The 144,179-nt window shown below is 41.2% G+C and overlaps 1 protein-coding gene across 1 annotated transcript; it reads left to right on the top strand.

The window, feature by feature from the left end:
• Positions 1-58,177: 58,177 nt before the first annotated feature.
• On the top strand, positions 58,178-117,122 carry LOC126456119 (uncharacterized). Its single transcript, XM_050091872.1, has 4 exons — positions 58,178-58,241; positions 99,780-100,131; positions 100,273-100,677; positions 116,100-117,122. Exons 2-4 carry the CDS (start codon positions 99,799-99,801, stop codon positions 116,493-116,495), a joined length of 1,134 nt encoding a protein of 377 aa, XP_049947829.1. The 5' UTR covers positions 58,178-58,241; positions 99,780-99,798; the 3' UTR covers positions 116,496-117,122.
• The last annotated feature ends 27,057 nt before the right edge of the window (positions 117,123-144,179 follow it).

Below are 144,179 nucleotides of genomic sequence, written 5' to 3'. Positions count from 1 at the left end.
TCTAAGTGTGGATGCCTTTGCACCCCAGGTTGTGCAGCGTAAATTGTAGATTTTATTGTTCCTAATATTAACTTTGGCTGCCATGTTCTCCAAGTGCCTTTTACACGACAGCGTTCTGCCCATTGTGATGTCCAGGTATTTCGAGTATGGATTGTAGCGTAGGAGGAGGTTGTTAAAATATACTACTGCCTGCTTATTTGCTTGTCCATTGTTGAAGGGGAAACTGGACACTTCAGGTTTATTCATGTTAGGAGTAAGTCTCCAGTCAGCGAAGTATTTGGCCACCACGGAGAGGTCCTCTGTAAATATATTGCTGGCCTCTCCTATGATTTTGCTGCAGGCAGCTAGCGCTAGGTCTTCAGCATAACCGTTTTTCTTGAATCTTGTTTGAGGCATGTCAGAGATATATAAACTGAAAGGAGTAGGTGCGAGCATCGATCCTTGGGGTAGGCCATTATTCAGTTTCCTTATTTTGCTCTTGCTTTCTCCCATGAGTATTTGAAAAAGCCAGTCACAAAGCATGTTATTTATTAAGGATACTATCTGGATGCAAGGTATTTTACTCAGAAGTTTTTAAATAAGGCCTTTCTCCAAACTGTATAACAGGCTGCAGTTAAGTCGACAAAAACAGCAGTGATGTTTAGTTAACGTTCAAACCCAGCTTGTATGTGCGTTGTGAGGCTTATTATTTGGTCAGCACAGCTGCGCTATAGTCTAAAACCTGCCTGTTCCACTAGGACACTTTCTAATATAACAGGGTCCAATCCGTTTAGAAGCATCCTTTCTAGTAATCTGTAGCATGCACTAAGAAGAACAACAGGTCGGTAGCTCTCTGGCAGGTTCTTCGGTTTATTTGGTTTGAATACTGAGATAATTTTTGCTCTTTTTAGATTTTGCGGGAGATATCCTGTTGATAAGATGTTTGAATAAAATTTAACCAGCCAGGTCTTTGTATGTTTGCCACAGTTTTTGAAACATTCTGGGTGCATCCCATGAAACCCAGGGACCTTGCCAGACTTGGTGAAATCTAATGCTCTGTTTATTTCTGTTACGGTGAAAGGTCTCGAGTATTCTGGATGAGCTCTTATTGACCGACGAGGAGTTTTTAGCTGTTTTTTGATACTTTTCGTGTGCTGCTTCATACTGGGAGTCTTGGAAAGCGTTACAATTCGTGTTCGTGCGGCGATTTCGTCGGCTATTACCTCTGGTATTTCCTGGGTGAGGTATTAGTGCTGCCTGGTTTCCTGAAGAGGCTCCAAGCTTTCCTTTTCAATCTTTTAAAATCTGTATTGCTAGTGGTTTCTCCCCATTTCTTACGTCGTTCTATGTCAAGTGGGTTGAAAAGCTCGTCTGCTACCTCATGGTCTCCACCGTTCTGGAACTGACACAGCTCCTCAGTTTCGCTGTTTCAACCAGGGATATATACCTTACAGAAGCCACGTGGTACGAAACTCTTTGCTGTGGAATTGACAGCTCTTGTAAACTGGTCGTAGTTAGTAATTTTGGGAGATATCCACCTGACAATCCCATCTAACTGTGCTGCAAATTTGTCCCAATCTACTTTCTTCAGGTTCCATCTGGATCTGAAATGGAAAGAATAACAGGAATTTTTATGTCAAACTCGAGTATAATAGGTCAATGCTGTGTATGCGGGAAGTTCAATACCCTCTTTGAAACTGTGACTGGACGGTTTTGGGTGTCCTGTGTAACAAAGCATAGATCTGGGTTTGTTTCTGTCTTCCATGCCGCCGATCTAAAGGTTCTCCTATCTTTTGCACTGAAAATTAAGCTGACATTATAGGAATCTGCCCAATTTAAAAGCTGTTCACCGTTTCGATCTGTTGTTCTATATTTGCAAGTTGTATGATGACTATTAAAGTCCCCCGCATATATAGCTGGGTGTGGATGGACATATAACATCTCTTGGGGCCATTGTATTTGCGGTGGCTTATATACGTTAACGACAGCTATATCGGCTATTTTGGCAGTTAATTGATGCATATCGCCATCTGTGCTTGACTATACTAGTTGGGCGTTTTCGATGTTCTTCCAAACACAGGCCGCGACGCAATATAACCGATGACGGGTTGCGACGAGTAGCTCATTTGCATGGATTTTACCCCTGCAGTGTTGCTGGTTGTCGTTTTCTATATGAGTTTCCTGGATCAAGACCATGTCAATATTTTCTTCTAGCAAGAACTTCGATATGTATTCACTCTTGACTCTGCTAAGTCCCTCAGCATTTAGTTGGCAGATACGAATTATTTTTCCTATGTTCTTTGTCGTTTTGGCCTGATAAGGACCTTGACTTACTGGTCTTCTTGGATCCATGAATGTTTGCCAGGAGATCAAAGATATAGTCTGGCTGCCGAAAAATGCTCTACATCGTTTAGCGTTACCCATGGTGCATGTGCAGTATTCTACTGCGGACGCGAGCTATTTTACACCCCGAGCACCATTAGAGTTAAGTGGACACTGTGACTTTAAGAGTGAAGAGCTCAAGGGAGCGATTCTGGACCTTTTACGCGACTTCTGGACGGTGGCAGACTTGCCAGAGGTGTCGTGTAGTTTCTGATCAAATGGGTGGTAGATTATTGGCTGTGAACGGCCGCTGCCATACCTTAATTTCTCAAGGGATTTTATATTTCGAGGGGTCTGAATGTGCTCCAGAGTGGGACTCTAACTTTTGCAGGTTGATTTATGGAAGTGAGAATAGACAGATATGACTTGCTACTCATCGCGTCGCGTTGTGAATCGTCATGTTGAATTATAAACTGTTTTGAGCTCGTGAATCTTTTGTGTGTTATCACGAAATTGACTATGTTCTCCAGAGTCTTTGATGGCTATTTAGTTTGGGGATTTCACTATCATTCTCGTAACGCTTGCAACGTAACTGTACTGCATTTGATAACGGTATTTTCTATCTGTACTTAACTGAAAATCGTAGGACTATTTCCCTTTTATTTGAGATATCCTTTCTTGAATAAGCATTAATCAACATAATTCTCTGTGTTCTAAGTCAGTTAAAAACGTTAGAACAGAACTCTTGTTCTTGAATTATTCATTTGACTTTAGTTTTGTATTTCTGTGCATTTCATTGATTCGCAGTTCTAGCCAATGCATGGACTATTTGACTGCAGGAACACAGCTACAGCATATTATCCACAGCGGATTAGTTGCGGAGCAGGGAAGCAGACGTGAGCTGTTTATCCCTGCTACTGCATCGAGCTATTCTTTTTCAAACAGAGCCGCGCACAGCCCAAGCACGGAAACTGCGAGTAATTTCAGGGAAACATGCAACACGTTTGCTCGTATTGGATGGAGTTTAGAAGAGCAACTACTGAGCAGTAGCCATTACGTACCATCGAAACTGAGGTTTTCTCTTCCGGGATATGAATTTAATCATTTTAGAATATCAACTGTAGTTCTAACACTTTACAGTATTTAGTGATCCACGTCCAGAGTCTATTACATAACAGGCAGTTTGTGTGGGTGCTCAGAGCATAAGGTTTTACGGCAATTCCACGCATGAGAATTAGTAGCAAATGTTATATGTGGGGAAGTCAGGTGCGGAACTTCAAGATAGAAGAAGAAGGCTACCCCAGCAGCAGTAGACACCTCGAGCGGTGGGTATGGCAGTGCGGACTACCAGTGGCGACTTTGACTTAGTCATCTTCGTCAAGGACGTCGGCATGAGCAGCATCTACACGATGGGCAGCCGCAACACAGCAACAGCAGTCAGCACGACCGACAAGTTAAGTACTTGTAGCAGTAGTGTTGATACGTGTGAATCCGCAGTGTTCTCGCCGGTGATGGAGCCTTCAACGAATGAGCAGTCACCCAGACCGTATGTTTCACATAATGTGAGTGGGCCAGTTCGTTCAAAAACTGATTGTGGTAATGTGACAGGTGTTCCACGGGTTACTTGAGAAACGACAAAGTCTCTCGGAGATGATCGGAAATACCACCCTGACGACTACATTGTTGCGCATGGAGATGGTTTTGTGAGTGGAACGTCAGAAAAGGCACGTATTCGATAAAATACAGCTCAAGGACAGTGCGCAGCCATGGGCAAATCTATTCAGTGTTTCATCTACGAGGCTGGTTTGAAAAGTTCTCGGAATGGAACAGAGAAAAAGTACTTACATCACAGAAACGTCTTTTTTTTATTTTTCAATTTAGTGTCTAGCTCCAACGATGTTCCAGTGCCTTCATCCCATCTCGAAAATGAGTTTCCTCCAGGCCAGCCAAATTCTTCGTTTGAAGTGAACCTTCGTTCACCATGAAAAATTTTCAGATTTGGAAAAAGATGGAAGTCTGACAGAGTCATGTCAGGTAAATAAGGCGGGTATGGCAACAATTCATATCTTAGTTCGTGTAATTTTGCCATGGCGACGACATACGTGCGCGGGCGCTTCATTGTCTTGATGGAAGATTGAAAGGTTCCTTCTGTTTAGTTATGCATCGTTACCTTTTTGTATCTCTCTTCCTCTGTTTCCTTCTATCTACGCTAGAGGGTGCCGGACGTGTGTGTGGCCAAGTCACCTCATTGACACGTGCTTGCCCGCTTGATACATTTCTCGCAAGGATTGAATTTAAGGGGCCGGCCCGACGTTTAGTTAAATGAGCTGATGATTATTATGTTAATATTGCGCAACGGATAACGCGGGGGAGGGCTCAAACAACCAAGGGGGCAAGTCAGTAAAGGCCACGCTCTATCATGATCTATAAGGACACCACTTTGTTGGTAACATTGCTCTCTACACAGGACTGGGGTTTGTAATGACCACTAAATCCATGACATCAAGTTTATAGGACATTTATTGTCTAGATTCCCAGAAACTTTACAAACTTAATATGACATTTATTATCTATATTCTGCAAAACTTTACAAATTTAATAATTGCAGCAAACAAAGTCAAGTCAAATAACTTCTAGTTTTGTCTCGCACTGAAGGTGCTTAAACTAACAGGCATCTCGTTTCTACTTAAGCACTGGGAAAGAGAATAGGACTACGTTGCTGCCCTTGTGGTCCATCTGCTGGGACAGTGGTCGAAATTCGCACCCAAGATTACTACCAGGACTGAATAACAAAAATTCTCTTTGGCGGAAAAACGGGGGAACAAAGCAGACACAAACATCTCCCATATTCAGAAACGAAAGCCAATTCTTAAAAAATAAAACACCCTGGCCGGCCTGGGTGGCCAAGCGGTTCTAGGCGTTACAGCCTGGAACCGCGCGACCGCAACGGTCGTAGGTTCGAATCCTGCCTCGGGCTTGGATTTGTGTGATGTCCTTAGATTAGTTAGGTTTAAGTAGTTCTAAGTTTTAGGGGACTGATCACCTGAGAAGTTAAGTCCCATAGTGCTCAGATCCATTTGAACCAAAACATCCTGTGAAATACGGCACACGCAAATCATCAATTAACAGCACACGTAAGCACCTCAACTAATTTCCAAAAACGAACTGATAGCTTGCTGGTAGTGCAACTCGGCACCACGTGGATGACCGATACCAACAGCTAATTTCTTTGTACTCACCCCTCTGTTCATTCTTGCTTTCATTACTATACAATCAATCTCACACTCAACATATTCTTTATCAAAGTAGTTAGGACGTGCTGCTTGCAAAAGGGGGTTAAGAAGGAACCGGGAACAAAATTTATGAGATGGCCTAGAAAAATTTTACATCACACGCTTAGAACCTTAAGTAAGTCACACACGCATCTCCTACCAGGTTACACACGGAATCGTCATCCAAACTACTCATCAGCCGTTACGACCACGTGTTAACTAGGGGTGGGAGGTGGGGGGGGGGGGGGGGGTGAGGCCCTAGGTTACTTTAACATTGCAAAAAACTACACGATTCTTTTTTAGGGCTATTGCTGCTCTCGTGTGCTGAAGGCACCAAGTGATTCCAGCACTATAAACGCGAGCCCCCATGCTCGCCTCTGAAAAAAGAAACCCTAATTGAAAACTTTATTTGTAAAGGCAAAATTTCTCAAAAAATGAATGAATGGCCGTAACGACACGCCAACTATTTTAATCCTGAACAAGAGCGGATCCGTAACAGTGTAACACATAATACCTCATCCCAGGGTGATATTGGCGGCAAAGACGGAGATCGCCCTCGATTCCGTCCGCTCACTCCAGCCGCTGCCCCTAAGAGTGACTCTGTCATGGCGGCTCTCAAAGGCCGTTCTCTTACATGGAGGGGAGGGGGACCTCTTACCAACCCCGGACTACCCCCTGGCAAACAAGTGCGTATCTCTGTCTTTACTCCAGGCTTAGGTTGGCACTAACCGACCTACAGAGTGACCACATCTCTGCCTTGGTACTACCAGCAGACGAACTCTTAATACAAACCCCAAACTTGATCAACCCAAAGCAACGTAGTGGGATTAGGGAATGGAAGTGCATTTATGTAATTATGAATTGAATTAAATAAACAGGTAGTCCACTTCTTCACTCGAGACATCACACTATTTAAACTAAAAAAATTGTTAAAAGCATATTCAATATAATGCAACAAAAAACTAGTTGTAATGAGATGGAACAAACTGTTCCCTCTCAAGATGACTTTCTTCCTTGCTAAACCTGGCCTTTTTCCGCGTATCTTTTGTTGCAATTTGTCCAGGAGGTTAGCATTGTATTCTCCAGTAGTTGTTTGTCATGTGGGGAGATAATCTACAAACAGAATCCCCCTTTACATCCCAGAAAACTGATGCCATGACCTTCCCCGCCGAAGGAATGGTCTTTGCTTTCTATGATGGCGGAGAATCAGTAAGTTTCCACTGCTTTGACTTTTGTTTTGTCACTGGTGTATAGTGCTGCACCCAATTTTCATTTGTGGTCACAAAAAATTTTGCCCATTTCTCCTAAAACGAGCTAAACATCCGATACGTCCATTTTTGATCCAGCGTCAAAAGTCGTGGCACCCATCTCGCAGATATTTTTTTCATTTCTTATTCTGCCGTTAAAATGTGATATACCCTTTCACATGATATCTGAAAAGCGTGAGCAATTTCACACACTTTCAATCGGTGATCCGCCATTACCATTTTGTACATTTTTGCAATGATTTCTGGAGTAGTGACACATCTTCCCGACCATTGCGCGGATCATCATCTAAGCTCTCCCGACCAAATTTACATTCATTTGTCCACTTGGCAACAGCTGAACACGAAGGAGCAGCGTCCCCCAGTGTATTCTGGAAATCAGCATGAATGTCCTTTCCTTTCATATTCTTTACGAAGTACTTAATCACTGATCGAATCTCGATTTTTTTCCATCTTCGCAGTCACTACGCGGGAACAACAACAGAGTCACGTCACCGCCACAGCTCTCTTCTAAGAACACTGACGTGGCACGTGTTTACAGGCAACAGTCCAATGAATATCACGTGAACAAGTCGTTGAGCTAGCATGGTGATTCCGAGAACTTTTCAAACCACCCTCTTACTATCTATGTGGTGTTTGAGAATTGTTTTCTGAATAAATTCTGCAGTGAAGTAAAGCAACCGCGACTTCAGAACGACTTCCTGAACAAACCAAGTCGCAAACTCGAAATTAGGTCGATACATGATTTTCGTGTACCTGAGATCGCTTGTTACAAGTCAATATAACAGTCGCTGAGTGCAACAGTCTTCTGAATGGAAGGTAACCTAATGAAGATTGAGGGTTGTTCTGAAGTTATAATGAGTACCATAAATATGAAGAAAAAAGGAAGGGACGTTGAAATTGATCATTTGACAGCTTAGTGTTTAGATAGGGGAGAAATTAAAAATGTGCAGGATTTTATCAGATAAACGATGTTGAAGAAAGGAAGTATGCTTTTCTCAAATGTAAAAATGACGTTCCAGCTGTGGTCACCAATTTTGTCTGTAAACGTAGGAGTCCATTGGTGAAAGAGGGACGAGGGCGCGAATTTGAGCAGGTAATAAAATTTCTAAAAAGTAAGTTTCAGAAGATACACTAGCGAGCAGAATGTTTTAAGAGACAACGATTGTCGATTTGCACCTGGTGAACGAAAAACATTACTTGTATTTTTGTAAGTTTATATATAATCGTAATTTCATGTGTAACTTATAAGAACTTTTGGGGGTTATATTGCTTGTTTAAAAGGAATGTAAGATGTATGTAGACCCAATTTTGTACAAGGAGAGTATCGACATTAGCCACACGCCTCTTGGTGCGCTGGGGTCGGAAAAACATAATTAATTTTGTTATTTACGTAAGAGAAGAATATAAATTGTTCTGTACATAAGACCTGGGGGAAAATTAAAGGCGTTATTTATGTTTGTTACTTGTAGTAATTTAGATCGATTCCTTATGTAATATGTATAATTGATCTGCAATTATTGTTCACACGAAATTTGTGTGTGGTACTACTGTACTGGGCCCTAAGCACTGTGGATTTGTATAGTTGGCTCCAGCCACCATGTGCTATGGCACGAGAACATATATAATTGCTACATTCAACATTCAGTTTAATTGAGCTGCCCAGAGATGTGGCTGGTGTCAATGTTTGGCTACGTTTTCAGTCATAGGGTGCCAGCACAAGCCTGTCGTAAACTCAATTTTCAAGTTGAAATAAAAATATAAAATAACCGATGCAGGCAGGTATTGAGGTGAAATTAAAAAAAAATATTAAGTCACTCAAGTTGATTTATAATTTGAACAAGTAGATTTTTTCTATTTTTTCACGAAATTCTTCAATGTATTGACTAAACACGTAAAATGCTGTCTGAGGCGTTTTTACGTTAGGGTAGCCGTTAATGACTGATGCTACAACATTTCACTATAAAATTCATATGTCGATATGCGATCACGGCACTCGACAGTCTATTCACAGTTCACGAAATACACTGTTGTCTGCTGCCCTAAGCCACTATATTGCGCTAAACTTTGAGAGGCACCCACATGCCTTGCTCATACTGTGGCTTCAAGCAGTCAGCCCCGCAAGATGAGTGGTCTGCCAGGCGAGTGGATTCATTCTTATTTATCGAGTAACATGAACTCTCGTACTCACAATTAAGTTACAAATTACCCTCCTGTATGAATATTACGCAACGGAAACACACATCTGACTATCAGTAATTTACAGAACTCTGACTGTTCACTACGCACTGGCAATACCACATTTTCTTTCTTATTTAACGGCTTTGATCAACACGTGGCCATCGCACTGAATATGAATGGCGCACACATTATAAATTCTGGATATCATGACAACATACAATTCGAAGCAAAAGGCCACCAATCTTTTTCTTTTCACTATCTTATTTATTCCGATAAATTCTATAACCTAAACACACAAATTCCATAACCTACAACAATAACACATTAGAAATTCTGCCCAGTGGGCATGGCTTTACATTGGTGATTCTCTATCTTATGGTCTCGTAATTATTTAATGCCACAGTGCACTTTCTGGATAGGATGGTGGATCTTTTGCTATATCTCACACTTCGACTCTCACAACCATCATCACGAAACTTTCCTCCAGACCGAGCGGTACAAAAGGAACATGCATAACCCACTACCTCTGAAACTACCTTGATACTCTCCCATGCAAACCACACATACTTAAATTACATGACGTACACCACACTGCAACATGGAATACAACATAAGGAATAGTCACAACATTATAATCACATCACTTTCAGCTTTCCCACTTCAATTAGTATTCATCCCAGTTTCACACGACACTGCCCCACTTCGTTACTTTTCTTTCCTACTACGAACTCTGGACGATATATGCACGTCTTCCTGTGCAATGCAAGCCAAGTGGCGTTCTGGATAGACGGCTAACTCACCTTGCTTCTCTCTCAGAGTATTATAGTTTGAATCAAGCGTCACACGGAAACATAACACGCAAAGTAATATTAAGAACATATTCACCACACACGCGAGTCCTCAACTGCTACCATGGACGAGTATTTCTCTTTATCCTTTGTCTCATACACAGATTGAGACTCACACAGTACTCACCACGTGGAAGTACTCATCTCTAATTTCAAGTCCTGCACACGCCATTTCTTAAATATTTCCAACTTATAGTACACATGCTAGTAATTCAGCTTAACTTAAGCACTCGAAAGTATTTCAACTTATTGCTACACGTGGTTTCATTGTGACCGTTGGTCACTTCCGAAGATTACTACGATCCCCTTAATATTACCTGCCTGACATTTAATTCTCCCCACAAAAGTTCCTGAAATAGAGAAATTACTATTCTAAACTACTCATAAGTATTTCACATGCATACCATGTCTCCACTCTTTTGTCCTTACGGAGCACGCCTAAGACAGGTCATACCAACACTAGATTCAGCGGCAGAGTGCTGAAACATGGCCGTTCTTCAGGTTCTCTCGCACCTCTGCCGAAGTGGGGGAGCACCTTGCTATCGTATTGGTCAGCCACATTTCAGGCACTCGAAGCTCAGGTAAATTTCATCTCTTTGGTCCCACCAAAGGTGACCCAAGTACCGTCTCATAGATGATCATATATTCACATTCACTATCTGTGGTTAGCAGATGACAATACATTCATTCATTTCACAGATCTCACCAAACTGGATGTAGGGATTTATTTTGTGGGAGTGCACATGTGATCAATTAAATAAATAAATTGTCATTCTTTCCCACACTGGTATCTGGCTTCGCTGTATTAATTGAAATTGAGTTATTATTAGAAAAAATGTGTTGTTCTGACAAAAATAAAGAAGTATGTTGTACCTATTTTCAATGTCAGGCGGTACTGTACCCTTTCACCACCGGCTACCCATGTAGAAAAAATGGCAAGGTACTATCCTTGCAATGCGAGGGTAGTTCCGATTATTTTTTTAAGAAAGCTGTATTAGAACAAACATAGAAGTCATCATAATAACCAGGAGGAGACCTTAGGCCCTGGTGACCTCAAATAAACGACGAAATGCTGTTACTTTACCAAATTATTGACACAGTTCTTGCATTATTGCACTCTCCACAATCCAGAGTAACTTACACATACAAATTTACAACAATCCACATGACAAATAAAACATTACATCATACAAATAAAAATAATGTTGAGATTAAAATTTGCTTAGTTACTGGGATCTTCGTTATTTTTATGAGTAATCCAAACTTCACTAATTCTATGACAAATAAAAAAAAATACTAATTGTACTCATGAAATTTTAAATAGCTGACCGTCCAAACACAGAACAAGTAATCCGACATTCATAAATTGCGTTGTAATAATCTTTCACACGGCAATGTCTAAATACAAAACAATATCAACAAAAGAAAAAATTGCGTACACTAGTTCCATGTATAATGTCAGGCTCCATACCATTACTCTAAAATATACATCAAACCTACAGAGAAATAAAACTGAGAAGAAAAACAATGAAATATACAACAAGTTCCATACTGGTTATGTAATATAGTTCATCTAAGACATCATGTCATACCTCATTAACTATCATCGCTTAAGCAATTGCCACCACTACTCAACTGTGAGTTTAACCTTATCCTTGTTCACCAGTACAAATACCTGCTGCTGAGCTAGTCAGTCCATCAACTTTGATCATTACACACAGTAAATAGTTAGCAATAAGTGCTTGAATCCACCAGTAGCTCTCTTATGTTACTCTACTGCTCATTTCTCTGTTGTTACACATTTAGACGACAAGAACTTGCATTTCGACTAGCCTTCGTTACACTTTAATGTGACATATCACCACTGTGATAATGCAAATAAGTGGCTTCAGTCAACACACCAACAAGATCATTACTGTCCACGACATCCAAATGCATCAGTTAATTCCGATATTTGTTGTGCAACGCAAACTCTTGTCCCCTGTGACAACCTTACTGACCAATGCAACAAGAGCCGCTACGTTAGCATTACGCCACTGGCTAATAATTAAAGCATCATTGTACCAAATATTCTAATAAACATACTACGTGAACTTGATAACCCAGAACGAACAAAAAAAAATAACACTAACTATTCTAATCACAAATGTTAATGAAATACAATTACACTTGCTGTCCCTTCAGGAATGAAACATATAAAAAAAAGTTACACAATTACAAATACAAATACATTATTTCCTATCTTGCGAGTCACACGGAATCATTTCATTCTGTGATTTTCTGGGGGTCAAAAAAGTTGCTGACAGCTTCCCTAGAAACACTGTCTCGGTGTCAAAGCTCTCCCATGGTTACCCGGATGAAATCTTTAAGTCACTCAAATCGGAATTTTGAACACATTAAACACAAACGTCATAGTCACTCTCAGAGTACCATCCACACGAATCTGGTCGTCCAGAAATGGCCCTACAACTACTATTACCCACGGTCCTGTCCTTTCAGTTCATGGTGTAATTAAAAGTCGTAAGTTCCAACAAACAGCACTTATTGCCGCACCAATTAAAGAAATGTCTTCTACTACAAATGCAAATGTCAATGTCCCACTTTAGTTTCTCGCTTTCAGACAATAACTAGTCACCATACGACAACTGTCCTCTTTAAGTATAACAAGCGTCCCACATGCAATTTACAAAGCACATTTAACAAGACACTGCCAAAAGTTTATCGATCCCACCGTTCAGTGGTCAAGACAAAACAAAACAATCGTCTTGTCTGCTAAAGACAAAATCTTTTCCACAACTCACACCCTGGAAACACTAGTCCTTCACTTTCCAACTTATTGAGACACACCAGCTGTCATCTTGTTTCACGGCTCCACAGTCCAGTACTAGTTAATTGTTGCTGTTAAAAAATGCCCGCCAGACTCTGCCATGCGTCTTTCATTCTGTCGTCGCACCGCCGCCGCGCGATCGTTGAGCTGAAGAAACCACCCGCTGTTGCCTCCGCGGGATACTTTCCCCAGTCGTAAGGGTGGCGGAACTTATGAATGGCCAGTGGTACGTGCGTGTCGCCCCAGGCCGTTGACCTGCTGTAGTGGGCGCGTGGAGTGTACCCCGACCGACAGTGGAGTGGGGAGCGCCGCGACTCTGTCGTCTCTCCCATGGCAACGTCAGTTTGGCCTCCCGCTTTGTTTTTGTCTTGGTACGGGCGCGTTCTGCGTGGGCACCTCAGCGCTATGACACCCAATCAGTCAGACCCTTCCATGCATCTCGCAACATTACAGACAAAAGGATATTCTTACAGTATTTAAATACCCATTGATTACATGTATCATCTATTAGATACATTGGTAATAAAAGAATCTTTGTTCTAAAAAACATAAAATCATACACCCTAGTTTTCTACACATACAACAACATCTATCTCTTTTCTATATACAGCCAACACTTGTGCTATTGATTGTACCTGTCGTCCCTCATACAAAACATGAAAGTGTCCAAAAAAACAAAAATGAATAAGAAACAATCTATACAGCTCACAATTACAATATCAAATAGTAGACTACTTTAACATCCTATCACAGTGAAAATATTAGAAACTGTTGATTCTAAAACTACAATATACAACGCACCTTTGTGCTTGTGACAGACTGAAATTAATACCCCTTGAAAGTGTTCTAATAAAAAAATAAGAAATAATCTACACAGCTCACAATTACCTACCACATGTTGTTAAATAGTAAACTACTTTAACATCCTAACACAATAAACATTTTAGAAACTGATGACCCTAAATCTACAACATACAATGCACCTTTGTGCTTATGACAGACTGAAATTAGTATCTCTTTATATATTTTACCTTTTTATTATATATAACAGTATTTCTAGGACATGTATGTACCATCCACATGATGTCAGATCCTGACCTGCCATCGAGGTTCATCCAAATCAGACAATAAAGCACAATAATGTGTTAGTTATGGATCGGTAGCATCCCCTTTACAGGAGTGTGCGCATTGATCACACTACTCTACGACTCTCACTCACCAGACATCACATTTTCCTTCTCATTCAGTCCATTAACACACTAACAGAATAGGTCTAGAAGTCAGCTAACCTTAACACCACCACACTCACGACAACATACCATACCTTTGCTCCATTATACTCAACCACAAAACACATGGAGTTGTTTCGGAGATAGCATTCCAGTCTCCGATTACGTCCTTTCTCTCTGGCACCTCTCTCCATTGGCTTACCACTGCATTCACTTTACCGATTATTCATCCTGCTAAATATCACTTTAGAATTGCGACATTTCATCTAAGAACAAAAAATACACAAATTATTCATCCTGCAAAATAACTGTACACATTCTTGGTACCGTTTTGATTAGTTATACTGGTACCAGGTTTCAACAACAACCACAAAAATTATTTTTTTCGTATTGCAAATGTTATGGTAAGAATTAGATTTGCACTTACATTACATCTTACGTCAGTATTCTACAACGTTCACCATCAGGATCTCATACTCGCTTTATGTCCCTTCACGTTGTGCAGTTGTCCTCATCTCTTCATTCGTATTTCGGCTCTCTGTCCGTCCATTACTCCATGATTTCCTGGTCTTCCTTCGCCATTCGCATCAATCTCGATTGCAGCATACACAGGCCTCTCTGTAACATACATCTAAGACATCTCCACATTATTATTTCTACTCACCTTCATTTACCACTGTTTCATCACGTCGAATCTCTCTTTATTAATCACATTGCTTCACGTCGCTTCTCTCCTTAAATATCACCTTTATCCACTACTATTTATCACGTCGATTCTCTCTCTATCTACCATCTTTATCCACTCATTAATCATCACGTCGTTTCTGCTTGATCCTTATTCATATGACAAAAAATACGTACATACACCACTCTGTCGACTCCTGTTCATGACTCATTCGACCAGTCTATTCCGTCATACTTCCTGACATCCCGCCTAAAAATTCTTATGTTCGATTTGACCCTGCACAGCGTTACACCCCACAAATAAATACACTGACTATCTACTATAAATTGCCTACTTTCGATCTATCCTTAACTTTTCCATAATTTGATGTTGGAAATGTGATGAAGCCTACGAGATTGTTTTCCTTTGATCGTCTCAATAAGTACAGCATTTTCATGGACAATCCGCCTCACTCTGAATGGTCCACTACACACCGTAAAGAATTTCCTAGTTAGGAATCTGTGCTTCTTTGATAATCGATGAGTTTTAATTAGAACCTTGTCTCCTACTGCCAATTCGATCTTACGGATCTTTCCTTTCTGCTTCTCCTGCCTATCCTTAGCTACCTTCTTAATACGCTCTATCGCAACCTTGACAATTTCTGTGTGCCTCTGCTTTCCTGATCGCGGAAAATCTACCAGCTCCCTGACTCGATCTGGTGGTGGTTCATTCTTTAGTACCGTAATTGGTGATAAACCAGTTGCTCCATGTGGTAGCTCATTGAGGATGTCCTGAAAGCTTTGAGAAAAATACTCCAAGTTCTATGTTGCCTATGGCAATAGATCTTACACAACTTTTCCAGTTCTTTTACCACTCTTTCACTGGGGTTACTTGCAACATGGTATCGGGATATGAACACCGGTTTTATCCTTCTTCTCTTCAGTGTGGTTAGCCATTGTCTGGATCTATATTGTGGTCCATTATCAGCTATGAACTTTTCTACAGTTCCTACTTCTCGCAAAAAGTTGTTAACGATCGCTGCTGCTACTGTCCTCCCCGTCGCACGTTTCAATGCGGTAAAAGTCAAATACTTTGACACCAATTCCACTACTACTAAAACGCATCTATATCCTTGCACTGACTTAGGTAGTGGGCCAAACAAATCTGTTGCTCCGAATTCTCTCAATCTACCTGGCACTATCGGAAAAAGCGGGTCTTTGCATGAGATGGTTAACGATTTTGCCTTCTGGCACAGTTTGCAACTACCAAGCACGTTTTTGATCCTCATCTCCATACTAATGAACTAAACTGATTCCCTTAACTTCTTACAGGATTTCCTTGCCCCGTAATGCCCGTAACTTAGGTGCGTATACCAGATCAGCTTGTTGACTATTTCATTTGGTATACACAACACCCAGTCCTGTGTGTTCGGATTTCTACGGTAGAAAAGGACCCCGTTCTGAAGTGTATAAAAGTGCGCTACATTGGCATCTAAGTACGCTCTAACTCTGTCCTTCACCATTCTCGATGACACGTCTTTATCCTGCTCTTTCGCGATATTTGTGAGTACCGCCCTATGTACACTCCTGGAAATTGAAATAAGAACACCGTGAATTCATTGTCCCAGGAAGGGGAAACTTTATTGACACATTCCTGGGGTCAGATACATCACATGATCACACTGACAGAACCACAGGCACATAGACACAGGCAACAGAGCATGCACAATGTCGGCACTAGTACAGTGTATATCCACCTTTCGCAGCAATGCAGGCTGCTATTCTCCCATGGAGACGATCGTAGAGATGCTGGATGTAGTCCTGTGGAACGGCTTGCCATGCCATTTCCACCTGGCGCCTCAGTTGGACCAGCGTTCGTGCTGGACGTGCAGACCGCGTGAGATGTCGCTTCATCCAGTCCCAAACATGCTCAATGGGGGACAGATCCGGAGATCTTGCTGGCCAGGGTAGTTGACTTACACCGTCTAGAGCACGTTGGGTGGCACGGGATACATGCGGACGTGCATTGTCCTGTTGGAACAGCAAGTTCCCTTGCCGGTCTAGGAATGGTAGAAAGATGGGTTCGATGACGGTTTGGATGTACCGTGCACTATTCAGCGTCCCCTCGACGATCACCAGTGGTGTACGGCCAGTGTAGGAGATCGCTCCCCACACCATGATGCCGGGTGTTGGCCCTGTGTGCCTCGGTCGTATGCAGTCCTGATTGTGGCGCTCACCTGCAAGGCGCCAAACACGCATACGACCATCATTGGCATCAAGGCAGAAGCGACTCTCATCGCTGAAGACGACACGTCTCCATTCGTCCCTCCATTCACGCCTGTCGCGACACCACTGGAGGCGGGCTGCACGATGTTGGGGCGTGAGCGGAAGACGGCCTAACGGTGTGCGGGACCGTAGCCCAGCTTCATGGAGACGGTTGCGAATGGTCCTCGCCGATACCCCAGGAGCAACAGTGTCCCTAATTTGCTGGGAAGTGGCGGTGCGGTCCCCTATGGCACTGCGTAGGATCCTACGGTCTTGGCGTGCATCCGTGCGTCGCTGCGGTCCGGTCCCAGGTCGACGGGCACGTGCACCTTCCGCCGACCACTGGCGACAACATCGATGTACTGTGGAGACCTCACGCCCCACGTGTTGAGCAATTCGGCGGTACGTCCACCCGGCCTCCCGCATGCCCACTATATGCCCTCGCTCAAAGTCCGTCAACTGCACATACGGTTCACGTCCACGCTGTCGCGGCATGCTACCAGTGTTAAAGACTGCGATGGAGCTCCGTATGCCACGGCAAACTGGCTGACACTGACGGCGGCGGTGCACAAATGCTGCGCAGCTTGCGCCATTCGACGGCCAACACCGCGGTTCCTGGTGTGTCCGCTGTGCCATGCGTGTGATCATTGCTTGTACAGCCCTCTCGCAGTGTCCGGAGCAAGTATGGTGGGTCTGACACACCGGTGTCAATGTGTTCTTTTTTCCATTTCCAAGAGTGTATTTCTCGAACGGCACGCCTTGCATATACAATATGTCATATCTGTTCTCGTTTACCTCCTCATCAAAGCATTGACCATGACCTACTGGGTTCCTTGACAACGCATCTGCCACTATACTCTGTGCCCCAGGATATACACGACCGTAAACTGAAACTCCTGTAAATAGAGTGCCCACCTAGCGAGTCGTCTATGGTTAAGTTTGGCAGACATCAGAAACTGTAGTGACTTGTGGTCAGTATAGATTTTAGTATGCCTCCGATACAAATAGTATCTAATCTTACTAAAACCTCATACTATTGTCAAAGCTTCAAGCTCAGTTACCGTGTAATTTCTCTCAGCTTTGCTAAGCACTCGGCTCGCAAATGCAATAGGATGTTGTATTACTTCTCCTCCTTGCTGTTGCTCTTGGAACAATGTTACCCCAAGTCCACTACGTGAACTGTCCGTGACCATACAAAACTCTTTCCCTAAGTCTGAATGCCCAAGAAGAGGTGCCGATAGCAGTGCCTTCTTTAACGCCTCATACTCTTCCTGCGCGACAGGGTCCCAATTCCATACCGTTTTCTTTCCAGTCAGCTGACATAGTCTGGGTGTCGCTGCACCCCCAATCTTAATAACCCTCCTGCAAAAATTGATTAATCCTAAATAACCCCGTTGCTGACGTTTTGTTCTTGGCACCGCAAAATCTCTGATTGCTTCGAGTTTGTCTGGATTTGGTCTTATTCCCTCTGGTGTCACAATGTGACCTAGAAACTCGATTTCTTTTCGTCCAAATTCTGACTTTCCCAAATTCACGGTTACCCCATGTCTCTCCAATGCACCAAGCAATATGCTTAACGTTCTACTGCGGTCTTCCCAGTTTCTTTCTGCTGTCAGGACATCATCCACGTACTGTGTTACCTTATATTTTATTTCATTAGGAATGACAGTATTTAGCGCTCTGATAAATGCCGCGGATGATACATTTCACCCAAATGGTAGTTTCCGGAATTGATACGATTTCCCGTAGCACAAGAAAGCAGTGTATTTTCTACACCCCCTATCTAACTCCACCTGCCAGAAACTCATTCTCAAATCAACTGAGCTGAGAACTCTGATCCCGTAAAACTTTTGTAGCAATTCGTCAAGTGTCAGTGGCCGATCTGTCTCTGGCTCTATTATCTTATTAATCCTTCTTGCGTCCAAAACTAATCTAATTGACCCATCCTTTTTTTCAACACAAACTAAAGGGCTGTTGTACGGACTGGATGCTGGTTCGATAATTCCTTGTTGTAGCATGCTTTCGATCTCAGCTTCTACCCTTTCTTTGTACACAACAGGTATCGCGTACACTTGGGCCCTAAACTGTTTATGGGGCTTGACTTTGAATCTATACACAAAATTTCTTATTGTACCCGCATCATGTTTAAATATCTTCCTGTTCTCGTATAAAATTTTCTGCAATTCGCCGTAGACCGTGGTCCCTCGTAAATGCCATATTTTCTCCTTGATCTCCTCCTCCAAACATTTATGAATTTCCTCCTTCTCTTGTTCGAACCCCTTATTCTGTGCCTGTATACCGGACTTTACCGCGAGACATAATGCTAAGTGTGCGTTATCTTTAGCACATAAGCAATCGTCGAATCTTAATGTAATTTCCTCCGAATCTCGTTTCAACTCCATCGAACCATTTCTCATGGTAACGACTGCTTTATATTGGTTCAAAAAATTTACGCCTAATATCCCTTCAACAGTTAGATGACACAATCATGAACACTGTACTAAACCTCTTCGTCTGGCACACAAAGTCTACCTGCGCTTGTAACTTCACCTCAATTCCCTTTCCTGTAACTGTCCCTCTCACTGTTGTTCTTTGCAATGGCAACGTTGGCCATGGTTTTGTAAGACTACAACACTTAAACACATCTTCCCTCAAAACACTCATTACACTGCCTGTGTCGATGACACAAGGTACGATTATATTATTTATTTCTACGCTAATTATTGGGTGGACTTAACTCCCCACATCTCCTACCTCCTCTAACAGATTCTCCCCTAGTTTTCCGTAATCGATATACCTAATATTTACATCATTAATAGTCCTGGTTTGTACCCGTCTATCATGTAGTCACCTTCTTGTCCCTCCGTCATTGTGACAGTGATTGTCCTGTCGTGAACCCAATGACTGCCTATCCTCTCTTCGCCCATCATTTTCATTTTCCCTTCTTCTTCCATCTCTGTCCCATCTTCTATTTTCCCGGTTTACCGGTCGATATCCCCATGAATTCTGCCCCCTATTTCCTCGCCATCTTCCGTTTCCGTCATTCCTCTGATTCCATGCTCTCCTGTCATTCTGATAGTTTCTGCCGTTCCTATCCTCGACTCTGTCTGACCTATGAGTCGTGTCTCCGTTCACAATGTTGCTCTCATTACCCAGTTCCTGTAACAAGTGCTGAAATGACGCGGAATCGTCTAAGCCTCTGCCTGCTATCACTATATCTCTGCGCAATCTCACTGGCAACATAGTTATACAGATCCTAATGAGCTCACCAGGTTCATATCGCACATCCAAATACCTATTTCGTCTCAGGATTTCCTGATAGCACGCCACTGGATCTCTTATACCACCTTCGTTACAATTTGGCATCTTCAATGTGCTTTGCTTAACCTGGTCCTGCTTGCTTTTCGACCAGAATTCGTTTAAAAACTTGTCACAAAATATCTTGTAGCTACTACAGTCTTTAATAACTTCCTGCATTTTCGCTCTAGCCTCGTCCCTCAAATGGTTACACACAAACTTCATTTTGAGGAGCGGTCCCCACGATGAAGGTAATGAATCTTGAAATTGAGACAGCCACAGCCATGGTTGTTAGTAGTTATCAGGATCCGGAAAACAAGTGTACGTTTGTACTGACACGAAGTGCCTCCTACATTCTTCTTCCGCATTTATGTTTTCCGACCTTGGACTAGACCCAGTTGGGTTTGCCACCTGTTTTATCCGACACAACCGTTCTTCTAACTCTCTGAGTTCGTCTTCCTCTTTCTGCCAATTTTCGTTTTTTGAATTTATCTCCCTCTCCCTCTGCAATCTACCTAGTGGTGTTTCACCTTCACTTCTGCACGCTAATTGCAACTGTGCTAGTTCTCCCCTATGTTTCCTATTTGTTTCTAATTGTGCCTCTTTAAACTGTAATACTGATTGTATTTCCTCCTGGTCGGCATAAACCTCTCGCTGCGTACTGTCAGAGCCTTTTCGCCTCTTATACTGATCTTTTCTACATCTGCGCTAATCGTATTCATTCTGACCACTACCTCTGCAACTTCATCCCTGTGTTTATTTAGCGCCACTTCCTGCCGGGTGACTTGAGCTTCCACGCTGTCTAATGCCCCTTGTTTATCTGCAAGTAAGTCCTCCACTATCTCTTTCATTCGCTCATCCGGCAACACGTCCCTACGTTCTGTAATATTACTCTCTATTGCACTTATTCGTACCTCCAAATTATTGGCTTTTTCTTTCACAGCGTCACATACTTGCTTCAACGCATCCAGATTCTTCTCCCCCTCATCTAACCGATTATTAACTGTGGACAGACGCTCATCAATTACTGTGTGTAGCTTCCTCATTGCCTCTTTATTTCCCTTATCCATTGCCTCCAATCTTTCCTCAGTCTCCCTATCACTCTCCTTGTTATCTCTATCCATCGCTTCCAATCTTTCCTTATTATCTCTATCCATCCTCTAAAAACTGCAGTAGCACATTGTCATTTGCTACTTTCGGTGCGCTCACCTCGTTCGCCTGAGAAAGCGTAGTTTCGCTAAGGGTAGCTGAACTTTCACTGCATACCTGACCTAGTCCCGGCTCGCCCGCATCGTCGGGAAAAGCCCCCGATTGTGGACAAAGCCCGCCGCTTAAATGATCACCTAGCCGCAGTCCACTGACCAATTCAACCCCTTCCGAGTGTTTGCCGTTTTCGCTCATTAACCCAAGGTCGACACCTACTTCCTGCTGCACTGCTACATTCACCCCCGAATCCCTATTCTCCATGGTGACTACATTTTTCGACTGCGATCAAGTTACTATGGACATTACGCAAAAAAAAATTATGCAACGATCTTACAGCTTGGACGAAATAGCAATTAATTATATAAAAAAATAAAAGATCCTCACCAATCCAGAAAGAAATTGCAAACAAAAAAAATTTTACTTCGTACCGCTATCACAATATATTCCATTAAAAAAAATTCTTAACAGCAAACCCTAACTGCAAAATCCTGGCAGGGTCGAAATTATGAGAGGCGCCCACATGCCTTGCTCATACTGTGGCATCATGCAGTCAGCCCTGCAAGATGAGTGGTCTGCCAGGCGAGTGGATTCATTCTTATTTATCGAGTAACATGAACTCTCGTACTCACAATTAAGTTACAAATTACCCTCCTGTATGAATATTACGCAACGGAAACACACATCTGACTATCAGTAATTTACAGAACTCTGACTGTTCACTACGCACTGGCAATACCACATTTTCTTTCTTATTTAATGGCTTTGATCAACACGTGGCCATCGCACTGAATATGAATGGCGCACACGTTATAAATTCTGGATATCATGACAACATACAATTCGAAGCAAAAGGCCACCAATCTTTTTCTTTTCACTATCTTATTTATTCCGATAAATTCTATAACCTAAACACACAAATTCCATAACCTACAACAATAACACATTAGAAATTCTGCCCAGTGGGCATGGCTTTACATTGGTGATTCTCTATCTTATGGTCTCGTAATTATTTAATGCTACAGTGCACTTTCTGGATAGGATGGTGGATCTTTTGCTATATCTCACACTTCGACTCTCACAACCATCATCACGAAACTTTCCTCCAGACCGAGCGGTACAAAAGGAACATGCATAACCCACTACCTCTGAAACTACCTTGATACTCTCCCATGCAAACCACACATACTTAAATTACATGACATACACCACACTGCAACATGGAATACAACATAAGGAATAGTCACAACGTTATAATCACATCACTTTCAGCTTTCCCACTTCAATTAGTATTCATCCCAGTTTCACACGACACTGCCCCACTTCGTTACTTTTCTTTCCTACTACGAACTCTGGACGATATATGCACGTCTTCCTGTGCAATGCAAGCCAAGTGGCGTTCTGGATAGACGGCTAACTCACCTTGCTTCTCTCTCAGAGTATTATAGTTTGAATCAAGCGTCACATGGAAACATAACACGCATAGTAATATTAAGAACATATTCATCACACACACGAGTCCTCAACTGCTACCATGGACGAGTACTTCTCTTTATCCTTTGTCTTATACACAGATTGAGACACACACAGTACTCACCACGTGGAAGTACTCTCCTTAATTTCAAGTCCTGCACACGCCATTTCTTAAATATTTCCAACTTATAGTACGCACGCTAGTAATTCAGCTTAACTTAAGCACTCGGAAGTATTTCAACTTATTGCTACACGTGGTTTCATTGTGACCGTTGGTCACTTCCGAAGATTACTACGATCCCCTTAATGTTACCTGCCTGACATTTAATTCTCCCCACAAAAGTTCCTGAAATAGAGAAATTACTATTCTAAACTACTCTTAAGTATTTCACATGCATACCATGTCTCCACTCTTTTGTCCTTATGTAGCACGCCTAAGACAGGTCTTACCAACACTAGATCCAGCGGCAGAGTGCTGAAACATGGCCGTTCTTCAGGTTCTTTCGCACCTCTGCCGAAGTGGGGGAGCACCTTGCTACCATATTGGTCAGCCACATTTCAGGCACTCCAAAGCTCAGGTAAATTTCATCTATTTGGTCCAACCAAAGGTGACCCAAGTACCGTCTCATAGATGATCATATATTCACATTCACTATCTGCGGTTAGCAGATGAGCATACGTTCATTTATTTCACAGATCTCACCAAACTGGATGTAGGTATTTATTTTTTGGGAGTGCACATGTGATCAATTAAATAAATAAATTGTCATTCTTTCCCACACTGGTATCCGGCTTCGCTGTATTAATTGAAATTGAGTTATTATTAGAAAAAATGTGTTGTTCTGACAAGAATAATGAAGTATGTTGTGCCTATTTTCAATGTCGGGCGCTACTGTACCCTTTCAACTTGTTCGTTTTCGAACGTCGCTACATACATACTTGTCCCCGATCGTGGCTACCAACCCACAACTGCCCCCACATTCGTGGCACGTCCGGCTCTTAGCGTAGCTCGAAACCCACATCACTGTCCTCAAAGATGACACCCTCGAAACGACTACCCACCTCAAAACAATGTTTGACAACAACAAAAATTACGAATATTCTAAAACTAAACACAGAAACACGTATGATACAATTGAAAACATGGAAATTTTCCGGGCAATAACAATCCAAAGACCATTTTTTTTTTTTTTTGTATCTGCCACCCTTTTGTCACAAATAATGTTATTGTGGCGTGATTTTGCTTTTCCCTGATTTATGATACTAAACATAAACAAACAAATAGAAATACATACTTAATTACCCACCTACCTCTTTAAACTTTAGAATGCTGCCGCCAGTTTCGTCTCTTTAAATTGATTTATCACCAGAAACACAGTTTCTCTTTGTCGAATCCCATATTCCGACCTCTTATTCGAAAATGTTACATATCCTGCTAAACTGGCTATGATTGCTCGATGCAGCTCTACTAGCCACATTCGTAAACACTTTGTTCATATTAATCGGCAAATGCATTGCCGAGATATCAGCTTTTGAACTTTCCTAAATTTAAATATTTTAAGATAACAATAACTTTTACACTATTATATATTTTTATGGCGCATGGATAATTTAGCTTTACATAATTTCCTGTCCTTGAGTGTCAACTCGCACGTACGTGTCACTCTTAGTTCAGTTTTTATCAACTTTTCTCTTGCATATAATCATCTCCAAGTGTACAAACACGGCCCAAGCTTCCGCTCGGGTTTTCCCAAGGCCGCGTAATCGCTCGCCACGGCCCCGTAGCAACCGTCAGCCACGTGCTCTGCGGCGGAAAACTGCCGCTCTAATCCCCCCCCCCCCCCCCCAAAGCTTGTATGCTCACAGAGGGGTCACCAGACCTTATTGAAATTTTAATTGTTTGTGGGAGTAAAACATGAAGTTACGTGCTAATTTTTATATAAGTTTTTAGGTCATGTAATTCGGTTAATTCTATGATATATGTTATTTTGAAAGGGTATTTAATAGATTTGTATTAGTAAACTTCACAGTAATAATTCTATGACTCAGTGCTTTATGACGCTAATATGATATTGATTAGTTATGATCCAGTTATGCACTGAATTAAAATGAAAGCTAGATGTGCGATTTCTGCTCAGGGTAGTATTAGTTTCAAAGCTCCTAATTAGACGGAGTAAAATTGTAGGAAATGATAAAATGTTAGTTGATTTATGGTGCAGAACGAATTTCATAACACAAAAGACGTGTTTTCTGATGGGAAGATGGACAGAATATTTGAAATGTCGAGCTGAATCAAGTGTTTTGCTTATGCTACAAATCAGTTTTTTTTTTTTTTTTTTGCTTCGCTGCTCGTTTTTTAATGCATCGGTACCACTGAGTAGAGGGTTCAGTGCCTGATCTATGGGGATTTGGGGAATCATATGACTGTCAGTAATTAAACAACAGTCGTATTTCAAGAACTATAGTATTCTGAGACTAATGGTGACTGCAAATTGATGCAAGTTTCATCGCAATGTTTGGCCGAGGGTGATACGAATTTCAGCAGAGGCTCCTGGACTGTGAACCACCTAAACTTCGATGCCAGGACACCAACTGTACGTTGTGTCTGTGATTATTTATTTATAGTATGATGATACAGAGCTTGAATCAAATACGTAATTTTAAGAGTATACAATGTAATAAATGACAAGCAAAATACATGTACAGAATCAAATGTTCAAAGTATTATGCTAAATTATCTACACATTACACAAGTTCTTAGGTTTCTAAGTCCAATCTGTTGATCCAGTTGAGCGGTTCAGATGATGCATGGTGGATGTCATTTATTGATCCCCCAAAGACTCGTTTTGGGCATTCATCAACAATGTGATTAATTGTTTGCAGGGCAGCTCCACAGTCACAATCTGGAAATGTTGCCCAGCCCCATTTGTGCTTTAGATATCTGCAATTCCTTTGTCCTGTTCGGATGCGGTTGGTGGTTTTTCACTGGCGGCTGGGGAGTATGAAACCTGGAACTCGCATGGAAGGCTTTTCAACTAGATGACGGTTGAACACTGACGAATCTTCCCACTGACTTCTCCATACTTCGTTGATGTTAAAGTCGGAGGCTTCAAGATGTCGTGCAGTTCGCCAAGGTGGTTTTCTTGACTTCATATGCTGATGTTCTGCTATTAATATATCGCTGTGTACGGGTAGCTTGAGGTTCTTCTGAATGTTTCTCCAGGTCTTCATGAGAGCATCTGATCTTCGTAGAGCTGGAGGTTGGATGTTACTTAAAACTTGTAGCCAAGCAGTTTGAGAGCTACGTATACAGCCTGTGATAAGTCGCATTGTCTGGTTCAGTTGCGCATCTATCTTGCTACAGTGAGCACTGTTCATCCAAGTTGCACAACAGTATTCGGCGACAGAGTATGATAGTGACAAAGCAGCTGATCTTAGGGTGTGAGCGCTGAAACCCCAGGAGGTACCAGCAAGCTTCTGAAAGATATTATTACGGGTATTCACTTTTGCGGCCACGTTGGAGAGATGTTGTCGGAGAGTTAGGGACCTATCGAGTGTTATTCGGAGGTACTTGGGTGTGCTGCAGTACTTCAAGGTTTGGCCTCGGACTTTAACTTCTGGTTTATAGTCAGAGTGTCTGTTCCGTAGGTGGAATGCTGAGGTAACAGTTTTCTGGGGGTTTAGGTGGAGGCACCATTTTCTGAAGTATGTGTCCAGGGTTTCCACGATGGTGATGTGCTGTAATAGATCAAAGCAAAAAAGTGCTATCAGATGATCGCAGAGCACTAAGAACTTTTGAAAAGATAAACCTGACTCGAGAGTTTATTTAAACTTACGTGTTTATTTGGCACTTAATTAATATGCCAAAACTGCTACGAGGTAAGATATATTTGGTGTACAGTCCGGGCCTCAGGGTGAACTCCAGCGGCAGCTCCAGGCGAGCCAGGTGCGTCAGTTAAGGACCGGACGTGGTTTAATCCCAATATGGGGATCTTGAGGACGGACAGTCGCTTAGGACAATAGAAAATACTCGAAGAAATGGCGAAGTGTCAGACGATCTTAAAGACAGCTAAGGTACAGCTCTCTGAACTTCGACAATATATCACAGTTACATATTAATGCAAATCTCAACACACTGGCGATCTCAGATAAATGAGGTGCATCCAATGACACAACAACATTTCAATATCATTAAAAATACAGAACTTAACATTTCAAAATTAATAAACATTAATATAATGAACCACTGAATTAACGAATTTTAATAGCTTTATGTGACTTCAACAAACGGTATCTCAGGTGACAGCACTGCACTAGAGCTGCTATCCCTGAAAGCTACGTAACTGAATCTATTTTATTATTATAGGTCAATCGCATGTGTCAGCGGGCACTACGACTCAAAAAAGAACAAAAAGATGCTGCTTTCAAGAAGGCATAAATAATTGTTTAAATAATATGTAATATTTAATGACAATTCATTGTACACTTGAGTGAGGACATTGGCTTATTTATTTATGAACTATCTTTTATATACAATCATTGTGAAGGATGGGAGTGTGACTGGATACTTATAGCATTTCTTTATGCATGTTGTTTTAGTATTAGTTTAGCGCGGGAAAATCGTCGGAATGAGTCAGCTCATGTCTGTAGCACGTAAGAACGATGTGATTTTGGTGTGGATGGCCTTCAGCCAGTGTAAAAGCAGACAGTTGAGGAACACTATTAGTGTCAAGTGGACTCTGTGACTTTTCTAGTGAAGAGCTCAAAGGAGTAATTCTGGACCTTTTACGCGAGTTCTAAAAGGAGACAGACTTGTCAGAGGAGTCGTATGGTTTTCAATTAAATGGGTGAAACGTACCTTGGAGCGAACAGCCGCTACCATACCTTAATTTCTCAAGGGATGAGCACCACAGCAAGACTCTAACTTATGCAGGTTGATTTTTGGAACAGACAATAGACAGAGTATGGCTTGTTATTCTTTGCATCGGGTGTGGTAATTTGTGAATCATCATGTTGAGTTATGAACTGTTTTGAGCTGTGGATTCTTTCGTGTTTTGTAATCACAAAATGGACTTAGTTTTTACGAGTCTTTGATGACTGTTTAGTTTGGGGATTTCGCCAACATTCTCGTAACGCTCACACTCTAACTTTATTGCATTTGAGAAGAGTATTTTGTGTCTGTATTTAACTGACTATACTAGGACCACTTCCCGTTTATTTGAGACGTCATTTCTTGAATAAACATTGTTCAACATAATTCTCTGTCATCTACATCAATTACAGGCGTCAGAATACTAACTTTCTATGAAATGATTCCTTTAACTTTTGTTTTGTATTTATCTGTGTTTTAATAACTAGCAATTCCAGCCAACGCATAGATAATCTCACTGCAGTATCACAGCTACGGATTATTATTTGGGGCGCGGTGCATCAAAGCAAATGCGCGTGGCTTGATCCTATGGCTACATCGAACTATTCTTTTTTAAACAGAGCCGTGCATAGAAGTACCTAAAAGAATGAGTAACTGCAGGTAAACAGACACCTAACAATAATGAGCGTATGGCATTGGTGGCCAGGAGACCCCTCGCGGGGCGGTTCGGTCGCCGCTCCACAAGTTCTTTAACGCCACTACGGCGACTTTCGAGTGAATGAGGATGAAATGATGATGAAAGACACACAGCACCCAGTCATCTCAAGGCAGAAAAAACCCCTAACCCCTCCAGGAATCGAACCCGGGACCACGGGCGCTAAAAGCGAGAACGCTTCCTCAAGACCACGAGCCGCGGACAATAGACACCTGATTTGCTCATACTGGATACCGTTTAAAAGACCAACTACTCAGCAGTAACTGTTACGTACGGTCACAGTTTCTACACAAAAGGATATGAGCCGGATACAAGCTTCAGAAATGAAATTTGCTCGTAGTGTTAAAGGGTGTATCAGAGAAGATCGGTTCAGAAATAAAGGCACTAGGAATGAAATACAAGCTGATTCTGTGCTCAAGGAAATAGAGCTACATAGAAAGAGATGGTGGGAACATGTAGACAGACGGAAGACCGCGGAAGAGACGTCTAGCTTGTTGACCGGAACACGTGAAATCACATAATCCATTCAGGAAGGAAAAGAATTCAATTAAACAAAACTTCGTCCCAACAGGCGACGGGAAGCCCAACGGTATCGATCAATCGCCCATACTCATGCCTGTGACTGAACTCGCAGGAAAATTTGTGCTATTTCCTGCAGCTTCGCAGAACAACAGCGAACAGTTTTGGTACTTGCTTCAGAACAACTAAGAAAGTTATTAATTCTTTTTTATTTTTATTTTTTATTTATTTATTTATTTATTTATTTATCTGAGTCGTCAGTCTTCTGACTGGTTTCACGCAGCTACGACGAATCCGTGTCCTGTGCCAACGTCTTCATCTCAGAGTAGCACTTGCAACCCACTTGCTCAATTATTTGCTGGATATATTCCAATCTCTGTCTTCCTCTACAGTTTACTCTCTACAGTTCCCTCTAGTACCATAAAACTTATTCTCTGATGTCTGAACAGATGACCTGTATCCTGTACCTTCCTCTTGTCAGTGTTTTCCATGTATCCCTCTCCTCGCCGATTCTGCAGAGAACCTCCTCACTCCTTACCTTATGAGTCCACCCAATTTTCAATATTTTTCTGTAGCATCACATCTCAAATAGTTCGATTTCTTCTGTCTGTTTCGGTTTTCCCACAGCCCATGTCTCACAACCGTATAATACTGCACTCCGACCATACAGTCTCAGAAATTTCTTCCTCAAATTAAGGTCTATATTTGATACCAGTAGACTTCTTTCAGCCAGCAATGCACTTTTTGCCAGTGACAATCTGCTTTTTATGTCCTTCTTGCACCGTCCGCCGTGGATTACTTTGAAGCCGAGGTAGCGGAATTCCTTAACTTCGTCTACTTCGTGGTTACCAATTCTGATGTAAGGCTTCCTATTGTTCTCATTTCTGCTACTTCTCATTACTTTCGTCTTTTTTTATTTACTCTTAGTTCATATTAGGTACTCATTAACTGTTCATTCCATTCAACACTTCCTGTAATTCTTCTTCAGTTTCACTCACGATATCACTGTCATTAGTGAATCCTGTCACTCATATTCTTCCATCAGGATTTTAATCCCGCTCGTGAAACTTTCTTTTATTTTCGTCATTACTTCTCTGATGAATACTTTGAACACTAGCTGCGATAGACTATATCCCTGTCTTATACCATTTTTAATCCGAGCACTTCGTCCTTGGTCTTCCAGTCTTATTGTTCACTCTTGGTTCTAGTAATATTACGTATTACCCTTCTCTCCCTTTAACTTACCCTATATTTCTCAGAATTTCGAACATCTTCCGCCATTTGACGATGTCTAACGCCTTTTAGAGGTCAACAAATCCTATGAAACTATGTTGATTTTTCTTTGGTCTTGCTTCCGTTATCAACCGCAACTGCCTCTCCGCCGCCTTTGCGTGTCCTAAATCCAAACTCATCGTCATCTAACACATCCTCAGTTTTCTTTTCCATTCTTCCGTGTATTATTGTTGTTAGCAGCTTGGATCCACGAGCTGTTAAAATAATTTTGCGATGATTCTTGCACTTGTCTGCTCTTGCGGGTGACGTTTTTCCGAAAATGTGACGGTATATCTCAAGTCTCATACATTCTGGACACCAACGTGAAGTCTCTTTGTTTCCACTTCGCCAATGATTTTAGAAATTCCGATGGAATGTTATCTATCAACTTCGCCTTATTTGATCTTAATCCTCCAACGCTCTTTAGAATTCTGATAAGTGATGCCCTATCTCTTCCCTATCGACTCCTGTTTTTCTATCACGCCATCAGACAAGTCATCCATCTCAGAGAAAACTTCGGTGTGCTCTTTCCACCTATTCGCTCGCTTCAATGCGTCTGACAGTGGAGTTCCTATTAAACTCTTAATGTTACTGCCCTTGCTTTTAATTTCACCGAAGGTTGTTTTGACTGTTTTGCATGCCGAATCTGTCCTTCGGACTATTATTTTTTTCTTTTGATTTCATTACATTTTTCATGCAGCCAATTAGCTTTAGCTCCCCCACACTTCCTATTTAGTTCATGGCTAAATGACTTGTATTTCTAAGTTCCCGAATTTTGCTGAACACTTTTGTTCTTCCTTCTTCTGTCAATCAAATGAGGAATGTCTTCTGTTACCCATCATTACCCATAGTTTTCTTCCTTGTACCAAAGTTTTCTTCCCAACTTCTGTGACTGCCATTTTCAGAGATGCCTGTTCCTCTTCAGCTGAATTGCCTCCTGGCCCATTAGAGTACTGTCTGCTCAAAAAGTCATTCTCCCCAATGAACTGTATCTTTACACACACTCATCAAATTAATGTTTTACGTTTTTTTTGTACCCAACATTAGAACTGCAATACAATGAAGTTTTATAATGTGTGAATATTTTTAATAAAACAGTGCTATCCAAAACTCCTTTCTCATAGAGTTCGGGAACTCTGTGTTGTTTTGGATACATTGGATTTCTTTGGATAATTTCCTGACTGCGTTGCTTAAGACAAGTGTTCAAAAATATTGCGCTTTTTTTGTTTTCATTCATTTCGTATCTTCTGCAGCCAAGTACTTAAGTCTGGAAAACATTTGTGTAGTGTTCACAATCTGGTGTTTTTGCGTTCGCCTGCCACCCAGGAGTTAGCCGTGCAACTCACTGAAAGATAAGTTTTCACTCATTATCAGTACTACAGTTTAGGTGTGTGTTAGTGCTTTTTAGAAGTGGTGTCATGTGTGACAAATGTGGATGTTGCCGTTGAGTAATTAGTATGCGAGAAATATGTCAGGAATGGAGGATGATGTTTTTTCCCTAGTGTGAATATAGTGGGGAAGCCATGCCATTGAGTTATAGATTATGTAGGCGAGGCAAAGAAATCGTGGAACAGGGAAGAAGTGTACTTCAGGTAGAACCAGAAATGATGTATTTTGAATTAGACAGGTTGAAGGGGGAAAGAGAAAATGCAAGCTGGGAATAGCTGCTAAGTGATAAGTAAAAGCAGGTAAGCTGAGAAATCACATTTCAAATTCCGGTTAACTATCACTTTGACTTGTTACCCGAGACATAAGATCCTGAATCAGTTTTTGTGCTAAGTAGAATGCAGTGGACTCCTAGGAACAAGTTGAAGGCTAGTTCGATAGAAAAGGCAAGTACAAAGAAAGGAGTCGTGTTGCTAGGTAGCAGTCATGAGAGGGTTTCAAGCCAACGTTACAAGAAAAACTAGGGGTATCATACCAGGTCACAAGCATCGTGAAACCTAGTGTCAAGTTCAACAAGGTAATAAAAAACATAGAGGCACTGTCCATAGAGTTTGAGGAAGAGGATCAGGTATTTATAGCAGAAAGTGCAGGAAACAGTCTGTCTAGAAACTTCAAGTATAGTATTAAAGATGACCTGTAGGAACTAGGAGCAGCAACAACACACAGCCGTGTTGGTCTTATGGAGGTTTTGCAGTGCCATGACCAGTCCTCTGTTAACACTGCTATCAACAATGTAGGCAAAGAGTTGAGTGGAGTGCTTTTTACGGAAACAAAGTCTCATATCTGTGCCATGTCTGTTGCTGCAAATTGGAGATGCATATGCACAAATTATGGACTGTGCCTGAATAGGAGGGACAAGGACAAATTAGATGAACATGTTGTAGAAAGTGTAAGCCCCCCCTCCCCCAAGCACTAAAGCAAAAGTTCTTACTATCACCTCAATCAGAGGAGCACATATTTTAGATTAGAGTCTGGTTATAGACAGAAGAAAGTAGAACAGGAACATAATACATGTAGCAGCTTCCAAAAAATAAAATTAATTTCTTTTGTCAGAACATTACAGGTTAAAAACAAGATAGATGACCTTCTTGTATGCCTAGAGGATCTAAAAAATTCTAAATTATAGATTTTCTGTGCCTCTCTCAACATGATGTTACAACAGGGAGAAGTTAATGTCAGGGAATACAGACTAACATCATTTTCATGTAGAGGTAACATGGAAAAAGAAGTAGAAAAGATATGTATTTAATTGTTGACTAACAGTATGAGTACCACATAAAGTTAATGGAAATGCACAGTACAACAATTTACAGTACTGAGCCAGGTTTCTACAAAGCAGTGAGTCTTGTAAATGAGAATAGGATACAGTATTTTAAGAGGTGGATCTGGATGAGGTATATGTGGAAATAGTAGCTAATGCCAAATTCAGTTTACTCCATAATGAATTTGTGTCGATATTTAGTAGATACTTTCTTAAAAAGTTATCCAGAAAATCCACTAAAATAATAGATAAGCTATGGATAAGTAATTAAAGTAAAAAATCTCATGTAAGAGAAAGGGGGATTTTTATATAATGGCCAGAAAAAATTAAAATCAAACATTATATGTACACTACAAAAAATACTGGAACATTTTAAGAAAACCAATTAAAATGTCTAGAAGTACATACAGTCTGACAGAAATTAATGAGGCAAATGGTAGGATTAAAACTCTATGGTATGCTGTCAAGACAGAACAGCCAGTCAGCGTATAAAATACCATAACAATTAAACTAAATGACAGTGTTGTGACTGATAATTCACAAGCTATGAGTACTTTTAATAATCACTTTCTACATGTATCACAAAAATAGGATTAAATGATTTGGTTGAATAAGCAAGAGAATATAATAAAAACTTCATTTCACGAAGCTTTAAGTAATTAAAATTACTACAAACACTCTTCACTTAAATTAACAGAACTATAAAAGTTATAAAAACAAAAGCTCACATGCTTTTACAGAATTTCTAACACAATTCTGAACAGCTGTTCTGCATAAAAAGGTATGTAATTCTGAAACATTTTTCTAACATAATGAAGAATGCCCTTGTGATATATGTAATACATCACCAGCACCGTGAATTTTTTACAGACAGACTAAAATATGCCGTTTTTAAGCCTCTGTATAAGAAAGGTGACAAGAAAGACTAAATAATTATCGTCCAGTTTCCTTACTACACCTTTTTCCAGAATATTAGAAAAAGTAATGCACCCAAGGATAGTCTCACATTTAAGTAGAAACAATTCAGTTTGCATATCTGTTTGGATATCAGAAGGTTGGCTTGACTGAAAATTCTGTTTATATAGTAGTAGTAGTAATAATAGTAGTTCTTTCAGTGCATAAATCTCTTTTAGCAGGGTATTTGGCATTTACAATTCAATGGACCCTCAGCATAGAAGACATCTCTTAGGTATAATATGCAATAAATTCCAGTAGTTTAATGATGTGTTTATTTTAGTGGATACATCTCCACAATAATGTCATCTTCAGACCATTTGTGAAAAGTACATAACATATTCTGTTTTATTATAATGTTGATGAATGATATTTTCAGATATACAAATTTGATACTTACACCCTATATAGCATCAGTGGTTTATGTCACTACATTGTGCTATAATGTGGTGTAGCTTTAGGACTCTATACTATACCAGTTGCAAGAAAGGACCGTTAATAACATGAGAAAACCACAAAACAACTTATAGCAAAAGAGTCGTAAATCTGCAATTAATGTTATAATACAGGGTGACAGCAACCACTGACAATATATATCTGCAAGTAACAAAACTGTAGATCAAGAAATGTGATTCATCAATATCATCATAAAATAAAAATTTTATGTAACTTTTACAGATGGTCTGAAGACCTCATTAAATCCATCACAACTAATACATCATTAACCTACTGTAGCAGCACTCTGGATTTTACCACTTAATCTCTCTGAGAGATATGGGACATGCTTTGGTGTTGCAGTTTAAGAACAACAAAATAAATAATTCCTGTATATAAGCATTTACATATTTACTATCTGGCATGACAAGGATGGCACAAATAGTTGTTCATGGACTTATAGTAGGAACTACCCCAGCATTTGGATAAAGTAGTTTACTGAAACCACAGGAAACATAATTAGGATGGTTGGATGAAGACTGGAGCAAATACAGTGAGACAGCACTGTTAGAGTATTGTATTTAGGAGTGTGGATGCTACAGTCTTCATCCATCCATCTTAATTAGATTTCCTGTGGTTTCCATAAACTACTGTACGCAAATTTGGGGATGTTGGATGCTACCTCATTTGGTTTATCGATAGTGTAGAATATTGTTTTACAAATAAGTTATTTAATAATGTACAACGCTAATGCACACTTTCATTCATATATCATTTGCAGTCACTGTGCACACCATACACATATTTTTTGATAAAGCCCAGAAGGAGGATAAGGTATTAGTATTATACGTTGCATAGCTTTTGAGTAACCTTTCCAAGAAAAGGAAAGAAGGATAAAAACGTAGTGAAAAAATGTTATATCGAATGCTGTTTTATTATAGTTATTATTATTTATTTACATTACATTTTCATGAATAGAATTGAGACTTTGTATTATCTAAGTCATGCTTTAATATACTGAATGTATTCCTTAACAGGTATTGCCTTTTTAAGTAAATTTCTTTAATCATATTCAGCAATTTATTGTAGTCTTATTCCATGGTAGAAAATGCCTTTTTTGCTTATTCTTTCTTAATAAATCATAGTTATGTCTAGATCATGTTCTATGGTCATATCCAGAGCTGTTTTTGCAGTAATTATCAACATTATTGTTGATGTGTACAGTAAACTGATAAATGCACTGATACAGTGCAGTTGAAATCCGCATTTATTTGATGAAGTCTTTATAATTAGATCAACAATTATTATTAGCTATTATTCTTATGATGCTTTCCTGAAATCTGGGGATTATGTTCATATTTTGTGCATTTCTTCCATACAAGACAATGCCATACATAAGTTCACTCGCCAAACAATCCAAGTTTTAATTAATTAAATAACACCAGTTACTATTTTTATGATCCTTCCAAGGCGTTATATTGTGTATATCATGTTATATTAGTAGAAAACCTGTTTTACAGGACTCATTGCTTTAACACAACTGGTTTGAATCATAATTAACAGATAGAATGCAGAAAGTTGTGATTAGTAATGCCATCAAAGTGGGAAAGGTAGAAAGTTTTAGTAACTAGGGAGAAATAACAAAGAGAACCCCAAAAGGTTGAATTTTTTCCTTATATATGTGAATGACGTTCCACTTAACATTTAACAAGTATAATTTGTAATTTTCTGAACAATATAAGTGTTGTAAACAAATTCCTTAAGAGAGAAAGCAACAAAACATATTGTTATTGATGTTTTTCAAACAATAATTAGAGGATTCCCTGAAAATGGATTTTCCATAAAATTTGAATAAAACACTTTATTCAATTCTACTCAACAAATAAAGTCACTCAACTGATGTAGGACGTGAACAGGAGTCAATAAATAGGATAGAAACCTCCAAATTTTTGGGGGTACATGCTCCTTAATACTTGCACTGGTAGAGGCATATAGTGGGCTTCTCAAACAATTAACTTAAGGTACTTTCTCTCTTTGTGCAATTGCTGATCTTGGAAACAAACAAATTGGTCTTCTGACGTATTTTGCATATTCCCACTCCATAACATCTTATGCAATTATTTTATGAAAAACTCACCACTCAAAAAATTTATTGCACAAAAGCCTTGAGTAAGAGTAATTGTTGTAAATACCAGTGGTCATCAGGCAGGTATCTCTTCAAGCAGTAAGACATCTAAAGTGCACTGTCAAAATACATATACTCACTGATAAACTTTTTCAGCAACAATCTATCAATATTCAAGAAGAACACTGATACCTATACCTACAATACTAGAGGAGAAAAGATCTTTGTTAACGGTTATTAGAACTGACAGAGATTCAGAAAGGAGTTCAATATATAGCAACAAAAATTTTGGCTCATTTGCCCTACAACATTAAATGTCTCGCAGCTAGCCAAGAATGATTTTTCTGAACAGCTCCTTCTATTCCATAGACGAATTTCTATTTAAATACTGGTTGCCTCTAATAAATTAAAAAACAATGAAACAAACTTTTAAGTCTTCATGAGCAGGAGTAAAAATATTGTGTTCAATAATTTTAATCATAATCATGTATTTGTTGTTTGGGACCAAATTAAGAAGAAGTCTCCATGGTCATGGAACGAGTCAATACATGGAATTATAACACGATAGTAGAAACAGATAAAATGAAATATAAGTAACATATTCAGGCGACAATTCGTAAGTTTAAATAAAGAAAATCAACAATGTAACACTGGAATTTGCTTAATTTTTAAGCTCTTCCAGGAGCTCCTCGACAGAATACAAGGAGTGAGCCATGAGGAAACTCTTCAGTTTAGACTTAAAAGCGTTTGGGCTACTGCTAAGATTTTTGAGTTCTTGTGGTAGCTTATTAAAAATGGATGCAGCAGAAAAGTGCACTCCTTTCTGCACAAGAGTCAAGGAAGTGCATTCCACATGCAGATTTGATTTCTGCCTAGTATTAACTGAGTGAAAGCTTCTAACTATTGGGAATAAGCTAATATTGCTAACAACAAATGACATTAAAGAAAATATGTACTGTGAGGGCAATGTCAGAATTCCGACACTATTGAATAGGGGTCGATAAGAGGTTCTCGAATTTACACCACACATAGCTCGAACAGCCCCTTCTTGAGCCAAAAATACCCTTTTTGAATCAGAAGAATTACCCCAAAAAATAATTACATATGACATAAGCGTACGAAAATATGCGAAGTAGACTACTTTTCATGTTGAACTGTCACTTATTTCAGATACTGTTCTACTGGTAAATAAAGTACCATTTAGTTTCTCAACAAGATCCTGAACATGGGCTTTCCACAACAGCTTACTATCTATCCAAATGCCTAGGAACTTGAACTGTTCCGTGTCGCTTATAATATGCCCATTCTATCCGATAAAAATATCGGTTCTTGTTGAATTTTGAGTTATAAACTGTAAAAACTGAGTCTTACTGTGATTTAGCATCAAATTATTTTCCACAAGCCACGAACTGATTTCATGAACTACATTATTTGATACTGTTTCAATATTACACACAAGATCCTCCACTACCAAGCTGGTGTCATCAGCAAACAGAAATATTTTTGAATCACCTGTAATACTAGAAGGCATATCATTTATATAAATAAGAAACAGCAGTGGCCCCAGCACCGACCCTTGGGGAATGCCCCACTTAACAGTGCCCCATTGGGACTGAACATCACTACCACTCTCAATATTACGGAGAATTACCTTCTGATTTCTGTTCTTAAAGTAAGAGGTGAACCAATTGTTAGCTGCTCCCGTTACTCCATAATGGTCCAACTTCTGCAGTAATATTTTGTGGTAACACAGTCAAAAGCCTTCGTTAAATCAAAGAAAACACCTAGCGTTCGCAACCTTTTATTTAATCCGTCCAAAACCTCATAGAGAAAAGAGAATATAGCATTTTCAGTTGTTAAACCATTTCTAAAACCAAACTGTACATTTGACAGCAAATTATGTGAATTTAAATGCTCCAGTAACCTTGTATATACAACCCTCTCGATAACTTGAGCAAACACCGACGGCATAGAAATAGGTCTATAATTGTCAACATTATCCCTGTCTCCCTTTTTATAAAGTGGCTTCACTACCAAGCACTTTAATCAGTCAGGAAACCGACTACTCCTAAAGGAGTACTGGGCTAACATACGTAGAACAATACTTCAGTATTCTGCTAGATACCCCGTCATATCCATGTGAGTTCTTGGTCTTTAGTGATTTAATTATTAAGTCAATCTCCCTTTTGTCAGTATCATGGAGGAGCATTTCAGGTAACAGTCTCGGAACCCTTTTTTCTACGAGTGCTATATGATTCCCTGTTGGGAATAGGTTTCTATTTAGTTCACCTGCTATATTTAGAAAGTAATTATTAATTACTGTACATATATGCGACTTATGAGTAACACAGACATTCCCACTATGCACTGATTCTATGTCCTCGACCTGTCTCTGCAGACCAGCCACTTCCTTTACGACTGACCATATGGTTTTAATTTTATCCTGAGACTTAGCTATTCTATCTACATACCACATACTTTTTGCCTTCCTAATAACTACTGTAAGCACCTTACAATACTGTTTGTAATGGGCTGCTGCATTTAGATTTTGACTATTTCTAACGTTTTGATAATATAATTGCCACTTTGTTCTACAGGATATTCTTACCCCTCTAGTCAGCCACCCAGGCTGCCTGTTTGTGCTAGTACCCTATTTTTAACGTTCTAACGGAAAGCAACTTTCAAAGAGCACGAGGAAAGTCTTGAGGAAAGCATTATATTTATCCTCTACTGTATCAGCACTATAAACATCTTGTCACTCTTGCTCCTTGATAAGGTTTGCAAAGGTCTCTACAGCAACTGGATCAGCTTTCTTAAAATGTTGATAACTAAATTTAACATGTGTTGTAGCACAAAAATTTTTTCGAGTTAAAATTTGTGCATCATGATCTGAAAGGCCATTCACCTTTTTGCTAACAGAATGCCCTTCTAGTAATGAGGAATGAACAAAAATGTTGTCTATGGTCGTTCTACTGTTCCCTTGCACTCTCGGTGGAAAGAATACGGTTTGCATAAGATTATATGAATTAAGGAGGTCTACCAGCATCCTTTCCCTTGCACAATCACTTATACAATTAATATTGAAGTCACCACATATAACTAACTTTTTGTATTTCCTATAAAGTGAACCAAGAACCTCCTCTAGCTTTAGCAAAAATGTTGTGAAATCGGAGTCTGGGGGTATATAAATAACAACAGTTAGAAGTTTAGCTCCACTAAATTTAACCACTCCTGCACAACATTCAAACACCTTTTCAGTGCAGTACTTTGAAAGATCAATTGACTCAAATGGGATACCGTTTTTCACATACATGGCTGCTCCCCCATACCGCAAAGAGCTCCTAGAAAAGCTGCCAGCCTACCTGTATCCTGGTAAAGGAAGCCTCTGAATTATCTCCTTATTTAAGAAGTGTTCAGATATACCAATAATTTCAGAGTCAACATTTATAAGCAGTTCACTAACTTTCTCTCTAATACCTTGTATATTTTGATGAAATATACTAATTCCCTCATTAATCGGATACCTAAGCATTGTCAAAAGTGGTTTCTTTATTAGAGAGACTTCCCTTAAGCAGGAATACCTGTCAGCTGACTTCAAACAAAGGTACAGCTCTAACACCCACTACTACAGGAATTTTCCCATGAGTGATCCCACCATCCTCACCTATGCTGTCACCTATAAGCTTTGCCAACCTCCCTTTCCATACCTGTTGAGGTGCAGGCCATGTCTAGTGAAACCCGTCCTGCTGATAGACTCCACCAACACCACTGAAATGTGACTCATGCCTTCTGTCATCAGAGCACGCCCAAGTCTCATATTATTACGCCTGACGGCTGTATTAAAGTGAGGCCGATCGTGACCTGAAATAGTTCCACGAAATGCACATTCGTGTTGCCAGTCTGAGTGGCTATCTTTTCCAGGTCACCATCTATGTCATACTCCCCATCCCTGTTAATACTATTACCAGCCCCACCCACAATCACTACCTGATCCTCTTTAGTAAAATCCCTACATAACCCCCCTATGTGAACAGTCACCTGAGCCAATACTGCACTAGGCGTCACAATGCTGGTGACCTGGTACTCACTCCCCAACACTTTCTGCAACTGCTGGCCTACACCTCTACCATGAGAACTACCTAACAGCAGAACCTTCTTCTTCCTCTTAGACTTTGCAACTGTCCTAACCACCGTAACTGCTGAGGTCTGCTGCATACTTCCTACATCTACAGCTACTAGAGATTCCTCTCCACTAGACTCTGACAGTTGGTCATATCTATTGAAAACACCAATAGTAAAACTATCTAAAAATCTCCTTCTCCTAGCAGATCTCTTGCCAACAGCCAGCTCCCATTCCCCAACCCCCTTCTCCCTCCCCATCCTATCTAGCTCTTCCTGTGCGTTTTTCAACTGCACGTGAAGGGCACAGATCTTACGCTCCTGCTCTTCTATCAACTTACTCTTGCTACATAACCTGCAGTTCCAGGAGAGGATCTCACCAGAATGCCCACTGGCTTCCCCACTGCATTCCCCCCAGTGAAAATACTTCGAACAAGTCTCACACCGCAATCCACTACTCACGAACCTACGGCAAAGCTCACATTTCTCACTCATAGTAAAATTTTACAGTTATTGAAACAAGAAAACTACTTTAACTAAGTTCCGCTACTACAATAAGAAGATGTTAAAATCTGACTACAATAATCACAAACCTGTTCTACAAGCGAAGAAACTACTATTATTGACAGTATTAATCAACAACAAATGAGAATATAACAAAAGACTAACACAGAAAGAAAATCAAAAGTCTAATGACACAGTAACTAAACTGAAAGCAGTTTTCAAACATTTCTTCTGAAATTATTTCACCAGAAAACACCAAGAACGCCGGTTGAAGACTGCTAAAGTTCCTAAATAAACCACTCTACACAAACAATTAATTAGTACTTAGCTTTCGATGCGCCGCTATAGCTGCAACTGGTCAGCGCGGAATGTAAGCACAGGTAAGAGATTAAGTTGCTCGATACGAAACACTCGCAAATATCAGGTCACAACACAAGAAAGGCTGAGGTGAATGAAGAAACCGCTAATAAGTCACTTATATAGTAAATATTATCACAAAATCCGTTAAAATATATATCTGAAAGCTAAAAATAGATGAAAACTTAGAGAGTGCTCTCACACACAGTCACGCGTTTATGACGTCACACCAAAAGTGTGCCATATACGTATCCCACAAACTGACTTGTTCCGCATCATTTCAAATGATCTATGGAACACATAAATAACTTCCATCCATGAATAGAGCATGATAATGACGATATCTAATAATAAGACTCACTCGATATTAGATTTGCAACTCAAAAATTATATTCACTTGAATATCATTCATGATTGGTCATTAGATGCCAACATAAGACTGGAAGGGAAGACTTAAGCTTGAAATATTTTTGCAGTTTCGGATGTTTATAGGTTGAAAACATCCTTCCCTCTATTAGCAGCATTAATGTATCATAATGGAAGGTACTTGGGTAAGTGGGAAGACCTACATTAAAAGAGCGCTGTTTGGAATGACCATCAGTTACATAAAGAACAGGGGATATAATGTTATTTTATGAACTATGTAACTCTGGACCTGGACGAGTGGGTTCGCTTGCATGCCTCAATGATAGAGATAGCCATACCGTAGGTGCAACTACCACAACTGGGTATCTGTGTAGAGGCATTCCTATGCTGTTACTGCAGACAGACCTTCCTGTTCTGGTACTGCAAACAGCGGGAAGCAATGGGAAATTTCTGTGCAGATATACTGTGTGGCTAAATGATGGGCACATCCTCTTCAGTAAGATATTCTACAGGTCAAATACTGCCCCTTTCTAATGTCCCGGTGGTTACTACTCAGGAGGATACTGTCATCTAGAAAAACAAAACGCATTCTCTGGACCACTTAATGGGATGTCAGATCCCATGATTGGGCAGCTGGCATAAAAAATTTAAACGGGAAATGCATAGTTTGATGTTAGATATAGTGGGAATCAGGGAAGTTTTGTTGTGGGAGGATGAGGATTTCTGATCAAGCGAGTATGGAGATACAAAATGAAACAGAGGTAATGCAAGAGTAGACCGAACAATGAATAATAAAATTTGAGTTCAAGTAAGTTTCAGTGAAAAGCCTAGTGCATGCAGTCTCATAGCCGAGGTAGACACAAAGCCAAATTATAGTATAAATTGTATAATATTACCTAAATCTCAATTTATTGGTTATGAACTGTGGATTAAAGTTGAAGAAACTGCTACTATGTAGGAAATTGATGAGATGGGATCTGGATAAATTGGAAACACCAGAAACTGTTGAGAATTTTAAGGGTGTAAAAGAAACGATTGATTGAAACAGGTGAAAGGGATACAGTAGAATAAGACAGGTTAGCTGATTAAAAGATGAGGCCTAGTAGAAATGCTCAGATATCACAGATGATACTAAGTTTAATTGGTGAAAGGAGAAAATATCAAAATGGAGCAGGCGAATGGGAATACAGAAGTCTCAACACTGATATTGACGAAAGTGCAAAATAACTAAGCAGGAATGGTTAGAGAACCAACGCAAGGTTGTAGGAGCTTGTATAGCTAGGAGAAACATAGACACTGCATATAGGAAAAATAAGAGACCTTTGAAGAAAAGAGAAACAGCTCAATTAATATCGAAAGCTTGGAGGGAAAGCCAGTACTAAACAAAACAAGAGTAACTGGTGGAAGAAATATATAAAGGTGCTACACAAGGAAAATGAATTTCAAGCTAATACTATACAAAGGGAGGAGGAAGTAGATGAAGGTGGGAGATATGACACTACAGGAAGAATTTGATAGAGCACTAAAGACCTAAGTCGAAACAAAAACTCTGGAATAGACGGCAACCGCTCAATGGTATCCTTGGGAGACTCAGTCACAACAAAACTATTCCATACGATTTGAAATACACATGAGACGCAGGAAATACCTCCACACTTTATGAAGAAAGTAATAGTTTCACTTACAAAGGAAGCAGCTGCTGACAGACGTAAATATTACTGAGATACCAGTTTCGTAAGCCATGGTTGAAAAATACTGACATAAATTATTTACAGCGTAATGGAAAAACTGGCAGATGACGACCTAATGAAAAATCAGTGTGATTTCTAATTAAATGTAAAAGTACGCGTGTCTATACTGCCCCTACGGCGTATCTTAGAACATATGTTAACCAAAGGCAAGCCTACGTTTATAGCACTTGTAGAATCAGAGAAAGCTTTTGATGAAGTTGAATGGAATAACTATTTCAAATTCTGAAGATAGTAGGGGTAAAATACAAGGAGCGAAAGATTATTTACAACTGGTACGGAAGCCGGACTGACGTTATAAGGGTCAAAGCACATGAAAGCGGAGCTGTAGTTGGCAATGAAGTGAGACATGTTCTAGCATACCGCTTAAATTATTCAGTTTGCACACTTAGCAACCAGAAAAGGGAATAAGAAAACGAGAAGGAATTGAAGTTCAGGGAGAAGAAAAGAAAACTTTGAGTTTTGCCATTGACAATATAATCTGGTAAAATAATTTGTATAAAATCAATTCTTTACTAACAATAATTAAAATGCTGGACCAATGTACTGAGCTCAGTTATTACTGCTTTTATCTTAATTCGAAATAAAAGGTTTCAGCTAAAAGAAATGATAAAGAGAATCTAGCGCGTTTTAACACGGATGGATTTTCGTCAATCTTTCAATATTCACCATTAATTTACACAAAGCTTAACTAACCAGATATTACTTACGACTCTGAAAGCATTATTTCCAGTTGATTAAAAACATTTTTTGCACAAGCTTCTGATATACTCAACATGACCTCGTATATCAGTTACACAGTGAGAAAATTTAATAGTAAGAACCACATAACCCACATTGGTGAAGGAACTGACTTCTGTAGAAAGGAGTCAAATGGCGCCATGCTGTTTGCACCTTACATGCTCGTGCAACCGTTAATACGAGACAGCGTAATACAGCAACGCTCGGATTACTGCTACATACAAAATCTTACCAGAACGGCAGTCACAGCTCACAACAGATATTGCTAAACTGCGAAAGCAAAAGATACAAAATTTTACCTGTGTACTGTTCAAATGAAAATAAAAGATAGATGAAGTACGGCACGAATTCAGAGACTCACTGCTGGAGGTATTCCATGAAACATTCAAATAAAAATAACAACTAATTCTTTGCCACCCTTAAAATGCATACACTATTTCACTGGAGAAGGACACCAGCACGGAGGAAATAAATGTCAGAGCATGACCAGGGGCATTACAAGAACAAACGGGTCTGAACACAGTCACGAGGTTTTCCCAGAACAAATACTCACCAGTTACGGTTACGGTGGCACAAAAACCAAGATGTATTAGTCCAAAGCACCCTCTTGGGGGTGACCATGGATGAGCGTCACATAATGTACAATATACTGAGGAGCGACTTGGTCCGAGAACTTCCACTTAATCGTCCAAGCAGTAGTTCGTCCCACATGAGGGAAGTGGCGCTGCTTGCCACGCGTTGCTGTCCAGCTGTGTATGTTTCCATCCACCAGCTGCCACCTCGATGTCCTAAACGGAGAGCTGCCGACTCTTCTCTTTCTCTGCACAGGCACGGCTGACGTTACGTACGACGTACACGCTTACTGCCAAGCACCCTACCCCCCACCCCCCGTGTCCACGTGTGATCGGTGATCGGGGAGAACAGGGAAAACATACGTGCCTCAATGTTTTCAAGTAGGACTGATCGGCGCCTTAATGAAATCGAGCAGCAACACGGCTCAATAACCTCGTCAGATCATTATTTTCAAGTGTATTTTCTGCTCCTAACCATGCCACTTCATTAACTGACAATTGCACAGCTTCCAGACTGGTGACACCTTGTCTGATTCCACCATTTCAATAACCTTACTCTTATTTTGCCAATTCAGCAGTAACAACAACAGAGCAGTCCTTAATCGCCAACACGACCATGCTTATATCTTACGTCTAATCCTGAGCCATCTGGACTCCCTGCATGGTGTGGGATTCCAGTATTGTTTGGCCATATAACGAGACATGTAAAAAAGACAAATGCCACATATTTGGAATAAGGCAAGGAGGAGAAAGCCCAAGTAAATTACATTGTGCCCTTTGCACAGGTTCTAACTACTGATCCTTACAACGACCCCTAAATTGGAAGACATCCATCAGTTCTTCTGGCATCACGAAAGTAACTTTGCAGCTATGATGACCCTTAATTATTGACCCCACGTCTGTCACAAAACGCATACAACAGTTTCACTCATCCCACAATGAAGATACTGTAGGCTGTGGCTTGGACGTCACACTGCAGGATGCGATGGGGGAGGGGGGGGGGGGGGGAAGCTGGAAGGCGGCACACCCTCCGCTGTGTACTGGCGGCGACGTCAACATTCCTGACACTGCTCTATAGCTTGGGACACTCTGGTATCACTCGGACGGGGCAGCTGGCTGAGGGCGGAGGGGGGGGGGAGGGTTAGCAGCAACCGGTGGAGCCCAGTGATAGACTGTTGCTCGAAGTAAAAACACTTTTTTACTTTTCGGTTACACATTAACTCATCATCAACGTGAGGCAGACAAGCTATCAGCGTACGGTTGCCCTCTACCCAATGGGATGGTACTCATGCCAGTGCCCTGCAATGCTGATGTCAAGCCACACATCAAACTGGCAGGCCAGCAGTAGGCCAAGGCTCTCATATCGGCAGTACGCTTCTTCTCCTTGCTATGTCAGTCTCCTCCTGTCACACGCCTCCACCTAGGTGACCGCCGGCCGCAGTGGCCGTGCGGTTAAAGGCGCTGCAGTCTGGAACCGCAAGACCGCTACGGTCGCAGGTTCGAATCCTGCCTCGGGCATGTATGTTTGTGATGTCCTTAGGTTAGTTAGGTTTAACTAGTTCTAAGTTCTAGGGGACTAATGACCTCAGCAGTTGAGTCCCATAGTGCTCAGAGCCATTTGAACCACTTGAACCTAGGTCACCCAGACACGGTCGGCGTCTTCTGCAGCGAGAAGGCAAGACGGTTGTGCAAATGACATAACCTGCTGCCTCCAAACAGGAGTCTGACGGGAGGAGGTGCAGATGGCAGGTCCACTGTGCTGTGGCACCAAGTCCCACAGGTAGGACTTAGTGCAAGAGACAGCTGCCCCAAACCAGTCTTGAACCCACAGCAGCAGCTGGCGGCAGCCACTCATGTCATCGTGTAGCACAGCCCTGGCATCTTTTTAGTACTGCAGGACTCCGACTGAATCTGCCTCAAAATTTATACAGCTCCGGTATGCATTTGTTCTCTTCTGTTCCGGTTTTCCCACAGTCTCTAGCGGTTCTGGCGCTGCAGTCCGGAACCGCGGGACTGCTACGGTCGCAGGTTCGAATCCTGCCTCGGGCATGGGTGTGTGTGATGTCCTTAGGTTAGTTAGGTTTAAGTAGTTCTAAGTTCTAGGGGACTTATGACCTAAGATGTTGAGTCCCATAGTGCTCAGAGCCATTTGAACCATTTTCCCACAGTCCATATTTCACTACCATACAATGCTGTACTCCAGACGTACATCCTCAGAAATTTCTTGCTCAAATTAAGGCCGGTATTTGATATTAGTAGACTTCTCTTGGCCAGAAATGCCTTTTTTTGCCATAGCGAGTCTGCTTTTGATGTCCTCCTTGCTCCGTCCGTCATTGGTTATTTTACTGCCTAGGTAGAAGAATTCCTTAACTTCATTGACTTCGTGACCATCAAACCTGATGTTAAGTTTCTCGCTGTTCTCATTTCTACTATTTCTCATTACCTTCGTCTTTCTCTGATTTACTCTCAAACCATACTGTGTACTCATTAGACTGTTCATTCCGTTCAGCAGATCATTTAATTCTTCTTCACTTTCACTCAGGATAGCAATGTCATCAGCGAATCGTATCGTTGATATCCTTTCACCTTGTATTTTAATTCCACTCCTGAACCTTTCTTTTATTTCCATCATTGCTTCCTCGATTTACAGATTGAAGAGTAGGGGCGAAAGGCTACAGCCTTGTCTTACACCCTTCTTAATACGAGCACTTCGTTCTTGATCGTCCACTCTTATTATTCCCTCTTGCACCATTTTATATTGTCGAACGCTTTTTCCAGATCGACAAATCCTATGAAAGTGTGTTGATTTTTCTTTAGCCTTGCTTCCATTATTAGCCATAACGTCAGAATTGCCTCTCTCGTCCCTTTACTTTTCCTAAAACCAAACTGATCGTCACCTAGCGCATTCTCAATTTTCTATTCCATGACATGAATGAAGATTGTGCAGCATATGGTATAAACTATCATCGTTTACACATAACTCAAACCCATTTAGATATTGTTTTATAAATGCATTTAAATCATCAATATCATATGAGCCGGGGGATAATACCGCAACTTTACCATTTCCTACATTCAGTTCATTATTTGCCTTGATGGTATTAGGAATGCTGTTGTATGTTTCCAGTCTTACTTATGCACTACTCCTTTTTACAGCACTTAAATCAACTGGTGGAAAGTGTTTCACATGTATAACTGTCTACCGTTCCTTTAAAGGCAGGGCATACATCACCACTCCCAAACCTCAACTGATGCTTAGATATGCATTGTGCTTGTGTTTATACAGTTTTCAGGAGGAATATGAAGTATAAATGCCCATATCGATATCAAAGTTTTTGTGATGTCGATAATTATGAAAGATATTACTGTTGGTAATGTAATAATGTAATGGCACAATTCTCCTGCTGACTGTAAGTCCCTCAATGAATCAAAGTAGTAGACATCTTTGTTTTTTTCTTTTTTCTTTTACACAAGTCAGCCAAGTGGTTCCAGGTCAAACTCCGGCATGTAAATTTACAATCCTGCATTCTTCAAATTTCCACATACTCTTCAGTGCCATATTCTGCGTTAAGACTCCACGAAACTGTGGTATGTGGAATTTTTTGCGTAATGTTATTACAATTTTCTGCGTCATAAACCTGCATTTTTCACTATTGGGGAATTGGCCTATGCTCCTCCAGATAATGAACCAATAGCTGAGAGCCCCAAAAGTGTGGAAATTAGGAATGAGATAATAATAATGACAGATCCCAGGGTGGTTTAACCAGTCCTTCTCCTCCTTATCCCTTTCTGTTTCAGGATACTTCTAGTCACTGACACTAATGACTGGATGCAGTTACTTAAACTTCCTTCAGTTTCCTTCTTCTTAAGTGGGTGACAAGTGGTGGCTCATACATTGTTGGAAACTTATCCTAGCACCCAGTTTAAGATTGCTACACATTGCTCTATCAACTGCAAATTCAATGTTGTCCTATACCAGTGTCCCTTCTCGCACGTATTTGTTTGGTTTTATCAGCTAGATTTCAGTTTTCAGCATGACATTCTGCCGAACATTTATTTGCAGCGTATGTGATATCGTGCTGTTTGTACGCCTGATCCAAGAGATTAATTCCCTTATCGCCATGTACTAGCCACTTTTATAGCTTTATTCCAGGTTACTACCGGCTATGTGAGTGAATGCGTAATTTTACCACTTATGCAGTCACCAAAGATACCACTGAAAATGAATAAAGTTATGATACGCGACACCAAATCTGAGAAGAGGAGGGTGGTAATGCTAGATTTTAATGTAAGTGATGGCAACGAATATGTACTACATGATCTGAACATTGAAGCACCTTTCAGTGCAGTGACTCAAATTAAAATCAAATTAAATCACTGTTCAAAATGGTTCAAATGGCTCTGAGCACTATGGGACTCAACTTCTGAGGTCATTAGTCCCCTAGAACTTAGAACTAGTTAAACGTAAGGACATCACAAACATCCATGCCCGAGGCAGGATTCGAAGTTGCGACCGTAGCGGTCCTGCGGTTCCAGACTGCAGCGCCTTTAACCGCACGGCCACTTCGGCCGGCAAATCACTGTTAACAGTGAATGATGGCTGTAAGACATTTTTGTTCTCACAACATCTGCTACTCATTAGGCTGTTCTTTCTATTCAGCAGATCCTGTAATTCTTCTTCTAGGGCACCTTGCCACGGTTCGCGCCGCTACCGCCGTCGGAGGTTCGAGTCCTCCCTCGGGCATGGGTATATGTGTTGTCCTCAGCCTAAGTTAGTTTGAGTCAGATTATATAGTGTGTAAACGTAGTGACCGATGACCATTGCAATTTGGTCCCATAGGAACTTACCACAGTTTTCCAATTTGTAATTCTTATTCACTTTCAATGAAGACAGCAATGTCATCAGTGAATCTCACCAGCTTCCACCTTGAATTTTAATTCCACTCTTGAATCCCTTTTTTATTTCCTTAATTGCCTTCCACTCTGAATTTTAATTCCGCTCTTGAGCCTTCCTTCCATTTCCATTATTGCCTCTTCGATGTACAGATTGAGCAGTAGGTGCGAAAGAGAACGTCCCTGCCTTGTTGTTGTTGTTGTTGTTGTTGTTGTTGTGGTCTTCAGTCCAGAGACTGGTTTGATGCAGCTCTCCATGTTACTCTATCCTGTGCAAGCTTCTTCATCTCCCAGTACCAACTGCAACCTACATCCTTCTGAATCTCTTTAGTGTATTCATCTCTTGGTCTCCCTCTAAGATTTCTATCCTCCACGCTGCCCTCCAATACTAAATTGGTGATCCCTTGATGCCTCAGAACATGTCATACCTACCGATCCCTTCTTCTAGTCAAGTTGTGCCACAAATTTCTCTTCTCCCCAATTCTGTTCAATTCCTCCTCATTAGTTATGTTATCCACCCATCTAATCTTCAGCATTCTTCTGTAGCACCACATTTAGAAAGTTTATATTCTCTTCTTGTCCAAACTATTTATCGTCCATGTTCCACTTCCACACATGGTTACACTCCATACAAATACTTTCAGAAACGACTTTCTGACACATAAATCTATACTCGATGTTAACAAACTTCTCTTCTTCAGAAACGCTTTCCTTGCCATTGCCAGTCTACATTTTATATCCTCTCTACTTCCACCATCATCAGTTATTTTGCTCCCCAAATAGCAAAACTTATTTACTAATTTAAGTGTCTCATTTCCTAATCTAATTCCCTCCGTAACACCCGAGTTAAATCAACTACATTCCATTATCCTAGTTTTGCTTTTGTTTATGTTCATCATATACCCTTCTTTCAAGACACTGTCCATTCCGTTCAACTGCTCTCCCAAGTCCTTTGCTGTCTCTGACAGAATTAACAATGTCATCGGCGAACCTCAATATTTTTATTTCTTCTCCTTGGATTTTAATGCATACTCCAAATTTTTCTTTTGTTTCCTTCACTGCTTGCTCAATATACAGATTAAATAACATCGTGGATACACTACAGCCCTGTCTCACTCCCTTCCCAACCACAGCTTCCCTTTCATGCCCCTCGACTCTTATAACTGCCATCTGGTTTCTGTACAAATTGTAAATAGTATTTCTCTCCCTTTATTTTACCCCTGGTACCTTCAGAATTTGAAAGTGAGTATTCCAGTCAACATTGTCAAAAGCTTTCTTTAAGTCTACAAGTGCTAGGAACGTAGGTTTGCCTTTCCTTAATCTTTCTTCTCTAGTCGTAGGGTGAGTATTGCCTCACGTGTTCCAGTATTTCTACGGAATCCAAACCGATCTTCCCCGAGGTCGTCTTCAACCAGTTTTTCCATTCTTCTGTAAAGAATTCGCGTTAGTATTTTGCAGTCGTGACTTATTAAACTTATAGTTCGGTAATTTTCACATCTGTCAACACCCGCTTTCTTTGGGATTGGAATTATTATATTCTTCTTGAAGTCTGAGGGTATTTCGCCTGTCTCATACATCTTGCTCACCAGATGGTAGAGTTTTGTCAGAGCTGACTCCCCCTAGGCAGTCAGTAGTTATAATGAAATTTTGTCTACTCCCGGGGCCTTGTGTCGACTAAGGTCTTTCAGTGTTATGTCAAACTCTTCACGCAGTATCGTATCTCCTATTTCATCGACATCTGCATTCTCTTCCATTTCTATAATATTGTCCTCAAGTACATCGCCCTTGTATAGACACTCTATATATTCCTTTCACCTTCCTGCTTTGCCTTCTTTGCTTAAACTGGGTTTCCATCTGAGCTCTTGATATTCATACAAGTGGTTCTCTTTTCTCCAAAGGTCTCTTTAATTTTCCTGAAGGTAGTATCTATCTTACCCCTAGCAATATATGCCTCTACATCTTTACATTTTTCCTCTGACCATCCCTGCTTAGCCTTTTCTTGCACTTCCTGTCGATCTCATGTTTGATACGTTTGTATTCCTTTTTGCCTGCCTCATTTACTGCATTTTTATATCTTCTCCTTTCATCAATTAAATTCAATATTTCTTCTATTACGCAAGGTTTTTTTACTAGCCCTCGTCTTTTTACTTACTTGATCCTCTGCTGCCTTCACTATTTCATCTCTCAAAGCTACCCATTCTTCTTCTACTGTATTTTTTTCCCCCATTCCTGACAATCGTTCCCTTAAGCTCTACTTGAAAGTCTCCACAACCTCTGGTTCTGTCAGTTTATGTAGGTCCCATCTCCTTAAATTCCCACCTTTTTGCAATTTCTTCAGTTTTAATCTACAGTTCATAACCAATAGATTGTGGTCAGAGTCCACATCAACCCCCAGTTAATGTCTTACAATTTAAAACCTAGTTCCTAAATCTCTGTCTTACCGTTATATAATCTATCCAGGCCATGTATACAACCTTCTTTCATGAGACTTGAACCAAGTGTGAGCTATGGTTAAGTTATGATCTGTGCAAAATTCTACCAGGCGGCTTTCTCTTTCATTTCTTACACCCATTCCATATTCACCAACTACGTTTCCCTCTCTTCCTTTTCCTACTATCGAATTCCAGTCATCCATGACTATTAAATTTTCGTCTCCCTGTCTTACTCCCTTTTTAATCCGAACACTTCAGCTTTGGTCTTCCACTCTTATGATTCCCTCTTAGCTCTTGTACAAATTGTATATTACCAGTCTCATCTTATAGTTTACTCCTATTTTCCTCAGAATTTCGAACATCTTGAACCATATGACACTGTCGAACGCTTTTTCCAAGACTCATAGATTCTACACACCATAAATAAGACCAGAATCTCTTTGGTTTTTCTACCAGGTTTCGAGACAAAGTTTCGTTGTGGATGCTATTATAAGCAACTTGCAGTGAAATCCGCGCTAAATTTCGAGTTTTTGTAGAAGATCGCCAGTCTTGGAGATTCTGGGTTCGTGTAAATTTGGCATGCATTTTTCGTTGTTCCTGCAACAACGTTCTGACCTATTTTGTGTACCATGGGTGGTCGGTTCCGTCGTTTGTTAATTTATGTGGTACAAATCTCTCAATTGCTGTCGATTCTGTTTCTCTGAGTTCAAGCCTCATGTGATCTACGTTTACAATGCTAACGTCGAGGGAGTGCAGATTGCCTCTCAGGAAGGCATCAAGCAAATGTTTATCTACTTTTTCGAATAGATGTGTATTTCGTTTATTTTCGGTGGATTTGGGAGTTACATTATTGAGTCTCGCTACAACTACTTGGTCTTCACTAACACCGCTATGAATTTGATGTTCGTTATTAGCTCAGGATTTTTTGTTTCTAAGATGTCAAGCGTGTTTTCACAACTGTTTACTATTCGAGAACTAATTGCTCGAAAGAGTTTTCATAGAATGCGTTTGGCAAAATTCCTTATGTTTTATGCGTAAGTCGGGATCTAAACATGTATTTTTGCGAACATATTGAGGGTAAACTAAAGTCACCACCAACTATAATAGTATGAGTCGGGTACGTGTTTGAAATTAAACTCAAGTTTTCTTTGAACCTTTGAGCAATTCTATCAATTGCGTTGGGAGGTCGGTAAAGGGATCTATCTATTGTTTTCTTCCGGTTGCCAGGAATGACATCTACCCATACTAACAGGAACTATCTTATCTACAAGATGACTACTTCTAACAGCAACAAACACGGCACCGCCAACTGTGTGAAGCCTATACCTTCTGGCAGACCCAGGACTGAAAAGAATATTGTCTGGCATTTCATGTACCACGGTTGCACTATTGTTTCACATTTTTACCTGTTTTAACATTAGTTAAGCATCCTTGTGGTCTCACATTCTAATATGCGCCTGAAGGTGAGACATGTTCTGAAACCGGGCGGTGCTTTCCTTTTTACATATTAATAATTTGTACAGCTGTAGCAGATTTTATCATTTACAATGAATAACAGTTGTGGATGTCCCGTGAAGAGAAAAAAACAAACTGTATCGTTGTTTCATTGTATTGTTTCATTAATGTGTAAACAATCAGATGTTTCACTTTGCCCATCTCCACTCACAGACCTTCTACATCTACATCCATACTCTGCAAGCCATCTGACGGTGTGCTATCTCTCTGATTTTATCCTCATGGTCTCTTCGCAAGATATACTTAGGAAGGAGCAATATACTGTCTGACTCCTCGGTGAAGGTATGTTCTCCAAACTTTAACAAAGGCCCGTACCGAGCTATTGAGCGTCTCTCTTGCAGAGTCTTCCACTGGAGTTTATCTATCATCTCCATAACACCTTCGCGATTACTAAATGATCCTGTAACGAAGCGCGCTGCTCTCCGTTGGATCTTCTTTATCTCTTCTACCAACCCTATCTCGTACAGATCCCACACCAGTGAGCAGTATTCAAGCAGTGGGTGAACAAGTGTACTGTAACCTACTTCCGTTGTTTTCGGATTGCATTTCCTTAGCATTCTTCCAATAAATCTCAGTCTGGCATCTCCTTTGCCGACGATCAACTTTATATGATCATTCCATTTTAAATCGCTCCTAATTTTTGTTTGTCTGCAAACTTTGACTATATGTTTGCTGTGAAGTTCCTTTTGCTTCCGTAGCAGTTTTCTAACTCCGTTGTTGTACCACGGTGACTCTTTTCCATCTCTTACGATCTTGCTTGGCACATACTCATCAAATGCATACTGTACGATGGTTTTGAACTTTGTCCCCTGATCCCCAATACTATCTGTACTTGAGACATAACTTTTTTGTTGAGCCGTCAAGTACTCTGAAATCTGCTTTTTGTCACTTTTGTTACACAGAAAAATGTTCCTACCTTTTTTAATATTTCTATTTACGGATGAAATCATCGATGCAGTAACCGCTTTATGATCGCTGATTCCCTGTTCGGCGGTAACTGTTTCAAACAGTTCGGGTCTGTGCTGTTTGAGGCTTTCCCGGCGCTGCATCTGCTTGATAGGTTCCCGGGACTTACGCCGGATAATATTGTAGAAACCGCACAATATTTCAGCGAGACAACTGCCCGCCATCTTCAGGTGCTACTGTCGCGTTGCTGAGAAACGCGCCAATTTATATGCTGGCTTTCTAGAACAGCGCAGGCGCCAGCGGGGCATAACGTCATCGAAGACCAATCGTGGACAGCGTCGAATACCAGAGTCCTCTGCTGGAGAAACGGGTCGCGGTCTGCGGAAGCACGCCGCGGCGCGGGAAAATGCGGCCGGGAGCGACGGACCCCGCTCGCGCGCGCGAGGTGTTGGCGCGCGTTAAGCATCTGCGCTAAGGCTTCCCATCTGCGTTGACTCGGTGCGGTTGCTAATCTGTGGCTGACGATTCCTTAGTGCCGCCAAGGCTGGTTACCAGGCTTTGCTCAGGTGAAACCCCGTGTCTCTGTTTATTAGGTCACTGCTTATACGTATTTCGACCGCCTCTTTGATGATGGAGTCCCAGTAGTGGAAGCGTGCGAGAGGATCTTGGTTTCTTCATAATTCATGCCGTGTCCCGTGTCAAGGCAATGTTCAGCAACCGCAGATTTCTCTGGCTGACCCAACCTCGTGTGACGTTTATGTTCGTCGCATCTGTCTTTGACCGTACGACACGTCTGGCCAATATCAGGTTTCCCACACTGGCACGGGATTTTGTATATTCCTGGTCTCCTCAGGCCGAGGTTGTGTTTAACAGAGCCCAGCATCGATTTCACTTTTGCTGGAGGCCGGAAAACACATTTAATCCGGTGTTTCTTGAAAATGCTGCCCACCTTAAAAGACACGACACCGACATACGGTAGAAAAACCAACCCCGTGGTTTTATCTGCTTCTTCAGGATGTTCTTGAGGTTTGGAGCGTGCTGGTCGAAACGCGTTCCGGATCTGCTTCTCGGAGTACCCGTTCTGGGCAAATACAGAGCGGAGATGGTTGAGCTCTGCCGATAAGCTGTCCTGATCTGAGATGGCTCTAGCCCTATGCACTAGCGTCCGTAATACACCGCTGCGCTGTGAGGGATGATGACAGCTCGTAGCTTGTAAATACAAGTCTGTGGGCGTAGGCTTCCGGAACACACTGTGACCCAAGGAGCCGTCTCCTTTTCTACGCACCAAAACATCCAGAAACGGGAGCTCACCATCTTTTTCTACCTCCATGGTAAAACAGATACTGGGATGGATGGAGTTCAAATGTTCCAGGAAAGAAGGAAGCGTTGCTGTCCCATGCGGCCATACCACAAACGTATCATCTACATATCTCCAAAAACATTTGGGTTTCAGAGCCGCCGTCTGAAGTGCTTTGTTCTCGAAATCTTCCATAAAAAGATTTGCTAATATGGGAGGCAAAGGGCTACCCATAGCAACACCATCAGTCTGCTCGAAATACTGGTTGTTAAATAAAAAGTAAGTCGAGGTAAGCACATGTTTGAAAAGGTGTAAGAGGTCCCCTTCCAGCTTGCCTCCTATAAGTTGTAATGAGTCCATCAGAGGCACCCGTGTGAACAAGGAAACCACATCGAAACTCACTAGTAAGTCTGTAGATTCAAGACGCAGGTTCTTCATTCGCTGTATAAAATCTTCTGAGTTTCGAATATGGTGTTCACATTTCCCCACCATGGGGCTGAGAAGAGAAGCCAGATGTTTAGCTAGATGGTATGTTGGGGCACCTATATTACTAACGATAGGGCGAAGCGGAACATTCTCCTTATGTATCTTAGGCAGGCCATAAAGTCGTGGCGGAACTGGCGCTCGTTCTCTCGTTAGTAATATAGGTGCCCCAACATACCATCTAGCTTCCTTCTTTCCTGGGACATTTGAACTCCATCCATCCAAGTATCTGTTTTACCATGGAGGTAGAAAAAGATGGTGAGCTCCCGTTTCTGGATGTTTTGGTGCGTAGAAAAGGAGACGGCTCCTTGGGTCACAGTGTGTTCCGGAAGCCTACGCCCACAGACTTGTATTTACTAGCTACGAGCTGTCATCATCCCTCACAGCGCAGCGGTGTATTACGGACGCTAGTGCATAGGGCTAGAGCCATCTCAGATCAGGACAGCTTATCGGCAGAGCTCAACCATCTCCGCTCTGTATTTGCCCAGAACGGGTACTCCGAGAAGCAGATCCGGAACGCGTTTCGACCAGCACGCTCCAAACCTCAAGAACATCCTGAAGAAGCAGATAACACCACGGGGTTGGTTTTTCTACCGTATGTCGGTGTCGTGTCTTTTAAGGTGGGCAGCATTTTCAAGAAACACCGGATTAAATGTGTTTTCCGGCCTCCAGCAAAAGTGAAATCGATGCTGGGCTCTGTTAAACACAACCTCGGCCTGAGGAGACCAGGAATATACAAAATCCCGTGCCAGTGTGGGAAACCTGATATTGGCCAGACGTGTCGTACGGTCAAAGACAGATGCGACGAACATAAACGTCACACGAGGTTGGGTCATCCAGAGAAATCTGCGGTTGCTGAACATTGCCTTGACACGGGACACGGTATAAATTATGAAGAAACCAAGATCCTCTCGCATGCTTCCACATACTGGGACTCCATCATCAAAGAGGCGGTCGAAATACGTATAAGCAGTGACCTAATAAACAGAGACACGGGGTTTCACCTGAGCAAAGCCTGGGAACCAGCCTTGGCGGCACTAAGGAATCGTCAGCCACAGATTAGCAACCGCACCGAGTCAACGCAGATGGGAAGCCTTAGCGTAGATGCTTAAATCGCGCGCCAACACCTCGCGCGCGCGAACGGGGTCCGTCGCTCCCGGCCGCATTTTCCCGCGCCGCGGCGCGCTTCCGCAGACCGCGACCCGTTTCTCCAGCAGAGGACTCTGGTATTCGACGCTGTCCACGATTGGTCTTCGATGACGTTATGCCCCGCTGGCGCCTGCGCTGTTCTAGAAAGCCAGCATATAAATTGGCGCGTTTCTCAGCAACGCGACAGTAGCACCTGAAGATGGCGGGCAGTTGTCTCGCTGAAATATTGTGCGGTTTCTACAATATTATCCGGCATAAGTCCCGGGAAACCTATCAAGCAGTTCGGGTCTGTTTGTCACCTGAAGGTCTAAATATGTTATCGCCACGAGTCGTTTCTCTGTTTAACTGCTCAAGGTAGTTTTCCGATAATGCACTTCAAAAAATGTCACTGGATTCTTTGTCCCTGCCACCTTGTGTTGTCTTGAGCAGAGGCGCAGTTTACTGTTCACACTTCGAGCGAGTTGAACGGCCGGGATATCCCCGCTCAGCTCCGGCGGGCGAGCGAGGGGGTGGGTCGGGGGAGGGATGAGGGGGAGGGGGAGGGGAGACCGCCAGTGGGTCAGCGAGGCAGTGGTGCCGGCCTTGGCGCGGGCGTTGCTATCAGCTGGGCAGGTACCGCTTGGTGGGGGGGGGGGGGGGGGGGGGGGATGCGGCGTGGCAACTTATAGCCGTTTCTCCTCACTCGCTGCGCAGGTGCGGCCAGAGCGGAGGAAGCGGCGCGCTGGCGGCTCCACACGGGTGAGTTCCGCTGGCGCTCAGCTCGCGCTCACACACTACAGTCATGGAGGAAAGGATTCATACACCGTTGCTCATGTAGAGTAACTAACTACATATCACCACCAGAGATGTTGTTTGCTAAACTAACGATAACCGGGTTTTGCTTCCTAATCTGTAACCTACAGGGTGAACATTAATTAAACTGAAAAACTGCAGGGACGGACTCTAGACTGGAATTGGAAGAGAAAATGCCGTGTGTACATGTATCCGGAAACTGACGGTGTGCGTGAAAGGACGATAATTCGTCCGCGAACACAATGCAGAGCTTCATCGCATCCACATCACAACAGATATTCAAAGCGTCCTTCATGGGATGCAATGCACGCGGTTGACGTGCAGAATACATGTAAACCTATATGCGAGTGCAGGCTTTCTCGGCGAATTTCATATATGAAGTCTTCACGGGTTGTCAGCCGAGTAGCATCGTCATCTCGTAGCAACGTTACGATGGAATGCGTCTCCATCATCTTCAGGCGAAGTGACTCCGCCTGAAGATGATGGAGAAGCATTCCATCGAAACGTTACTACGATACGACGATGCTACTCGGTTGACAACCTGTGAAGACTTCATATATAACATGTAAACCTACTTTGGCTTACACTGTGTTGGTGGGCAACTTGCCTGGAGCTTGTACTGAGCTTTGTCTCAGTATCCTGTAGACTCTGGTGTTCAAATCTGATGTACTCACAGTCCGCCACCTCCTTGTACGTTAATCTATCTGAAAGGACACGTGATCACAGAGTACACACGATCACCCAAATGACCAAGAAGGAAAGGCTTGAAATGTCGTGTGATGTAGCTGGTATCCGTGAGAGTACTCGTTTTGGTATAACAGTGCTGCCTCTCGATTGATTTCATCTGTTGGCCGTACACAAACAACATCTCGGCTTCTGTCCGACTTGAACACAGGACCATTCTGCTGCGTACTGTACCGTGCGTCAGTCACACAGCCTGCAACACACAAAGAGCATACGGCACGTGGCCGAGGAACTCTCATTCGTCAGCGCCATCTACAGTGGCAACGATGCATTTCCGGATACATGTATACCAGACGTTTTCTCTTTCATTTCCAGGCAGAAATCTGTCACTGAGCTTTGTCGGTTTTATTAATGTTTACCCTGTATAAAAGGATTAAATAATTATCCTTCTGCATAAAGTAAATAAAAATTCTGTACCAGATGGCTTCACATAGAGCGGAGAAAACTATTCATACATTCTAGCTTTTTCTTCATGCTGCACATCGAAATTTTTATTTTTATTTATGCACCCAGACGCGTTTCGCCTTTTTTTACAAAGCATCTTCAGTGGTGTCAGGTAACGTCTAATTCACAGCACATAAGCGAACTGCCTTTTTTCATCTGGGTAACTGGTGGACACCTTACAGTTCACTTTCAGTTCACTGTTTACGTTACACATCACTGAACAGTGGTGTGTAACGTAAAAAGTGAACTGAAAGTGAACTTTAAGATGTCCATCTGGTTGCCAGATGAGAAAAAGCAGTTCGCTTAGATGCAGTGAATTAGACGTTACCTGACACCCACTGAAGATGCCGTGTAAAAAAGGTGAAACGCGTCTGGGTGCATAAATAAAAATAAAAATTTCGATGTGCAGCATGCAAAAAAGGCATTTTCTTTGAAACAACTGCAATTTATATACAGCTGCTGCGAAAATGGCCACTACAAGAAACGTATTATTCAAAGAAAATTATAAGTATATAAATTTAATGGCAGTATTAATACTTTGTAACCATTCATCTTCTTTGTATCACTTCTGTTAACCTCGCTGGCGTGGAATGCACCAGTTTTTTAGCAGTCTCTGAGATAATCTTTCGCCGTTCTCGTTGTAGACCTTGTTACAGAGCAGTCGGTTGTTTTATCACAATTTTTTCACTCGTAAACCAAAGATGTTAAATTGGATTTAGGTCTGCGCTCTGTGGTGGAAACTTCAGAACATGGGCAATATGGTACAACAATGACAAACAAGCAACTTCCGCAGAAAGTAGTAATCTGTACCTAAGCCCAAGCTATCGCCACTTTTTCGAAGATTTTTCTTTAGGAAATTTAAATACTGACATCTATTCACCTTACCTTCAATGAAAACAAGTTGTCCAGCACCACATACGTTCCCATACAATAACTCCTCCACAACTGTGCTTTACTATGGGTTCAACATGTTTGGGAACCAGCTCAGCATTTGGACGTCCTCACATCAAAATTCTCCCATCATGTACAAATATGTTAAATTCACTTTCATCTGTGAACAGTATCTTCTCTCAGAAACTTGCATTCTTACTTACATGTCCTCGAGCAAATTCTGTTTCTCCTTCTTGTTGCCGTATGGTTTCCTTCTAGGTATCTTAGCTCCGTAACCTCCACTACTTAAATCGTTGGTGAGATTTCCTTCCCAAACTGATAATTAACATGTGCAGACAATACAGAAGCTGTCTTTTTTCTACCATCCTCCTTAACATATTGCATCCTCTTTGCACTACCTTCTGTGATTGAGCTCTTCTCTCGCTGTTAATAAGAGAATTTATTTCTCTAAATCGAGTTATTATGTACTGCACAGTTGCCCGACATCTTCCAATAATATTAACTGTATCTGAAAATAATTTTTCCTTTTCATATTGGCCTTTCATTTGGCCTTTCGTGTTGACCTTTCCTCTACAGTTGTTTCCTACGCTTTGCGGCACATTTTACTCTTGCACGGCATTCACCGCGCATCAGAACCAACATGCACGAGGTGCAGCTTGCCTCTGAGGCGTTTCTTGCTGTAACCAGTTCGTTGGTCATTTCTACGTTTACATTTCTAGTTGTGTGTGAATACTTTTTCCCCACTGTATTAAGCCAGGTAGTTCACAATTTTTAAATACGTTTTGCAAATGGCTTTAGTTAAGCTTTCTATATTTTTATATTAGGAAGGAAACCCAGTACTATTATTTTACCAAAGAACTTCTCTGATTACGATCTTAAGTTCTAATAAATAAAGGATTCTATATGAACAACAAATTTTTTCATGACTGTATTTTCATAAGGGGATCCCAAAAAGTGATGTAGTACACTGATTTCCTAGTATCACTTCTGGTTTGTCAAGTAAACCTCCCAGTATCGATTCTGGAAACGCGGTCCTGTACGCGAGTCAGGATAACAAGGTGTTTGACGAGCTAGTTGTTTATAAAAGAACTGCCATAGCATCAACCCAAAATGAACCAGCTTGTCCGTGCCTTCCGTTTCGTTAGCAGTTGCCAAATAGCTCTGCGCACGACAATTATGGTTTCTAACGTTAATGTTGCCATTGCTTTTCATCATATGCTTTCTTTATGCTAATTATTTTTCATAATTCACAAAAGAATATCCGTAGCTAATAACGAAAATGAGCAGCAAAATGATGAGGTTATTACGTCCCAGCAAGCCGAACTCAGTACTGAAGAGTAACGAAAAACATTCGAAAGAGCTCATTAGTAAACTGAATAGCTGTTGCTGCCGCAGCCGTATTGGGTTTGCGTGTAAAAGTCAAATAAACGATAAATGTATTTGACAAACTCACTCTTATCTAGTCACGGATTTGCCAAGCAAGTCCGTACACGTACAAGCAATGTTTGTCACTGTAACTTCGCTTTAGAAGCAGACGCTGTCCGTGTTCGTGAGTATTTTGACAGTAATGAGAATACTCACAAAAGCAGACAAAGCCAAAGCAGTCCTGACATTGACTTTGGAACTATGTTTGAAGAAGAAGAAGAAAACAAGACACTGGTCCAGGGAATAGTTTAAAATGAGAGAACCTGACGATTATATCAATTATGTGCGGATGGACATTGAAACTTGTAGTAACTTCACCCTCACGTTGAAAAAGAAAACACAAGTAATGTAAGCGAAAATTTAGTCTCTTCTTCTTGATCCTGTAATGACAGACATTCATTAAAATATCACAGCGTGGAAACTTATAGCCCACATCGTCCGTCTAAGAACCTGAGATTTCCTTTATTACATTGAACGCCCGCTTGTATGTTATGCATAAAATATAGCTTTTGTTCATAACCTCTTCCTACGTAATATATGCCTCTACCATTTTGGTAACTGACATACTATTTCGTTTTTATCCTTGATCGTGGTTTCCATAGTTGCGAAAACTCACGATACACTGAAATAGCTTACAATAAAACAATTTTCACTAAACATACGCGGCAAAATGAAATGATCGTATGGAACTGCTGGCCCGGAGTGCCCTTACGGCGAGATCGGTCGCCGGTTGCAAGTCTTATTTCGCGTGACGTCAAGTTGAGCGATTTGCGTGTCGGTGATAATGATGCTGACAACACAACACCCAGTCCACTGGCGAGGAAATCTCAGACGCCGCCAGGAATCTAACCCGCGCCACTGTATCGTAGGCGAACCCGTTACCACTAAGATAAACAGCCGGACAACATATGCAGCGTATCATTGACACAAACGATGTCCACCATCTTATCAAACTCTGTCAATTAAAATTTCTCACAAACTCCTCAAGCACAATCTATGCTGGACAAATACGTCAAACAGCACTGTACATGGTCAACTATTTGGCAAGCACAGTTAAGTTTGAGAAAATGTTTGATCGTTTACGGGGGCCTTAACAGCTAACTGACAACGACGACCCTATCCGTTATAACAGTCAATCACTTTGTTATTCTGATCCAGATGTAGCTGCCGGACTTCCTCTTCCAGAAACGGTTGCTTTCGCTCCCACCCAAACGCAATCTGTTTTTGAAATGTGCTTGGATTATCAGGTTTCGTCTTGCTTCTAAAAATGTTCGGCTAGTTGGGACGCAGTGACTCTTCGTGCAGTGAAGAACAAGTTGAATTATTACAGCAAACATAAAGCTGTCTACCAATAATATCTAATTGAAGAGGAACCGAAATTGTCCTTACTAACTCAGGAATCGGAGCGACCCAATTTCCAGACGCCGTTGCGCAAAATACCTGACGATCGGAAAACTGATGTTTGATCCATCCAGAAAAACCACTTTAATCCTTAACCTGTAAACACAACAATCAAAAAGATTTTCAAAATTGTGGTTTCCTCTTCTGCTGGTTGCGATACACGCAAACGCAGCGACAGAGAAATACTAGTACCAGTACCGTGTTCTTTTACAGATCACCTATCTGTCACTTCGTGGATAGAGTAAAAATGAACAGCTTGAAGACCGGTGACTATGTAGTAAAAACTTTCTAAGGCCAAGATAGGATAAATAATTCTTTATTTACAACCGGTTTCGACAGACTTCGCTGTATTTTCAGGTCTTTAAAAAATTTTAATATAAATGTGTTCATTTTGAATTGGAACCTCAAGCCAATCGTAAAATGTAGCACATTATGCAAATGTTACCTTTAAATTAAACATTTAAAATCAAAAAGCGCCTTGTCCCCGTAACCATGTCCATATATGTAGCGCTCATTGATGATTGTTGCGTCGTAAAAATCGCAGCACACAATAAAATGTATAGTAGCACATCTGTTTATATTAACTGGATATGCTCTAATCATTGTAAGGTACATGAGTTGTATCGTATACGCCGTCTAAGGTGGATCGTTAATGATTAGAGCTACTATGCATTTTATTGTGTGCTATGATTTTTGCGACGTAACAATCATCTGTGAGCGCTACATACACTGAAGCACCCAAGAAACTGGTAAAGATATGCGTATTCAAATGCAGAGATATGTAAACAGGCAGAATACGGCGCTGCAGTCGCCAAAGCCTATATGAGACAGCAAGTGTCTAGCGCAGTTGTTAGATCAGTTACTGCTGCTACAATATCAGGTTATCAACATTTCTAAGTCCACATCTACATTTACGTGATTACTCTGCTATTCACAATAAAGTGCCTGGCAGCGGGTTCAATGAACCTCGTTCAAGCTGTCTCTTTACCCTTCCACTATCGAACGGCGCGCGGGTAAAACGAGCACTTAAATTTTTTAGTGGGAGCCTTGATTTCTCTTATTTTATCGTGATGATCATTTCTCCCTATTTGGGTGGGTGCCAACAGAATGTTTTCGCAAACGGAGGAGAAAACTGGTGATTGAAATTTCATGAGAAGATCCTGTCGCAACGAAAAACGCCTTTGTCTTCAATGATTGCCACTCCAATTCGCGTATCATGTCTGTGGCACTATCTCCCCTACTTCGCGATAATGCAAACCTAGCTGCCCTTCTTTGTACTCTTTCGATATCATCCGTCAGTCCCATCTGATGCGGATCCCACATCGCAGAGGAATACTTCAGAATCGGGCGGACAAGTGTGGTGTGAGCAATCTCTTCAGTACACCTGTTGTACATTTGAAGTGTTCTGCCAGTGAATCGCAGTCTTTGGTTGGCTCTACCCACAACATTATCTATGTGATGTTTCCAATTTAGATTATTTGTAATTGCAATCCCTAAGTATTTAATTGAATTTATAGGCTTCAGATTTGTGTGACTTATCACGTAATCGAAATTTGGCGGATTTCTTTTAGTACTCATGTGAATAACTTCACACTTTTCCTTATTCAGGGTCAATTGCCACTTTTCGCACCATAGATATATCTTATCTAAATCATTAGTTTTGGTCATCTGATGACTTTACAAGACGGTACATGACAGCAGCCGGCCGCGGTGGTCTAGCGGTTCTGGCGCTGCAGTCCGGAACCGCGGGACTGCTACGGTCGCAGGTTCGAATCCTGCCTCGGGCATGGGTGTGTGTGATGTCCTTAGGTTAGTTAGGTTTAAGTAGTTCTAAGTTCTAGGGGACTTATGACCTAAGATGTTGAGTCCCATAGTGCTCAGAGCCATTTTTGAACATGACAGCAACATCCGCAAACAGTCTAAGACGACTACTGAGATCGTATCCTACGTCGTTAATATAGATCAGGAACAATAGAAGGCCTATAACACTTCCTTGCGGAACACCGGATATTATTTCTGTTTTACTCGATGACTTTCCGTCTGTTACTACGAACTGTGACCTTTATGACAGGAAATCACGAATCCAGTAGCACAAATGAGGCGATATTCCATAGGCACGCAGTTTGGTTAGAAGACGCTTGTGAGGAACGGTGTCGAAAGCCTTCCGGAAATCTAGAAATATGGAATCAATTTGACACCCCCTGTCGATCCTGTCGATAGCATTCATTACTTCATGAGTACGCGCTCTACTTCAAACTTCTGCAAAACTTTGCCGGTCTTGGGGATTTTGCGTTCTTTTAAAATTGGCATGCTTTTTTCGCTGCTTCCGCAACAGCGATCTGACCCGTTTTGTGTGCCATAGGGGATCAGTACCATCCCTTAGTAATTTATGTGGTATATATCTCTCAATTGCTGTCGATACTATCTCTTTCAAATCATTCCACAACTGTTGAACGCTTACGTGATCAGATGGGAAGGAGTGCAGACTGTCTCTTAAAAAGGCGTTGAGAGCATTTTTATCAGATTTTTTAAACAGATAGATTTAAGTGAGTTTGAACGTGGCGCTATAGTCGGCGCTCGAGCAATGGGACGCAGCATTTCCGAGGTAGCTATGACGTGGGGATTCGCCTGTAGGACCATTTCACGAGTGTACTCTGAATATCAGGAATCCGGTAAAACATCAAATCTCCGACATCTCCGGAAGAAGATCATGCAGCAACGGGGCCAACGACGACTGAAGAGAATCGTTCATCGCGACAGAAGTGTAACCCTTCCGCAAATTGCTGCAGATTTCAGTGCTGGGCCATCAACAAGTGTCAGTGTGCGAACCATTCAACGAAACATCATAGATATGTGCTTTCGAAGCCGCAAGCACACTCGTGTACCCTTGATGATCGCAAGACACAAATATTTACGCCTTCCTTGGGCCCGTCAACACCGACTTGGACAAATCATAACTAGAAACATGTTGCCTGGTCGGACGAGTCTCGTTTAAAGTTGTATCAAGCGAATGGACGTGTTCGGGTATGGAGACAACCTCATGAATCAATGGACCATGCACGTCAGCAGGCGACTGTTCAACCTGATGTAGGCTCTGTAACGGTGTGGAGCGCGTGCAGTTGGAATGACAAGTGACCCCTAATACGTCGAGATACGACTCTGGCAGATGACATGTACGTAAGCACCCTGTCTGATCATCTACATCCATTCATTCCATTGTGCATTCCGACGGACTTGGGAAATTCCAATAGGACAATGCGACACCCCACACATCCAGAATGCCTACAGAGTGGCTCCAGGAACACGCTTCTGAATTTAAACACTTCCGCTGGCCAACAAACTACCCAGACATGAACATTACTGAGCGTATCTGGGACGCCTTGCAATGTCCTGTTCAGAAGAGATCTCCACCCTCTCGCACTCTTACGGATTTATGAACAGCTCTGCGGGATTCATCATGTCATTTCCCTCCAGCACTACTTCAGACATTAATCGAGTCCATGCCATGTCATGCTGCGGCACTTCTGCTTGCTCGCGTGGGCACGACACGATATTAGCAAGGACACGATATTAGCAAGGTGCACCAGTTTCGTTGGCTCCTCAGTATGTATGGACATGACCATGTGTACAAGATGCTTTTTGATTTTAAATGTTTTATTTATGAATAACCTTTGTATAACGTGTTTCATTTCATCCACTAACATGAATCTGGCCGTGAGTTTCCAACTCGAAATGAACACGTTTCATAGCAACAGTTTTTAAATACCTGAAGATGACAGCAAAATGTCGAAACCGGTTGTGTGAATAAAGAAATATTTATACGATCATGGCTTTTGAAAGTTTCTACTAATGCTGAGAAAGTTTCTTTCTCAGCATCAGAAAATTCTGTCACCTGGTGAGTGTTATTAAACTTCTCGTTAGCGCAGACTCGACACGGCGTCTCCGAAAGACACTGTGCACTCTCGTTATACCAACCGGTAGTGGTCAAAAACATGGAGACACCAAAAACACAACTAATTACCATGTCTAATACGGTGTAGGAAAACGGTTGAAGTTCAAAACAGCTTCCATTTACCTGGCAATGGATAAATACCGGTCCTGCACGCTTCCCAAGTGGATCCTATACCCTGAGGGTATTTTCGTTCTGTCATTGCAACTACTTAAAATAGCATTTTTTTTTCACCAGACACGACTTGTCTTTATTGAGGTAGAGCATCATCAGCCGTCTGTAATTAAATATATTTACAATTTGATTTGTTTTAAGATCGAAAAACAGTTCGTTATTAATATGTTGCTTTTAACTTACAGTGATTTTCGCTTGGTTTCTCACCTACATCGAAAAATGCCCACTGCTTCTTTGTCGTGTTTTCTGTGTTAGACACTGATACTTGTAGTCTAATTTTTGGTTGCTGTGCAGAACTAGGCGTTTCTTACGTTTTACACAGCACACTTTCTCGTGTAGCACTGTTTTCTGTTTATTTTTATGCTTCTAAGTATGTACTGAGATTTGTGTTTCGTAGTTTTGCCAACGTAACACTGCCACTGGTTTGTCTTTGACGTATACTCTTTTTTTCTTTATTTGTTAATTGTATGTGTGTAAGTTTATTTAACTATGTTGCTGCGAATCTATATACTGTGTAAAAGTAGTGATGTGCGAGAAAGGATGCTGTGTAAAACGTAAGAAATGCCTACTTCTGCATATCAACTGAAAATTAGACTACATGTATCAGTGTCTAACGAAGAAAAACACCAAAGATGTGCTATCAGACGGTATTTCCCTATGTAGGAGAGAAAACAAGCGGAAATCACTGTAAGTAAAAACAAACATATTTTTAAAGAACTGTTTGTCGATCTTCAAAACAAATCAGACTGTAAATATCATTAATTACAGACCACTGATGATCCTTTACCTCAGTAAAGCGAAACCTTACTGCTGAGAAAAGCACGCTATTTCTTGTAGTTGCAACGACAGAACGAAAATACCCTCAGGAATTTCAAAGCAACTACGGACAATATGGCCACACGAATGAAGAATCCTACATCATTCATCCTGCAAAATAGTGACCAGTTCAGATAACGATGGTGAAAGTGGATAGCGATCACGCATCTTCTCTCCAAAGTAGACCACAAAGGCTGAATAATACTGAGAGCTGGTGACTGGAAAGCCACAATTCATTGTGATGCTCAGAAAATTGCTCCTCAACAACGTGAGCTGTGTGGACAGAGGCCCTGTCAGCTAGGAACACAGCATCCCCACTGGGAATCTAACATGGTACCATTGGAGGGATCTGATCTGCCAAAATGGTCTAATAATCTTAGGCAGCAATGGGATCTCGCGGAATAAGGATCGTGTCCATGGAATACCACGATATGGCCTCCCGAATCATCTCCGAACCTTCGCCATGCTTCACTTGGGACGTAAACTCGGCCAGAAGTTGGAAACAGTGTGAAACAAGTCTCATCCCACCAAACGTCATTTTTCCATTACTCCATAATCCGAGTATTATGGCTTCGACACATCGGTTTCCTGTTACGCGCATTTGCAATCGCTGATTGATGTCGTTTTACTGCTGATAGAGTTCGCGAGTGCGACATTCAGTTATGCCGTGGTTTTTGCAGGTGTCGTCCTCTTATTTTTCATCACAATCCTCTTCAATAGCAGTCTGTCACCACCATCCACGACACATTTTTCTCCCCGTTGTTAGCGTTCCCGCTTCCCATGCCCGGGTTCCCGGGTTCGATTCCCGGCGGGGTTAGGTATTTTCTCTGCCTCGTGATGACTGGGTGTTGTGTGATGTCCTTAGGTTAGTTAGGTTTAAGTAGTTCTAAGTTCTAGGGGACTGATGACGATAGATGTTAAGTCCCATAGTGCTCAGAGCCATTTGAACCATTTTTTAACTCCCCGTTGTTACGAAGAGGATGACGAAAAATGGTTCAAATGGCTCTGAGCACTATGGGACTTAACATCTGTGATCATCAGTCCCCTAGAACTTAGAACTACTTTCACCTAGCTAACCTAAGGACATCACACACATCCATGCCCGAGGCAGGATTCGAACATGCGACTGTAGCGGTTACGCGGTTTCAGACTGAAGCGCCTAGAACCGCACGGCCACACCGGCTGGCGAAGAGGATGACATTTTTCCTCTTTGCCTGTATGCAGTACAAATCTTCGATACTGTGCCTCATGAAACACCAAACACGTCGATATCCTCGGTTACGGAATCAACCACCACAGGAGCACCAACAATGTTCTCACGTTCAACTTCACTTAGCTCCGACATAATGCACTCACTGCTTCCACCTTAGACTGAAATATATCGGAGAAAGCCCAAGGAAATATAAATAACCCACCAACAAAGTATCCTTCAACACCTCTTTTCAAGCAGTTCCTAAGTGCCATTCACCAGCGTGGGACGGTTGCGAAATTCCGTCGACACAAGAGAGAGAGAGTGACACAGATGAGGGGCTGGCGGGGGCGTGACGGGGAGGAGGGGGAGGGGAGGAGAGAAAGTGACGCGTTTTGTCACTTGTTTGCTTATGTGACGCGTGAGCGTCACCGAAATACTCCGGTGACTCCAATAGGATATGCTTCGATCCAGACGTTCAGAGGCTTACTCCGACAATTTCGTGGGCACGTATTCTAGTAAGAGTCAAAAATATGTCAATTCTTCCCACTTACACATCGCATAGTAAGCACGTAAATAAATTTCGGGAAAACGACAACTAGTCAGAATCCCATGGTCCCATGGATCTGATCACAGAGCACGATATTTCTTAACTCAGTTGGGATACTGACAACTCTCTCTGTCTCTCCCTCTCGCCCCCCCCCCCCCCCCTCTCACTCTCTCTCTCTCTCTCTCTCTCTCTCAGTGTGTGTGTGTGTGTGTGTGTGTGTGTCTGTTTTACGAAAGGTGGAAGAAGTTTTTGTTATAAAATCCTCACTAAAAATTATTATCCATTAACGCCGCTTCACACACTTAGCTGACAGCCGGCCGCAGTGGCCGTGCGGTTCTAGGCGCTATAGTCCGGAACCGCGGGACTGCTACGGTCGCAGGTTCGAATCCTGCCTCGGGCATGGATGTGTGTGATGTCCTTAGGTTAGTTAGGTTTAAGTAGTTCTAAGTTCTAGGGGACTGATGACCTAAGATGTTAAATCCCATACTACTCAGAGCCATTTGAACATAGCTGACGCGACAGTGCCCGACCCGCTACACCGCCATTTGTTTGGAGACATTGTTCTATGAATTTATAGGGAACTCACTTCACGGCTGCGGCACGATCAGAGTATTGTGTTGTCGTCTAGTAGTCTGTCATCACAAACATGAATGGCGAAAATTTATTGAGTTAGTTCACAACTATCCCGTATCGTATGATCTCTCCAATCCCAGATAGATGGACATAGAGCTGAAGAACTCACACTGGAATGAAAAAGGAGCAGAAATAAAAACTATTTATCAGTACAGACGTGTATTTTTCTGATTTTACAACAATGAATAGAACCAGGTAGGTAAAATATTATTGTTTGAGAGTGTTCCTTTCCATATTCCCCCACATCAATGGCGTTTGAGTATCTACAAGAGCCAATAAAGTTGATAACGTCTGTTTGTAATTAAATCATTCTGACCCACTGCTCGAAGGAGCCTGAATAGTAATGTGTTTGCCATCCAAATTCCCTATATAGTTGCGAAAATTCCACACTGCGTAAATATCCTTAGAGACGTTCTTCCACACTTGTTCTTGCCAAGCTGGCATCGTTTCGTCCAATACATTGTCTGTAGTTATCTTGCAGGTTTCTCGTACGATCTTGTGAACCATACTGTGCCCCCTGCGATAACTAAATGAAATCGTATTCAGCGCATCTCCAGTGGCTAAATATCTGGAAAAAAGGTAAACAGCAGGGAGAAGATAAAGATTTCGCAAGTGGTCTTAGCGATAATGAATCAGTATCGCGATAAACAGAAGAAAACACTCAAGACTGTATAACAAAAGCCAATAATGATGAATGTTCATTTCATATATTCAATTAGTAACTACCTGTAAAAGTGTATGCCGGCTGGAGTGGCCGAGCGGTTCTAGGCGCTACAGTCTGGAACCGCGCGACTCTACGGTCGCAGGTTCGAATGCTGCCTTTGGCATGGATGTGTGTGATGTCGTTAGGTTAGTTAGATTTAAGTAGTTCTAAGTTCTAGGGGACTGATGACCTCAGAAGTTAAGTCCCATAGTGCTCAAAGCCATTTGAACCATTTTGTAAAAGTGTATGTTAATTATGTTACACATTTGCTAGCCTGAAGTAGACCGTGAGCCATTCTCCTGATGTGATGGTTTTTCCAGTATGTTTCTTTTTTTTTTTCAGATGAACTTCTGAATTGTTCAGTAGTAATTTGCATTAATTTTCTGACATTCTAAAATACTTATAAAACTTTTCTCGGTCGTCCATCAGTTCACTGAGCGGAGTGGCATATTCTCTTTCTGTTGCTTTATTTTTCCACAACTGATGGATCAACTTCCGTTTTTTCACTTGCTTTTCCTTTTCTTCATGCAAAAGCGAACGGCTTGAGATCGTCGTCAGCGAACAAAGCGACCATGGCCGCTCTAGTGCACTGATACATGCCGGAAGAAACACTGAACAATGTGAATAGGTGTCACTGTGGCACCATGGCCGGTGTAATCACAGGCCGGTCCCGTCACTGTCTCTTCACTGATGTTTGTGCAGCGACCTTGATGCGTTTCTAGAATTACTGCTTCCTTATTACATTAAAAATGCACTTTGGATACTCCCTGCAACAAGTACATCAACCTCGACACACTGAAATACTAACATCTCTCAGATAACTCGGCAGAATTAGGAAACGTTGAACACAGCTGAAGTGTCTGATAGCGGAGCAACCATTAACGCTGCTTGCATCACGTACCTTGCATTCTTGCCCAGCTGCTGCAGTTACCGATTAGTGAGGTGAATGACCGGGACTTTAAAGTGGTTTGGAGGAGACAGGTGCAGATACGACGCCGCCAGTGGGTCAGCAAGCCGAGAGCTTGCGACCTTGGGGCGGCCGCTGACCTGGTCGCTATCAGCCGGTACTCTACTTGCTGCCTGCATCGTGGAGTGGGGGGTCGCGACACGCCCCTCACTCCAGATCGCAGCTTAAAAAGGCGCAACTCTGTCGTTCCAGGAAACAGTAGTCGCTGTTTCCTGGATGTTCCCTAATAGCTGAGTCTCCGCACTGTATCTGCAAGCTGCACTCCTAATCTACAATTTCTGGAAAAGGTAACAATGATAACTCCTAACTGAGCAGTATTTTATTAGGCAGTAATGCAGATCTTAGCATTTCGTGGAAATACTCGGTGCAGAATTCTTGTAACTAGTAGCGGGTGACTGCACTCATTATTTTATATGTCCACATCCGCATGTACGAGTATGTCTACGATTATATCTGATACACACTGTGGTGGGGGGGTGGGGGGGGGGGAGGGGGGGATAACCGAAATAACAGTATGTGACTGTGGATCCGTCTTGATGCAAAATACTTATGTTTTGCCGGCCGTTGTGGCCGAGCAGTTCTAGGCGCTTCAGTCCGGAATCACACTGCTGCTAAGGTCGCAGGTTCGAATCCTGCCTCGGGCATGGATGTGTGTGGTGTCCTTAGGTTAGTTAGGTTTAAGTAGTTCTAAGTCTAGGAGACTGATGACCTAAGATGTTAAGTCCCATAGTGCTCAGAACCATTTGAACCATTTTGAACTTATGTTTTATATTTGTTTATTCCCAAACTACACTACTGACCATTAAAATTGCTAAACAACGAAGCTGACAGGAAGAAGATGTTGTGAGATGCAAATGATTAGCTTTTCAGAGCATTCACACAAGGTTGGCGACGGTGGCGACACCTGCAACGTGCTGACACGAAAAAAGTTTCCATCCGATTTCTCATGCACAAACAGCAGTTGACCGGCGTTGCCTGGTGAAACGTTGTTGTGATGCCTCGTGTAAGGAGAAGAAATGAGTACCATCACGTTTCCGACTTTCATAAAGGTCGGATTGTAGCCTATCGCGATTGCGGTTTCTCGTATCGCGACATTGCTGCTCGCGTTGGTCGGGATCCAATGACTGTTAGCAGAATATGGAATCGGTGGGTTCAGGAGGGTAATACGGAACGCCGTGCTGGATCCCAACGGCCTCGTATCACTATCACTCGAGATGACAGGCATCTTATTCGCATGGCTGTAACGGATCGTGCAGCCACGTCTCGATCCCTGAGTCAACACATGGGGACGTTTGCAAGAGAACAACCATCTGCACGAACAGTTGGACGACGTTTGCAGCAGCATGGACTATCAGCTCGGAGACCATGGCTACGGTTACCCTTGACGTTGCATCACAGACAGGAGCGCCTGCAATGGTGTACTCAACGACGAACCTGCGTGCGCGAATGGCAAAACGGCATTTTTTTTTTCGGATGAATCCAGGTTCTGTTTACAGCATCATAATGGTCGCATTCGTATTTGGCGACATCGCGGTGAAAGCACATTGGAAGCGTGTATTCGTCATCGCCATACTGTTCGACTGGTGCGCTGGCCAGCACATTCTCCAAATCTCTCACCAACTGAAAGCGTCTGGTCAATGGTGGCCGAGCATCTGGCTCGTCACAAAACGCCAGTCACTACTCTTGATGAAATGTGGTATCGTGTTGAAGCTGCATGGGCAGCTGTACCCGTACACGCCATCCAAGCTCTGACTCAATGCCCAGGCGTTCAAGGCCGTTATTACGGCCAGAGGTGGTTGTTCCGGGTACTGATTTCTCAGGATCTATGCACCTAAATTGCGTGATAATGTAATTCATGTCAGTTCTAGTATAATACATTTGTCCAATGAATACCCGTTTATCATCTGCATTTCTTCTTGGTGTAGCAATTGAAATGGCCAAAAGTGTACTTTCAACGACAGTATTGCCATCATCAGTGGGATCTTTAATTCTAAAACATGCAAAAATAGCGTACTTATAAACACTGAAAAACATTATTACATGTGTTCTGTTTGGTTCCAAATTATTATCGTCTGTAAATCGTATTATAATACCTTATTTACTTTACGTCACAACGTGGTTTTTACGTTCATTGTTACTGTTTCCGGCACATTTTCTGCATTTTTGTTGCTGTTTCTACGGCATACAACATGTCATCTGCAACTGTAAGAATGGCTCCTAGAAAACAAACATGAAAAAGTGAATTTCTGTATGTCAGCCTTATAATATTGGGATTTCTGTAGTGTTTTGGATATAGTTTTGGTGTGTACTAAGTTGTTACGTAGTCTGTCATGTACTCACGTTCATTGGATGCCTTGCAGGTACTTTTAAACACACAAAAGCATAATTTTTGCACCTTTTTCGTAACCTATAACGTTATACGATCTTGCTGTTAGCGTGTGCCGTGAGAATGTGTTGCATATTGCGAGAATGTTTTGAAAGTTGTAGCAGGAGCTCATCACTTCGAATACGGTTAAAAAATAGCTTGTGTATTCCTCCATTAACCAGATCACTGCGCTGTTTTTTCTCCTGACGTTAGTAGCTTTCTTATGGTCTGTAGACAATGTTTGCAGTAACTTACCCGCACTCCTATTTTTTTATTCATTATTAAACCTACTCCTGCATTACCCCTATTTGATTTTGTACTTATAACCCTGTATTCACCTGACCAGAAGTCTTGTTCCTCCTGCCAACGAACTTCACGAATTCCCACTATATCTGACTTCAACCTATCGATTTCCCTTTTTAAATTTTCTAATCTACCTGCCCGATTAAGGGATCTGACATTCCACGCTCCGATCCGTAGAACGCCAGTTTTCCTTCTGCTGATAACGACATCCTCTTGAGTAGTCCCCGCCCGGAGATCCGAATGGGGGACTATTTTACCCAAGAGGACGCCATCATCATTTAACGTACAGTAAAGCTGCATGCCCTCGGGAAAAATTACGGCCGTAGTTTCCCCTTGCTTTCAGCCGTTCGCAGTACCAGTACAGCAAGGCTGTTTTGGTTAGTGTTACAAGGCCAGATCAGTCAATCATCCAGACTGTTGCCCCTGCAACTACTGAAAAGGCTGCTGCCCCTCTTCAGGAACCACACATTTGTCTGGCCTCTTAACAGATACCCCTCCGTTGTGGTTGCACCTACGGTACAGCTATCTGTATTGCTGAGGCGCGCAAGCCTCCCCACCAACGGCAAGGTCCATGGTTCATGGGGAGGATGTAAATCTAGAAACTCCTATAAACCCTGTTTAAGAGTTCAGATATTCTACCGTTACTGTGTATTTACATTATGGAGATACGTTTTCTAAGATTAAAGTAATGGGCAAGGAACAGCAGACCTTTTTTTTAAACAGTGATAGGCGTCACCATAACCACGTCGTCGTTATTGTTACGTTCAGACCGAAGACTGGTGTCACGCGGCTCTCCACAACATTACCGAGCGATGTGGCGCAGCGGTTGGCACACTGGACTCGGATTCGGGAGGACAACGGTTCAGACCTTCAGGCAAATGGCTAGATGGTTCCTTTGAAAAGGCACTGCCAATTTCCTTCCCCAGCGTTCCCCAATCCTATAGGACCGATGACCTTGCTGTTTGGTCCCCTCCCCCAAATCAATCAATCAATCACTCAATCCACAATATTCTGCGCAAGCCTCTCCATCTCCAAATAACTACGGCAACCTAAATAATTTTGAACCAGCTTATTGTATTCACCTCTTAAATAGCGTAAACTGCGTAAAAAAATAAGTACATTCCAGTAGTAAATGTAAAACAACAAACAAAAAATGACAAAGAAAGGAAGTGAAATGAGAATAAGCAAGCGACATAGGAGTAGGCAAGCGTAGTACACGTCTTAGCAGCGACTTTCGGAATGGTAGAACATGCACAGCCACGTGACCTCTGAAGCTGGTAGAGTATGGTGACGTGATATAAATTTCCGGTCTGAAACGTCAGCGCAGCCTGGTCTTTTACTGGTGCGAGACACTCCCCTTATAGAAAACACGCAGTAACGAAACAATTAGAGTGGTGACGGAGGAAAACGTATCACACTGTCAGATGTTTCAAGACACTTGTACGTATACTGTCAAGTGTTTCAGTGTGACCTCGTGAATTATTTCGATACACGCTGTGTCCCAAATCAAAAACCGACACATAAGGACCGATACCTGCACAAACTATCATACCACCATCTGAGCCAGGGAAGAGGCATGATTAATACACTCGTAACGAGAGCAGGACGAATATGTGAGCAGCAGCACCTCAAACGCGAAATGCAACACCTGGAAAGTGTTCTGAGAAGCAATGGGTACTCCACAAATTATATTAGAAGTGTAACAGAGCCCAACATTCGGCAAAGGAGAAAAGGGACCCACTTGCAATTTTGGGAATATACCGTATACCATGCACATGCGGAAAAGTTTATGTCGGAATGACTGGACGATCAATCAACACCAGGATCAAAGAACATAAGCGACATTGCAGGCAGGAGCAGGTGGAGAAATCGGCCGTGGCAGAGCACGCTTTGAGTGAGACCGACCACGTAATAAAATTCGCCGACACGGAAGTTCTTGCTGTAGAGAAACACTATCACACCCGCTTGTTCAGAGAAGCTGTAGAAATAAAAAACACGTGAACAGCTTCAACAAGAAAGAGGAAAGCCTTAAGGTAAACGGATCCTGGCTTCCCGTACTGCAGCGAACGTCAGTCGCAGGTAGCAAGAGGAGAACCGCACCGGAAATGACCGCGGAGAAGCCCTCGGACGTTGGCGCGCCAGGTACATACAGTCTGCGGCCGCGAGCTCGGCTCCAGTTCACCACCGGCAATATATACGGCAAACAATTATCCTTCGACGTTTGTTTCAAAGATCATACGTACAACAGCAACAAATCGACGGCGAGACTTCGCCTTAGTAAAGAAAAACGTAGTGTTATTAACGAGAATGAAAATTCAAAAATTCTGCGCAGAATTGGTAAAGGAAAACGCTTGCGTATCCTTGAGGAACTACAAATTTATTTTGTTGGACGGAGAGCTGGATAAATTGTTAATGAGTACGCAAGGAATGAAGTGGTTCAAATGCCTCTAAGCACTATGGAACTTAACTTCTGAGGTCGTCAGTCCCCTAGAACTTAGAACTACTTAAACCTAACTAACCTAACGACATCATACACATCCATGCCCGAGGCAGGATTCGTACCTGCGACCGTAGCGGTCGCGCGGTTCCAGATTGTAGCGCCTAGAACCGCTCGGCCACCCCGGCCGGCGCAAGGAATGAATATTTTAATATATTTAACGGCGTTTTGTAAACATACATCTTTCCAGCTCCCGTCTGGAGCTGCTTACAGGTGCGAGTAGACGACGGGTCGAGTTGAGGCCCAAATGAAAGGAAGACTTAGACTTTCTCTAGTGACGTAACAGCCTGAATGCTACCCACATGCACAAGTGCCAGTAGTTCATGGTGAAATTTCCAGTATCAGATTCCAGAACGATGTATAAACCGTCATATATGGTGCATTTCATGTAGACTGCATTGCCCTGAAAACAAGTTTAGCACGGGCAATAAAAACTATATACATTCTGCAGTAGTATTTACATATAACTCACCTTCCAAGTGTCCGCCCTCGTGGTCTCGCGGTAGCGTTCTCGCTTCCCGCGCACGGGGTCCCGGGTTCGATTCCCGGCGGGGTCGGGATTTTTCCTGCCTCGAGATGACTGGGGGTTGTTGTGTTGTGTTCATCATCATCATTCATCCCCATTACGGTCGGAGGAAGGCAACGGCAAACCACCTCCATTAGGACCTTGCCTAGTAAGGCGGTGCGGGTCTCCCGCATCGTTCCCCTACGCTCTGTAAAGAAGCATGGGACTTCATTTCCATTTCCACCTTCCAAGTGCAGCCTTGAAACCTTATCTTAAGTGAAAAATGCAGCTTTTATATTAGGTGGTACAAACATAATACACAGGTATCTACATTTAGTCTGAAAACATGACTGATCTCCGTTTACTCTTGTTTACATAGAGATTGATCTTTAATTTTAGAATAATCGTCCATGAAAATATTTACCAAAATGCGACATCACTTTGAACTCATTTCTTTCACATCTTTGTTATAAGTAAATATCTTAGAAGTCAACTGTCATTTCGAGAAGCTGTTTAAATAATCCTCTATATTTGGGCTGCTCAAGAATGAACCTTCAGTCATCAGATGTAAGTAATGCAACTGGTATCCTCTAAGGACAATTTGAATATTAAATCAGAGGCTGCGTTAAGGCACATCTCCACATAGTGAGTAAATATGAGGTAATGTCACTGTCTATCTCACGTGCAGTGAATTAGTCACCACTGGCAACAAGCCCTCTACACCTATCGCAACCATTAACGAATTTCAATGAAGAAATCGATCTGTAAACTTCTATGTGTAGCAGCTTATACTGAGGTAACAAAAGCCATGGGACACCTCCTGGTATCGAGATGATCTCCTCTTGCCCCCCGTAGTTCAGCAGCTCGACTTGACATGGACTCAACAAGTAGTCGGAAGTCTCGTGCAGAAATACTGGGTCATGCTATGCCTATAGCCGTCAAAAATTGCGAAAGTGTTGCCGGTGCAAGATTTTGTGCACAAACTGGCCTCTCGATTATGTCCCATAAATGTTCGATGAGTTTCATGTCGGGCAATCTGGGCGGCCAGATCATTCAGTCAAATTATCCAGAGTGTTCTTCAAACCAATTGCGATCAATTGTGACCCGGTGATATGGCGCATTGTCATCCATAAAAATTACATCGTTGTTTGGGAACTTGAAGTCCACAAATGCCTGCAAATGGTCTCAAAGTAGGCGAACATAACCACTTCCAGTCAATGACAGGTGCAGTTGGGGTGCAGGACCCAGTCCATTCGATGGAGACACAGCTCACACTATTATGGAGCCACCACCATCTTGGACAGTGCTTGTTGACAACTTAGTTCCACGGCTTCGCTGGACCTGTGCCACACTCGAACCCTTCTATCACCTCGTACCATCGGGACTCATCTGATAAGGCCACGGTTTTCCAGTCGTCTAAGGTCCAACCGATATGGTCACGAGCCCAGGAGAGGTGCTGTAGGTTATATCGTATTGTTAGCGAAGGCACTCGCTTCGGTCGTTTATTGCCGTAGCCCATTAACTCCAGATTTCGCCGCACTGTCCTAATGGATGCGGTCGTCGCACGGCCCAACTTGTTTCTGTAGTATTTCACGCCGTGTTGCTTGTCTGTTAACATTGGCAAGTCAACGCAAACACCACTGCTCGTCGGACACTGCTTTGTCCATGGTGAGAGGCAATGCCTTGCATTTGGTGTTCTCAGCACGTTATTGATGCTATGGATTTCGGAAAACTGGGTTTCTAGTGATCGAACGAGGCCGGAGCGCACCGCCCGGCCGACCTATGGCGTGAAAGTGGAATCGTCGGTTTAACGCAGACACACGCAACAGGGACTGTTGACAACATAGGCCGCACGGCGAAATACCAAGACCAGAGAGGAAAACGAATCCGGATACCAAGACATAGCAACTATCAGCGACCACAGCAACGATGAATGGATAAACCATCACGAGCGCTGTCGGTACTGGACCGCGTTCTGAGCCTTTTTTTTTTCCTTTATCGAGATTCGATTCCCCCCGAAGGGGGCGGGCTGGCAGCAGCTTAGTACGCCGCTCGACAGCCTACAGAATTTGTTTTAAACAAAAATGAATATAATAAATAATAAAAGCAGGCGATAAAATCGGTGATTTAAATGGTACAATCGCGGGAAATTTTGGAACTTAAAACATAAAACATAGGGTTGACGATGCAAATAAAAAACGCAGGAAGCAGACAGGTAAAATAATAGACAGACAATTAAAAAACTCGGCGACAGTCTGGTTTCTGTTCGTAAGAGATATAAAAATCACACGCAGCGACAGCACGATTTCTGTTCGCAACACTTTGGAAAGACGGCGAACACTGCACAATCACTTCAACACTGCACTAAAAAGTTGGCACAAATATGATACACCACAGCCGAGGGCAGATGGGGGGAAACTGGACAGATGATGGGAAAGAAAAGTGGGAAGGAGAGGAAAAATGAATAGGGGGGAGGGGGGAAAGGAGCCGACAGAGGACGAGGACTCATAAGGGGGGTGGGGGGGGGGGCTGGGCATAGGCGAGAGGAAGAGGTGAAAGGCAGAGGAGGTGAATGCAAAAGGACTCGAGGGAAGGGGGAGAAGGGATGCAGAGAGAGGGTGGGTGGGGAAAAAACAGGATGCAAGGGGGGGAAGAGGGAGCCCGGGCAAAGGACAGAGGAAAGGAGGGGAAGGTGAGGATCAGAGTTGATAGGAGGGATAATTGGAAGGAGAGAGGGCATCATCTGGGAGGGGAAGTTGATGGAAGCCACCTTGGGAAAGGAGGTGAAGGGTGTGAGATGGAGGGTAGGGGGGGGGGGGAGGGACACAACAGTGAAGGCAGAGGGTGGGATTGGAGAAGAGCAACCAGGGGATGAAGTGGATCAAAGTGGCGGGAGGTGTAGAGTATGCGGACATGTTCGAGGAATAGGAGCAGATGGGGAAAAGGAATCAGGTCATAGAGGACCCGCATGGGGTATGGTATACGGAAGGCGAGGCAGAGTGCATGGTGCTCGAGGTTCTGGAGGGACTTACAGAATTTGGGGGGGGGTGGGGTGGATATCTAGGTGGGACTGGCATAACAGAGGATGGGACGGATAAAGAATTTGTAGGTGTGGAGGATGGTAGACGAGTTCAACCCTCATGTCCGGCCAGGGAGGAGTTTGAGGAGTCGGAGGCGGTTGTGGGCTTTGGATTGGATAGAGCGGAGATGAGGGATCCAGGTGAGGTAACTGTCAATGGTGAGGCCAAGGTAGGTGAGGGTAGGGGGAGGCGGACAGCGCGGGTGCAGATGGTAAGGTACGTTCTGGGCCCCTGCGCTGCCGGCTTTATAGGACCGCCGTGAGCACCGACCGCCGCCGCGTTGGATGTGGCCCGTGAATAGCGCCGTGCCGACGGTAGCAGCGCTCCCAAGTTATAAGGGCGCCGCCCAGCGGCTGTCGTCGACGTCCATGCCTTCTGGCCTTCCGGCTCTCAAAGGTGTCGAGCCAGGATACTAGAGACTTTCCTAACGATTTCCGAAATGGAATGTCGCATGCATCTAGCTCCGACTACCATTCCGCGTTCAGAGTCTATCAATTCCTATCGCTTGGAACGGAAACCTTTTAATATAAATTACCTGACTGCCAATGATAGCTCTGCCAAACCACTGCCCATTTATACCTTGCATACATTATACCAGCGCATGTGCATGTGTGCATATCGCTACCCCATGCCTTTAATCACGACAGTGTATTTAAGACATTCTGAGATTTTGCTATTCACTTACATGTTCATGAACGTCCTCAAAATGCCTAACATGGAGTCGTTTCTCAGGACTTCCTACAGAGACAACACTGATCTCATTTTTAAAGCAAAGATCAATTTTTGTTTCTTGTCAGAATGTAAGATTCACGAAGCTAACACATGGCAACAGGGACCACATACAAGGTGCGACAATAAAGTAAGGAGACTGATGTGAAAGAAATGTTGCTTACCGTTTTAGTCAAGTTTAGTTTTGTCTCCTCCAAAGTAGTTCCCTTCTGATTGCACAAACATTTTGCAGCGCTTCTGCCATTGATGGTAACAGTTCTGGAACTCATCTTCTGTAATATCCTCCAAGACCCTCATCACAGCTTTTTGGACATCTTGTGTTGTTTGAAAATGGTGTCCCTTGACCGCCATTTTGACCCTTGCAGATAGAAAAAAGTCGCACGGAGCGATATCTGGTGAATAAAGTGGCTGTGGTAGTACTTCAGTTTGTTTTGAGGTTAAAAATTGCTGTACTAACATAGCAGTATGGGATGGCGCATTATCATGATGCAGAACCCAAATCTTTCTCATACAAAGATCTTAAGTTATTATTAGACGAACCATTCCTCGATTGATGTTCAGTTCTTCTGCAATCATTTCACGGATAATCTTCGGTCGTGCGGTAGCGTTCTCGCTTCCCACGCCCGGGTTCCCGGGTTCGATTCCCGGCGGGGTCAGGGATTTTCTCTGCCTCGTGATGGCTGGGTGTTGTGTGCTGTCCTTAAGTTGGTTAGGTTTAAGTAGTTCTAAGTTCTGTGGGACTGATGACCGTAGCAGTTAAGTCCCATAGTGCTCAGAGCCATTTGAACCATTTTTGATAATCTTTGATCAGATCGTACGAGTTCACGCACCCTGTCCAAGATGACATCTGTCCGTGAGGTTGATGGTCGTCCACTGCGGTCTTCATCTTCAGTATCCGTTCTGCTTTCACTAAACGAAAAACTTGAGCTCGCGACATAACCTCCTGTCCAAAAGCCTTCTGACGCTTACTGTAAGTTGTCGTCGAGTTTTCACCCAATTTAACGCAAAAAGAAATGGCATACCGTTGCGCAGTATTATGCGGTTCATTTCCGTGACGAGAGGCACAAACACGTGTTAACTTATTACAGCACAACTCACGGTTGAGCAGTTTCATCGATGTGCCGCTTGCAGTAGAAGCAGCTTATAGACCAAGGTCAAAAATATTGTGCCTACACAAGCCTGTAGGGTTGCCACATTTTGCAAAGAAAATCAGTCTCATTACGTTATTGTCGCACTTCGTATAAGTCTAAGGTGAGCAAACCTAATCTGTAGACGGTCTGAGAGAAACTTACGCAATAACAGTTGCCGATTTATGTGGATATAACCAGTCTTTTTTTTCTAATTTTAATACAACTTATTTTTTGTATCACTTACGTTCAAACCACTGCAGGGTCACCATCAGATGGAGGTGTTACAGGAACATTATCTGGACTATGTGCTGCTAGAAGTTACGGTCTTGGTGACTGCAGTGCCTCGTGATATCTATGACATAAAGAATAACGAGGGCAGCGGTAATGGTCTGCTGTTTGACCGAAACCGGCAGTCCCAATCATAATTTTTGAAAAAAGATTCTCAGGTAAAGTGACTGATGCAGCAGTTCTCTTGGAACTGAGTCTGAGAATCTGCTCTTGCTCCTTATCCTAAGAAACCTTGGAGCGGTTCCTCGGAGCTCTTGTTAGAGCGTCCACCCACGGCCCTTGCTGTTTCTTTACATAAACTCTCCACAGCTGTACCCGCCTCCGTAGCCTACGCCGCCAACGCACACTCGCGTAACGTCGCTGGATTCAGAGTTGGCCCAGGCTCGAAAATCGGTAAAGTGGAACACATGTGTCGCACGAATCTAACTAGATCTACGTTTTCATGTGAACCTAGGATTTTCAGAAATAAATTTTTAACTTTAGAATGATTTTATCAGAGTGGAAATTACGGTAAAATCGTAAGAAATAGGTACCGAAACGCAGTTAACGCAATTATTGTTCTGACAATGAAAAACATGAAATAGCGCAAAGAAGTTTTCAACATAACATTTTAAGATGGCTTTGACGTGTAACACACGAATGTTTTCTACATTCTATGAAGACTTCTGGAATATATCGTCCCATTACTGTACAAAGAAGCAGAATTACTGAGGTATGTATTAATGTTCCAAATTAATATCTATAACCTATGAGAAAATTGAGCTAGTTACTTCATACATTCCTGGAATGGCGAAGATTGATCTGATTTTCGTGAAACAGACGAGCTGTGTCATCAATAAACACACGCAGACCCGTTAGATCGCTCACAGCCCTCTATACAGGGCGGTCCATTGATCGTGACCGGGCCAAATATCTCACGAAATAAGCGTCAAACGAAAAAACTACAAAGAAAGAAACTTGTCTAGCTTGAAGGGGGAAACCAGATGGCGCTATGGTTGGCCCGCTAGATGGCACTGACATAGGTCAAACGGATATCAACTGCATTTTTTAAAGTAGAAACCCTCATTTTTATTACATATTCGTGTAGAACGTAGAGAAATATGAATGTTTTAATTGGACCACTTTCTTCGCTTTCTGATAATGGCGCTGTAATACTCACAAACGTATAAGTACGTGGTATCACGTAACATTCCGCCAGTGCGGACGGTATTTGCTTCGTGATACATTACCCGTGTCAAAATAGACCGTTTACCAATTGCGGAAAACGTCCATATCGTGTTGATGTGTGGCTATTGTGATCACAATGCCCAACGGGCGTGCGCTATGTATGCTGCTCGGTATCCTGGACGACATCATTCAAGTGTCCGGACCGTTCGCCGGATAGTTACGTAATTTAAGGGAACAGAAAGTTTTCAGCCACATGTGAAACGTCAGCCACGACCTGCAACAAATGATGATGCCCAAGTAGGTGTTTTAGCTGCTGTCGCTGCTAATCCGCACTTCACTAGCAGACAAATTGCGCGAGAATCGGGAATCTCAAAAACGTCGGTGTTGAGAAGGCTACTTCAACATCGATTGCACCTGTACCATAGTTCTATGCACCAGGAATTTCATGGCGACGACTTTGAACGTCGTGTACAGTTCTGACACTGGGCACAAGAGAAATTACAGGACAATAACAGACTTTTTGTACGCGTTCTATTTAGCGACGAAGCGCCATTCACCAACAGCGGTAACATAAACCGGCATAATATGCACTATTGGGCAACGGAAAATCCACGATGGCTGCGACAGTGGCACATCAGCGAACTTGGCGGATTAATGTATGGTGCGGCATTATGGAAGGCTAATTGGCCCCCATTTTATCGGTGGCAATCTAAATAGTGCAATGTATGCTGATTTCCTACGTAATGTTCTACCGATATTACTATAAGGTGTTTCACTGCATGACAGAATGGCGATATGCTTCCAACATGACGCATGTCCGGCACATAGCTCGAGTGCGGTTGAAGCGGTATTGAATAGCATATTTCATGACAGATGGCTTGGTCGTCGAAGCATCATACTATGGCCCGCACGTTCACCGGATCTGACGTCCCCGGATTTCTTTCTGTGGGGAAAGTTGAAGGATATTTGCTATCGCGATCCACCAACAACGCCTGACAACATGCGTGATCGCATTGTCAATGCATGTGCGAACATTACGGAAGGCGAACTACTCGCTGTTGAGAGGAATGTCCTTACACGTATTGCCAAATGCATTGAGGTTGACGGACATCATTTTGAGCATTTATTGCATTAGTGTGGTATTTACAGGTAATCATGCTGTAACAGCATGCGTTCTCAGAAATGATAATTCACGAAGGTACATGTATCACATTGGAACAACCGAAATAAAATGTTCAAACGTATCTACGTTCTGTAATTTAATTTAAAAAACCTACCTGTTACCATCTGTTCGTCTGAAACTGTGAGCATATGTTTGTCACTATTACAGCGCCATCTATCAGAAAAGGAAAAAAGCGATCCAACTAAAACATTCATATTTCTTTACATACTACACGAACATGTAATAAAAAATGGAGGTTCCTATTTTAAAAAACGCAGTTGATATCCGTTTGTCCTATGGCAACGCCATCTAGCGGGCCAACCATAGCGCCATCTGGTTTACCCCATCAAGCTAGACAAGTTTCCTTCTTTGCAGTTTTTTTCGTTTGACGCTTATTTCTTGAGATATTTGGCCCGGTCACGATCAATGTACCACCCTGTATAGTCTAGCAAGTGACTTTAGCCCTGGCAGTAGCAAGAATAGCCTTTCATGCCAACTAAGAATTACGGAATAAGTGTTTGTTTATTTGGTGTTAAATGTGGAAGATTCTCCAAGTAATTTTAAGATGTTTGTTCAAATAATCAAAATTTTATGAATAAACAATTAGTCAATTCAGTCGAGCGTGCGTGTCTTGTGTTGGACATAAAATATATGAGTATATTTGGAAACGTCTAATAGACAACTTCAGCGCTACCATTGTAATGAATATTAAACGGTATTGGAATGGCGGAAACCTTGACAATTTAATCTCTCAGATAAACAACTGTCCTTTATCACATACAACACACATGAATACAGACGGTAGTTGACAAACGAGAAGACAAGCCTAACATTTAATTGAACCAATCTTGGAATCTGCTCTTTAAACGAATGGCATGTTTAAAACGAATTTGTGACACGTGCAGGCTGACACTTTTGCGGAGACTGAATATGTTGACATGGGGCCCAAGACACTTAAGGTAGCCTTTGCTTTCAGATTCGTTGGCTTCGGTAACTCACAAACATTTCAACCTAACGTAGACCTCCATCTAAGTCTGTGTCGCCGCGCGGAGGGGCCCACGTGGTTTGAGGCGCCATGTCACGGAGTGAGCGGCCCCTCCCGTAGGAGGTTCGAGTCCTCCCTCGGGCATAGGTGTGTGTGTTGTTCTTGGCATAAGTTAGTTTAAGTAGTGCATAAGTCTAGGGATCGATGACCTCAGTAGTTTGGTCCCTTACGAATTCACAAACATTTGAACATTTCTTAAGTCTGTGTCAACAACCAGAACATTTTCTTTCATATTCGTTGGCTTCGCCAACTTATAGACTATCTGCGGAATGTCGCTTATCCCAAGCTCTGCAGAAATGTCTTCCTGCAAAAGTGTCAATAACCAAAATTGTTCCAACCACACTGGAAACAACTTCCTTTTCATTTGCCCTTCTTGGCTAAATTTAGTGTTTAACTCGGCTTGTCGTTTGTCTGCTTGTGCCTGTATTCGTGTGCGTTTGCTGTGAACACTCAATCGAAATTTGAAAATAACAGTAACCCTCATATACGTAATACTAGAAGGTGAAGAGCCTTACTCAATCCATCACTCAGGTGTGACACAGAAACAAGTGATGTGCTAGCTCATAAAAATTCGTAACAGCTTCCTAGTGATTCAAAGACGCAAATACGCACGCTGCATAAGAAAATTGTGTCCAGGGAACCTGATGCTAACGCGCCTCAAAACCACGTGTAGCCTTGGTAATAGCGTCTTTTCGACCGAGTATGAAGGTCCACACATTTCTTCAGGCATTTCGTTCCCAGATGTAATCACTCGTTCATAATTAGATCCCCCCAGATATACCAAATTGTTTATATGTTAACTGATAAATTTCACCCACTGTTTCAAGCAGTCCGCGATACTTTCTACGGAATCTATATCTGGCCATTAAGCGTTCCAGTCAAGAAAAGCGAGTAAGCTCTGTGAGCACTGCTATTGTCATCTTGTCAGACAGCCTACTCTCCATGAGCGTGCAGAAGGAAGCCCGCCACTTGTCCACCAGCATTCGTGAAATAAAACTCTAGTCATGTTCAGGTGATCTGAACGAGTGGCCCCAAGTCAGGGTACGAAAAACTTGTCTGGACTGAACTACACCTTCGACACCCTTTACATCATTTGGAAAGCGCCAGAATGGTGATTCGTAGCACTAACTGTAAATGTCCAGTCTATTACTGTCCAATTGCTATGCTGTTTGGCCCGTTGAAGAATTGAAGCTTTATGTGCTGTTATCAACAAATGGATCTTTTCTTTTTTTTTGCGAGATATCAGATTTCAGATGTGTGGTGTCATTCGAATTTAGGTAAAGTTGGTACCTCACGACGGAACTACGAGGTAAGGACAGTCGTTGCCAGACGCAATCACGAATGAGAGACGTTAACGAAGACACGTCTCCAGAGGTTCCGTACGCCGTCGTTGCGGGAAGTCTACTTATGTCAGAACGCAGCGCCGCTCAGTCCTAGTCTCTGATAGCCGAGTCTGATAACAGCAACACAATAATTAATATCGGGGCACCGAGTTAGTATCATTAGTCAGGACTGTGTAAGAAAGTTAATAGTCAAATGCAGTGTGTTCTTTGACTGTCATTCGGTGCTGTTCAAGCGTCACCGTGTTCAGTGATAATAGTGAATATACAGGGTGATATTACAGCTTCTTAGGGGTTGTAGATGAAGTTTTGATAAGGAACAGATATTCGGAAATGTACCGTTTGGATGTAGAATCAGTCTGAGGATCGGATCACTTTCAAATCTCCCGCTTCACGTAGTCACATAACTGACTCAGTGAGCTCTGACCCGTGTGCTGCAGGAGCACATTTCATGGGCAGTGTTTAGAGTACGTGCCCTCGGATTCTCCTCTACACGACGAAAGACTTCCTGTTGAAAGTCAAGAGTGCAGCGCGTCCGTGGTGCAACACAGACAACCCTCCTACACTCATGCTCATAAATGAAGGATAATCGCAGAATGTGGTGCCACACACATGGCACTACAAAAAACTGGCGCTAACAGCTTAGGCACATAGGGAACACACACGACACAGATCTGTAAGTCCACGGTATTGATGAAAAGTTGAGAAAACCGTCCCGAAACACATGTACTACAAAACGCCACTGTTTCCTGCTCATGTACCCCGACATCAGTATGGGATAAGATCACCATGCACAAGTACACAGGTCGCCCAACGGGTTGGCATACTCTGGATCAGGTGGTCGAGCAGCTGCTAGGGTATAGCCTCCCATTCTGGCCGGCCGAAGTGGCCGTGCGGTTAAAGGCGCTGCAGTCTGGAACCGCAAGACCGCTACGGTCGCAGGTTCGAATCCTGCCTCGGGCATGGATGTTTGTGATGTCCTTAGGTTAGTTAGGTTTAACTAGTTCTAAGTTCTAGGGGACTAATGACCACAGCAGTTGAGTCCCATAGTGCTCAGAGCCATTTGAACCATTTGAACCTCCCATTCTGGCACCAGTGCATGTCTGAGCTCCTGAAATGTCCTAGGGGTTTGAAGACGTGCAGCGATACGTCGACCGAGAGCATCCCAGATGTGCTCGATGGGGTTTAGGTTTGGACAACAAGCAACCCACTTCATTCATCTGATATCTTCTGTTTCAAGGTACTCCTCCACGATGGCAGCTCGGTGGGGCCGTGCGTTATCATCCATCAGGACGAAGGTGGGACCCACTGCACCCTTGAAAAGGGTACAAAATGACGTCCCGGTACACCTGACCTGTTACAGTTCCTCTGTCAAAGACATGCAAGTGTGTACGTGCACCAATAATAATGCCACCCCACACCATTAAACCATGACCTCCATACAGGTCCCTTTCTAGTACATTAAGGGATTGGTATCTGGTTTCTGGTTCACGCCAGATGAAAACCCGACGAGAATCACTGTTCAGACTATACCTGGACTCGTCCGTGAACATAACCTGGGACCCCTGTTTCAATGAGCATGTACTGTGTTCTTGACACCAAGCTTTACGGGCTCTCCTGTGACAAGGGGTCAGTGGAATGCACCTTGCAGATCTCCGGGCGAATAAACCATGTCTGTTCAGTCGTCTGTAGACTGTGTGTCTGGAGACAACTGTTCCAGTGGCTGCAGTAAGGTCCCGGGCAAGGCTACCTGCAGTAGTCCTTGGCCGTTTGCGGGCACTGATGGTGAGATATCGGTCATCTTGTGCTGTTGTACACTGTGGACGCCCCGTAATGTAGCGCCTGGACACGTTTATTGTCTGCTGGAATCGTTGCCATAATCTTCACACTTTGTGGCACACGAAGGGCCCGTGCTACGACCTGCTGTGTTTGACCAGCCTCCAGTCGACCTAGTATTTTACCACGTCATAACGTCACCTGATAACACCAGGGTATCAATCAAATCACACCAGACGTTCACTGAGAACCTTACTTGACATGTTGATTGCCTGGTGTTATGTGGATTCTCCATCGCCCCTGTATGAACAATGCTGGTGTTCATGATACCATTGCATACAAATGTAGCCTCATCTGTAAATAAAGTGTACTGCACGACGCCTCTTTGTACAGCCAATCGTTCGCAAAATTGTTGTCTTCTTACAGAGTCACCTGCATGCAGATGTTGCGTAGGTTGCACATAGAACGGGTGCAAGCCCTCGGAATATAACGTACGCCACAGTCGTGTTTGTGGCATATCGAGCTGACGCCAATGCGCCGTGTGTCGGTGGCGGGTCTCTGTTGTACCAGTGCGTGATGACTGGATGTTGTGCGACGTCCTTAGTTTAGTTACGTTTAAGTAGTTCTAAGTGCTAGGGGACTGATGACCATAGATGTTAAGTCCCATAGTGCTCAGAGCCATTTGAACCATTTTGTTGTACCAGTGCAATAATGTCTTCTCTTTCCTCGGCTGACCGGTCGGCTTCACGTTCTGATGTTGCGTGTGCACTGGGTAGTGTTCTGGATTGATATAATGCTGAAAAACTTGGGATATACCCTGGCACAGGGGGTTCATCGATCAGAGAAACGTCTGTGGTCTTCTGTCACAGCTGCACGGGTACTGCGTTTACAGTATTTGTACACAAACAACATGTCTGCATGTTCGGCATGGGTGAATGTATGTGGCATATTGGTATTTACGGATACAATGGACCTGCTCAGTGAAACAACACTCAAGTACTACACCCAGCCGGTCGGTGTGGCCGAGCGGTTCTAGGCGCTTCAGTCTGGAACCGCGCGACCACGCAACTATAGCGCCATCTGGTTTCCTCCTTCACGCTAGACGAGTTTCGTTCTTTGAAGTTTCTTCGTTTGATGCTTATTTCGTGAGGTATTTGGCCTGGTCACTATCTATGGAACACCCTATATATGCGATTAACAACTAAAAATAGTTTTAGTGAAATCATATATGCTTTAAATCTCGTTCTACAAGATAGCACAACTACCGAATGTGTAGCAATATAATGTGTGTGTGTGTGTTTAAACATATTTAATAGTGCGTGCAGCTGAATGCGTCTAGCAAGTGTTTCAATTGGACATGACTTAGACGACTTGCCGGTCCTTGATCTAGCACAGCCAGTTTAACGTGGAATCCGAACCATGTGTAATTGAGAGGTAAAGGCTAGATTAATAGAAGAGCGAAAATTTCCATGGGCCGACAGGAATTCGATTCCGTCACCTGTCGATTTTCACGCAACTCTTACCCACTAACCTTACATATGTAAAAAAATTAAAGGAATTCGCATCCAGTGACGCCTGTGGGCTGAGGATGACACGGAGGCCGGTCGGTACCGTTTTGCCTTCCAAGGCCTGTTCGGACGGAGTTCTTCTTCTTCTTCTTCTTCATCATCTTCTTCTTCTTCTTGATGCTGCTTTGTATGATGATCGAAATTATGAATAGCAAATGAGACTACACGGTCTATATAATCCACCAAACAAATATCCTCTGCCACTCTTTGAAATTCTGAGGTTCCGACTTAAAACATTGAACTTTAAATTCTCAATGGGCACCTCATTTTCTGTACAGGGTTTCGAGCATCCTTCAAAAACGCATCAAATCATTCTCTAATTTGTTTTAATTCTTACTTTTATGCAAATGGTGTCACAGAATAATTGACCTTTTTCTTCAAAGCTTGTAGTTCCAAAATTTTTTATTGACAATATCACACCAGTGAAATGTCTGATGCGAAAATAACTTCCCTTTGAAGAAATGAACTTTTTGATACTTCATTTAGATTGTTACCAGCTGATATTTGTGAAATATTTATATTTTTACTCAAGTCACTCATTAAGTTTTTCCGAATTACCCTAATTACTTCCAAGCAGTTTTGCAAAACTTTGCAAAACTATATCTCACGCTGTATAGTTTGATACCCCATCTGCCCATTTCTAACTCTTCGTCCGGCTAGGAAAATTGGGACAAAAATTCATTGTGTAATATCTAGGAAGTTTGAAAGAAAACTTAAGGTAATCATCTAAATCTAATATAATAATCAATCCTGATTGCCATTTTGTCAAATTAAAATCACGTGCCAATGGTAGACGGTTTCGATCAGATCTGGATCATCGTCAGATCATGTCTCTGCAATGCAAAAATGTAATTCTCCTTAGAGGTTAACAGACGCCAAAATTATGCAGTCAATGTACAGAATATATCACGGATGCGCGATCATAATAAAAGAGAAGGAGCTATGTACCATTATGTGGTGAGCATGGTGAGCATAGGTGACAAGCGGTGCGCTGACAAATGTCGCCAGATACCTCCGGCTAGGGCTGTGCAAACGATATCGCGTTCGAATAGCCTCGTGATACGCCGCTGCATTCGATACAGTATCGAGCTTGTTCGAACAATCACATGACTTTTGACTCGCTCGGCGGGTGTGCAAGGAATACGCAGGAATACTACGAACTAGACACAACAGTAAACTATGACTCTTCATAACTGGAGACTGGGTGAAACAGTGGAGAAAATAGCATTGAATCCTACCAATGCATAAACTCCTATTGTGTTTGATCAAATTTACGAGTTCCCATACAGTATTTGGCACGTTTGGATGTATAAACATTTATGCTGCATTTTAAGGAAAGATATTATTTATTAGCTGCGGTTGTTACGGATGGCCTGCACCCTAGAAGATATTTCAGTCAGTGTTTCAGTTATTTTTCGTTTTTAAAATGCATAGTAGATTAAAAACGTTAAGACAGATCGTTGTGATAAACCAACAAAACCCACTAGATGGCAGGCCGGTCAAAAGATCGAAAAGAACCCGAGATTTCTCGAAGTGTGAGTTAAACTGTTCGAACAGCGGGAGTCGTGCTTAAATGGAGGCCATCCTCCGGCAATTGCTGAATAGCGTCAAAAAAGGAGAGAAAAGGAAAAAAAGAGCTACGCGTTATGAAGGGGAAGCTCCGCCCCTCACCTGTTGAATGATCTCATCGGGAGCCAATAGCGCTTAACGAACAATGGCAACATACGTCAAAACGTAAATATCAATCGAGATATAAAATAAGAACAATATGAAAGATTACAGAAACGTAAGTTTGCCGTAAGAATAATTACTATTCTACTCGTATTTGCATCTCGATTGATGTTTTAAGTTTTCACATACGTTACGATCTTATATTAAGCTATTGGTTCCCGATGACATTCTGCAGAAGGCCAGGGGCGGAGCTTCCGCTTTATAACGCGTAGCGTTTTGGTGCTGCTTATCAGTTGCTGGAGGTGTCCTTGCGACACACGTCATCGTTCCGCTCATCGTCTCTGGTCGACAACTAATGGTGAGAAAGCCCTCTATATCCTACTATGTTCTTGTCTCCATATTTTATTGGCATGGGGAGGCAACGACAGATTTATTTCAAACTTTGTGCAATTAGAACGCCATCAAAACAAAAATAATCTTATAAGGTGAACTACTTCGACAATTCCGAGAAAATCGCAAGAGAAGTTTTATATGTCTTTTATGTAATTGATGTATCTGCGCGTACGTGCTGCACGTTAGAGTTCACGGTGGTCGAGTGGTTATCTTCGAGGTATGTTAGACAAACGTGTAAGAGGTGACAGTTCAAGTCCCGCTTAGTCTTAATTTTTAATCTATATTTGTTTCGTCATTGGCCATATCATTTAATTTATGACGTTTGAGATGCAGTATAATTAAAAAAACACATGTATTTGCGTAAAGTTTCAGTCAATTTCATGTTTTTGACTACTTGCTATTTTTAGTATTAGGACAAACATATTTATAACCATCGATAAATAAATGAAGACATACTTAGTTTTGCTGGAAACGTATGCCTCTCGTGATTTGCGAAATCCATTATACATTCACTCTGGTAAGGTACCCGGAACTAGTTCGCACATCGACGCTTCAAGCAGCAGACGCAGAGGCAGGCCCCATTTGGCAGTTAACCTGCGTAGTGGTGAGACGCTGCTAAAGTAAAATGTTCAAATGTGTGTGAAATCTGAAGGGACTTAACTGATAAGGTCATCAGTCCTCAAGCTTACACACTATGTAACCTAAATTATCCTAAGGACAAACACACGCACCCATGCCCGAGGGAGGACTCGAACCTCCGCCGGGACCAACCGCACAGTCCACGACTGCAGCGCCAGACCGCTTTTTTTTTTTGCTGTTCCCATATTTTTGTCCACCCCCTTTTTTTTGTTTTTTTTATTGAACAAACGGAGAGTACATATATATATACACAAAGCAAAAGTTCTTCAAGGTACCAGTTAAACATATACAAGTGAGTGTTAGGTAAACAAATTATTAGAATAACATTAAATACAACAAAATAGAACATCCTGTTTTCCTTTTAGCCGGCCGAAGTGGCCGTGCGGTTAAAGGCGCTGCAGTCTGGAACCGCAAGACCCCTATGGTCGCAGGTTCGAATCCTGCCTCGGGCATGGATGTTTGTGATGTCCTTAGGTTAGTTAGGTTTAACTAGTTCTAAGTTCTAGGGGACTAATGACCTCAGCAGTTGAGTCCCATAGTGCTCAGAGCCATTTTTGTTTTCCTTTTTTTTTGTTCTTTTTTTTGTTTTTGTTTTTGTTTAAAAATGTGTATTGAACAAACTAAAAGTACATATATATTCACTATGCAAGAGTTCTTCAAGGTACCATTTAAAAATATACAAATGACTGTTAGTTAAACAAAAAAAAATATTAAAAAAGAAAAACATTAAATACAACAAAATATAACATATTCTGTCTTCTTCTTTTTTTTAAAAAAAAAACAAATTTGTGTTTGTTTTTGGTCGATGCATGAGAACGTGGATAAGGGTGTTGCATCATGTAACAGGTAGGCATGGTACACACCAACTTTGAGGGGGGTCAAGGAAGACGCTGCGGAGAAAACCGGCAAAAGTTTGTCGGTAAGATGGTTTTCGGGTGAGGGTGCTATGCGCGGTCACAACTTTGTACCAGAAGTCAAGGACTGTATGCGGAACACTCTGAAAGAGATATTCTAAAGCCTGTCCTCGAAACCAGATTAGGGTATGGTGCTTAGCAAGAGGGTAGTGAAATGTCTGGGGCAACAACAGGAAATCCGGGGTTACCGTCGTTGGCGGGGCACGGAGGTAAAAGCCCATGATTCGTTGGATGAGGAGCCATACGTTTTGTTTGAGGGGGCACGTAAGACGGTGCTCGTCGGTGTCTTCGAGCTGACAGTCAGGGCAGAGTGGGGAGGTGGCCAGTCCTATGCGATAAAGTCGACTATTAGTCGGGAATTTTCCATAGACTATAACATACCAGAGTGCAGACACAGACGACGGTAAAAAGGGTGCATGCACACACCCCCAAACCGTGCGCCAGTTAATGTCAGGATGCTGTAGCACCATGGGGTCGCAAGGGTTGGACAGCATAAACAAACGATAATAATCTTTTGTACGGGGAGGACGGGTGACTGGAAGATCGGCCCGAACGTAGCTGAGTGCTATGAAACAATTGGCGACGTAGTACAATAATGGAGAAATAGGTGCCACATTGATCGGTGGATCGAGAGAAGCTGGTCGGAGGATATCTAAGAGATTGCGTGTTAAGGACGGGACCGGCCCCTGCCAGTGCCGCAACAGAGTGTGGGCAAAGAGTGCAGAAGAGCGTGCCCGCACGTTGATGAGTCCGATGCACCTTTTGCAGGAGGCAGTGTTAGAGTGTTGTAGCGGACTTTGAAAAGTGCCCCTGCTGACACGAAATATCTAAAGGCTGATTGGATGCTGCGGCCAAGGAGTAACGGCATTGGGAGGATCTGGGCGACGTGTACCAGTTTAGGGGCGACATAGATCTTGACATAGGACACACGTTGGAGTTGGTTTAAGTTACGGTGCACTTGACCGCGGACATGGTGCCGAATCGACTGCAAAAGCCGCCGGTAAGCCAGGGCCACTGTGCGGTGTGTGGAGCTCGTAAATTCGAAACCCAAGTAACGAAGGGTGGCACTGACTGGGAGTGGGGTCGGCACCATAGCCGGGAGGCCGCGTCCGATGTGCATCATAGTCGATTTACGGACATTAAGAATGCTACAAGAAAGACGTCCATACTGGTGGATCCATTGGATGGCATCATTGAGTTCCGTGGAGGAGCAGGTGAGAAAGAGGAGATCGTCCTCATAAGCCCTACAGTGAAAGGTGTGGTCACGCAAAGTGAGACCCTGCAGTCTAGAGGTAAGTCCAGTGATGAGGGGCTCAAGTGCAATGGCATATAGTAAAGTAGACATAGGGCATCCTTGACGCACAGAGCGGCGTATAGGAATCGGTCCTACAAGCCTCCCATTGACATGTACCATCGAGACCGCGGGAAGTAGTAACCGGCGAATGGCATCGACAAAAAGCAATGGGAACCCCATACGTGTCGCCACCATGAGGAGGAATGGGTGTCGAACGCGATCAAAGGCACTCGTGAAATCGACGGATACCAGTGCTGCACGAAGGCGACAAACCGACGCCAGTGCGATGAGGTCACGGCATTCTCCTAGGGCTGTTTGTAAGGTGGCCCCACAACCACGTGCAGTCTGCTCAGGTGAAAGGACCGTAGGTAAGACGGTGCGTATGCGCGCTGCTAAGAGGCCTGCATAAATTTTATAGGCTGCATTCAGTAGTGTAAGGGGGCGATATGCAGAGACATGAGACCCTCCCTTCGGTTTAGGCACAGGTAGAAGAATGCAAGTGACGAATTCAGGTGGAATCGGGAAGGACGGAGTAAAGAGTTCCTGAATCATTTCCGTCCAGCGAGGAAGCATTAACGTGGTGAACGCCCGGTAATACTCCACTGGGAGACCATCTGGTCCGGGTGATTTGTTCTTGGCCCCTTTGTTGATCGCATCTACCACCTCTTCTGCGGTGATTGCAGACATCATGGACGTTGACTCCGCTACGGTGAGGGTCCGATCAGGGGAAGGACGGAGATCATCAGGAATAGGCGTCGCCATCGGTTCATCATCATAAAATTGGCGATAATGTTCAGCAAAGGCAGACACGACTGCCGCCTGTGTTGTGTGGTGAACAGCATCGGAGGTCGTGATGTTGGGGACGAAAAGCCGACGTCGACGACTATGGTCGGATGCGGCATGGATTGTGGATGGGGTTTCGTCGTGGAGGAGGTCTTGTCGTCGGGAACGCACCACGACACCATGCAGTCGTGCACGTTGAAGAGAGAGGAGACGAGCTTTAGTACGTTGTCGTTCCCTGTGGGTGTCATGTGATGGAGGGAGTGCATCGAGCTCACGGAGGACGGCGTAGTGAAAATTTGTGGTGTCTCGATGCCATGCTGCTGCTTCCTTGCCACATTGTATGAAGCCCTTTCTGATCGCAGGTTTGGCACATTTGAGCCACCAATGGAACGTGGATGTGTACTGCGGAAGGCGTCTTTCGCAAGACGCCCATTTACTGGCAATACATTGTCGGCAGTGTGGATCATTAAGGAGGGAGGTATTAAGCTTCGAGTAATCTCTGCTGCGCCACACTGACTGAGGTGGCAGAGCCAGGGAGCAAATGACGGCGCAATGGTCCGAAAATGCAAGGGGCCATCGTTCAGCTTGGGCGACTTCATTGCCGAGGTGAGCAGAGACATAAAACCGGTCCAGTCTGCTCGCAGAATGTGCTGTATAATGGGTAAAACCAGGGGCATTGCCATGAATTTTATCCCAAACGTCCACTAGATGAAAATCTTTGATTAAGGTGAGCCGCGCCGGGCATGGCGAATAACCAGGCACTTGGTCCTGCGGATGGAGGACACAGTTGAAATCGCCTCCCATGATAAGGCGATCATAGCGTCCAGAAAACACGGGCGCCACGTCATGTCCGAAGAAAGTGGACCGCTGCCGACGGTTCGTGGAGCCAGACGGAGCGTAGATATTGATGACGCGCGTGTCGAAGATGGTAACAGCCATGCCTCTTCCACAGGGAAGGATTGTCGTGTCCGTGAGTGGGATTCCTTCGCGTATGTAGAAAGCCACTCCACGCCCTGATTGATCACATGTGGACGTGTATGAGTCGTAGCCGTAGACTGGTGGTAGTGTGGCAACGCGTACTTCCTGAAGAAGGGCGACGTCGACGTCAGAGGCCCGAAGCATGTCACATAGGAGTTGCAGCTTGGGTGCAGTGCCGATCATGTTGATGTTCAGTGTGGCAAACCGGTACGTTTGTTTCAGTGGTGGTGGACGCGCATCTACCATCACCAAGGGAAGTAAGAGGAGGGCACCGACAGGAAGTCCCGTCCCATCAGCTGCAATGCCTCGCTTTGATGTTAACAGGCAGCCTCGTCCGGCGGAGGCAACTCATCCGGAGGAGGGGGCGTACCTTCCTCAATGTCGTCGGCCCATGCTTCTGTGCCGTGGGTCTGTCCAATGTCCATGTGAATTGCGTCGTGGTGAGAGAGATCTGGAGTTGTCGGCGGGGAGACAGGCGTCTCAACCGACGCACCGATCGTTACATTGTGCGTGGCGACCTCCATAGTGGTCCCGTCCTGCGAAACGTCTTGTTCATCGTGGAAGTTGTCCGCCGACCTCTGCGTGGAAATGTCGGCTGCTTGGGTGTCGTCTTCGTCGTCGCGGGTGGCAACGCTCTGAGAGCCCGTGGGTGAACGGCAACGGCGTTTGCGCCTACGTGGCGAGCGTTGTTTGCGCACGTGTCCCTCAGTGTCGGACGACGGCAAGGAGGAGCGTCGACCTGGTTCGAAGGCGTCGGTGGGTACAATGAAATTGTCAAACAGGTGTTGTGAAGATGTACTGGTCTCCTCAGCGTCCGGTGTGGGAGCCTGTTCGGCGGCAAGGTTGTCAGGTGGGACGTCTGCACCGTCCGTTGACCGCTCGGCTAATCCCGCGCGGCGTTGCTAAAGTAGCAAGAAGTATTAGGTGCAGTCACAGAACTTACACTTATATTACAAAAATGGAGTTTTTAGCTGGAGTCGACCCACCGCCTTACATATGTTCTTCTTCGGAAGCTCGAACGCTAACCACTTTCTTTCATTTTGTTTGATCTCATTTTGCTCGTGATGGATCGTTTTATGTATTCGGGGTGGACGTCCCATGACGTTTGTTCAAGTCAGTCGTCATTGCATTGACTCTGTTTTTTTTTTATTACAGAGGGCTGCTAACCCTCTGACCGAACACTCTGAGCTACCCTGTCGGCACCACTAGACCACCATTAATGTCTGTAGCCTACGCATAGATACACCAGACATGGGAACCTTCCCTTGCGATTTTCTCGGAATTGCCGCAGTAGTGCACTTTACTACTTGCACATTATGTTGTTTTAATGACCACCTAAGGGTGAACAAAGTTTGAAGTATATCCGTCATGACGTCCCCTGGTGAGTATATGCATTGTAAAAATTTGACAACTTTTAGCCCCGCGGGATTAGCCGAGCGGTCTGAGGCGCTGCAGTCATGGACTGTGCGGCTGGTCCCTGCGGAGTTTCGAGTTCTCCTTTGGGCATGGGTGTGTGTGTTTGTCCTTGGGATAATTTAGGTTAAGTAGTGTGTAAGCTTAGGGACTGATGACCTTAGCAGTGAAGTCCCATAAGATTTCACACACATTTGAACATTTTTGATAACTGTTACCCTGTAAGGAGGATTATTATTTTGCGTTCCAGAGACATGATCTGAAGATGATCTGCGTATGATCGAAATGGGTTACCACTGACACGTGATTTTAACTTTTAATAAAAAGAATTGCAGTCAAGAGTGATTGTCACTTAAAGTTAGGTAACCAGAGCGTTATTTCATTACATTTACGTTTCAAAAAATTATTAAATCACGCAAATGGTGAAAGTGTTACCATACTGAGGATGTACATTATAACTGCCAAACGTAGTCGTTCCACATCCCACTGAGAAATCGTAGTTACGATGCGCGGAACGTGGGAAATAGCTATCCAAACATCTCCCTTCTTGTGCTTTAGGTATTCGTGACGAATCATCATGTCTTCATCAGAAAAGAACGCTGTGGTCACGCCGGCCTGGGTGGACGAGAAATTCGTAAAGGAAGCGCTCAGTGAAGCGGAGGGCAAGCAGGTAGCAGAGGTGTCGTGTGTGAGGGTGGAGCCGGCGGTGAAGCCGGGGGCCAACTTCATGAGCTCGCTGCTGCGGCTGTCGTGCGAGGTGCGGCTGGCCGGCGGCGGCGCGGCGGAGGCGCGCAGTCTGGTGCTCAAGGTGGGGCTGGGTGCGGGGCCCATGGCCAACCTGGCCGAGGAGGCACAGGTGTTCGAGCGCGAGGCGCGCGTCTACCAGGAGCTGCTGCCGCGGGCTGAGGAGGCGCTGCGGGCGGCGGAGGGGGGCGGCGGCGGCGAGTGGCGGCCGCTGGCGCCGCGCACCCTGGGGGCGGCGACCGGGGGCGACGGCCGGCCCGCCTGGCTGCTGCTGGAGGACTTGCGCGCCAGCGGCTTCCGCACGCAGCCACCCGGCGCGGGGCTGGACCGCGCGCACTGCTCGCTGGGCCTGCGCGCTCTGGCGCGCCTCCACGCCGCCTCCGCGCGCCTGCTGGAGGACTCGCCCCCGCTGCGGACGGACGCGCTGTTCTTGCGGTCGCCGCTGACGAGCCGCGAGGCCTGCGACCAGTTGGCCAGCATCGTGCCGCGTCACGCGCTCGCCCTCTCCGCCGCCCTCGCCGCCAGCGGACGGGGCGGCCTAGCCGACAGGTACGAGGCGGCGGCCGAGCGCATCGTGGGCCGCCTCAGGCAGCTGGACGGCAGCGGCCCGCCGGCGCTGCAGGTGTTGCTGCACGGCGACGTCTGGAAGAACAACTTCCTCTTCCGCTACTCGGGCCAGCAGCCCACCGACGTCCGCCTACTCGACTTCCAGGCAAGTGGTACCGCACTGCCTACTCTTCTAGCTTAGCGGGACGGTAACACAATGACTAAACGTCAACAGGACGGTATGCAACCGTTTTCACACGAGCGAAAACACCAACAGGACGTCAGTTTTCGTATACCAGTAGCGAGGTTATGAGATACCGCCCACATTACAGAAAGTCAGATAAACACTGAAACTTCCTGGCAGATTAAAGCTGTGTGCCGGACCGAGACTCGAACTCGGGACCTTTGCGTGTGAGGACGGGGCGTGAGTCGTGCTTGGGTAGCTCAGTTGGTAGAGCACTTGCCCGCGAAAGGCAAAGGTCACGAGTTCGAGTCTCGGTCCGGCACACAGTTTTAATCTGCCGGGAAGTTTCATATCAGCGCACACTCCGCTGCACAGTGAAAATCTCACTCTACAAATATACACTGTCCATCAAAATTACAAGATCACTTTTCGAAACCCCCTAAATGTCTCCCATTCCAACGCTTAAGCATATAATTTGACTCAAAGGTACCCGTTTATAACCTTCCTCTGTACTGGTGCAAAAAATGGTTCAAATGGCTCTGAGCACTATGGGACTTAACATCTGAGGTCATCAGTCCCCTTGAATTATAACTACTTAAACCTAACTGACCTAAGGACATCACACACAGCCATGTCCGACGCAGGATTCCATCCTGCGACCGTAGCGGTCACGCGGTTCCAGACCGAACGTCCTAGAACCGCTCGGCCACAACGGCCGGCTACTGGTGCAAAAGCTTGGCGCGCTGCAGCGTCACCGTCCGGCTCGGTGATACTTCAAACGCCAAGGTCTCGACATTTACGGAAAAAAGGCTAGAGTTCAGAAGTTCATTTGAGGTATAAGTTGACTTAATTATGTGATTTTGACACCAAATTTCGCCAGAATACTGCCAAGTGCCACCGTGGACGTGTTACTAGATGGGAATTTCGTCACAGCTTCTGTTACCAACATTTCAACCCTTATTTTTGCGCCCCTGCGGTGGATCGCGATGTCCAGAGTTGAAATCATGCGGTTTCCTTATGAGTGGCTGAGACATACCGCCGCTCAGACTCGACACGAAAGGGCCTCTAGGAGGTGGCATGGCATAAAGGGCGTCACTGAAACAACGCCTTTCCTTGGGGCGTTCACCCTCATACATTTCAGGGTAGAAAATCACAGTTTGCTGCGCAATAAACAAAAGGACGACGTTGTAGACAGCCTTTGGCACTCTTGACATCTCCTGTGCGATTCATCAGACTTGATAGACATCTCGGAACAGCAGTCTGAAACGTCTCTGTGGAGTCGTTTCATAAGACGCTTGTCGAATTCGGTACAACTTACTCACTTCACTACCTGATTTTAACTCAATTCATGAACTCTTCCAGAAAGACTGAGCACTCAAATAACTCCTGTTGAATAATATATGTGTGTTTTAATGTGGGGTTTCGGTTTTGTTTTGTGGGAAACGCTGAGTTGGTTATCGTCTGCTGGGAACAGACGATGTTGCTTCTAGTTCGAAGGAGAGCACAGGATGGCTAACATAGGTTTCCAATACCTGAACAGAGAGGTTTACCCATCTTAGTCGAAGGCTGTTTTTTGAGTGTGAGGTTGGTGACGGAGGGCTACCCCTCTGGTAGCTTCCGCTGCACGGGGAGCTAGGTAATCTCGAAAGAGAAAGGAGCACACTTCGGTGAATGCTTGGTGAGTACGGATCGTAGCTCTTATGGGGGGTTTCAGGTGATGAGAAGCAGGTTGAATTAGGACTTCGTTATGTTTACCTGTTGAAATACTTCAGTTTAACTGAAGCGTGTAAAGTGCCATGATTATATTGCTTTAAATAGGCGATTTTTGGGTGTTTGAGTTAAAAATGCGGAAGTTACTTTGTTCATTTTGAACAACGATGAAGTAGAATTTCAAACGGTAAAACTGATTAGGAAAAGCTGGTTAGGATTACTTCAACCGTACGTGAGTGTAGTACTGTGTCGAAGCGAGTATGATTTTTAATCTTATTTTTTGTGGAAGTTGCTTTTGTCTTTGTGTATCGATTTTGGCCACGTGTTTGCTAATCAATGCCCCTTCTGGCCCACCACGGCAGCGCAATACGCTTTATTTTAACTGCTTGTTTAATGAGCTATAATTTCTGCAAGAATATCTGTTCTTTCGTGCGCTTTCTACAAAGCAGCGCAACAGTTTGATTCGGAATGCACCACGTGCTCTAGTTCGGCCGTTTGCAAGCAGCAGACGCAGTTAGTATGTTGAATAATTATCGCACAACCTCGTGCATTGGTTAAACATCTGTCCAGAATACTGTATGCGTAGAATCGTAATGCGAATCTCACTGAGATATTTTTATGGTATGAATGAAGAGGAGATGATAGTATCATTGTCTCCCTCCCCCGTTTTCTGTGTTTCTTCTTGCTGTAATTAAATTGTGCTCTGTTACATTCTCACGCAATTCTTACTTAAATATTTCTAGTCAGGCACCAGTTATGTGTAGTTGGGATGTGCAACCAAATACTTAGATATAATTAATAATCTACGTGAAAGATAAATTCTGTATTGTTGTTCTTACCCACTTACTCCGATTTCCATTCCTGAATTAATCAAGTTGCTTCATGCACGACATGCAGTGCTGCTTATCTGGCTACTTAAATAAATTTACATACTTGTAATGAAGTTATTAAGGTAATTAAACTAATAATTTTCCAGCTCCGTTTTTTTTAAATGGCTAGGAAGGACTTGGGCTGGTGGCGACCCTGAATTTCTGAATTCTTATCATTATTTGTGTGAGAGAAGTAGCTACAAATGCGAGATAACGTATATGGCTCGGTGAGAAAAGTCGTAAAGATAGTAATACGCTACAAGTCTCATGAAACATGATATCACCCCTTGGGGGTGCAGTGTGATCGCAGTTTTTTCTCTGGTGCAGGGCGTGGAACCACTAGGGACCGTTCAAAACCATTCGACGAAATCTGAATATGATCCGATGCAGCGAAGTTTCCCTCTGCTCTATGCTTTTTCAGTGCTTCTGTTCCATACCCTCCTGTGACGTGATTACATGCATGCATAAAACAGAAAAACACCCCTCTAAGACCTCCCTCCCCTCCAGTTCAGCAAAACCCTCGGTGGTATCTGACCACATTTATTGTTTTGAAAATGTGCTTGTTCAGAGAAAACCTGCAAAACACTCCTGAGCGCCTGCAGGCACACAACTGGCCTCGTAGAAGTGTCAAGTGGTTGCCTGCCTCCAGGCAGCTCGAGCTACATCACATTTTCTCCACAAAGACACATATGTTTTTAAAATTCTCAGTAAATGTGAGTGGTTTGCTGTAGATAGTTTTGCCAAACTCGGAGGTTTTTGAGGAACCCTTCGCCGTTTTATTCATGCATGTGTCGACGTCACACCTCCCCCTGATCACGCCACAGGAGCGCGCAAAACAGGAGCACTGAAAAAGCGTGATGAAACTTCGCTGCTTCAGATCACGTTCACATTTCGTCGAATTATTTTGAACGGTCCCTAAGGATTCCACCCGGTACACAAGAGCAAAAATCGGGATCACACTGGACTCCAAAGTTTTGAGACCAAATTCAATGAGACTGCAGCCTCGAAATGTTCTTTGAGAAGGGTAGAACCGCGCAGAATGTGCCGGGAGTGCCACAGGTTGTCCTTCTGCTCGTCGAACCACGAACTGATGTTTCCGACCTTAAAATGTGTGGGAATCAACGTCCTGAGGGGAGTGGTGGTTTCATTGGCCTCCATTATACCGGGTGATCAAAAAGTCAGTATAAATTTGGAAACTGAATAAATAACGGAATAATGTAGATAGAGAGGTACAAATTGACACACATGCTTGGAATGACACGGGGTTTTATTAGAACCAAAAAATACAAAAGTTCAAAAATTTCCGACAGATGGCGCTTCATCTGATCAGATTAGCAATAATTAGCATAACAAAGTAAGATAAAGCAAAGATGATGATCTTTACAGGAAATGCTCAATATGTCCACCATCATTCCTCAACAATAGCTGTAGTCGAGGAATAACGTTGTGAACAGCACTGTAAAGCATGTCCGGAGTTATGGTGAGCCATTGGCGTCGGATGTCGTCTTTCAGCATCCCCAGAGATGTCGGTCAATCACGATACACTTGCGACTTCAGGTAACCCCAAAGCCAATAATCACACGGACTGAGGTCTGGGGACCTGGGAGGCCAAGCATGACGAAAGTGGCGACTGAGCACACGATCATCACCAAACGACGCGCGCAAGATATCTTTCATGCGTCTAGCAATATTGGGTGGAGCACCAGCCTGCATAAACATCGTACGTTCCAGCAGGTGTTTATCAGCCAGGCTGGTGATGATGCGATTCTGTAACATATCGGCGTACCTCTCACCCATCACGGTAGCAGTTACAAAACCAGAATCACGCATTTCCTCGAAGAAAACAGGCCCGATAACGGTAGATGTGGTAAATCCAACCCATACCGTGCCTTTCTCGTCGTGCAATGGAGTTTGCACGACAGTTCTAGGATTTTCGGTAGCCCAAACACTGCAGTTGTGGTCGTTGACAGACCCTCGGAGCGTGAAATGAGCTTCGTCAGTCCACAACACGGTACTCAACCAATCGTCATCTTCCGCCATCTTTTGAAACGCCCACACCGCAAATGCCCTCCGCTTCACTATATCGCCAGGTAACAGTTCATGATGCCGATTGATTTTGTACGGATAGCATCGGACGGTACGCCTAAGTGCCAACCAAACAGTAGTGTATGGAATGCCGGTGCGACGTGCGACTGCACGAGCGCTGACTTCCCCGTGCATAGACGAACCAGCCACAATCTCCATTTCTTCCTGAACTGTCTCAGCAGCATTACGCCTTGTGTTCGGTCGGCCACTACGGGGTCTATCGTCTAAACAACCCGTGGCTTCGAAATTCGAAATCATTCTCGCCACAGCTGCATTTGTCAACGGACCTTTACCCGTTCGAATCCCCTTCCTTTGGCGATAGGATCGTAACGCTGAACTAGCACATTCCCCATTCTGATAATACAGCTTCACTAAAAGTGCCTTTTCAGGTAACGCCAACATGCTGCGAGTGCTGGCGCATCTGATTCTCTCTCTCTCTCGTTACAGCTCCTTTTATACACAATTGTCATGAGCAGTCACTGACGTTTTGCTGTCCAGCGCCATCTGTCGGACATTTTGTGAACTTTGTTTTTTTCTTTTTCGTTATAATAAAACCCCATGTCATTCCAAGTATGTTTGTCAATTTTTACCTCTCTTTCTACATCATTCCGTGGTTTATTAAGTTTTCAAATTTATACTGACTTTTTGAGGGCTTTACGTTTCGATTCTGAGCAGCTGAGTATCTGAAATGTTTTCATCGGCCACTCCTAAGAAAACTACGTAATTTAAACGCTGGGCATCGCGGTTATTTCCTGCACCGCAGAGGTCTCAAAAGGAGGGGTGAAATTTTGGTAAGGGGGGGACTGTGACGACCTTCACATAGTGTGACACGTCCACAGCGGCGTTGGGCAGAGTTGTGAAATTTGGTGACAATGTCACATCGTCCAACAACTTTACACTTCTGAGCTCTGCCTTCTTTTCGCATGTGTCGACTCCTGGCTGTTTGAAGCGTTTTCGAGTCCGTGGATTGCGTCCCAGTGCGCCACGCTTTTGCACCATTACAGAAAAAGGTCGTAGACATCTTTGAGTCAGATCTAAAACTTATGCGTCGGAACGGGAGACAATTACGACGTTTCGAAAAAGTGATCCTTTAATTCTGTTGCGCAGTGTAGTATCAGAAATAAGGAAGTAGCAATGGTAGAGCTTATTAATGCCCGAAGCAAAATTCATAATTTACGTTCTTGACGAAGGTCGAATAATAAATCTCCCACAGTGCTGAGGAATGAAAGTGTATCAAGGTGTTATCCACACAGTTCAAGACACCGACAAGTATCCGTCCAACAAAAAGTATGCTTACAAGCCGGCCGGGGTGGCCGAGCGGTTCTAGGCGCTTCAGTCTGGAATCGCGCGACCGCTACGGTCGCAGGTTCGAATCCTGCCTCGGGCATGGATGTGTGTGATGTCCTTAGGTTAGTTAGGTTTAAGTAGTTCTAAGATCTAGGGGACTGATGACCTCAGCTGTTAAGTTCCATAGTGCTCAGAGCCATTTGAACCATTTTTTTACGCTTACATACGCGTCAAACGGAATTTAAAAGACCGTATGTAGAGTCTCTTTACCTCATCCATTATGTTTCGTTTTCGTTTCAAGTACCAAACAACGTTGAAAACCACTGTATTTTTATCCCTAGCGCTAACTTTTTCACAGCTGAAAAACGTTTTTCAATTAAAGTTGTTTTAACTATTTTTGTTATTGTGTATGTGCAGTGCAGGCATTTTCTTTGTCCGGTTATTGTAAAACGTAAATCATTTTTCCCTTACGGGTATTTGACCTCTTTCGTCGAAGAACAGTCACAGAAAATATTTGTAAGTCCTCATGAAACATAATCAATCTTTCACGAAAACAAACATAAAATAAATACAAAGGAAATAGAAAAACTTAAGAGACTGCTGGTACCTAAGTGATTTGAGTGAGAACAGATTAACTTCCAACGTTAGCAGACGTCGTCATTGTCCCCCAGAAAAGTCCCTTTTCGTTCCGACCAGTCCCGTTGACGTACTGTGCGCATGCCGCCGATTGAAACACGCTGTGGGAGGTTTTGACGTTCCGTTGCACGATGTCCAGAGCGAATCGACCTTAAGACACTGGACCCGTATTCGGGAGGAACATGATTCAAAACTGCCATCCAGTCATTCTGATGCTTCCACCCTCATATGATTTCATTGAGAAACTATCTGTGATACTAGAGTGTGTTACTGACCGCTTCAGAACTCAAAGGATTTTGTTGACAAAATGTCTTAGGTAAAGTCTGAATACTGCTGAAACATGGAAGAGTGCAAAAAGGAAAAAAAAAGAGTCGTTTCAAAAGATGGAGAGCAGGTCATATAATTTTTAGAGTCCCAATAAATATAAAAAAACAGTTATGCACCTGTCGCTAGCCCTTCTTAGAAGTCGAAAATGGGCCATATTTAGTTGTTAATAAAACTTGCAAAGTTACGTTCCTCTTATTGTCGTGTATTCTACTAAAGCCTTACCACGTATCATCATTCTGCTCACCAACAAAATTATGTACGCCTAATTCGGAGGAGAAATCTCCCAGTGTCCCCTACAGACTCTAGGAATCACTAAGCAGAATCCTCCGTTGTAGTGTGCGATGTTTTGAGCTTCTTTCAATAGCTCATTAAACGTTATCTGTGCGTCTTCTGTGCGTCTTCTGTGCGTCACAACTACAATGAAAATTTCTTTCTGTACTCAACTACAAAACCAAACCTGGGTACTAAAGCTGGTACAACTGTGTGTGTAGTTTGTAGAACATATGTTCATTTTAAATGGTTATTCAAAATACAATAATAACTAATCACATTACACCTAAAATTACTTTACGAGAAGTTAAATAGCTGTAATACTCTGCAGCACGATGATTGAGCCCGCATCTCGTGGTCGTGCGGTGGCGTTCTCGCTTCCCACGCCCGGGTTCCCGGGTTCGATTCCCGGCGGGGTCAGGGATTTTCTCTGCCTCGTGATGGCTGGGTGTTGTGTGCTGTCCTTAGGTTAGTTAGGTTTAAGTAGTTCTAAGTTCTAGGGGACTGATGACCATAGATGTTAAGTCCCATAGTGCTCAGAGCCATTTGAACCAAGCCACGATGATTGACATGCAGTCCTACGGGACCTTTTACATTCATCACTCATACATCTTTCACTGTTTCACTCTTCAAATGCTTTGTGCTGTTCACCTAATCAACTGTCAGGACGTGCAACAGGAAAAACAAGTATGTAAAATCTAATGCGCCTAGGACGTCGTCATAATTGAGGACGAAACTATTATCAGTTTGGGCGAGGATCGGAAAAGGAAATTAGCCACGAATTTGTTGCATTGACAACGCTGGTGTTGAGTATGTTGATAGAACGTTTTATGTTCTGAAGATAAGCTGTGCATAATAAAAACCGCAAGCGGTGTGAAATTAATTAGTGATAGCACAGATGACTACAGACTTTCACCAATCACCGTTAACTACATTGTAATTCCCTGTCGTAATTTACAAATTTATAAAATGGTGAAGAAGATGAATTCACGTTATTGCGAAGATATGGAGTAGAAACAGTAAGCAGAAACGTGTTTATGGGCACGTTCACACGCTGCCCGAAGGAAAAAATGAATTTATGATATGTTTTCACGTATTTACTCGAATTGACTACACCAACCTTCCCCACTCGTACTTTTCTTACTCCTTATGTATGCTCCCTACACAGATTCCAACCAAATTCCGTTTCGACTCCTGGTGCCCGTCACTCCCTAATACTCCCACTTAGTTTTTTATTATGTGTCCGTGCCATTCCTTGTACATTAACGAATTTACTTGTCGTTTTCCTGAGATTCCGTGCAGTCATCCTCTAAGCCTCGCCTGTTTTTCCGCTAACAATGCCTTAGCCATGCACCCTGATTTAGCCTCATGATCTTCCTGCTGATTCCATTTCCAAGCAATACTTACTGCTGAATTCTGATGGTTAAAGAATTGTTGTAAACTGCGTATTATGAATTTATGTCGTATACTGAGGATCCAACAAGAACTGGAACGCGTTGTTCTTTATGCAGTGCGTTGTTGTTCAATGGCAGTTAATAATATATCTACAATTAAAGCTTTCAGGAGATGGTAAGACACAAATTTTCGTCGTAAATTGTTTGGGGTAGGTGTGGCATAATGAGCAGCGACGTAGATTTTTTTTTCTAACCTCCATGTTTTCTAATAGTTTCTGATACATTCTTACCAATAAGAATATTTTATAATAATGGAAGTTATGTAAAAATCAGTGTACTCAGACTGAGGAGAGATTTAATGAGACTGGGTTTATGTACAAGAGTACTTACACTGCTTGTAGAAAGACATTTTGCACATTCTTGTTTCAAGTTTTGTATTTCACATGTTGTAAATATTCTGCTGCTGAACAGAAACAGAGATGAAGTAAGAATGACGTTAGGGCTTTACTGAAAAGTGAGAATGATGAAGTAATTTTTACCTTGTGAAGAGAACTATGCTGTATTTTCATGGCGCTATTTCTAATGGAAATTTCATAAGCCGATATCCTTACTAACTGGACGTGGGGCTTTCCTTTTTGCCTTATACCATGTTCATGGATATTGAAATTTTTCTTTATGCAGACTACCGTCAGAACAACATCACTAGCATGTGGACAAGGGAAGAAAATGTGGGTTTTAATAGAACTGTCGTAGGAATTTCATGGCCGTCCATTTCGTAAATAGTATTCTTTGCGAGCCAATTACAGACGGCAACTTCCGTTGGAGCGTGCTGCGTTCGCGTATACCACATTGAGGCACACGGACCATATGCACAGGTCGCTTCGTTTCTGAGCGTTCAGCACGTTGTTGAATTTGACACCGTCAACGTTGACTTTCGAAATCATGGTCCGCATGCCGACGGCTACGGGCTTGCGATACTCCATATGGGCAACCGTTCGACTTACAAGACTGTTGACGTTATCATAAGTCACCAACCTGTTTGACTGTATGAGCACAGTCACACACATTTTGTTTCGGTTATATGTGAAACATCTTCAGTGACCTGATTGTATATACATCCTGTTTGTAGCAATGTATTTTTTCTTCTGAATATTCTAAGGCTTCCTTAATTTATATTGCCTTCCTCCTTACAAAATGTGTTGTTACTGTACTGTAAGTATGGTTGTTTCCACCAGCTGAAGTGGCTTCTGTGTTCCAACACCATCTACAGCAATGGAAATCAGTATTAAGGCAGGGTTCCTACGAAAGTAATATACAATTGTTGAAGCATTCATATATCGAATTTATTGTGAATGTAATAGATATGTAAGTAGATATAAACAATCTGGACGTAATTACATAATTTCCTTCACAACACGGGTAACAAACCAAGGCGTTTCCAATTTCCTGCATGGAAATTGGTGTTAAAACACTCGCTGTCCTGTTGTGTTATTACACTGTTAGTATTTTGTCCAATTTCCGTTCTTCCTAATTACCTCTAAAATTATTTTCGCCATTTATTTTATTATGGTTTGTAGTTCTTGAAATGAAATTATCGCCTACTCCTCTCTCTTTTCAGCTCACATATGGCCACAAATTGTCTTACATTGCGAGAAACACGCCTTGCAAGTGTTTCCCAATGTTTTCCACGGACTTCTGATCAAGGCTACGGGCAGGTCAGGGCAAACAAGACATTGATATCATTATCTTTAAACATTTTTGTCGTTCTGCAGAAACATGCACAGGTGCCTTATCTTATTGAAACATTAGACTTTCGCCCCTAGGCCCTCGTACAGTCTAATTCGTTCTGTCTCTAGAATCTGAGTTCATTCTAATCCTCACTCAAGCAATGTATGGTTTACCTTCAGGGGAGAATGCTGCCCAAATCATAATCTTCCACTACCAAAATTTCGGCTCGTTCTTGCCTGCTGCTCTTTCCTCAGATCATTCCAGTCATATTGAAATCCATCCGGACTACCTAAAATAAGTATCTTCTTATTAATGAAGATAAATTTATCCCATTCTCAAGTCCATGGCACATGTTTTCAGCAAACTTCAATCTAGCCTGTTTATGCAGGCGTTTCTTAATGCAAGATGTTTTCATTTGACAAAATTTGTCGTACACGTCTGGCTGTTACTGGTAAGGGTAAATCAGCAAAAACGTAAAAAGATTAACGATTTGTGGCTTTTCATTTGCGGAAATGTAACCGTTTCGATGTCTCGGACTATTTTCTACTTTGCCTATATTTTCCGTTCTGTTCATATCGTGCGCCGAATCTAACGAAATTATAAATCACTGATTTTTAACAGTTCAACTACTTGGCGACTTGACGATTAGAGAGTGCCGTTTCCTTCTACGCACAGATTTTTACTTTTCATCACATGATAATTGTTTTCCGCGTGGATATGTCACAATCGTGGCTTGTATACACAATACACACTGTCGATAATGTTTTCTGTTTCCAATCTGCAGAAATGGCACTTACACACACACCAAGTTCCACCCTCTAGCACCTGAATCGTTGATGTCTTGTTGTATACTGTATTACTGACATCGCATGCGATATTATTTGACTGCTTTTGTCAGTATACTGGATCTCATACTATTGCGTACATACTGGACACAATTATTCCAACCGGCAATTTTGATTTCCATACAAATGTCCATGCCTTTATACCGATTTCCAATACTATGTACTTGTCTGAAGAGCATACGATTTGTATTGGCAAATTTCCCTCATTTTATTACCCACTTTCGTAGCACTGCCTACTGATGAAGGCGTTTTTGCAATGTCTGCATTCAATTGTTTCATTGTTGCCGTCACAATTTTGAATAAAACCAGAGTGAGTGCTGTACATGATCCATGATCTTTCGTTGTGTTCAAGCAACAGGACTGTGTCTTCTTTGAGGTCGAAGGCTAAGAGGTACGCTGTTCTTTACTTGTTACAAACATTGCGCGTGCCACACCCAGGAGGATATCATTTTAAGGCAGTTGACGGTGTATATGTGGTTATCTGTTTCTGTAAAACTGTTAACCTAATCAGGAAGCAAAGTTCAACGTGTTTTCTTCTGTGAAGTACCTCTCATTGTGTTTACCTAACAACAAAAATGTTGGCTTACTTTGCATGTCTTCACTCCTGGGAGCGTATTGAATTTTCTTCTGAGGCTGTGCACCTGAAGTAAATAAAGTGTTTATTCGTCAGAGACGAACAATGAGAATCTTGTGTAAATTAGATAACTATTCACATTGCCAGAATCTTAGAATTCTTTGGCTCACTTCCCAAAACATTATTTCCTGAGTGGATTTTGTTACTGAGAATAGTAATCAGTCACGGCTGAACTGTGGTTTCCACACTTACAATACAAATCAGAAAAGTAACTTTCATGTAAACTTTACCTGGTGGTCTAGGGTTCAAACTTGATTATTTACTGTGGTGTGTATATTCAACAAGTTTCCATACAACTTACAGATTTTGAAATCCCTTTCAATTAAAAAACAACTAAAAGCATTTCTCATCAGCTACTCTTCCGAATGATCTGCATATGTAGAGGCAAGGGTTGAAAAGTTCTGTTAGCAACAGCAAGAGCAGCAGTGTTGGTTGTAAATATTAAACATGATCGTTTCCGGTTACAGTTATTAAAATTTATTTTTATTTTTATTTATTGTGGTTGTAATTTCGAGTATTACTCGCCTTCATGCAGATACTGAAATGCAAATATGCACACTAGCATAAATGTAGCCTGTTTCAACGATCAAGCGAGTATGAACGGTGTCAAATCAAGGAGGAGGAGGAGATTAGGGTTTAACGTCCCGTCGACAACGAGGTCATTAGAGACGGAGCGCAAGCTCGGGTGAGGGAAGGATGGGGAAGGAAATCGGCCGTGCCCTTTCAAAGGAACCATCCCGGCATTTGCCTGAAGCGATTTAGGGAAATCACGGAAAACCTAAATCAGGATGGCCGGAGACGGGATTGAACCGTCGTCCTCCCGAATGCGATCAAATCAAGGGGTACATAAATATAAACACAAAACCAGATAAAAACGATGGTCGAAAAATACGACATCTATCAAGTGGGATCATACGAGCGACAGACATGTGTTAAAGCGGTGGATTTTATCCGTTTTCGTGTTTATTCTACATGAATAAACACGAAAACGGATAAAATCCACCGTTTGATGTTTCTTTTTTTCTTTATTTCTGTTCCATTCCCTTCACTCCAGATGGGTGGTGGTCGGCTGTCAGCGGTACAAGATTCCGCATTTTTTCCAAGGGCTTAGGAACATAAACAAAGACGAAACACACCTGATTTTTTAAAAGAAGGGAAGTTCCACGTCTTTTTAAAATTTATAAAAAGATAAAGTTTCTTGCTTTCTTGCCGTTTATAAAAAAAACATTAAAGCTGTTGATTTTATTTGTTTGGATTTAAAATCTAAAGACTAAAAGATTAAAAGAAAAGATATATTTTTAAAATACTGAGAAACTGTGTTCTAAAAAAAGAAAGAAAGAAAGAAAAACTGGCTGCATTTTCACTAAAATCTGAAGGGATTTCACTGGGAGAAACGGATACGGGGAAGAGAAAATCTACATCTACATCTACATCCATACTCTGCAAGCCACCTGACGGTGTGTGGCGGAGGGTACCCTGAGTACCTCTATTGGTTCTCCCTTCTATTCCAGTCTCGTATTGTTCGTGGAAAAAAGGATTGTCGGTATGCTTCTGTGTGGGCTCTAATCTCACCAATTTTATCCTCATCGTCTCTTCGCGAGATATACGTAGGAGGGAGCAATATATTGCTTGACTCTTCGGTGAAGGTATGTTCTCGAAACTTTAACAAAGGCCCGTACCGAGCTACTGAGCGTCTCTCCTGCAGAGTCTTCCACTGGCCGTGAAAGCCTACATGGAATGATTCTTCCACTGGAGTTTATCTGTCATCGCTGTAACGCCTTCGCGATTACTAAATGGTCCTGTAACGAAGCGCGCTGCTCTCCGTTGGATCTTCTCTATCTCTTCTATCAACCCTATCTGCTACGTATCCCACACTGCTGAGCAGTATTCAAGCAGTGGGCGAACAAGCGTACTGTAACCTACTTCCTTTGTTTTCGGATTGCATTTCCTTAGGATTCTTCCAATGAATCTCAGTCTGGCATCTGCTTTACCGACGATCAACTTTATATGATCATTCCATTTTAAATCACTCCTAATGCGTACTCCCAGATAATTTATGGAATTAACTGCTTCCAGTTGCTGACCTGGATTCTATATGGATGAAGGTTGTGATTAACGTTGTTTGGATCCCACAGATATCAATTATGGAGATGAGAGTAGATCTTGAATTTGATAGTGGGAGGAAAGACAAAAGTGAGGAGAAGTCTGCTGGGTTGAGGAGGGGTTGGGAGGGAGAGGGTGGGTGACGAGGAAAAGAGAAGAGTGAGGAAAAAGAGAGGGAAGAGTGAGGGGGTAGGCCCTATGTATAGTGAGATGGGTAGGGTAGAGTTACTGTTGACAGGATGGATAAATATCAGGGCGAATTTTATTGTCTGGTTTTAGAAGTCGGTTGAAGTTACGTTGGGATAAAATACGGAATTTATGTATGTGTAGGGACAGTGGGATGTATTGGTAAAGGCGCGCCAGCATATCGGAATTGATGATCTGAGGGTAAACAGTAGGGTTAGGATTCTAGCTTGCTGACAGCATAGGATATGTGGAGATGTTTAATGTGCATCAGGAGGGGTCGAATATGATGAGGTGGTAGGCGATACAGGTAGGCGAATGATGCATTACGTTCACGGATTTGGAGGCACTAGTAGGTGGAGCGATACAACCATGTCACATTTTCGTAGGGGAGAACTGGTGAAATAAAGGATTTGTGTGCCGGCCGGTGTGACCGAGCGATTCGAGGGGCTGCAGCCCGGAACCGCGCGACCGCTACGGTCGCAGGTTCGAATCCTGCCTCGGGCATGGATGTGTGTGATGTCCTCAGTTAGATTTAAGTAGTTGTAAGTTCTAGAGGACTGATGACCTCTGATGTTAAGTCCCATAGTGCTCAGAGCCATTTGAACCAAAAGAATTTGTGGATGCTGAGGATAGTTGAGTGGTGTAATCCCCGAATTCGGCCAGTCAGTAGTTCAGTCTATTGTAGGCTTCCTCTTGGGTGGTTAGTACCCGAGGCTTCCATCTCAGTTGCTGTTTGATGGGTGGTCCAAGATATTTTAGTGTATCCGTTAACTTGCTTAAGTTATGGACTAGCGGCTGTATTTACGCCTGTGTGCAAACTTGCACTTGGGATTTGTCCCTGAAGATGAGAAAAACAACGAATAAAAAAACAAATTTTGACAACGGTAAGCGTAAGCGACCATGTTTTGTAATTACATGATTACTGTGGACTCATTCAACATTGAACTGTTGTTCACTGTAAAGCTGCCTGGCAGTTAGTAATATACTGTCAACAGGATTCTATATTAAGAGATACTGATAACATTGTTTCAAATACCACTGTATTGAAGCAAATATTACGCTACAAATAGAATATGAAGGGTAAATATCTAGTGTAACTGAAGAGGAATACCATTAAGTAGTGTACTGACAGTCCATTGTTAGTACAGCGAACTCATTATGTTTCTACAATACCCATGTCTTTTGTTAATGTGTAACGTAAGTTGTCCTACATCAGTGAAGGTTATCCTATTTGATGGGATCTGCGAAACGCCATTAATGAATTAATGAACAGTCTCTTTACCTTCTACTTTTCACCAGATAATAACAGATCCCACTTCCAAATCCACAGATGGTGAACATTGGAGCTCCCACGATAGATGTGGTGCACTTCCTGTACGCAAACGCCAGCGAAGAAACCCACCGCCAGCACCTGGAGCAGCTGGTGTCTGAGTACCACGGCACACTGCAGGCCACCTTGAAGGCGCTGGGGCTGCACCAGCAAGCTGACGCCTACCCACTGCAGGAGCTCCGCAGGGACATGGACCGCTGCGCTCCCATCGCCCTCCATTGCGCAATCCTCATGGGCGTCATACTCGGGGTGGAGGCCCACGGAGTCGACATACAACAGAGCTACAGCAGCGAAGACAAGCAAGCTGAAATACTCACCAAGGTTTACAGCAACCCTACATACCTCAGTTGCATCGAATACTTGTCTCGTCACTTTCAGAAGCAGGGCGTGCTCTAGTTGACCGTAAACTCGCATACAAAATGTTTCTTCGACTGAGGTACAAGTAATATTAATGAAAAATGTTTCGACTTACGCGCCCAATTGCCCAAAGACAAATATTAGTTCAATATTTTTGACTACCTTAGATTAAATTTAAATTGTAATATCCATGTTGTCTACATCTTGCTCTACATCATTGGGGAGAAATAAGATTGCACCACAAAGCAACTTAATTCTTGGAGGGCACCATACCGTAAGAAAACTGAAATTAATGTGCATACAGTGCAACGTGTTGATATGTTCTGTGAGAAGAAATGGGCACTGACTGCTCCATTAGACCACCTAACAAAGTTTAAAAAATTCTTGTAAATGAAAATGCTAGCATTCTGTCTTGTGTATGCTGCAGGTGAGTCATGTGTACAGAATGTTTAGTTAAATTAAAATGTACAGTGGAATTGATTACACAATGGCAGTGAAGTGTTAAAGTTCATCAGCTGCCTCAGTTACAAGAATTACTGTAGCTACGTAGATCAAGTACCAATTTTTATTGCCATTAATGTTTAAGAACACTTGAGCCCAGACTATGTAAATTTTGTGTTTTCATGAATTATAAGATTTACTAGTGTGCCAGATATGTGAGTACTCGCAATTATAAACTTTTCAAAAAAAATTTAAATTGTTTTTTGAAAATACACTGATTTTTGATTAATTTGCCAGTATTACTGAATCTTTTCAGATTATATTTGCATGGTTGCATTTAATCTCTCCCACTGTAGACTTACTTTCTGCTTTCGGAACATGGCTGTCTGATCTATTTTTGTTGACGTGCACAATGGACTATGTCGGACGGCAACGGCTGACTCCAGCAAGGGTGTGTATCATAACACTGTCGTGACTGAGGTGGCATCAAGTGTCTCACGTCATAACAAAAATTCTGAACACGGTCTTTACGTCACAAGAGCCCAAATGGCTCTGAGCACTATGCGACTTAACATCTGAGGTCATCAGTCGCCTAGAACTTAGAACTAATTAAACCTAACTAATCTAAGGACATCACACACATCCATGCCCGAAGCAGGATTCGAACCTGCGAATGTAGCGGTCGCTCGGCTCCAGACTGTAGCGCCTAGAACCGCACAGCCACTCCAGCAGGCTCAAGAGCCCACAAGAGAGCATCTACCCAATATTTAATTCTGAAGTCTAGAAATTTGTATCACTAATTTAATTCATAACCGAAGTCCTGACACCGAAATGATGCTCCCCATAAAGTCTCATTTTCCCTTGTTTGCATAACATTCTACTAATATCGCACAGGGTGTGAATCACGCTGATATGTCAATAATACCGCCAATTCAACCGTTTGTTAAAAATGTCGTAGCATCAGGTGATTTCCATTACCAACTCTTTCTTTGCTCTGTTTTTTACTGTTTCTGTCGTAGGTACAATAATATTATACTTAACACACAAAGTGAAACACATTTGGGTCCCATTCACAGGCAGAAAAGCATGGCGATCGGTCGCCACGACCGTGTGTGTCTGTCGTCGACCAGTATGACAGCATCCACCACAAGAACAAAACAAATCAAAACAAGTAATCAAGGAAAAAGAGATTGAATAAGAAGTGGTGTAATCTGTATAATGGACCTTACCGAATTATTCAGATACCTCATGCTGGAAGTTACCTTCTCGGAGATGAAGAACATAGAAAAGTAAAAGTAGTTTATCCTCATTTTGAGTTAAAAAGATATTTTAGTTAGTTTATAAGAAAGAATTTTATATCAAGAGATTTGTAAAGTGATACAAGATCAAGACAGTTCATATTTTCTATTTAGATTAGTAGATTAATAATTTGTAATCGTTAGTGTTTTCTTAATTAAGTTTAATTAAGTCAAGATGGATTAATCAATGAATATAAGTTCAATTGAGTTATTAATTGATCAGACCATAAAAAAGAATAATATATTGGAATTTTAGTTGATTAATTATGTGTTTGTTTTAGATTAAGATGAATGTTTATTTGGAATATTGTTGACATGTTTTGTGATAACAAAGGCACCACATGTACACACGCAAGCACAATGAAAACTACACTCAGGATTAATGTGGATAGGAGATTAATTTTAAAATAAGATCACTTATTTTGGGGAAAGCAAACGAAGTTGCTATGGAAAGAGACCAAGTAACCATGAAGGTACCAGATAGTGAGAACTATTTTAAATGACATAAGCAAAACAATTAAGTGATAATAGTGTGAACAATCCAAGGGTAATAAGCTAAAGAAGTTTCCATAGAATAATCAGACACCATTCAAACTATTGGATGACATTATTAGGCAGAAACAAAATATACTGTCGTTAGTAAATAGTGAACCATTAGTGTTGGGTGGGTGTGTGCACAAAGAGAGGGAGTGTAATAAGTGTTTTAGATTTACGACTGTGATGTTGCGGACAGCCAAGCTGCAGGCTGCACTAAGCTGTGGTTCAGTCTACCGCTGATGTCACCACAGGAAAACGAGATCAACCCTCGACCGGCGACAATCGGATCGTAATCGCTGCTTTGTACGATCTGATGCAGTAGCAGCGTCGCCAGCGGTTCGGAGCGGAAGAACAGGCTTCGAACTGGGCCATGTCTCGCAGACCACATGGTCCAGTGCTGTCGCAGAGACAGTGCGACGATGCGACGTCAACATTGCAATAAAATGGATTATTTGAGTTATGAACATTACGTTCATTTTCTGTAAAGGACGATGTATATGTATGAATGGTGTACAGTTCAAATTTGTAAATGTATGTGAGAATGGAAAACCCAAAATAAGGACCCGAAATAAGTAAGGACTTCGAAGTAGGAATGAAATACCTACTTCATCATCCGGGGGGCAAGTATAACACGCCAACGACCCCCTCACAGTCAATTAAGACAGAATATCATAATATGAAGTAGGAAAGAGTTATCTTGGCAAATACGACATCTTAGCCGATAAGCTAACACCAAGAAGTTTTGATAACAACAACCTTATACATCACGGAGAGTTTTTGTTATGAAAAGAGGAGGAAGAACCCTCAGATTTAATTAATGGACAAATAGGCAAGTGATAATTGCAATTAAAATCTTGAAAGCTAAGTCCAAGGTCACGTTAGTCAGAGATATCTTTTATGTGTAAGAGAGTTGTAAGCACAACGAAGAAATTCAATGCGCCTACAATACTCTTTCACAGAAGAAGTCGCTTGCTGGCTCTCATCCTGTAAAGACGTGCGAGAACAATTCTTGTCTTAGTTATTGAGAGTACGGAACTCGACGAGATATTTTTGAGTTCAGGAGTGTTTCTTGCGTGACGTGATTCACGAACTTGGGAAACTGATTTTCTAAGCACAGACAGGAACTGATAGATGCATTTAACCATGCATAATGGATTAATTGAACGTTATTGACGAAACTAGTGAATGTTGGACTTGACTTGCAAATAGTTGGAACTAAAAGAAGAGTGGATAGTATATCAAAGGACTACACTCAATTAGTCTCGAGTTGGACACAATTACACGACTTCACAAAGATAATACAATTACACTGAATAGTCAAGTTGTCGTAATTGTCAAGAAACTCAATTTTAATAGAACTGACTTTACCAACCAACTGTGTGTGCATGTGGTGCGACAATTATGAAGTATTTAGTGGCCAAGGAACAATAAACTGTTCGTTCCAAGTGAAATATCAAGCGTGGACGACATTATTAAGTGATTTAATCAATGATAGTTAACCAACGACTGTTCATCAGGGACAATTTAATGTGAATATCAAAATACCTAATTGAAAAGAGAACAATTTGTTTTTAACATTACGGCATAGGTTCACTCAGACATGATCTCGCTTTGTACAGGTTCAACAACTCAATAGCAATGAGCCAACAACGTACGAGAAGACTGATAATTACAATGTTTCCTTGCAGTTGGTGGTGTGTATGATGCGGATGTCATAAGATTTAACAACTACTGCATATCCAGGCATTCAATCTTAAATCAGAAGAAGCATCCATCGTACAAGTTCGCATTTCTGTCTCCCATTCACCAACGGTGACCTATGTTATAGGCATACATTTTTTCTCTTAAAAACGAAATTTTCCATTATTTTACTGTTACATTCATCTTTCAGTGTTGCTACCATTCTTTCATTTACTTGGGGAATATTGTATATATTAGCTGTTGGATGGTCACTAATACCAAATATATCAGTCATTGATTTCATTTCATCATAGAAATCTTCAGACTCCTGTTGTATATGTAACTATCTATTTTGATAACACAACTAAATTTTCTCACCATTTGTTGATTCCATAGCTCTATAGTGAAAATCATACATCAGTTCTTTAGATAAATCAAGTATACCCATTCCAACATAAACTGTCTTATTAAACACAATTTTTGTTTTATTCATATGGATAGCAGCAAGATTTTCATTAAATGTATTCTCTATTAAACGTTTCGCTTTGCTACAAGCACTTCAAATTTTTCTCCATCCAAAACTAATTTTATGTCTACATTGCTTTATATATTTTCCATCTTTTTCCAAATATAAAATTATTCATCAATTTGTAGACATCTTTTTCAAAATCATTCTTTGCCTTAGTTCTCAAATCTGTGTTCAAATTTATATATTTTTTGACTAATCAAATTCTTTAAATTTTAAAGCTTTATCAATTATTATTCAAATTTATATATTTTTTTGACTAATGAAATTCTTTAAATTTTAAAGCATTATCAATTTTTGCTATCTTTGTTCCAAGATACAAATACTATTTAAAATTTCTATGGTGAACTACATAATTATGTTTGCCTTGCAGAGTGGTTAATAACTAGCTTTCCTTAGATCCAGACACAATTTTACTTGCTAAATATTTATGGCATCATGGAAATTTTTTGGATATTTTAGATCAAATTGAATATATATCCAAGTGATGACCTGCTAGAAATTTCACTTATTTTTGTAAAATTGAATGAAATTGGATGATCCCAGTCAGACCTCTCATATGGTAAATATTGACTCATAGCCTAGTCATATCAATTATTTGCGTTTAAATATGCTAAATATTTCAACCACTTTCTTACATCATAGTACTTCATATATTTATTATTTGCTTTCACTTTCTTCTTACAATATTTGTATATACTCCCTCTTATTCGTTTTTCAAGTATCAAAATCATATTGTAATCATATATTAATTGAAGTGTTTGTCCAGACATATTTACCACACCATCAATAGATAAATCATGTGCAGAAAATGCCAAGATAGGTCTAAATAATAAGCTTTTATACAAGTTTGTCTAAAATTTTCAAATACATCAGCCAAAAGAAAACATCAATTTTAAGATATCAAACATGTTAGTCAGAGAGATTTTTCTATTAAATTTTTCGAAACTTATTGTGCATGATTATAGTCTTTCTCACTTATTTCACAGTTGTTCAATTTTTTCAAAAGTTCATGTCTTGATGGATGCTGTTTTTCTTCCAATTTCTTCCAACTATTCATGTAATCTTGCAGATAGACAACTTTCTTAATTACCAGATTTTGGGAAAAAATATTTTTCATTTGATCCTTTTTCAAATTTGATGAAAGGTTATCAAGACTTGAAATCATAAATGAAACTGTGTCAAAAACCCTCATCTTCATGTTTTCTGTCTTCTTGCCAAAACTAATATATCTGTCTTTATTATTTGGTATTAAATCTATATCCTTTCTATCATAACCAAGTTCTTTTACAAACAAATGAGAATCATATCCAGATAAATGATGTAGATAAATAGATATAAAATTTGGGTGTTTTCACTGTAAATTACAACCATTATATAATGTATTATATATTTTGTAGTCCAATGTTCATGATGAAGAACTTTTTTGTTCATTTGTAAATAATGACATCTACATAATGAACAAATTTTTGATCTTGCATGTCTTCATCGTTTTTCATATGTAAATGGTCTCATTTCTTAAGTTGCAGAATAACTTCTAGTTTCTTCAACCCCTTCTTTCACAGATTTAATATACTATTTATGGCAATTTGGCTCATGAGAAACAACCGGATCTTTGTAGTGTCCAGTTATATATTTAATGTAATAGAAATCATTTGGCTTATGGTTCTTATATACCATTTTATATGAATTTTTGGGGTCAGGTTGGGCAGTATCTGTCTTCAACAGCAAACTCTCAGTATCAGCATAAATAATGAACAGAACTTTCTGCGTATACTGATAATTTTTAAAACTCATGTGTTCAGCTTTCTTTCATAATTTAACTTAAAATGTCTTGTTAACTTAGCAATGTGATTTAATTTTTCTTTACTATTGAAGAGGAGTAAACACATATCACAAATTAATTTCACTTTGTCATGTTTTGTAATTTGACTTGAAACAAGCCTAGATAAATTTTTTTATATGACAGTAGTGTGAACTACTTTCATTTGTGAAACAAAGGGATTTACATGATTCTGTCTTTTAGACAGTCTTACTTTTAACAGAGACAATTGATAATTTTCATCAAATGATTAAACATTACTAGACACATTAATTTAGTTTTACTTTTCGGAATATTATCAACCACTACAGGAAATGCAGAATTTTCGAATTTCTGAGCAATACCATGACCTATATCTCCATATTTTATGACTCTATCCACATTTTTATTCACAGGTTATAATACAAATTTTATCACATATAGAAATTATATTTGACCTTTATTTATTACACTAATACAATCTTTCTAATATTTTATTGTTTCTGGCAAGCCAGTACCAGATAAAGCTCTTAATGAAACATACCTATTAATTCCTAATTCTAGGCCAATAATTCTATTTACAGACCAAACAGAACCGCAAGGTTGAAAAGAAGATACTTGTGATAAAACACGTTATTCAACAGTCTTAAATGAGGGGTTCATGCAGATATAATGTAGGCCACAAGTACCCATTTTTTATATTTTTCTGTTTTTGGTTACTTCATTACATTGTTTTTTATAACCTATCATTTTGGTACTTCTAGCAGGTGTCATTCAGGAGTAAAACATTAACGGTGTAACTTGTAGACAACTATTTTGAAATTAATTGAATACAAAATTGGTGTAACCCACTTTGGATTCATTTATTGAAGAAAATTTTAGTGATTCTGATTCGGAATCTGATGAAAAATGTGTTTCAAAAGCTCCTTCGTACAAAAATAACTCTGATTATGAAACTGCCCAAAGGGAGCTTAAAAAGAGGAAACTTGAAAAGACAGGCCAGTGCTGAAACAGCAGGAGTACAAGCATCTGTTGTGCCTATAACTGATCCACAAAGTAAAAGAGATAATCCTACTTTCACAGATCCGGGAAATGATGGAGAAATGCTAAGTACTTCAACTAAAACAAGTTCCTGTCCTTGAAGTAGATGAAATTCCTGATCTGGATGCAAGTGGAAACATTATTGATGTTTCCAGAATGAGATTTTCACTCTGCAGCGGAGTGTGCGCTGATATGAAACTTCCTGGCAGATTAAACCTGTGTGCCCGACCGAGACTCGAACTCGGGACCTTTGCCTTTCATGGGCAAGTGCTCTACCATCTTGGCTACTGAAGCACGACTCTCGCCTGGTCCTCACAGCTTTACTTCTGCCAGTACCTTGTCTCCTACCTTCCAAGTTTCATCATTGATATTGAAAATGACCCTCCTGTCATTCAAAAAAAGGCTGGAAAGAAAACAAGGAATATTGATTCTGGGAAAGAAATGAGAAGAAGATAGAATGTGTTACTGGCAAGTACATGAAGTTTAGTTTCTATCATTGCAGTTCTTCTAGAAACTGTGAGGTTAATGTTGCTGCAGAAGACAGGCAGTGCAGTTTTAAAAGGTTCTATTCTGTTGGCAAAGAAGGTGAGTTAGCTCAAAAAAGTTTTATCTGTGGACTGGTACAACAAACAGTGAAAAAGCGGTCATATGGAACAACAGAACCACATCTTGCATTCACTTGTACATACACCTTAAAGAAACAGGGTGGTACTCACGTTAATGTGTGGTTTCCAAAACAACTTTCATATTTCGTGTGGCTTTTTAAGCTACCTTTTGGAAGTTTCATCTTGGTAATTCTTACAAACAAGAGGAGAAGTCGCCTCAGACAATCGTGGTAAATGTGAACCTGCAAATAAAACTCTTGCAGAAGTCAAACATCAAGTCAAAGAACACACAGATTCATTACCAAGCTACCAGTCACTAATCCAGAAAGGAAAATCGAAATCGAGAATACCTTAATCCTGAACAGATCATTGCAAAAATGCAACGTTTGTATTTGGATTGGTGCAAAGAACAAAATTACAACCCCATAACGGAGTCTCCCTACTGTCAAGTATTTACTTCAGATGTCACTCTTTCATTCCATCCACCACATTATGATATGTGAAAAACTCGTGAAATTAAGAAAACAGAAATAGCACCTTTAACTGATGAAAATACTGGAACTATCACAGCAATAACTGAAATGATAACCTCCCAAATGAAGGAAGATGTAGAACTGGCCAGATATGATCCTGAGATGTTTTTTGCATTTGATATTTTTGTATCAAGACACTCTTTTGTGGTGTGTGACCAGGATTTCTCATGTGTAGATAATGGGATGCTGAAAAAACAATATATTTTTGATTCTGAAAGTCTTATTAGAATTTGGGGGGGGGGGGGCACATAAGAAAGGAAATAAATTTCGAGTCACTCATCTATAGGAAGACAATTTTAAAAGCATCAAGCCTTTGAAACCTATAACTGTTAAAAATAAACTATGTATGAATGGTGATAACATCACCTGGCTTAAGATACAGTGGCTGATATTTCACAAGGCAGAAAGCTTTTGAAATCGATTTCTATGAAACAGTAAATCGAGATATGCCATACACGTCCATGAATTGCAAGAAAACCAAAAAAGAACATCAAATACATCAACCAAGTTTTCTCACACTTTTGAAATTATCTGAGATGAAAAAACTGACAATAACACATGCTAAAGCTAAAGATTAAGAAAACTGATGAAATATGTTCCTACCATTCATCACAGCTTTTATGAAGATATTATTAACTCACAGGCTACGCTTCCAGAGTCTGGTACAGGCATACCTTTGAGTGAACAAGACGAAAATGAGTGATTGCTTGTTTACTGGGAGAAATTCCTAGACATTTTTGTAATATTACCATAAAAAGCCAAATTATTTTGAGCAATAAAGTCAGTAAAGAATGAAGTTGTACTTTGCATCTCATGGTTGTAGCAAACTGGTAAATAAATGTTGTTTATATCCTTTAATGCACAGTTTATTTCCATCATTTTTCTTACAACTATGACAATGTAGGTTACTTCACTCTAGCAGTAAATACATATTTTATCTGTAGAGAGCAATAATGATGTATAAAAGTACAAGTTGGAGGAAAAATGGTGTAACCAACAATTTTGGCACTGAAAACCCATTTTATAACTTCAAGTAGAGAGCAAATATATACATTTAATAATATCACTACAAATAAAAAGAACAATATTTTTAGCAGTAATGGTTAATTTATATGGTTTCTTAAAATTTCACTCCCTTTTTCTAAAACTAGAAAACTTGAGGGTAACACCAATTTTTACAGCAAACCCCTCAAATTTTTTTAATTGTCTCTTACTCTTTAGTGATTCTGTAGTTTCCTGTTTGAAATATAAATTCCATAATATTTTCATACGTCTGCATCATGTATGCACTAAAAATTTTAATTTAAATTTCAAGCCATGTTGCATTCTTAGATAGTGTTTCAGAATTTTCGGAATAATCGGCTTAGATGCATTGAATAAGAAATGTGGGTCAAGCAAGGTTAGATTGTTTTCGAAATTTATAGTCCATAGACTGTTTTCAAATGCTGTATCATTGATATCATCTAATTATTCTTATGTTTCATAATTTCTCCATACACCATTAGAAAAAGGAAATATTTCTTTCAGTGGTTTGCTTTATTATTTTGGAAAATTTCATCTTCATTGGCAATTATAGAATAAGCTAATCGTTTCCAAACATTTACACTGCAGTGTCTGTTAATGAATATTAGTAGATCAGCTTTTCTTAATTTACTATACAAGATTAAATTATTTTTTCCACAATAATCACCAAGTTGGGCAATCGTGAATCACTCCATTTTCGTCTCTTATTTAATATAAAAAAGTTACTAAGGCATTTTAAAATGGGCTTTCTTATTTTTTATGCATTCTAGAGTAATTTTTTTACATTTACTTGTGTGTTTGTATAAACGTGATAGATCTGAATAATAATATTATATTTCTTTACCCTCTTGACAGTCAACACATTTTTTTCATGTTATGTGTCTTAGTCTGTTGTTCATCGTTTTTCATTGACAACAATAACTTTGAATGTTCTTAACTCACAATTTGTCATAAATCTTTTCATAATAATACATACAAACGTTTTTTCCACTCGTAGACAGAATTTGTCTACTATTGAACACTCTTGTGTGATTTTCATTATACATTGTCTACACATTCTCGTATAATCACCTTCTGTGTATTTTTGTAAAGTAAAATCGTCGATTGACTCCTGGGATATGCAAATTTACGCATTTTAGATTGAATGGCTTCCACTTATAAAGAAAAAATTTCTTAGGTTTTTAGTTTTATTAATCAAAATTATTTTTATTAAATGGAGTCAGTCATCAACCTTGCCAGCAACAAGCTTACATATAATAATAAAAAAGTGTGTTTGATTATTGACAAAAAGAATAACCTATGGTAAAATGTATGTCAAGTTGCCAATCTTTTAGGATATAAAAGTCGTAGGAATGCAATTAAAGACCATGTACCTAATGAAGATAATAAAACTTGTAATGAACTGAAAAATAGTTCACATGTTTATGAATATATATAACCTTGTACAGTGTTCATTAACAAAAAAGACATAAATTCATTAGTAGGAAACATAGGACATTCACTTCAGAAAATGAAAAATAAAAGATCATTAGTGATGTTGATTTAAAACTAAATTTAGTTTCTTGATCAAAGGAACAATAATTCATTAGTATTAGTATTAATAATTTTGAGAACAAAAAATTGAGACCCAGTTCTCTACTGGAAAGCACAGAATAGGATTACTTCAAAAAATACAGAATTGTGTTTGAATGCGATGAAAATGGTCATAATGCCCAAAATATAACAGCAGAAATAAAAAGATAGAAATTCATAGAAGAGCAACTACCTTGTAAATTTATTCACTTCAATCCTGATGATGAAAACTTAAATTTTAATATCATCATTGAGGATCAATAAATAAAATGAAAATACAGGCCAGATGTTTATCAATGAAGTATGTTTATAAAATAATAATAAAAAGTATTTCTAATGAAAATTATTTTTAATAAATGGAGTGAGTCATAGACCACATCAACAATAAGGTTACACATAATAATGATTAATGATAAAACAATCTATGGTATTATGCAAATCAAGTTAGTGGTCTTTTAGAGTATGCTTATTCTCGAGCTGCTGTAGAATTCCATGTTAAGGAAAAATATTGTAAAAGATACGAAAATTTCAGTAGTGCTACAGTAGCGCTACCAAAATAAACACACAAATAAACAAATGTTAAATTCCCATGCTTGGCTTTCTGAACAAGTTTTACCATCAGTTTGCAAACATGGAGAATGTAAATTAGAGATGTATCAAGGTCAATTTAAATTGAATTGTAGATAATGCTTTAGACATAGTACAATAAGGAGACATTGGTACTTTATTACCTCATGTTGTTCCTCAAAGATTCGATCAGAATTGAAACCAGTTTTTACTCTTTTAAAATTATTTGATGAAGACTTTGAATATAATTATTATGTAATTTGGGCATTACAAAAATTTACAACAGAAATTGTATAGAATCTAAGATAGAACTCCAAATTGTGAAGGAATGTTAGAAGGTAAATATTCAGTAAATTTATACCAAAGAATGAAAGAAACTTTAAGAATTGCTTGTTGACACAGTTATTTTATTACTTTGCAGAACTACAGGTAACACACCAAAAACTGATTATTGATATAATTAGTCTTCATCAGATATATTTTTTAATGTCGTTTCTACACTTTGGACATATAGAATTGTCTAGATCTTCCAACCACTTATTAATATATACTGTTTGAAAAACATGATTATACTTTGTTTTTATGAAATGAAAAATTTTCCCCAATAAAGCAAACAGAACAACCTTTTTCTGAACTAGATAATATTTCATAAGGTTTTATCATCATCCCAATGTAATTTATTCTGAAATTCTCTCATTAAATCTTCAGATAATTTTTGGCTATATGCTATAACACTGCAATTTATTTTATCCTAAATTCACACGTAGAGTCCTCAGATAATTCTTGGTCAACTGGTAAGTATTTCCTATTTAATTTATCTTATTATTCTCACACAAAGTCTTCTAATAATTCTTGATATGCTGATATCCCAGCCCACTTTATTTTGATATTATCTTATACATTTTTCAGATAATATTTGATACCTTGATGTATAAGATCAACTTAATTTATCTCATGAGTCACTTATGAAATTTTCTATTAAATCTTTCTCCAACACATGCTTTTAAATCATTAAAAGCTGAATAATGATTAATAATATATTTCTTCGTAAGTACCCGAAAATATTTATTGTAGAATTCTTTGCCAATATCTCTTTGTAAATTTCTTGAAGTTCTCTATGTAAATATTTTTCGAAAAGCATTAACTGCATTTTTATTAGTCTCATGTTTAATTGGAATACACCTAGCGTATTTGGAAAAAATATCAATTAGAGCTAAGAAATATTTACATCCTTTATTTATTTCTGAAATTCCTTTTTATTTACCAGTATCCATTTCTACTAGATTGACATGACATAAATTGTCTACATCTAGTGATATTACATGTATTCTTTTAAATTTTTTTCTCATTGGTTTACATAATTCATTAATAACTTTTTCAAAAATATGTCCTGTAGGACTAAGTACTTCTTCAATGTGTACGCAGACAGTAATGGTGAAGCAGTGAGAGCTGATACAATCTCTGCACTGCACACAGTAATCAGACTTCACCCCATAACTCATAAAAATTATTTAACAAATTCACTCTTCTTAGTTTTACATATTACACAAATTCTTTCAGTTGTTTGTCTTCTATGTTTTGTTGTTATTCTATTTGGATGATTTGTGTTGGCAAACAGTTTCAACATTATAGGCATCAAATATAACAATCTTAAGTTTCATTTCTTTGATTATCAGGAACTTTATCCACTTTCATTTCTTAATTCGTACTAATTAATGGTTCTAATGACTTAAGTTGACTTTCTAGTAAATTTATCTTATTTCATGTGTGATAAAGGCTTGTTTTCATATTATTTATTTCTTTATTATAATGTTCCATGATGCCACCATAAATCCTTATTCTTTGCTTAATAACTGTGGAAGTCTTCATGTATTCAGGTTTTCTAGCAAGACTAGGTTACTCATTTTCTAATTATTGTTTAGTAAGTGCATCATAAACTTTCACAGGACATTTTGTATCTACTAGCATTCTCCCTTCAAAATCAATATAACCTTTAGATGCTTTAAAAATGTCACTTAATTCCTTTTGAAACTGCTTAGTTACACTATCTATTTTTCCATCTATTAATGATCTTAATACTGTACATGTATTATTGACATCAGCTAGAATCTTGTTGAAGTTTTTAATCAAATTTTTTGTTTTTCAATTTATTTATTTCATAGTATTTGACTGAAAGTATGCAGTTTTTCATTCTGATTCCTATTTTTAAAAATTTTTATACGTTTAGTTGCTTTTTTATGTTGTAACTCCATGCCTTAGTTCAAGAAATATTCATGTATTAGATTCAAAATATCATTAAACTTATGATTATCTGACAACAGCTTTAACTCAAATAGACACAGATGGCCACAAATGTTGTTGTTGTTGTTGTGGTTTTCAGTCCTGAGACTGGTTTGATGCAGCTCTCCATGCTACTCTATCCTGTGCAAGCTTCTTCATCTCCCAGTACCTACTGCAACCTACATCCTTCTGAATCTGCTTAGTGTATTCATCTCTTGGTCTCCCTCTACGATTTTTACCCTCCATGCTGCCCTCCAATACTAAATTGGTGATCCCTTGATGCCTCAGAACATGTCCTACCAACCGATCCCTTCTTCTGGTCAAGTTGTGCCACAAACTTCTCTTCTCCCCAATCCTATTCAATATCTCCTCATTAGTTATGTGATCTACCCATCTAATCTTCAGCATTCTTCTGTAGCACCACATTTCGAAAGCTTCTATTCTCTTCCTGTCAGAACTATTTTTCGTCCATGTTTCACTTCCATACAAGGCCACACTGCATACAAATACTTTCAGAAACGGCTTCCTGACACTTAACTCTATACTCGATGTTAACAAATTTCTCTTCTTCAGAAACGCTTTCCTTGCCATTGCCAATCTACATTTTATATCCTCTCTACTTCGACCATCATCAGTTATTTTGCTCCCCAAATAGCAAAACTCCTTTATTACTTTGTCTCATTTCCTAATCTAATTCCCTCAGCATCACCCGACTTAATTCGACTACATTCCATTATCCTTGTTTTGCTTTTGTTGATGTTCATCTTACATCCTCCTTGCAAGACGCTGTCCATTTCATTCAACTGCTCTTCCAAGTCCTTTGCCGTCTCTGATAGAATTACAATGTCATCGGCGAACCTCAAAGTTTTTATTTCTTCTCCATGGATTTTAATACCTACTCCGAATTTTTCTTTTGTTTCCTTTACTGCTTGCTCAATATAAAGATTGAATAACATCGGGGAGATGCTACAACCCTGTCTTACTCCCTTCCCAACAATTGCTTCCCATTCATGACCCTCGACTCTTATAACTGCCATCTGGTTTCTGTACAAATTATAAATAGCCTTTCGCTCCCTGTATTTTACCCCTTCCACCTTTAGAGTTTGAAAGAGAGTATTCCAGTCGACATTGTCAAAAGCTTTCTCTAAGTCTACAAATGCTAGAAACGTAGGTTTCCCTTTCCTTAATCTATCTTCTAAGATAAGTCGTAAGGTCAGTATTGCCTCACGTGTTCCAGTATTTCTACGGAATCCAAACTGATCTTCCCCTAGGTCGGCTTCTACTAGTTTTTCCACTCGTCTGTAAAGAATTCATGTTAGTATTTTGCAGCTGTGGCTTATTAAACTGGTTGTTCGGTAATTTTCACATCTGTCAACACCTGCTTTCTTTGGGGTTGGAATTATTACATTCTTCTTGAGGTATGAGGGTATTTCGCCTGTTTCATACATCTTGCTCACCAGATGGTAGTTTTGTCAGGACTGGCTCTCCCAAGGCCGTCAGTAGTTCCAATGGAATGTTGTCTACTCCTGGGGCCTTGTTTCGACTCAGGTCTTTCAGTGCTCTGTCAAACTCTTCACGCAGTATCGTATCTCCCATTCATCTACATCCTCTTCCATTTCCATAATATTGTTCTCAAGTACATCGCCTTGTATAGACCTTCTATATACTCCTTCCACCTTTCTGCTTTCCCTTCTTTGCTTAGAACTGGGTTTTCATCTGAGCTCTTGATGTTCGTACAAGTGGTTCTCTTATTTCCAAAAGTCTCTTTAATTTTCCTATAGGCAGTATCTATCTTACCCCCAGTGAGATAAGCCTCTACATCCTTACATTTGTCCTCTAGCCATCCCTGCTTAGCCATTTTGCACTTCCTGTCGATCTCATTTTTGAGACGTTTGTATTCCTTTTTGCCTGCTTCATTTACTGCATTTTTATATTTTCTCCTTTCATCAATTAAATTCAATATTTCTTCTGTTACCCAAGGATTTCTTCTAGCCCTCGTCTTTTTACCTACTTGATCCTCTGCTGCCTTCACTACTTCATCCCTCAAAGCTACCCATTCTTCTTCTACTGTATTTCTTTCCCCCATTCCTGTCAATTGCACCCTTATGCTCTCCCTGAAACTCTGTGCAACCTCTGGTTTAGTCAGTTTGCCCAGGTCCCATATCCTTAAATTCGCACCTTTTTGCAGTTTCTTCAGTTTTAATCTACATTTCATAACCAATAGATTGTGGTCAGAGTCCACATCTGCCCCTGGAAATGTCTTACAATTTAAAACATGGTTCCTAAATCACTGTCTTACCATTATATAATCAATCTGATACCTTTTAGTATCTCCAGGGTTCTTCCATGTATACAACCTTCTTTCATGATTCTTAAACCAAGTGTTAGCTATGATTAAGTTGTGCTCTGTGCAAAATTTTACCAGGCGGCTTCCTCTTTCATTTCTTAGCCCCAATCCACATTCACCTACTACGTTTTCTTCTCTCCCTTTTCCTACTACCGAATTCCAGTCACCCATGACTATTAAATTTTCGTCACCCTTCACTATCTGAATAATTTCTTTTATTTCATCATACATTTCTTCAATTTCTTCGTCATCTGCAGAGCTAGTTGGCATATAAACTTGTACTACTGTAGTAGGTGTGGGCTTCGTATCTATCTTGGCCACAATAATGCGTTCACTATGCTGTTTGTAGTAGCTTACCCGCATTCCTATTTTCCTATTCATTATTAAACCTACTCCTGCATTACCCCTATTTGATTTTGTGTTTATAACCCTGTAGTCACCTGACCAGAAGTCTTGTTCCTCCTGCCACCGAACTTCACTAATTCCCACTATATCTAACTTTAACCTATCCATTTCCCTTTTTAAATTTTCTAACCTACCTGCCCGATTAAGTGATCTGACTTTCCACACTCCGATCCGTAGTAAGCCAGTTTTCTTTCTCCTGATAACGACATCCTCTTGAGTAGTCCCCGCCCGGAGATCTGAATGGGGGACTATTTTACCTCCGGAATATTTTACGCAAGAGGACGCCATCATCATTTAATCATACAGTAAAGCTGCATGCCCTCAGGAAAAATTACGGCCGTAGTTTCCCCTTGCTTTCAGCCGTTCGCAGAACCAGCACAGCAAGGCCGTTTTGGTTATTGTTACAAGGCCAGATCAGTCAATCATCCAGACTGTTGCCCTTGCAACTACTGAAAAAGCTGCTGCCCCTCTTCAGGAACCACACGTTTGTCTGGCCTCTCAACAGATACCCCTCCATTGTGGTTGCACCTACGGTACAGCTAAGCTATCTGTTTCGCTGAGGCACACAAGCCTCCCCACCAACGGCAAGGTCGATGGTTCATGGGGGGATGGCCACAAATAACTTCATTAAAATTTTGTATTCATTGTCTGGTATAGTACAACTCACTTGAGCCAAGATATTTTCTTCTTGACGAATATTTCCTACAAATGAATGAAAGACATTTTTTTACCTTTATTCTTGTAATAACAGATCCAATGTGAGACAGCATGATCAGATGTCTCAATTGGTAATTACCAATTCCAGAGTCATATTGTCTAAGATGATCAAGTGTTTCATCAGTCATATTCCTTTATTTATTTATTTACTATTCAGCTAATTCAATCTATACAAGATGTAGCCTCGTTAAGTTATTAAATAAATTTTTAAGGGGTTTTTCCATGCGCCTCTGTCAGCTGCTGTCTTCTGCCAGTTGAAGCCTGCAACTTTCCTGAGTTCCTTATCCCTGCGATCAGGTAGTCTCCCTGATGGTCTTCGTTTTTCTCTGGGACTCCACCCTAAAACTGATTTTGTCCATCTTCCAACCTTCATTCGTACAATATGTCCTACCCACTGCCATTTTAAAGTCATAACCCGCCCTATAATATCTTTTACTCCCATTATTGCTCTAATTTCTTCACTTTTCTTTCGATCTTTCTTAGTGAGACCTAACATTAACCTTTCTATAGCTCTCCAAGCAGTTCTAAGTTTCCTTTTGAAAAATTAATTTAAAGTCCAAGATTCACACCCTACTTAAAGACCAGTAGGACACACTGATCAAAAACTGTCTTCTTTAAGTAGAATGGCATGTTAGATTTGGAAACTGTTGCACTCCTTCCATAAGCCCTCCAACCCAGTTTAATTCAACGAAAACTTTCAGGTTTCAAATCCCCTTATGCGTCAATTAAATGCCCCAGATAAACGTATTCTGTAACATTGTTTAGAATGTTGCCATTCAGCGTTACTTGTCCTGCAGCTGCCCACTTATTATGCATAACCTTAGTTTTAGAGTGCAACTTCCTGACAACGATCTGTTAAGTCTTTTATAGAGTACTACATTTCTATCTTACTGTTAGCTAGGACCACTATATCGTCAGCAAATCTCAGGTTGGTGAGCCTTTTACCATTTATCGTTATTCCTCTGTTGTTCCAAATAATTTTGGACATAGCCATCTCGAGAACAGCTATAAATAACTTCAGGGATATAGGATCGCCCTGCTTTACTCCTTTTCCAATGGGAATTTCGCACTTGTTTTTTCCTATGTTGATAGATGTTACAGACATGTCATAAATGCACAATACGTTTATAAATTTTGTTTCCACTCCTTGCTCGTCCAGTGCTTTTATGAGTACAGTGTGGCTGACAGAAGCAAAGGCTTTTTCGAAGTCAATGAAGACTATGCATATTGGCATTTCACACTCATTGGCTCGACTGATTACCTCATGCAGTGTATTTATATGGTCAATTGTACTGAAACCACTGCAGGATCCAGCTTGTTCTGTGGGCTGTGCAGTCTCCACTAAGATGACACCCTGCTTTGCCATTTTGCAACTCTTTTATGTTTATTCTCGCTCTTACCAGTCTATGGTCACTACCACTTTTAAATTGATTTTAAAACGAAACATCTTTGATCAGTCATATAAACAACATCTAATAATTTGATCTTTAATTACTTAATGCCTTAGAATATACATGAATTATTTTTTACAGTTTTTTATTCAAGTGCTGGCTTTCTTCTCCATGGTTCAATCATGTCATTTTTGTTCTTCTACTCTTTACCTTTCAGTTTTTATTTATTACTGTGTTTGCTACTATACAGACTACTGTACTGGCAGCAGCTGAATATGGGAATGCCACCTAAAGTAATGGAAGAAATCCTCCTTTGTGTTTTGTTAATCCAGAATGTTGTTTCTTCTTTGTTAGGTATTAAATAACTTTTTTCACAAGAGGTATACCTAATGTAAATGTAAATGTAGTGAGTAAATTACCACTAGTGTTATTTCTCTAACTGCTACTGCTGCTAATTTTTCTCCAATTGAAGGATCAGAAACAGGCTTTCTTTCTTTTGCAGCTACTGGAAGTTTTTTATTTGCCGTATGTCACTTTCCTAAATCTTTATTATCTCTATTTGCAATATCATGTTTTTTGTATGCTTCATCTTGAGGATTTATTCCTTGATTGCCTCTAGCTTATGTTTCATCTAATTTACTTCCTGGACCACAATAATTATAGCCAGGGAGATACATTTCCAATGGGAATTTGTTATTGAAAGTATTAACTAACATTTTTCCATATGTTTCATTTTTAAAAAAGGTGTGTAGGAAGTTATTCTAAAATATCAAACATGGAATTCCCTTAGGATTATTGATAGTAAAATCACTAAATTTATTTGTTAACATTTCTGTTATTCCCACTTATTCATCACTTTAATTTTTATTTCCAGGTGATTCTTCTCCATGAATAACTGATAACTCATCGATTAAATATCTAACATCATTCACTCAAACATATTCAATTGGGAATTCTGCATTATTTTTTTTTATTAAGCATTAAGCTAGTTTCTCATTTTCTTCTGAAGAATCTGTATTTTATTGTAACCATCTTAATTTAGGGGAATGGTCATCAACAATTTCTTTTATCAGATTATATTATTACCTTCACTTGATTTTATTTATTTCGATTCTTTTTTTAATCTAATACTCTTGAAAGGTACAAAATATCTGCATAATTTGATAAATCAACACCATCAACTTTCTATACCCATGTCATATATAGAAATGTGTTTTCCAAATGATAGATTCATTAGCCATCTGTACCTTATCGACTGTTAATTTATCTCTACCCAATTTTGCTAACAAGTTACCTTAGTTAAAAATACTGATAGATTTTGATCAAAAAACTGTCTCTTCACTATGGTTGATATATTTCAAAACTCTTTCGCTTATAGTTAATTTTCGAATATCACCCTCCTTAATTTTTTTAACAGCAAACTCAGCTTGAGTCATCTTTCTTCTATCTTTAACCTCTTCATCAAATTTGGCAATATACATTGTATTCCTTATTCACTTAGCATAAAGTCATATTGAGGACTATCATATTGTTTAATTTGTGGTGTCATATATCAAAACTGTTTACTAAGGATAAAAATCGTTAAGAAAACTTATTTTTAATTTATAGATTTTAAAAAGCTAATATTGCATTCTGCTTTTACACTTATCATAAAATAACAACCACAAGTATATGTTCCACAGGTATCTTCATCACTACACAATGAATAGTTTGTGACAAATTCTTTGTAATTCTTCATATACTGTTATATGGTAAAGAGCTTCTGTAAGTTCATTTTTGTGTTCATGTAAAATACTATCACCATGGTCTAACAGATATGCAATATCATCTTTTAAAGTGCTGCTTTAATAAGTATATAAAAATACTAACATATTACTTTTTGTTGTTAAAAAATCTTTTCCTCTAACCTTCCTTCATTTTATGAATTTTTCTTCATGTAAGTCTATATGGCATAATTATTTAAATGTGTTCTCCAGTTGATTCTTTTTATAATAACATTCCTGTCCATATAACTTCCTGTTTTCTCGATTTTTATAACATAATTATCACTGTTTTACTCTTCTTTTTCTAAATACTATGTATTTTTTTTATTCTTATGCTATGTGTTTATTTCCTTATTCCTTATTTATTCTGTATTTTCATTATAATATTCATTGTTTCATTAATTTATTTTTTTCTATTTTGTTAACATAATATTTTTTATTCTCTAATTTCCTTGATCTCAGATACTGATATCCATTAATCAACTTATTTATATCAATTTTTAGAATTTCAGTATATTCTTTATCAAACAATTGATTTCTATCAGGTCCTGTTACCACTTTTGTAGGTTGTATACAAAAGTTTTTTAAATGAATAGGACTTATATTGACATAAAGCAGAATATTTTCACTTCTTGTTCTGTTAGAATCAGGTTTATGACCTCCCATTTTATTTTGCAACAGCTTTGTAGTAGATCCAATTTATACTATATTATCTATTGTATTAATTATTTGTATTTTGCAATGGTTTTGTTCAGTCATACATAATTTATATGTAGTTGATGGAATCTTTTATAAGATATCTGTATTTCCCTTTGTTAGGTTTTCTAGTCACATCTATTGTAAAATGAGATCATTGCAACATTTAATATCCTTTTTTTAAAAAAAACATCAAATTTTAATCACCACCAGCAAAACTCATGGTAGATACTATTTAAATGTGCATCATCTTGTATAAAAATATTTTTAACATTTACATATTCCCTTAGTAATTGCAAGGTATTTCTTAATATGTCTGAGCTAAATAAAATCAACCTATTCCTCTATGTCTTCTTCTAGTATAATATTTTATAACTATGTATTGATTTCCAAGAATGAAATCATCAAATACTACAAATGAAGTATCTTGGTATTGATCTAGTAGTATAATTCCTTCACTATTTCCAAAAAATGAAGTAATTTTCTCATTATGTTGAGCTTTTTAAACATTCTCATAAATTCTTGATATTTTCTTTGATTTAAACTATTAGAATAAATATGCAAATGATTTATCTTATTCAAGTTCAACAATCCTGCACCTAGAATATAGCTATGAAACATTAACGTTGTTTTTCCACAATAAGTTGGTTCTATTTCAGCATATCAAAGAAAGTTATGTAAGAGATTACCATTTGTATTTTTTCGTTCTTCTCTGGAATTCTTATTTTTCGTTACTAAAGTGTTTTTCATTAACTGAATAAAATTTTATTAATATTAAATGAGTCATTAAATGTGTCATCTGTTTCCATTGAGTGGTAAGTCATCTGTTCTCAAAAACATGCAAAAGTTTTAATAATGTCACATTAGTCGGTTTTTATATGACATTTCAAAGTCCAAATATTACACAAAAATAATAAATTATATTGTGATGGAGAACTGACAGAAATTCCTGTGGGCCAATATAGTTTGGGAAGCTTGGAAAAATTTATTCAGCCATGAAAGCTATATATTCACATTACAGTACATAAAATATTAATTATATTTATCATTGAGAGTGATGTTAAATTGTACATGGATGTAAAAGATAATAATGGAAGTGATCCTGGATGTAGTAACCAAATTATTGAAACTAATAAAGACTGCTGCTAATGATTCGAATTAATCAGCACAAATTTTAATCTAGCTGATAGAATGTTTGTGAAGCATACTGATCATTTTCATTGAGAAAGTTATATTATTGCTTCTTTCAAGGCTATTGCTGAATTTGATGGACCAACAAATCGCAAACCACATTATCCTGTATATATGCCAACTTTTTGAATTATACCTGGATTAGAAATAACTATAACTGATGAAAATAATAGTTTGATTGACTTCAGTGGTGCGACTTAAACAGTTATTTTACAGTGTATCAGTAATTTTTTGGCTTTAATAAATAATAAACAAAAGTTCTACATATTCCCTGTGAATGAAATGTCAAAAAATTACTTAGCTATTCCTAATAAGGATACAGTAATTACCATAAATACAGGAGACAGACAGCTTCATCCTGATCATCCTCGCTTGCACATGAGCTTCAGTATTATTAGAGTTGATTATCAAACTTTTACAGCAAAATATGTTAAAAAATTAATTGTTAATTACATGGCAAAGCTATTAGATTTCATAAGTGTAATGAAAGGAGGTGATGTTATATGTAGAATAGAAGATCCTTTTATTCCATGTAGTTTTGTTGTATTTAACTTCATCTCTTGATGATAAAATAACTACGGAGCAACATACACTCAATAATGTTAAAGTACAGAGTAAGAAAAGTGAAGTGCTCTATCCATTAAATATGCTTGGTGGTTTCTTTAGGGAGTACAGTAAGTTGAAGTACAAAATACACTTCCAAAAGAAGGTAAAATTGTAGTAGAATCTATGGAAATATTGGTACCTGTTGTTAAATATTAACCAAATTATGAAGTTCAGCACCAAGGAAATATAATGAAAAATCCTAATATTCCAGTACCTTTCTATAAAATACAAACAGCTGAGGTAGCAGGATTAAGTGGGAACAACAATTTCAAGTTAGATATCATGACATGTTATTATTCAGTAAACCTTGAAATACCTTATTTTATTTTCGTTGTGTTTCAAACTAATCAAAAAAATAATCAGTTGATTGATTTTTCATTGTATAATCATGTTAAAAATCAGAAAATTTGTATTCTGATTAGAAGGAATGAAATATTTCCTCATTAAATGTGGAATTTGGATCCACCAAATAATTATATGAAGGCATATTATGTATTTCTTGTTGAAAGGCTGTGTAGATATAAATCCATTTCTTTCAGAATTGACTGTTCTATCTCTGTGATAACATGACTCACAAAAGAATATTGCTACTACTCAGAGCACTACTATGAAATTATATGCTACATTCGATGATAAAATAGCGAATGACACGAACGCCTCCTCAATTACGTATAGAAGGAAGAAATCCACATTTCATGCAAAACACTGAAAACCTACTGAAAAATTTTAAACTGAAAAATTGAGTATCTAGTGATACCAGTTTTGTTCATTATTATTTTTCTGAGTAGCCGTTTTCATATACATTATGTCAACATTTTGAATTTTTAAAACTGGTTAATATTTGGCTGAGAGATTGACGAAAATCCGTCTCTTCAGCAGACTGGCTGGTGGGAAACATTTCTTAGTTTCTGTCGCTAGAGTCACTTGTGAGTGACTGAAGAATTTATCAGTATGTGGTGCTACGTGGTGCTATCAATCCACAGTTTCCTGGATGGCAGCAGAAGCTGGATCTGGTTCAGGAAATCACCAACATATGTCTCATTTTTGTTGTCAAATCAATTTCAGTCCTCAGATACCATATATATATATATATATATATATATATATATATATATATATATATATACAGGGTATTACAAAAAGGTACTTTCAGGAAACATTCCTCTCACACAAAGGAACAAAATGTTATGTGGACATGTGCCGGGAAACGCTTACTTTCCATGTTAGAGCTCATTTTATTACTTCTCTTCAAATCACATTAATCATGGAATGGAAACACACAGCAACAGAACGTACCAGCGTGACTTCAAACACTTTGTTACAGGAAATGTTCAAAATGTCCTCTGTTAGCGAGGATATATGCATCCACCCTCCATCACATGGAATCCCTGATGCGCTGATCCAGTCCTGGAGAATGGCGTATTGTATCACAGCCGTCCACAATACGAGCACCAAGAGTCTCTACATTTGGTACCGGGGTTGCGTAGACAAGAGCTTTCAAATGCCCCCATAAATGAAAGTCAAGAGGGTTGAGGTTAGGAGAGCGTGGAGGCCATTGAATTGGTCCGCCTTTACCAATCCATCGGTCACCGAATCTGTTGTTGAGAAGCTCACATTCGGGAGGACGACGGTTCAATCCCGTCTCCAGCCATCCTGATTTAGGTTTTCCGTGATTTCCCTAAATCGTTTCAGGCAACTGCCGGAATGGTTCCTCTGAAAGGGCATGGCCGATTTCCTTCCCCATCCTTCCCTAACCCGAGCTTGTGCTCCGTCTCTAATGACCTCATTGTCGATGGGACGTTAAACACCACTAACCTAACCTGTTGTTGAGAAGCGTTCGAACACTTCGACTGAAATGTGCAGGAGCTCCATCGTGCATTAACCACATGTTGTGTGGTACTTGTCAAGGTACATGTTCTAGCAGCACAGGTGGAGTATCCCGTATGAAATCATGATAACGTGCTCCATTGAGCGTAGGTGGATGAAACTTAAATGAGCTCTAACATGGAAATTAAGCGTTTCTGGACACATGTCCACATAACATCTTTTCTTTATTTGTGTGTGAGGAATGTTTCCTGAAAGTTTGGCCGTACCTTTTTGTAACACCCTGTATATATATATATATATATATATATATATATATATATATATATATATATATATATATATATATATATATATATCTGATTTGTGAATGTTATTTCCTTGCCCTGGAGGGCACAGTGAATACCTAATGGATTTTTTTCACTTGCCAGTACTACTGTTATTTGCTATCACGAGCCCATCGCAAATGATAATGCCCATGCATCAGCAGCTATATCATCTACACAAGTTGTTGCCGAGATGCCACCTGAAGATAAAGATGGATGGATCTATGAATGATGGCTAAGATCCATGTTGGAGTCCAACAGTGACATTCAGTAAAAAAGAAAAAAAAGAAAAATTTCCTTTCAAAGGGTTTTGCTGAAATTTTGCATAATTTTGGGGCCTGAATTATTGTTTTAAAGTAGTTCTCGTGCACTCAGTGGTGTAAGCGATGTAAAGTAAATTGCTTCTTTTTTTTTACCTTGCTTTAATTTTGGGTAAACGTGAATAATTTTATTTTGCTGATAAGGTACAGTCATCAGACACTGTATATACTTGTCTATCGAAAGTGAGCCATAAATTAGGAATGGGCTAGTTGATAGAATTCGTAAGTAACGCTACAAATTCTGTTTCCTTGTCTATGGAAATCATACATCTACCTTTAAATGAATCATAATTAGTGTCAGTGGACACAATAACAAATAATATTTCATGTTACTTACGTAACTTAATTGTAGAATTGTTTAGTATAGGAATGGTGTTCAATTTATATTTACATGTACATTTAATGTTCATTCCATTTTAATTGCATGTGGTGTGTCAAAAGGTTGTAAGAAGTGCGTTATGTGGTGGGGTGCAGCTTGTGATCCCATTGGCTAATAACGTATGCTAACATCGGTGAACATGGTGGTGGGAGGTGTGCTCTTGGGAGCTGCTGAAAGAGTTAAGACGGTTATCCTATGGCCATTCGACAGTGAACGATGGTTTGGTTTTTCTAACCTGAGAGCTGATGTTTGGTTACGACGATCAGAGACGTGTTTCTCGCATTCGGGGTGCCGGCTGGTGGTACATTCTGAACAAAGACCTATGATTGTGACTTCGGCTGTCTGAACATGGAACTGTATTTCGTTGTACACGAATTTTAATTTACGCAACTGAGCGTGGTATTAGAAGAACTGGTGTATAAACTCACTTACTGTTGATGTGTGTGAAATTTAGACTTTTGTCCACAAGAATCCTATTGCCCCAGTATACTTCAACTTCGGATTACGTTTCCAACTGTCGCGCGATTTCACTCCCACACCCCGATGCACCTGTTGCATCCATCAGAAGACTTTCTGCAGGAATTCCGAAACATGTACTCTGTCTTGAAAATGCACTAATCGAGTCATGCAAATGACTGAGTCGACATTTGTAACTTACTTTCTGTAGTCTCTACTATATCGTCCGTGAACACTGTCAGAGAGACATGTAAAGAGATATTTTAAAATTTCCGTCTGGACCAGCAATCGAATCTAAATTTCCTATATTTCACCATCATCTGCCTTAAAGTTTTGCCTGTCGAAGCAACCTTTCTGACTCAAAGTTATACTGTGACTCTCATACGCAGAGGTTCCTCCATCATCGAAGTATTTGCCTATGTCACTTCCATACATGTATCAGTTCTGGTAGTGGCTCGCGTTGAATGATGTTTCTCGCTTAAATCATAGCGTATCACTTTAGACACGTCTTAATACGATCACTACGATAAGTATGAGGAGATTCACGCAGCTGTTACTTCTTGTTCGTATGAGTAGCTCCCAAAAGGCCAATGAGATGGAACTGAAGAGCCAAAGAAACTGGTATACCTGCCTAAGATCGTGTAGAACTCACAACACACAGAAGTGCAGCAACACTACATGGTATGGACTCAGCTAACGTCTGAAGTAGTGCTGGAGGGAGTCGACGCCATGAATCTTGCAGTGCTGTCCATAAATCCGTAAAGTGCGAGGGACTGAAGATCTTTTCCGAACAGCACGTTGCAAGGCATCACAAATATGCTCAACAATGTTCATGTCTCTATAGCTTGGTGCCCAGTGTAAGTGTTTAAACTCAGAAGAGTGCTCCTGGAGCCACTCTGTAGCAATACTGAATTTGTAGGGTGTCGCATTGTCTTGCTGGAATGCCCAAATCCGTCGAATGCACAATGGACATGACTGGATGCAGGTGATCAGACGGGATACTTAAGTACGTGTCAGACTTGTGTCTAGACGTATCAGGGGTCTCACGTCGCTCCAACTGCACGCGCTCCACAACATTACAGAGCCTCCACCAGATTCAACAGTCCCTTGTTGACATGCAGGGTCCATGGATACATGAGGTTGTCTCCATAACCGTACACGTCAGTCAGTCTGCTCGATACAACTTATAACGAGACTCGTTCTACCAGGCAACATGTTTCCAGTCATCAATAGTCCATTGTCGGTGTTAACGGGCCCAGGAAAGGCATAAAGCTTTGTGTCGTGCAGTTATCAAGGGTACAGGAGTGGGCCGTCGGCTCCGAAAGCCCACATCGATGATGTTTCGTTGAATGGTTCCCACGCTGATAATTGTTGATGCCCCAGCATTGAAATCTGCAG

This window comes from Schistocerca serialis, chromosome 2 (genome assembly GCF_023864345.2).
Source record: "Schistocerca serialis cubense isolate TAMUIC-IGC-003099 chromosome 2, iqSchSeri2.2, whole genome shotgun sequence".
Taxonomy (NCBI): Eukaryota; Metazoa; Arthropoda; class Insecta; order Orthoptera; family Acrididae; genus Schistocerca; species Schistocerca serialis.
Note: the sequence above shows the minus strand (reverse complement) of the source record. Positions and strands in the feature narration are given on the sequence as shown.

Excerpts from the sequence above, each read along its gene's own strand:
- LOC126456119 (XM_050091872.1), top strand. The coding sequence starts at position 99,799 with ATGTCTTCATCAGAAAAGAACGCTGTGGTCACGCCGGCCTGGGTGGAC. Across the intron at positions 100,132-100,272 it reads TGCTGCCGCGGGCTGAGGAG|CCACCCGGCGCGGGGCTGGA; the intron begins GCGCTGCGGGCG and ends TTCCGCACGCAG. Across the intron at positions 100,678-116,099 it reads TCCGCCTACTCGACTTCCAG|ATGGTGAACATTGGAGCTCC; the intron begins GCAAGTGGTACC and ends CCAAATCCACAG.